The following is a 144,179-nucleotide window of genomic DNA, read 5'->3' as shown; positions in this document are numbered from 1 at the left end:
ATTATGTGACTTAAGCAAGGGAAAGAGATCACTTGGCCTGTCCATGCATATATCATATTTGATCTATCAGGTGTGTTTTCTTTCACTTCCTGCTCTCGCCCAGCTCTGTCATATCACCCAGCACTGTAACTCTCTGCCCATCGGCCACTCCTCATCTCCAGTCCTCCCAGTGGTGGTGCTGAGGAACTAGCTGGTCTTATCTCAAAACAAGGAAGAAAAGTAAAAGTTTCAGCCCACTGATTATTTGAATGTCACCGTGTCCATCGGTCTGTGAGTGACATTCAGTGTGACTGTGGCTTGGTTTGTAAATCTAGGAGAAAACTTCCCCAAAGGTCTCAATTGGTCTAATGTTCAGTGCCTCTTGGAGTCATAGTTGTTGTCAAAGCAGGATGCAAAGTCACAATAGTTTTTCTGCCATTCCGTGACAGAGACTGCAGGTGCTAATACAAATACCGAGGGGATGGAATCCAAATGTGTTGGTGCAGCTCAGGATCCACACAATGGGGACTGCAGAGGTTAGAAATGTTAGCCCAAATATGGCTCAGAGACTCAATGAAGAGAAAGCTACACTAGTTTGTGACCCACTAGCTTGGTACTGATTCATCTCTCTGGGGTCTAAATCTCCCCTGCCTCGGATCCCCCATACCTTGGCAAGATCTCTCTGAAGGCTGCAATGCTTACAGAGAAATGAACAGATAGCAGTATCTCTCTAAGCCAGTCAGCAAAGCCCAACTTCAGAGATTTCTACACTGCCTCACATCGTGAGGATGGTGATGGTGGTCTGGCTCCTAGACACCCAAAAATGTTTCTTGAGGTAGCAACATAATAATTGCAGATTCTCCTCCGGTCACACCATCTGCACGCTTTTCACTTTGACTATCCCTCTGTCTCCAAGTCCAAAGTCATGATATCGTCCAGCTCATCTTTAACAATGAAGGCCTGTTCAGTGGCAGCGTGGGCGCTGGCCAAGAAGCTTCTCTGGGACTGAATCTATAGGCTGCGCACCCTGGCTGCTGTAATTTATCTATTAATTTTACAACCCTGAAGAACTAGAAGTTAAGTTTTAAGATTTAATGGCAAAGTAAATGACTTTTCATTTGTAAAGTGAATATTTTGTCTGGCACAGATTTGACTTCATCTTGTGAAACTACAAAAGCAATTTCAACCATTCTACTTTATTCCACTATAGGGTATTTATGTGTATGTGTGTGTTCTTCGTACTTCTCCTTTGAACTCATGTGATATCCTGCTCATTCCCCGATTATTTAATGGGTTCTGTAAAATCTCTGTTGAGTAGCCACGTTACATTTGTATGTGAGTCATGATTTTACCGTGTTAAAAAGCATGTTTTAGCACAAATTTTCCACTTAATATTGGCAGCTGTTAAATTACATCATTATTCACTGTAGCAACTTCAGTTCCATTTTCTTTTTTTTTTTAAAAAAAAAAAAAGTGCCAGAAAAAGATAAAAGGTCATTTCGCAGATGAGGCAGGAAATCAAGCCACTTTCCCAACACCAAGCAAGTCAGGGCCATGTGAACTGCTGTTGCCAAGGCTGTAAATTTAATGGAAAGCTTTCTCTGCCGTGTTAAAAAGAGAGCAGCTGTATTGATTTGGATAAACGCTGAGGTGTACAGATAGCCTCTGCCCTCCTGAAAACCGCCTCAGATTTGCAGAAACCAGACGAAATGTTTCCACACCTTGTTCCCCTAAAACAGAATAGCAGCTGCAGGGGAAGAGGCGATAGGTGTGCAAACCTCCAGAAAAACAAACCCACAGCTTTACATCCCCCCCCCCCCCCCCCCAAGGCTCTCAGGCTCTGTGTTCTGCTGAGGCTTTATTATCCCGGCCTTGTCCTATTTCTTGTCATTATGCTCTAAGCCCTAGAGGGCAGCAGCGCGCCCTGAAGGACCTAGCCCAATTCCTCCAGCAGAATGTACTCCAAGAGTCCTCTGCACTCTCCTTCACACAGTACACCCCTCCCATCGTCAACAAGCAAACCGCGACAAGGCAGTCCACCCCCATTCCCATGCCTGAGCCATTGTAGGCTTAGGGCTCTGGGATCATCACTCTCTTGGTGGGACCCCGCCGCGGGCTCCCCAAGCCTCGGCACTGCAGCACTGCAGCGCCTGCAGCTCCTAGTGCTGGGCGCTCCGCGCTGTGCCGCCTCCGCAGCTCTGCACAGCCGCAGTTTACATAAGCTTGGCACACACAGCGGAGAGAGAGCTCATCTTCTTGGGAACCGGGATGGAACTCCCTCTGAGACAGTGAAAGCTGAACCTCTATCAGATTGCTACCCACACCCCGCAGGAGCTATCAAATGGTCATGTCCTGAAATGGCGAAGCCAAAGCAGGAAGTACCCGGTGGCAAGATGGAAATCATCTTACCATGGACAGCGAACTCTTCTTCCTAAGAAAACAGCCACACTGGCTTGGCATGGCAGTAAGTGCCTTGACCTCTGCTAATGCAGGGCTTTTCTAGCCCATTGCGACGGGCAGGGTTCAAACTAGCCAAGGGCATCAAACCCAGTTTGCCAAGAAAAATGAAGGACCAACTGGTTGGTGCTGGTTCTTCTTAATTACCTCACTTCATTTACTGACTGACCTTGTAGGTAATTTCTCCACCCTTCTCTCCTAGCTTTTCTAGAATGTTCAGTGGAAATGTGGAGAGGTTTCCCTGAGGCAATAGGCCAGTCCCAATTTCATGCTAACAAAAATAAGTAGCATCACCATCTCCTCTCACCTCCAGCCAGCCTCAGCTACTTTCTTCCACTCCTAGGGGAACTGGAATCTCAGCCACAAGGAGCCCAGATCCTAAAATCCTTTGCCTTTCATCTCCATTTTTACCCCACAGAGCAAAGGATGTAGATCAAACCACAGATTATGATTCATCCCCTCCAAGGAGAAGGAAGGAATTCCTCATCAATACTGTCGTGCTCAAGCAGAGGGAACCACAAAAAATGCCTTTCCAGGCTGGGGATATTGCTCAGCAGTAAAGACACTTGCCACAAAGTCTGACAACCTGCGTTCTATTCCTGGGACCCACAGAGAGAGAACTGACTGCCACAAATTGTCCTCAGACTTCCGCATCTGTACTGTGGCATACACACACACAAACACACACACACACACCAGAACACACACATTAACACATGCACATGCAAATGTAAATAAACCATCAATTAATTTAAATTTTAAATGGCATCTCCCTCTGTTAAGAACAAGGACTGCTATTTGTTATTATCAAGCTTTCTATTCCAGCAGGGTCAGATGGGGATAACTTGGCCCTGGTACAGAAAATCAGGACTGCCCAATTTACCCTGGATTAAGGAGAGGACATGGGACCTTCAGCCTGGAATGTCATGGGCAGACTGGGACAAGCTCAGGGCAGGGACAGAATGCTAAATGGGTCTCTTTTTCTCCTCTTAGAAACTTGAGCTCTACATTAAAAAGACATTCTTTTCTTTCCCAAAATAAATGAGAGTATTTTTTCCCTGAGGAATTACAGTAAGACAGAAGACAATGCTCCGTGAGCATTTTGGAAACTTGATCGGCAGAACTTGAAGAGGACTGTAAACAACAGCGTTCTAGACGTAGGTGTCAAGACGTCTAATGGGCTAATAATGTTCGGGACATTTAATCTTCAGCTATGCCTTGTTTGTGCCAATTGAAGTGGCACAGGCATAGAAAAGAACTCCAAATCCAGGATGGCATCCCCACACATGCCCCTGGCTGCTGCTACCCCCACCTGGGACTTAGAATAGAAACAGCCCTCTCCTGTGTGGTATTTCCTGGGCATCAACAGATGCTGTCTCTCGGAAGCAGCCAGATGCACCATCATGGAACGAGCCCTGGCCTACAGTCAGATACCTGAATTCTATTTTCAGGCTGGTCCCGATGACAGTGTGACCCTAGTTAAGTACTTGACCTTCTCAGATGAACTATAAAATGTGGGATGATTCATCCCCTCTTCTCCATTATTGTGAGGATTAAATAATATAAAATTGACTTCCAATTATTTGTAATGCCATAGACCTCATCCAACAAGTCCCAAGGTGTCTTAAGTCCTTGTTTTCCTGGGTATCTCGCTTTCTGTCCCAGTTTTGGGAGTCATAGATCCACTGTAGGTAAATCCTTGATTGTTGTATTTTCTTTTTGTACCTCTTCATCTTCTTAAATAAGAATTCCTTTACTCTGGCATTAAATTTATTCCTAAGCTTCTGTGGATTGAATTCACACCCCTTAAGCAATGTTCAAACAGATCTTCAGATACCCAAATGAGCAGTGGGGTGGTGGCCATTCAGAACCAGACCACAGTAGGGGCACTTGTAGAGATCAGTCAACCTTGGTAGATTTTCCTGGGCCTCAAATCCCTAAAAGAATCAGCAAAGGACAGTTGAGCCAAGAATATAAGGGCTTTGTAGGCTGTCTTTTCACCTTAGGGTGTGGATACTCTATCAGCATCAAAGCAGGATTGGGTGGGCTGTATGGAAGAATGGCTAGTATTCTGTCCAGTTCAAGGGGCCGCCAGTATTAAATGAGATAGTAGAACAATTCATCATAAATTACTCAGTGGAACCCATTCACATGTGAATAGTCAATGGAAGCTAGAGAGATGGTTCAGTGAGGAAGGATACTTGTGCGGCAAGGACCAGAGCTTGAATCCCAGTGCCAAAACAAGCCAGGCATCTCATACAAATTGGCAACCGGCTTTGAAGGGAGTGGGAGCAGAGACAGGTGGATTCCTGGCTCCTGATGGCTTCCACTCTAGCTGAGAAAAGCAGAGTCCCTAGTTCTTAAGAGACCTTACTTCAAAGATAGGAAAAGGACCATAGAGGAGGCCACCCCATGCCTTCTCTGGTATCCATGGGTGTGCTTGCAGCATGCACACCTGTATATACAAATGCACATAATTCAAGGCATATAAACATAAACAAGTATTTTAAAAGATCAAGATAAATAATTTTGTGGTAATATATATATAACAAAGTTATAACTGCTGTTAATGTATAAATCACTGTTATTAATTATGTTCAGATATTATGCAAACAACACCATGATCTTTTCCCTTAACCTTTTCACTGTTATCCAAAACAAAAACTACCAGTTCATTGCATTGAAACTGCCGAGTTTCTCCTCCCTTTAACCCCAGGCACTGCTAATCTACTTTCTGTCTCTGTGAACTTGCTTATTCTAGCTACTAGAAACAGACTAATAAGATCTGTTACATTCTGTCTGGATTATCATGCTTGGCATAATGTTTTCATTGTCTCTCCATTCATTGGTTGCTGGGTATTTGAATTATTTTTATTTGGGGATTTTTTATAAATATGCTATGGTGACCATCAGCATGTGAGCATCAGTTCAAATTTTGCTTTCAATCCTTTTCCCAGGTGCACTACCTAGATCATATGGTAATTCTATGCTTAGCTCTTTGTGAAACGGCCAAACTATTTCCCATGGGAGTTAAATAATTTCACATTCCCACCAGCAATGGGAGCTTTCCATTTTCTCCACACCTTAACCAACACCTATTATTTTCTGCTTTTACTTTGTATAGTGATAAATGGTATACAGATTTTTAAAGGCACACTAACACACATAAATCAGGCAAGTAGGTAAAAGTCATCAACCAGTAGGTGCATGCAAACTGAGAATCAACTATATTCATAAAAATGCCTCTATGGAAGACACAGTGTCTATGTAGCTTGGGTAAGAGGTGAGAAAGCTGGAGATGAAAATGGATGTGGAATTTGACCAGAAAGTTTGACCCAGCTAATCGTGTAGCAGAAACACCATTACCAATAACTATGGCTGTTGAGAAAGAACTCAAGACTCCTGGGGTCTAAACCTGTTTTTTTTTGCATATGGTGCTAACCTATAAAACTTGTCTTTATTCATTTGGAAAGTAACTAGGGAAATTATATCAAAGTAATTGCTTACTAGTTGTGCACTGTTTGAGGTTGAATTCCTGAGTTTATAGATCTACTGGTGTGTGTTTTCCATTAAAGCCCACATGAGCTGCCAACATTAGCTTCTATGATTTGGGAGATGAAAGTTAAATTATTATAACTGAGATGTTTTTCATGGATACCATCTCTCTTCATTCTTTGTCTCTTGCGTGGAGACTGCCTGTCTTCTACTCCTCATCTCTTGATTTCTTTCGTTGCTTCCTGAGATTTTGATGTATTTTCATTTTTCTCTTGTCACAGAAAGCAGACTCGTGACTCTTTAGCTGCTTGGAGTGCTTCTTCTCAGATCAATTGATCGCCGTGCGGAGGCGTGTAACTAGAGCAGAAAGCAGGGTGTGAGAACTTACAGCCATTTGAAGTCCAAGATGAATTTTAAGCATCTTGAAGCTATAATCTATGTCAATGGGAAAGCAGACTATAATTAAAGAAAAGGGAAAATAGTCCGTTGTCCACACCACTGTGTTTACTACATAAAAGGGGAACATAGGCGCTCTAGGAAAAAAGGAAACCATGAGTAATTTAAGAACAGATATCACATCTTGTACTTCCATGATTCTAGAATAGACACTTCTATTTTTTCCTTTCTACCTGTTCTTTATTTAGCTTTCCTCATTTTTTTTTTAGTTGAAAAATGATCTCTTGGAATAAAGATTGCCTTCTTCAACCTTCTGTGAGGGCTGAGCCTACCAAGACTACTACACTTTGAGATTGCATGTGCAACTTCTGGAAAATGTCCCTGGGACTAAATAATAAATAAATAAATAAATAAAGATAATAAAAATCCTGAGTTCCAAGGATTTTACACCTGCCTTAGCCTTAGTGACCCCTGACATATATTTCCAAGGAGAAAAAAGCAAAACAAACTACTACTCTGGACTTGTGGTAATTTACAGATAAACCTATTCCTTGGTGCTGGATCCCTTCAGTGTCTGGAAGAAAGCTTTTCATTCATCCAACAGTTGCAATGATAACAATTCTAGTCAACTGAGAAAATATGTCAGGCATGTTGTCTTCCTCACATATATATGGAAGGTACAGTGTTTTAGATTCTCAGGGATACACTTATGTAAGAATTGAGGCATGACTCATGCTAGTGTGGTTAGAAAAGCAGACTGAGGAATACACACACACACACACACACACACACACACACACACATACACTATGATGTCTAGATAGATAGGTAAGGTATTATGCAGCATGGACTATAGCAATCCAAGGAATAAATTCAAGAATTGTCACTGACTGCTAAAATATAAACCAATGTGACTTTGGGGATCAACTTGCTAATAATACACATTGCAATTTTAAAATCATGATTCTTTGTTCTACAGTAATTTAGGTTTTAGAGACACACTCTAAAGAACTCATGTGGGAAAAGAGTGGTGTTCAAAACGGTCACTGAAGCCCGAGGTAGGGAGACAATTTCTGCACTGAAGGATTCAGTCAACAAACACATCTGTCAGAGGTGTGAGGTTGGCGGCTAGCTGGCATCCTCCTTTCCCATGAGTTGGCTTTCATGAAGAAAGGATTCTAAACAGATGGAAAGGAGTTGAGATAAGGGAATGGCAGGCAGGAAAGCACCTGCCTCCCACCCACACCATAGTGCAGCCTTCTTACAATGGGGAGAGAAGTACCCAGAGGCCAAAGAAGCTATTCCCAAATAAGGCAGTGTTGTTCAGTGCTCAGGGCTGAAATAGAAGACAGTGTAGAGAAGTCGCCATCTGGGAGAAGAAGCTTGGTTGGAGGTATCCATTGGCAACCCGAGGATCTGCAGCTATGAGAAGATGACGAGGCCTACTGGGAGACAGCATCACAGTGGTGGGCCCCAGCTGCAATGGCCGTGAGCTGGTGCTGCCCCCAAGTGGCTCTGCAGAGAGCACACATGCTTAAGGGGCCAGAAGCCACAAACCAGATCATTACTGCTATAAATCAAATGGGATGAGTTGCTGTAGAGCATGTAGATGGGAGAGGGTGATGAGCCAATTAAATGTGTAGCCACAGGGGCTATAACCTAGATAGATATACTGTGGTGGGATGTTGTAGGAAGCCACGTGTTTGTTCCCGGCTGCTCGGCCCTGAAATAATCACACAGAAACCACATTATTTGCAATATCGTTAGGTCAATAGTTTAAGCGTATTTCTGGCTAACTCATATCTTAAATTAACCCATCTCCATTTATCTGTGTATCACCATGAGGCTGTGGCTTACCGGGTAAAGTTCCAGCGTCTGTCTCAGGCGGGACTACATGACATCACCTTCTTCCTCCCAGTATTAAGTTTAGTTTTCCCTGTCTAGCTCTATTCTGCTAAGCCATGTGCCAGAGGGGGAATACTCAGCGAATCACAATTTGCCTCATAACCTGTGAGCCCATTATCTACAGGGACTCAGTTTCCTTCCCTATTCTTCTCAGCTTTCTCTTGTTCTGCCATCTCTCACATTTCCAGGGCTCACGTGTCCATTTGAGGATACTCAGAAAGTGGCACTTTGTGGGCAGAAGGCAGAAGGACAACAGGCCACTGTTTCTATTGGAAGATCTACTCATATGTATGAGTGATGTCAGTGCAGGACAGACGTGGGGTTTAGCCAGCTTTCAGGGCCAGCAGTCAGCTGTGTTCGACTGTAGAAGTAGCACTTGGCAATATTCGTGTATTTCCATCTAAGCCCTTCCTGATCATTGCTTCCTTTGGTTATTGTTTGAGAATTTTACAATGCTTTCTGATTAAATTCACACCCCTTTCTCTTCCTTCCAATTCCTCTTCTGTCCTTCCCCACCCCACGTGTTCTTTTCCTAAGCCCACCAAGTCCTCACAGTGCTGCTCATACACAGGGGCATTTGGAGACGTACTGGTACGTGTGTTACCTCTCAGAGGCTGCATCTCTGAAGAAAACTGACTTCCTCCTCCACCCCACAGCCAACATCTGCCAATAGTTCCTCACTAGGTCTAGGGCAGGGCATCAAGGGCTCCTTCCCATCCATGCTGGGAGTTCAGTTGTCTTAGTCTTGGCAGGCCTTCTGCACGCAGTCAGAGCTGGCATGAGTTCTCATGTGCAGCGGCACTATCATGCCCTGCAAATGCTGTTTTGCTACACACGTCCATTACCATTGGTTCTTATATCTTTCCACCACCATCACCACCCCCTTGTGATGTAGCTGTCAATTTTAGATAGGAACACTATGCAGTCCTTGTATTTTTTTTCTTTGTATGTTGACCAGTTGTGGGTCTCTGTATAATCAACATGTATTGAATACACATAAACTTCTCTAATGAGGGTTGAGAGATCCATGGAACTATGGCTAGACTGTTAAGAGTTTAAGGAGTTTCTTGTTGTGTCCATTTAAGAGAATAATAGTACGGGAAGCCAACACAATCATTGTGTAAGCCCTCCGTTCTTTGTGTGAATTCATGGCTTAAAAAACAACAAGAAATGGAGTCTGATTTTGTAACTGAAGTCAGACAATACTGCCTAAAGCTTAAGCCCCCTGAGCCACAGTATTACTCAGACTTGGTTCAAATACCATATCTGCATTTACTTGTAATGAAATCTTAAGCAAGGTTCCACGTGATCTTACTTAACCCAGTTCCTTTATATGTAAAATGACAAATGTGCCTATTTCACAAACCTGTCACATAGATCAGATCAAATATATGTGTGTGTGACCATTCATAGACAATCCTGAGGTGTCATAATTGAACATTACAAAAATTAAAATATAATGACTTCAGATACAAGGAGGCAAAATACATATACAGCCTAATCTTAACTATCTAAAATACACATATGGAAATATACCAATATCTTGGGCTTACTAATATATATCCAACATCTTCAGCAACTAATCTCCTCACTACTGAGTTTCCAGATATTTTCTTTAGTACATCCCTTTGTGTTTTTCTCATTATTTATGACTATATAAGTGCTACTCTACAGAAAGCATACAAGTAATGTTAGGAAATGACTTACAGAAAGTGACTTAAGTATAAATTCAATCCCCAGAATCTCCCACAAACCCAAAGCCTCCTGAAATGAAACATACCCAACCACTTCTGTATCCTCATTGTGGAAATTTTACCATCTTTATAAAACACTTTTCCCTCCAGGTGAAGGAAGAACAAGTAAATGTTACTACAGATCTGGGAACAGCAAAGCCCAGGTCGGGGAATTTACAGAAGGTGAAGTCTAGAGGGGCCGATGAGCTTGTAGGGTAACTCTGGAAGCAGTCTGACTCCCTGCCGACGGAAAAGGAATCCACCGGCGAAGCCAATGTTTAATGTCTCAGGTCAGGAACAGTTCTGAGACTTTGCATTTTAGTCTTTTAATTCTTTCTAATTCCTCTGGTGGTTCTGAAAGACTAACGTGGCCTATGTTCAGACCTCTTCCTCCTTCTGTTGCACCACAGTTATGAATAGAGCTTTTGTTCTCAGCACTGCTCTGTTAGATATTATATACCTAATACATATATATGTATATATATATATATATATATTTACTGAAAACAGATTCTTCTCTCATACAATACTTCCTGAGCACAGTTTCCATTCCCTCCACTTCTCCCTGCTGACCCCTACCTCCCCTCTCCCCCAGATCCTAGATTTTAAAAGATGTCTGGATCCAGCAGTCTGCACGTTGTTGCTCCCTAACTACCCATGAACAGCCGTTGGTTTGTTTTTGACTCTGTTGGTGAATGTCTTTACTTGAGTGACTGAAGCTTTCTTCCAGTCCAGCTGATGCTACTGTGGTGTTATTTTCTTCCTCCAACTGGAGTAGCTTCTCAAGAGCCTCCTTTATACAGGAGCATTTGAGAAAATGGTTTCTCTGCTCCTGTCTACGTCTAACAAGCACGTGCACCTGATACATCCTAAGACCTTCAAATGAACATCATGGCAGGTCTTGCCGTTCTCTTCATCTTCAAGGCTGTGCAGTAAGAGTTTGTAAAAATGTAAAGAACTTACGGTGGAGCAAGTTGAACTCTCATCAGGGATTACTAATGAAGAAAAGATGAGGGCATCCACTCTCTGTATGGACCCATCAATCACTTTCATGACATTGTGTCCCAATCGCATCTTCAGGAGAGATGTTTGATAGGAATTTATGTTTAGTTTTTTTTTCACATTTTCTTTTTATATCTTCATTGTATTTTGTAATTAGGTCAGCATCCAGCAGGGCTACTACCCATTAGATGAGCCAGTGGACTTTATGCTGGTAGAAATAAAGGGAAGATGCCTGCAAAAATATTACCTTTGAATTTACAATGCTATAATATGAGGGAAATTGTGTGTGTTTGCGCGTGTGTGTGTTCAAGAAAGAGATATGTTTTCACATACCCTCCCTTCAGTCTGCAGTTGTGTGTGTGTGTGCATGCATGTGTGTATGTGTGCATGTGTGTTTGAGAGAGGCATGTTTTCACATACCCTCCCTACAGCCTGCAGTTGTGTGTGTGTGTGCGTGTGTGTTTGAGAGAGGCATGTTTTCACATACCCTCCCTACAGCCTGCAGTTGTGTGTGTGTGTGCGTGTGTGTACATGTGTGTGCATGTGTGTGTGCATGTGTGTGCGTGTGTGTTCGAGAGAGGCATGTTTTCACATACCCTCCCTACAGCCTGCAGTTGCTTTTCTTCAACTCTCTGAGCAAGCATGAATATATTTGATGTTAAAATGCAGTGCCAGATTATTCGTAGACAAGTCAATGCTAATCTGAATGTAAAGAGAACAAAATTCATTTCTGTAATGTTCTGCATAGATTCATAGAAAGAGAAAGAAAGTCTGTGCATAATCACTGCTAGAGATGAGTATTATACTTGTAAATGAAAAAGGACAAACTGCCTTTAGGGTCGCAAGAGAGGACTCCTGAAGGACCTGAGATATGAACTGGACATTGGAAACTGAGAAGAGCTTGCTGATTGTTCTGTTGAGAAGGGTTACAATATGTAGTAGATGGATCCCCGGCTCCAAGGAGGAATTCTGGGATGCCTAAAGAGGCACAGAAACAGCGGAACAACTTGAGATCTCAGAAGGAAAGAGTCCCAGGAGTTCAAATCCTGGACGTTACCCAGTGACTTGGGTAGAACAGGGGATGCCTCGTGAACAAAGGTCTGGATGGTGCCTTTCCCTGGTGAGGCAGAGGTACTCACAGCTCTCAGAAGTGGAGCCTTCGCTCCTGGTGGGAACAACAGCAGGAGAGAGATGAGAGCCCAAACTGATAGCAGAAATGTCGGATCCTGGTGAGGTGCTCTTGGAATTACCATTAAGTAGGGAACTGTAAAGCAGAGACTTCTGTTAATTACATACTTTTCAGGGGGCACTAAGATGCACCGTGTGTGTGTGTGTGTGTGTGTGTGTGTGTGTGTGTGTGTGTGTGTGTGATGTCAGTTAAATGATGGCAAACTTATTAACTGTGTGTGCTGTAAGCTTGAGGATAGAACAGGGTGTGTGTGCATGCGTACATGTGTGTGCGTGCGTGTGTGAGTCTGTCTGTGTGTTTGTGTGTATGTGGTGTCCATCAAATGACTGCAAATGCACCAACAGTGTGTCCTGCGGGCTTGAGGAGAGAATGGGGTAGCTCTGTCTCCTTATGTGCACATGCCTTATCTGAGTTTGGCTTGTGAGAGGCCTGGAGGTGGCAAGGAAGGGAAAATGCATGGAATACGTCAACTCACAAGAAGAGCACCTCCAGTCTCGACACTTTTCCTGTTATTACCAAAGTGAACTTGGTACAAATTTGACCCAATCCAATTTGAGCTGAAGAACTGGGCAGTAAATCTCAAAAGGGCAACGAGATTTCCCTGTCAGATTGTCAACGCACCGTTGGCCTCAGCTCCTGCTGAACCAAATGAATAATTGTACCTGTGGTGCCTAATTTGACATTTCTGTTCCCAATCTAAGTACAAAGAAGTTGTTAAAATAGCAAAATGTCAAGGGTCAGTGGGACCACATTCATTCAAGGATTCAATGTGCTGGATGCCTTATCTAACAAACCTATTGGCATTAGTGTATAATTTCCAAAAGCAAATATATGCTTCTGAAAGACATTCCCATTAATGTTTTCTTATTACACCAGATCTTTGTACCTGAATCTCTAGCCAAAATAAAGCTGGTTAGCTAATTTCTTACATGAAGGGATCCTGACACACAGAAGTCAAAGGCCTTTCAGGGAAATGAACAGCAGCCGAACTTGCTGCTCTCAAATAAAAAATTAATTAATTAATTAATTAATTAATTAAATGCTATCACCATCAACCTGGAAAATAGGTAGACAGTGTCACCATAAATCCCCTTTCCTAATTCTCTTGAAATAGGATTCGGACAAGCCAGTTCAAGCTAGCCATGAATCACTTTGTAGACATTTCTGGGTAGAGCTAGAAATCTCACTAACATCAGAATCAATGAGTGACAGACAGATATGATTTGTATTCCGGGGACACACAGCCCCTACCAATCATAGCAACTGCCCACTTACTCACAAGGAGCGAAGGTAAAGGGCTCCCATTACATTGAGGAAGGATGGAAATTGAAAAACATCAGCCCACAAGTTTTGCTTTATTGTTTTGATTTTTCTCCTGGCTGTAGGTCAGGCTCCACAGCAGGCAGGAGTCAGTCTCAGAAGGGTATTCCAGGGTTCCTTCCAAGCGAAGAGTGGCAAAAGCTGCTGTGAATTTCCTACAGTATAATCTTACTTTTTTATCTTTGCAATTCTTCAATCAAAATAATAATAATCTCTTAAGAAATATGTAATTGTAATTTAATATTTTTAGAATAAGTAAAAGAAAAACTGCGGTGGTCTCCTTTTTCTCTCTGCAGTCAACTCAGTTACCGCCAGTAAACTGCGGTTTAAAAATACGAAATGAAAAATTCTAAAAATAAACAATTCACAAGTTTTAAATGGCATATGCTTCTGAGTATCTTGATGAAGCTCATGCCCTCCTGCTCCATTCTGCCTGGGACATGAATTATGCCTTGGTCCTGTGAATTCACCCTGTGAACCATCATGAGTATCAGGTTGGCTGTTGCCAGATGGCCATGATTGGGTACAGGATGCAGAACTATCTGAGGTTTGGGCATTTACTAGTTAGCTATCTTAGAACATATCTCCATGGATAAGGGGGCACTACTGTAGTATGATCCTAATTCTATTTTTAAGGATCCCAAAGGTGTAGAATGATAACAATATAGAAATGGTAGCAACTCTGTGATATCTATAGATAGTAAAATTAGAAGGATTTTTAACTGTTGTGTGTTCTCTAGGTTTGCTAGTAAAATGATACTGTTAACTTCTGTGTCTTAGGAAAAGGAAGAAATCTGTAAGTATGTGAGGGAGAAAATGTGCTTTAAAAACATAAAATCTCGGCCAAGAAAGATGGTTCCATGAATAACAAGCATGAGAGCCCGATTTGAAATTTTCAGAACCCACATAGGAGTCTAAAGCAGTCGATTATGCCAGGAGGCAGTGACAGGGAGATCCCAAGGGCTCTGGTGGATGGCCAGTTTAGCCAGCTCAAGTTCAGTGAGAGAAGCTGGCTCAAAAATAATGTAGAGAATGACAAGGAAGGAAGCCATTATCTACCTCTGGCTTCGACACATGCACACACACTGGTAAGGGAACCCTTCATGTGTACACTCATCATATACACACAAGCACAGCACACACACACACACACACACACACACACACACACACCATAAGCTTTAAGGATATACAGAGTTACTGAGGCATGTGATCAGTAAGAACTAATAGTATAAGGAATCTGATTTGTGTGAGGACTGACTATCTTACCGTAGTTCAGTCAAATGAAATATCCCTAGGCTCTACCCCATTCTCTATAAAAGGTTTTATGCTAGTATTTTAAGTGTTTTTATTGGTTTGTAGGTTTGTGCTGGAGTCAAATGTAAGGTCTGGTCTTATGTAGCAGAGGTAGAATGGTATATCTGGCAACTGCACTTTGTGGAGGTGGTATTCTCAAATATATATGTGTGTGTGTATATATATATATATGTATGTATGTATGTATGTATGTATATTTGTGGCAATGCCAATCTGAAGAAAACTACAGTAGGAAAACTGAGAAATGGAAGGGGGATCTTATATGTCCCCCAGTGGCACTGCATTGAGATGCATGCCAAGCTGGCTAACAGGCTGTCTTTACATTTGCTTTGGAGGGTGTAATACAGGCACTAAAGTCGGCTTGCTGCAAGAAATAGCAGGCACAGAACAGAGTCTGAAATTGGAGCATTGGACTCAATGAGAGTAGAGAGAAGGGAGTCACGGCTTCCACACCTTTTGTGACGGCTGACACTTGGAACTTGTTTTGACTCCACAGCCCTGTTACATATATAGCAGCAGAAAAGGGCCTCCAAGGTCATTTGTTTTGATTGTCAGCTTGATTGAATTAGGAAATCCCTAGGGTATTATGGAAGTCAGTGGATTTGGTGATGACATTACTCAATTAGATCATGAGGTCCTTGGCTTGATCAGTAGATTAATCCCTTGAAGGATTCTCAACATTTGACATTGCTAGGAGGTGGTAGAGGGAGGAAATGGACCACAAGCAGAATTTCCTTGGAACCATACTCAAACTGTCCTCTATTTAGATGACCTTTATTCTGCTACCATTGTTTAAAAAAAGTAAAGACCACCTCCACCACACGCTGCTGCCATTTTGATGCTCTGTTCAAATGTGTCAAGCCAAAACCCTATAGACAGAGCCCTCTGAAACCATGAACCAAAACAAGCTTTTCTCCTTCTCATTGGTTCTCTTGGACATTTGGTCACAGCAATGAGAAAAGTTATTAGTATAAGCTATACATGAATCTACTACCCAGTAGGCTTCCCTTGACCATTTCAGGACATAAGTATATCTAAGAGGAGTGTGTATTCTTATTCCCATGATCAAAGACATCACAGGTCCAGGTATATCACTTTTATACCTTGAGATGACAGGGCTAACAGAAGAAAGTCACTGTCAGGTCAGATCACACTTCATAGAGCAAATGGAATCATTATTTTAACTGGCCACAGAACAACTGAGTTTGCACAGAGCAAAGACCACAGCAAGACGCACGCTGAGCTTTTGAAGTGCTGCGAAGGATCCCTGGAGAGCTGCAGAGATCACTGTAGAAAGGGCTTTGCAGCAGTTCCAGGTGCTATATTCATGAGTGAGATCAAGAGCCAGCCTCGATCAACTTGAGCAGTATTAAAACTGAACACTTGACTCTGCCTGAGATGTCAGAGAAAGCAACATCAGAAAAGAGAAGATCAGTTATCTGTGGTTCTCCATCCCTCTCTGGGTTGTGATATTGCAGACAAAAGGAAATTCAAAGTCACAGGAAGAGAATTCTGAGAGGAAATGTTAATTTTTAAGTTGCTTTGTGTAAGTGTGCGGTGTTTGTATGTAATAGTGTGTGTGTGTGTGTGTGCATGTTTCACATGTTCTAAGAGAGACTGAGTATTATTCAAAACATACAAAAGCAACAATAAATCTTACCATGGATTTAGAGTAAAGAAAATGCCAAGCCACTGCAAGAATTTTAAAAGTAAGACATTCAAGTTTTAAGAACTCTCCTGAGAGCCTGAAAAGGTCATGCTGGACATGGAGTAAGAGAATCCAAATGCTGATCAATTGGTGAACAACTAAAAAAATTTAGCATATCCACACAATTGGATACTATTCAGACTACATAGAGGTGAAAGTAGATGACCACATGCTACAACTTGGCTGAACCTCCAAGATGCAATGCTAAGTGAAAAAGCAAGACTCAACAGAGTTCACGATATGCAATACCCAGGGAAAGACAAATCTAGAGATTCATGTTTGTCTGGATAGGAAACAGGGGCAGAAATTAAGTGCATATGGGAATAAACTTAATTTTTGGCATGATGAAAATGTTCTACAACTGAATTGCTATGCTTACTGCAGACCTTATGAACTTACTGAACAAATTATTCTTCATTTAAGGTGGATGAGTCTTGTGATCTATAGATTATATTTCAACAAAGTATCTTCTCAATTATGGACAAAAATAAGTCCAGAATATGATCATTCCCAACTCTGTCTCCTGCTAACCACTCCATCCATGACCACTTCTTACCTAGGCTATTTTAATAGTCTAACTAGAATCGCTGCTTCCATCATTTATCCTGTAGACTCTATGCTTCATAAAATTAGCAGAAGGATTTTTTAAGATATAAAACCTTTGTAATGGTTTCTCTTTCCATTATAAATGAACCTCAGTCTTTCTGTGGCTAGTGAGACCCTGCATGCTTTGCCTACCAGGCACCTGACTTGGCCCTTTGCAGATTCTTCCCCTGCCTAGAAAGTTTACTACAAATAGCCCTTTTCCTTTGGGGAATTACTTTTTGAGACAAGGTTTTACTCTGTAGCCCAGGTTAGCCTAAAATTCACTATATATCTGACTTTTAACTTGAGGTAATCATCCTGCCTCGCCTTCCCGAATAGTAGGATTGCAATTGTCTGCCACAACACTTGGCTTCTAGAAATATCTTTGTAATCACTCTCACTTCATTCTAGTAACCTGATCATTCCCAGAGAATCAATTCTGACTCTGTGCTACTTCTAATAGACTGCCGCACTTTGCTAGATCCCCATGTGACATCTCTGCCCTACCCCACTTCTCTCTCACTTTCAATATAACATCCATTACCTTCTGAAATATTTTTAGCGAGAGGCATGTATGTGTGTGTGCATGTGCGGGTTTCCCACTATTCCTCTAGAATGGAAGTCCCATGAGAACAAGGGTCTTACTTGTCATTGACTTTTGTCTTGACCCATGTCTCATTGGATGCCTATACGCACCATGGACGTGAGGTCATCTTATTTACAGAAGACACTAGGTCCAGGCAGATAAAGTGGCCTACTAATAATAGGGACACAGCTAGTGATGATCCAGGCTAGCTGACTCCACAAGTCACACTCACTACATCAAGGGCTAGGAACAGCACACCAAGACAGCATGCAAAGAAAATCAGCTAAGCCACTAAACAAAGTTCTGCTGTTCTGTCCCCGTTAAATCACAGTTAACGGCGTTCCTGATTCTGGATTCATTGCACGTTTTTCAAGATCTGTGTAGAACACAAAGAAACTGTAATGGCTTGCCTTCCCCACATCCATTCCTTTAAAGAATCCAGCCCCTATCATCCTCTAGCTTGAAGTAAACACACTTCAGAAGCACTGACCATTCCACGCGCTCACAAGTCCAATTGAACGTCAAGATCATGTGGGCGGAGAAAGATAGACGACCCCAGTTCCTCACAATTCTTTTCTCCATTCACAGGCTAATCTATCACATATCTTCATAGCAATCTGTGTGATTTATTTGTGTAATCAGAAGAGAAGCACACTGTCAAAGCTGCATCCTTGCTCAAATCTGTAAATACAAAACATAATCAAGAAAGTTATAATGTTGTTTAGACCCACTCTCATTATGTGTGAAGAGACTCTGTTCTGGCTTTCCTTTCTTCGGTGTCTTCTTATATGTTATTTGTGTGTGTGTGTGTGTGTGTGTGTGTGTGTGTGTGTGTGAAGGTTTACATGGGTACATGGGTACATTCCAGTGTGTGTGTGTGTGTGTGTGTGTGTGTGTGTGTGTGTGTGGTGTGTATAGGCCAGAGGGTATTTCTCAGGAACCACACGTCCTCTTTACTGAGACAGGTTCTCCCATTAGCCTGGTGCTTCCTGAGTAGGCTGGGCTGTCTAGCCAGCAAGCCTCAAAGATCCTCCTGTCTGTTTCTCCTCTGTGCCAGGATCACAAGATCACTCCCGTGAATGGCTTTTTCAAGTCCTCCTGAATGCATGGTAAGCTGCATCCCCAATGTCTTTGTATTTTCCATAGCTACAATATATAGATATACCAGGAACACAGTGATCCTCAGATAGCCTGATCATTTTAGTGATGGAGGAAAAGAAAAGGACAGCACCCATGGCAATCACAGCATGGTCTACCTCCTGAAACTCACTTAAGAAGCCGTTACTATGCTTCCGTGTAATGGCTGTGCTTGTACTAAGTCTTGAATCTACAAAGATAGGCTTATACAGACAGAAAATGGTCTGCCCTCAGGACCTTACCAGTTCTGTAGAAACATAAGCAATATCTTCCCCCATCTTCTCTAGAAAGTGAGGGATAAGATAATGGAGCTAAAACTGAGAGTCATCCCTATGGTTACCTCTGGAGTAAGAGTGAGCATCCTTCAACAAGCCAATCCCAGCCCTTCAGTAAGAACTTGGCACAAACCGAACACAATGCTTAATTATATATGTGCATCATGCCATAATCATAGCTGATGAGAAAAAGACTGATTATGTAGTTCAGAGTTACCGGATTCTTTGCCAAAAGAGATCATTCTTCCTGTTCTTAATCTACAACTGTCTTTATAAAATAGTTTAAGCTTTTTACAGAATATTCACATGGAGTCTCTAGGGTTCTCAGGATACCTTAGAGTCTGCCTGCTATGAAGGTGAATGCTGACATCATGTAATCTTTCCCAACAAGAGAAGAAAGGAAACTACATTCATACAGAAAGCCAGGAATCAACCTTGTTAGTAGCTTTTGTCAGAACCCATTGCCTCTTCACAGTAACTGGGTTATCCTTAATTTACTCATTTGATCTGGCTGTGCTATTTAAGGAAGAATTACTTCCTCATCATTGTACATGAACTTCTGTGTCTTGGGTCATCCAAGCTTCACACATAGAATGTTTTCCAGTATTTTAAAGAGCTATTTCAGTTTTCTTATGGTTAGCAAAACCCATCCCACTCTAATTTCTGAGAAAATTATCACGGAAGATCACAAATCAGCAGCAAAGGTTTATTGACTATCTCCGATGTTAAGGCATCTAGAATTCTCCTTTATAATAGTGGAAGCTCTATATAGGGTGTGTGGGTGTGTTTTGCTAGGCAATTCTTATTTATATACCTTTTCTATTCGTAAAAATAATAAATATAGAGATAGAGAGTTTGGTTGTAACTCCATTCCTTCTGGACTGCATATGTACCAGGTACACTGGTAGCGGCACTTACATACATGCAGGCAAGACACATACACACGTAAAAATAAATCTTTAAAACACAATAAATACTTAATGCAGTATATGCATGTACTGGCTTTGTAGGAGCCTAGACAGTTTGGATGCTCATCTTACTAGAACTGGATGGAGGTGGGGGTTCCTTGGACTTTCCACAGGGCAGGGAAACCTGATTGTTCTTCGGGCTGAGGAGGGAGGGGGACTTGATTGGGGGAGGGGGAGGGAAATGGGAGGCGGTGGCGGGGAAGAGACAGAAATCTTTAATAAATAAATAAATAAAATAAATAAAATACTTAATGCAGTATAATTGAAAAACTGGGGACCAGCAAGATGGCGGTGGGTAAAGGCACTTGCCACTTGCGAGCCCAATGACTTGAGTCCTATCCCCCCAAACCAGTGTAAAGGTGGCAAGAGATACTGACTCCCAGAAGTCACCCCCTAGCCTGGCCTGACCTGCACGTGCATGCTACAGCACACAAACCCTCATACACATCATGACTGCGTTTTTATGCTGATTCCTTAGCCTGGGACAAGCTGCTCACCTCCCTTTCTCTCTATGTAAACACTACCATTGCTGCTCTTCCTACCTCATCCTGCCTGCCTTTTGCTGTGAAACTTTGGTGAATTAATCCAAGTCCAACAAACACTTGTAGACAAGGGCACTGGGGAGTCCTGACTTTCAGGGCATCAAGATAATGTACATGCAAGGTGTGGTGCTGGAACCTTTGCAGTTGTGTGCAGTTTTCTTTTGTTTACTGACCTTGCTCCATATTGACAAGATGGATGGAGAAACACATCAGCGGGTAAAATGAAAAGGACTCTTAATCTTTCATCTTTGCCCACAATTCTGTTTTATCTAAAGTGCACAGGTGATTATGATTAATAGCACACTGATGCCGTGAAATTATTTTTTTCAGAGTAAGTATGACTCAAAATTAGCTTCTCTACGTTTCTACCTCCCCTCCATCTTATGTCACCTTCAACTCTCCTGTGTCCTTAATGAATTCCAGTCTTGAGCATGAGGAACAACGCGGTAAATCAAACAATGAATTCCTTTAGAGTTTTTGTTAAAATATAATATGCAAGTTAGAAAGCATACATATATCAGGCATAGGTGAGCCTTATGATATAAACAGGCCTGTGGAATTAGCTTCAGAGTGAAAACAAAACTTAAACCACATTATGCAATCCACTTGTGTGTACCAGGCATTTTCTTTTAGGCCACAGAACAGCTTAAAAATCATGATATGGAGACTTGTTATTAAATATGAAAGGCTGGCACGGTTATAGTTCTTATTTTAGTCTGTCTATCTTCATCTCTGTTTTGTCTTAGGGCTTTTACCTCTCTTTCTGTATATCTTACATTCCTGCTTCTCATGTCTGGCTGGCAGCTGCCTGGCTTCTGACTCTGGGTGTGCCCCTCTCTTTCTTCCTCATTCTCTCCTTCTTCTCTCATTCTTTTTGAGCCTAGACTATTTCTCCTCCTATTTATTCTGTCTTCCTGCCATCCCTACTGATCCCTCTACTGCCTAGCTATTGGCTGTTCAGGTTTTTTTTTTTTATTAGACCAATCAAGTACGTGAAGCAAGCAAGGTGAAACAAATGCAACACACCTTTACATAATTAAACACATGCAGCACAAACATCTTTAGATCATTAACAAAGGCAGCAGAAACACATGTAACACGCTTCACACAGTTAAAGTCACAGTCCACAGCATAAACAACCATAGCGCATCTTTGCATCGTTGAAATAATATTCCACAACACCTGTGAATTTCACATTCATCACCTTCTGTATCAACCAATGCAAATCTGTCACACAAAATGCAAGCGTTTATAATTGTACTGGCCAGTTTTCTGCCACTGTGGCAAAATGTCTGAAGGAATCAACTGAAAGCAGGAAAGTGTGTTTGGCTCATGTTTCAGGGGTTTCACACCACGGCAACTGGATCTCATTTTCCGGACACATGTTATGGAAAACCTTCAAGGTGGAGAGTGATTGGTGGGACAAAGCTGTCTATCTCACAGCAACCAGAAGCCAAGAATGACCAAGACAAGATAGACCTTTCAAAGGCATGCCTCGAATTACCTCCTTCCCCCTTCCAGCTCCTACCTCCCAACGTTTCTAGCACCCCCCCCCCCCCGCCCATTTGATTATCAGTAGTCTACTGATGAGATCAGAACCCTCAGGACCCATTTCCCTCTGAAAGTTTTCATCTCTGAACACAGCTGCATTCGGGATTAGGATTTTATCATTCATTTAGCACCAATGTGAGCTTTGGGGAACATTTCAGATTCAAAACAGAACCATATCTTCATTTTTGACTATGTAACTATAAGTTATGGACCAAATATGCAAAGCACAGCTTCACGGACAAATATCAAAGGATTGCTGGTCTGAACAGTTGCAGGCATGAGACACTTCCGCTGTTAACAACCAAATGTTTGAATCATTCTGATTCCTTGAGATTCAAGACTACTTCCTCCAAATAAACATGGCATAAAATGTGAGTGTTATAATATGTTAACAGCATAGGGAAATCTCAGTCAAGGAATAAGAGAAGAAGAACCACAAAAATAAGTCAGATAATGTGTCATTATACTGATCATCAACTTTCCTATCCTATAAATTTTGTAACAATGCTAGGGCTTTTATCTAGTGCAGGCGTCAAGCACCTGTGTTTAAACAAGCACTTTCTCCTCTCCATCCATTCAGTGATTGTGCTGGGTAGTTTTATGTCAACTTGACACACGCTAAAGTCATCTGAGAAGATCTCAGTCAAGAAAGTGCCTCCATCGGATCCAGCGGTAGGCAAACCTGTATGGCATTTTCTTAATTGGTTATTGAGTGGCGCCAACTCTGTGCTGGTGGTCCTGGGTTCTACAGGAAAGCAGACTGAGGAAACCATGGGGAGCAACTCAGTGAGAAGCACCCCTCCACGGCCTCTGCATCAGCTCCTGCCTCCAAGTACCAGCCCCGCTTGAGTTCTTGTCATGACTGCCTTTAGCGATGAGGTCCGTTGTGGAAGTGTGAGCCTAATAAACACTTTCCTCACTAACTTGCTTCTGGTTGTGGTGTTTCATCACAGCAATAACAATCTAACTAAGACAGTGACGTACACCTCCAAGCCCAGCGGTATAGACAGCTCCTACATCAAGTAGCTCTGAGGAGCAGCATCTCTGTCAGTGAGGGTAGGAAACAGGATTTAAGTCCTATGTTTCTCTGTTAGCCAATGTATGTCTGAGGTCTGTAGATCACCAGGGAATGGCCTGCTTATCTGCGGCATCATTGTCCTGGGGTATCTGGAACATCAGCCTCACTGAATATCTGCAAAGGTTCATCAGGACAGCCATAGTTCCTTCCAGCTGTGGATCTTACTGTTGAAGACAAAGGCTTGTGACTCTATGATTTGGGGCAGAATAAAATAAATGCTACAAGATAGGCCTTGAAGTTCAGAAAAGCACTTTTGTTTCATGGTCTCGGTTTGTGGTTCACTGGCTCCCTGACCTGGGGTCTGAAGTGAGGCAGAATATTATGGTAATGAGAGGGAGAGAACTGACGACCTCAAGGCAATCAGGAAGCAAACAGAAACAAGGGTCAGGGCACAGGATGTATCTTTCTAGTCTTACACACCTCCCAATGCCATCATATCGCAAACACATCAAGGGGTTAACCATTCTTCTTGTTAACAGTCTTCTGAACACAAACATGTCCCAAAACCCAACAACCTGATGAGCCTGTGGGAGCAGGTTGGAGTCAAAGAGAAAGATGATTGTGCAGTCTCAATAGCGATGCCAAGCAGCACAGTCGGACAGGAAGTCAAGACACATGGCCTGCCTTTCACCTTCTGATCTAATGTATACTACCTCCCACCAAGTGGGGGAGGGGATCCCATGTCCCCTCCTCCCACCAAACCCTCCATCCAGTCCTGTCCTGGCATTCCTGGTGCCCATTCCAAACCTTTGCTTTTACCTCATTTCTCTTTTCTCTCATTACAAATTCACCCTCTGGCTCCCATCTGCCTCCCACTGCTGTATGACAAATCCCTCCTAAAATAACACCAGTGACTCAGCGGTGGGGATTTTATTCCATTTATATGTCCCTTTCCCCAGGCCCCAAAGGGCACAGAGAGTTTCACAGATACTCAGGCTTTTCCTAGCCCCATTCTTCTGAAAAGGTTTGCCTGGAGAAAGGGAATGAAGATGTAGCTTGGGCTTTGTCTCAACTGCTTACATATCAAGGAGATCTGTGGTGCTTGCTTCTCGCTTCATGACTGTCCCTCTTCTGGTGGCCATGGATTCATCAGAACAGAATCTACAGCAGCAATTAGACCAAAATCTTATCAATCCTCTGTTGATTCTTAACCACTCACCCCAGCTGAAAACTTTAGAGGAGTCTCAGTTTATCAAGTTCATGACATATCCAGTAGGTAGCCAGACCCTTGCAGCCTTGTGCATAAACCTACGCCTCTAAGTCAGAGATTCTCAGCCTTCCTAACGCTGTTACCCTTCAATACAGTTCCTCATGTTGTGGTGGCCTCCAACCATAAAATTATTTTCATTGCTATTTCACGACTGTAATTTTGCTACTGTTCCGAATTGTAATGTGAATATCTGTGTTTTCTGATGGTCTGAGGTTACCCTTGTGGAAAGGTCATTCAACCCCTGAAGGGTCGCAACTGCAGGTGGAGAACCACTGCTCTAAGTGACTACCCTAAACTTGGATGCATCATGTTGTCCTCCCAGCGCCCCCACCCTATTAAATCTTGCCCTTGCCCTTCTGCTTGGGACCTCTTGGACCTGGCCTCAAACCACCTTTCCTCCCTGAGCTCTCTAATCCCCACCTACCTATAAGCAGTCTCCCTCGGGCGCCTCCATAATTTCTTTTATGCGATTCTTCTGGCAAGAGTACCCACACTGATCATTTGTTCCTGGCAAGAATCTTTTAGGACTTAAAGGCACAATTCTTTTGTCACCTCTTCTGCAGAGTTTTATTTTTTTAACTTTCCAAGAGTTTATTTAAGTTCACACACCAAACAACTCTCCTTTATGTTAGTATATAGATTCTACCAATGTCATTTTCTCAGTACTAAAACCTGAGTCATATCCCAACCTCCTAACTTGGGTCCAGCTCATTCTTTTTTGTTTTTTCAACCACTCTATCATTTTACATTGAGTATTGAGTATTTATTAGACAGATAGATGTGTGTATGAGTTGTGTGTGTGTGTGATGTTCATAAAAATTAACTGGAAACATCATGTACAGATATTTTACCAAGTTTTAGCTAGACATCAAGTCCACGGCCTCAAATTTCAACTACTAAGACAAATCAAATAAAATGCTGCTCAGGGCAATATAAGCTATAACAGAGGAAAATCCAGGAGCTGATCCAGCACGTGGGAGGGACCTCACCTAGCCAGATGACATCAGATAAGAGAAGCCATGAGTTTGGCTGTCTGAAACACCCAACTGGGAATGACTTTGATGACAGTCACCTGCATCATGACAGCTAAGTAGATCCTAGTCCCACATACTCTGTAGGAGTTTCACGAACACTCAGGAATTCAATAAATCAAAACAGACTCAGGTGAGGATTCTCTGTAAGTACACTGATATTGGGTGTGTTCCTTCTTGATCTTAACTGCTACTTCCCCCAGGTAGTTAGCTCCAATTTTTGCCTGCAGATCTGATCATAACTAGTAAGTAACCTAAGAAACCATACGAGCAATTTTCTTGTATCCTGATCCTGGCCATATGCGCAGAAGAAAGTGAAGAGGAGTTTGTTGACCTGGGCACTTGCCATGGAGAGCTGAGCCTGCCGGGCCAAGTCCAAAGGTCACTAAGTCCAGAGTGGCCTGCTAATTGGCTTCTTGGCCCTTGTCTTGTTCTCTATACTCTAAACTGATCAGTCAGTAGAATTCCCCAGTGACTTTAAATGAAATATATATTCACGGGTCTGAAGACAGGACCTTCCCGGGTTTCCAGTGTCTCTCCAACCTCCCTTTGCCCCCTTGCATTGCTGTGCTGCCTCCATTTTGTCTCTCAGGTGTAGTAAATGCTTCCACTTTCTTAGCACATCAAGGTCTTTCTCCTCCGCAATCTTTCATACATGCTGCTTGTTTTCCTTGCCTGGAAGGTGATGGAACTGCACAGACAACTCTGACTTGTCCTTCTGGTATCAGATTATCTTCAAGGTGAAAGCTGTCCAGACATCCCCTACACGGCAACACCTAAACAGATTTGTTGCTGTGCGCCCAAGGCTCTGCTTACCTACAAGTTCACATGTTACCCTGCATACTTTAATGTTATCCCCACTGCAAGCCTATGGCAGTTTGGAGCACAGGGACAAGACGTCTTGTTTAAGTTCTGCATTGCTGCGCTCAGGAAAGCCCTGGGATACACAAGCTGGATGAGTAGCTGGAAGAGGAAGCCTCCTATTTTCCAGAGTGAAGGGAAAGTGGGGAGAACTCATGAGAATAAAAGAGGATTTTTTTTTTCAGCTCTGGCACATAGAAGAGCCTCAGAGATTATTGAATGAATTAATTTATAAAATAAACAGCAGGATACATAAGAGTATTGTGTTTACTTGAGTCACCTGGTCGTTACGCCTTCCTGTATAGGAGAGTCATGGGACAAGTGACTTCTGAGGAGAAGGCAGCTTCAACAGCTCAAGAGGCCAAACCTGGAGCCCTGCTCCCAACTGTTGAATCTGAATTCTGTCTATTAATGAGCAATGGCCCTTAAGAAAGCTAATAAATATTTTATGTCTATTGTTTTGTCTTTAATTGGGATTTGTCTCAGTGGGTGGGTGCACCCCTCGTGGTCTTGACTTCCTTGCTCATCTTCTCCCTCCTTCTGCTCCTCATTGGGACCTTGGGAGCTCAGTCCAGTGCTCCAGTGTGGGTCAAATCCAGTGTGGGATTTGTCATGTGCCCAGGTGATCCATCACTAGCTAAGCAAGAAAGTACCCTCCATTGCTTAATAAAAAACAAAGTGTTTGTTAAAATTCTTTAAAACTGAGAAATCAAATGTTACCCATCTTCTTCATTCATCTCATTACCACTGTGATCCTCTGGGGTCTGGGAGTCATTTGGGAAGCACACATATATAATTAAATCAGAAAAATCCAGGGTTGAGAGATGGCACAGTGGTATAGTGCTTGGTGAAGACCTTGCTGCTCTTCCGGAGGACCTGGGTTCATTGACAAGCACCCTCATCAGGTGTCTCAGCCCCGCCTACAACTTCACTTCCAGGGAATCTGATGCCCTCTGTTCTCCTTAGGCCTCTGCACACATGTGCTTTACATAAACTCACAAAACCCACACACTTGCATATATAAATTAAAAATGATTGATAAACTATTTTTAAAGATCAAAATACTACTCTGTTTATCGTCTGAGACGCTTGGTTTTCAGTCTTGTCTAACATGCGTTTGAAAATCACTGTGAACTACTGGCAATGGGAAAGAGTAGGTGGCTGGATCTCTGCTGGGAGGTGACAGTTTAGTGGTTTCTACTCTGGGTCTCTGTATAGACAGAAATAATGTGGCCCAGCAAGATGTCCTCAGGGAATGTCCAAAGGTCTCAATACCACACAGCATCTCTCAGCAATTCTTCTTCAACTCAACTACCAGGATAAAGTCGGTTCTCGCTTTCAGACAGCTTAACAAACACAGTGTGAATCACTGGCTTCTGGGATACCAGAACCACAAGCTGGAATCCAGTCAGCCATTTAATGAGAAAACAGAAGAGCATAGTTTGGGGTGCTGAGTGATCTGTAAATTGTGATCTCGTTGAGAGAGAGATCCCACGTGACAAGGACTGGGAACATTGAGAGCCCATAGGTAGGAATGCAGAGCTTAGACAATGGCAAGCAGAGTGCCAACAAGAGAAACCATCATAAAGCAGTGAGATAATTATCTAATTTACAATACATCGACTTTTACTTGACCAACCTACCAAGAGGTAAAGGATTTTCCTCAAGTTAAAGTGGAACGGAGCCACTTTCTGAGATGTTATCCTTTGGAATGGCAATGTGAGGACAGCTGGATGGTTTCTCACAACTTTGATAAACAACCCTCTACTATGAGACTGAACCGGATGGTGACTGTCACCGTATGCTACAAAATTTGTAGCTCACTAGCAGAGAACTATTGCACGCTGAACCCAAGAGTGATAAAGCGGCTTTCATCTCCATAGACACTAGCCCAAATGTCTCCCATCATGGATATCAGAGACAGAGAGCAGGAGGGACAGAGGTCAAAGAGACAGAAATAAACAATATATTACCTTTCCCTCTGTATAATAAATGAAATATAGACCCATCCTCAATAATAAATATTTATTACTTATAACATTTAAAATGAATGCCATAAAATAATAATAAACAACTTTATTCATGTAACATTTCGTAAAAAGTAAATATAGCACAATTAGTCCATGAGCCTGCGAACTGAGATGAGCTACTCGGCTGTTGAGGGAACACTGTCCCAGACAGCACTACCCAGACAGGGTCATGGCTGAGCTGGTGGACCGCTGGGCTCTCGTGGGACTAGTTTCGGTTATGTTCTTCCTCCTATCCACAGTTCTGATCGCTGCTTTCACCCACTGGGCATGTGGATCAGCACAGATTTTCACTCCTCGTCTGGTGACAAAGCTAGGACGCAAAAAAGAGATAGTGTTAGCTGTACTGTCCAATGAAAGAAGATCTGGACAGAAGTCAGCCGAAGAAACCACCTTTCAAACCCTGAAACAACCCATGAGCATCTTTCTTCTGTCATCTGTTTTAGGAAAGGGAGGGAAATCTCCAGGTGACAGCCAGCTGTTGGCGGCTGTCATTCACCAGTATAACCAAACACTGGAGCTAAAGTGGACTCCTAGGACCATTTAGTTCAGCTGATCCGTACCTCCTTCCTTTTCCAGCCTGGAACTATCTACCTCCTTGGGGGAATTAGAGATAATGTCCATGAGTTTCTAAGAGAGAAACTCTAAGCATGCATCAGAGAGAGCGCTGCTCCTTCTGAACACAGGGTTCTGGAAGGCAGTGTAGGAAAGTTCTGGATGTGTTCCATTGAGGTATAACCACACACAAGGTGTGCTGCTCTACACAGTAAGTATCTTACATTAGTCTGGTTATTTGAGCAAATCCTAGCCTGGGCTGGCCATCAGAACTGGACACAGTGCCCATCTATTTTCTAGTCAGACTCATCTGGTGAGCAAAAGAGGAAAAAGGGGGTGTGTGTTCTTTTATTTTTTTCAATAATCATCATTGGACAGGACAGTGAAAGACAAGATTGTTATAAACAGACTGGGCTAGTGACTATGCTGAGCGTTCCTCCATGGTGCCCTATTTTTCCTGAGGGGGCAATACTTCTTCCTATTGCATTTCTAGATAGGAACATCTTTGAGTAGACACTCACATAACTGCTTTCAATATGCCCTCCCTGATGGTATAGGTCTTGATTCTCTGAACCGGCAGCGGCTGGGTCCTTAAGCTCACACAGAAACTCTCTTCTAGGGCTTCAGTCCCCACGCCTAGAAGAAGAAAATGAAAACATAAATAAAACTGCAACTCAACAAGTATCAAGTTCAGAGTCACTTATTAGATTACTCTAAAATGTACCAGGAGTAGAAAACCGCTTGTTCTTTTGGGGAAGAAATAATTCCCATTGGTATCCTGGGTCTCTTGTTCATTATATATTGAGGTAAGTGTCTGGCTGATTTTTAAGAGATCAGTAGTATTGTTTCGGCAATTTCTTTGTAAAAGTAACAAGGTGGCCTTGTGTGGTGGTGCACTCCTTTAGTCCCAGCAATGGGGGTCAGAGGAGGGTGACTCTCTGTGTGGTCTACAGAGTGAGTTTAGGGCCCTCTAGAACTGTGACCGGGAGGCATTGTCTCACAAATAAATACATAGTAACCGGGTGGTATCCATCTTTGTATATGACAGCAGAGTCCTCGGGACACTCTAAACAGCTACATACTTAGTGGTGTCCTTTTGTGTCCTAAAAGTCAAAGGCACTAATTCAGATGGGCACGGACCCTGTTTAATGGAGTCCATGTTATAGTAAGGTAGCCAGGAAAACAGAGACAACGGAGATCATGTCAAATGCTAATTTTGCTGTAAATTAGGTAAAAGAGAAGGTTGCAATAAAGGGTGATCTGAGCAAGCTATAGTCAAGAGAAGAACCCAGTACATTTTTGCCTGAACAAATATACGTGTTCTCATTTGTAATAGTCACACGTGGGACATGGGATGGGAGAGTTTCCTCAGGATTTGCCATTAAAGGACCCGACTGAAGGGGGACTAAACTCTTCAAGTTCTTAACACAACCCTCCATTGCACAAGGAAAACTATCCCAGAAGAGTCAAGGAGACTAAGGAGTTGGTAACATCTAAATAGGCAAAGTTTCTAAGTGCTAATTTCACAGCTGCCAAGACCTCCAGTCATCCTGATAACGATCAAGTCTGAATTGGAGCTGCCGCCACAGGAAGGCCTTTGTCTACCATATAGAACTAGAGGCTGGGCACCTCTTTCCTTCATGGCTCCTTTGCTTTGTTCTCGGTACCAACCTGCCCATTCTTTGCCCTCTGCCAGTATCGTTTTATGCTAAACTTCTCTGAACTCAGAGAAAATCTGGCTTCTTTTAGCTTTCTTTCACCATTTAAGAACAACATGTCTCTGAGTCGAGTGTTCATGGATGCCAAGGGCCAGCAGAACCCTATTGTCCACACCAGGACTTCTACAGCTTCTCAGCAACGTGGGGGGGGGGGGGGTTGACAAAGTGTCGCAAAGACACATTTTTGCCCGTTTTGACATCACTAAGATACCAGCAAGGTTTTTTAAACTCCTGCAAGGAGAAAGCTTGGGAATCTGAGAGCAAGTCTCCAGTTCCCTAGCTCCTGCAGACTGTCACCAAGCCAGCCCTGGCCTGAGCCCCAGCAGGTCTCAGGAAACAAGCAAAAAAAGCAGCGGAGAGCTGCACCTCCATCTCAGCAAAAAATGCCAGCCTTTTAGCAGCGTGAGACCTAACTGAATATTCTTGAAGTTTTTTTTTTCCCTTCATCAATATTTCTTCTTTTGCCCAATGTCAAGGATTTCCAGAATGTGTTCTCTTTATTCCCTTTATGCTTGTAGAATCTATGATGAAGTTATGGTATTATAGTCTAAGTGTGCAGAACAGAATACAAATAGGTCTATAACTCCAGCCAGAAGAAAAAGGTGACCCTTTAGGAAACATCAGCTGAAATGTTCAGCTATAGCTCAGCGCATCTGCATCCCATTTGGGCATGTCTTCCAGGTTCGTTAGTCAACAGAGTGTGGACTATCTGTCCCACTCAGTATCAGAGGCTGTCTTACATCATAAGCGGTAATGTTCACAGCAATATTGGCAGACTCCTCTATTTAGTTGAGGGTAATATTGATTTTCTTAATATGAAAATATGAGCTCCTGATCATTTTATGCTTGATGTTTTCAAGTAGAAAACATAGATTTGCTTTCAAACACACCGTCTGGACCTCATTCCCCACTCTGATGAAACTTAAAGAGTCTGAGAATTTATCAGATCAAAATGAAGTAAGCAAAAGCAAGCAACCCATTGTAATCATTGCCAGCATTAATAAAATATCATTATAAGGAGATTGGATGTGCTTAAATAGTCATCAGTAAATAAAATCAGATTTATTCCATTTTAATTCCAGCTCACAGTGCTCAGTGTATAGACAGAATATAACACTCAATTTTAAGTAAATAAGCATAAGCCTAGAACGGCTGAGAGTTGAAACCAGCATTTCTTTTGTGCATATGGGAAGTCTGAGGCTTCCCTGGACAAAGGAGTTTATTCTAATCAAGACCCAAGTCAATCAAGCCTGGTCCTTGTCCCATCAATAGCTGCTCAACTTACCTTCCACAGAGAACGTGGTGAGGCAGCAGGCTCCCAGGAAAGTCAGGAGGAGAAGTCTCATGGCTGAGGTCTTGCTGGGCTGTGCAAGAGTATGGAGCAGACTCCCCAGGAGCCCCTTTTATTTGCCCCCTCCATTGGTCAGCACACTTCCTGTGGTGAGAGGGGGCTCTCAGGGCGAGTGTGAAATCATGGAAAGTCTTTGCAACACTAATGATATTTTTTTTTTCTTTAAACACAAGTACCTTGACTGTGTTCATACTAACATGATACTTTGTGGCCTTTTCTTCCCCCCATGTGGTTAAAGTGACAAATGTGTGCATGAGATGAAATGTCCTGGTCTCCTTCACAGCGGTGTCTAAAGTCAGATCTTCCGTCCCAAAGGCTAGCCAGTGACATGGCTCAGTGTGATAGCGGGGCAAAGGAAATGAGGTGGTGTGGTCACTGTGGTCCAGCCCACCTGTCTGCTGTGACAGAAGGCTTCTCCAACCACAGATCAGCAGCTCCTGGTGCCCTGCCTGACTCCCCAGGACAGCAAAAGAACACTACAGCTACCCTGGATTCGCCTGCCTTTTCTCTCCATTCTTCTCCTCTGCCCTGACTCAGTGTACCCCCATTTCTTCAACTTCAAACTACTGGAGGAGAAACATTTAAATAAGTGTTTATGGAAAGTCTCTATGTATGTTTGCTGTTTGGGGGAAACACATACAAATATATTGAAGCTTACTGAAAACTCATTCTACAGTTTTATTTTAAAGAACGTGAGAGAATACTAGCACTTTCAAGGGGGCTGGAGGGATGGATCCGTGGGTAAGTGTACTTGCTGCTCTTTCAGAAGATGAGAATTTCACTCCCAGCACCCAAGTCTTGGGGTTTGCAACCACCTGTAATTCCAGCTCCAGGGAATGGGATGCCCTCTTCTGACCTCCATGAGTACCTGAGCACAGGTGTGTGGGTAGATGCACATACAGACAAACAGATAAAAGTAAAATTCCAATAGCTTTCCTTTTAGTTGCATTCATATGTTTACACAATTGTAGCAGCCTTTTTTCTTCTGGGCCACCAACCAGCTCCCAACTCATGACAAGGAGACTTCGTATTAGCTATGTATTCTCAGCTGTATCTTATGCTTTTCTCAGTAGCTCTTATAACTTAAACTGTTCCTCTTCATCTGTGTTTCCTCTGGGGCTTTTTACCCTGTCTTTCCTTCTGCATATCTAACATTCGCTGCTTCTCATGTCTGACTGGCTTCTGGCCCTGGGCACGTCCCTCTCTTCCTCCCTGGTTCTCTCCTTTTCTCCTTCTTTCTCGCCAGCCTAGATTTCTCCTCCTACTTCCCTTTCCGCCCATCAGCCCTGCCCATTTTTCCTCTGCCTACTATTAGTCCTTCAGCTCTTTATAAGAACAATCAGGTGCCTTAGGCAGACAAGGTAAAATAAAGACTGCACATTGTTACATAATTAAAACAATTGCAGCGCAAACAAATGTAACACATCTTTACATCATTAACAAAGGCAGCAGAACCCAGGAAGACTAGCCAGCAGGAAATAATCAAATTGAGAGCTGAAATCAACAAAATAAAAACAAAGAAAATAATACAAAGAATCAATGAGACCAAGAGTTGGTTCTTCGAGAAAATCAACAAAATAGACAAACCTTTATCCAAACTAAGCAAAAGGCAGAGAGAATATTCAAGTTACAAAATCAGAAATGAAAAGAGGGACATAACAATAGACATGGAGAAAATCCAGAGAACAATTAGGTCATATTTCAAAAACCTATACACCACAAAATTGGAAAATTTAAAGGAAATGGACAATTTTCTCGATAAATATCACTTACTAAAATTAAATCAAGACCAAATAAGCAAATTAAATAGACCTATAACTGTTAAAGAAATAGAAACAGTCATCAAAAGTCTCCCAACACACACACACACACACAAAACAGGGCTAGATGGTTTCAGCACAGAATTCTACAAGATTCTCAAAGAAGAACTAATACCTATACTCCTCAAATTATTTCATACATTAGAAACAGAAGAAACATTGTCAAACTCTTTTAATGAGGCTACAATTACCCTGATATCCAAACCACACAAAGACATTACTAAGAAAGAAAATTGCAGACCAATCTCACTCGTGAACATTGATGCAAAAATACTCAGTATAATACTGGCAAACCAAATCCAAGAACACTTCAGAAAAATTATCCACCATGATCAGGTCAGCTTCATTCTAGAGACACAGGGGTGGTTCAACATACGAAAGTCTGTCAATGTAATTCACCATATAAACAAACTGAAAAAAAAAACCCACAAGATCTTCTCACTAAATGCTGAAAAAGCCTTTGACAAAATACATCATTCCTTCATGATAAAGGTCTTGGAGACAGCAGGGAAACAAGGAATATACCTAAACATGATAAAGACAATATACAGCAAGCCAATAACCAACATCAGACTAAACGGAGAGAAACTCAAAGCTATCCCACTGAAATCAGGAACAAGACAAGGTTGTCCACTCTCTCCATATCTATTCAATATAGTACTTGAGGTTCTAGCTAGAGCAATAAGACAAAAAAAAGGATATCAAGGGGATACAAATAGAAAAAGAAGAAGTCAAACTCTCATTATTTGCTGATGATATGATAGTTTACATAAGGGACCCCAAAAACTCTACCAAGGAATGTCTGTAACTCATAAACACCTTCAGTAATGTACAGGATACAAGATTAACACAAAAAAATTCATAGCCCTTGCTCACACAGATAATAATTAGGCTGAGAAAGAAGTCAGAGAACCATCATCCTTAGCCATAGCTACAAATAACATAAAATATCTTGGAGTAGCTCTAACCAAACAAGTGGAAGACCTGTATGACAAGAACTTTATATCTTTGAAGAAAGAAATTGAAGAAGATACCAGAAAATGGAATGATCTCCCATGTTCTTGAGTAGGTAGACTTAACATAGTAAAAATGGCAATCTTACCAAAAGCAATCTACAGATTCAATGCAATGCCCATCAAAATCCCAGCAAAATTCTTCACAGACCTTGAAAGAACAGTACTCAACTTCATATAGAAAAGAAAAAAAAAAAGAATAGCCGAAACAATTCTATATAATAAAAGAACTTCTGGGTGTATCCCAATCCCTGACTTCACACTCTACTACAGAGCTATAGTACTGAAAACAGCCTGGTATTGGCATAAGAACAGACAGGAGGACCAATGTAACTGAATCGAAGACCCGGATATCAATCCACACACCTATGAACACCTGATTTTTGACAAAGAAACAAAAATATAAAATGGAAAAAAGAAAGGATATTCAACAAATGGTGCTGGCATAACTGGATATCAACATGTTGAAAAATGAAAATAGATGCATATCTATCACCATGCATAAAAATCAAATCCAAATGGATCAAAGACCTCAACATAAAGACAGCCACACTGAACCTTATAGAAGAGAAAATGGGAAATACACTTGAACGCATTGGCACAGGAGACCATTTCCTAAATAGAATCCCAGTAGCACAGATACTGAGAGAAACAATTAATAAATGGAACCTCCTGAAACTGAGAAGCTTCTGTAAAGCAAAGGACATGGTCAACAAGACAAAATGGCAGCCTACAGAATGGAAAAAGATCTTTACCAACCCCACATCAGACAGAGATCTGATCTCCAAAATATACAAAGAACTCAAGAAATTGGTCATCAAAAGAATACATAATCCAATAAAAAATGGAGTACAGACCTAAACAGAGAACTCTCAAAGGAGAAATCTATAATGGCTGAAAGACACTTAAAGAAATCCTCAACATTCTTAGCCATCAGAGAAATGCAAATCAAAACAGCTCTGAGATTCCATCTTATACCTGTAAGAATAGCCAAAATCAAAAACACTGAAGACAACTTATGCTGAAGAGGTTGTGGGGTAAAGAGAACACTACTTTATTGATGGTGGGAGTGCAAACTGGTACAGCCACTTTAGATTTAAGTATGTCAATTTCTCAGAAAATTAGGAAACAAACTTCCTCAAGACCCAGTAATATCACTTTTGGGTATATACCCAAAGGCTTCTCAATTGTACCACAAGGACATGTGCTCAAGTATGTTCAAAGCAGCATTGCTTATCATAGCCAGAACCTGAAAACAACCTAAATGCCCCTCAACCAAAGAATGGATACAGAAAATGTGGTACATTTATACAATGGAGTACTACACAGCAAATAATAATAATAATAATGACATCTTGAAAATTGCGGGCAAATGGATGGATGGATCTAGAAAACATCATATTAAATGAGGTAACCCAGACCCATAAAGGCAAATGTCATATGTCCTCACTCACAATTGACTTTTAGACATAAAGAAAATAGAAAAAGCAGCCTATAAATTCACAATCCCAGAGAAGCTGGACAACAATGAGGCCCCTAAGAGAGAATACATAGATCTAATCTACATGGGAAGTAGAAAAAGACAAGATCTCCTGAGTAAATTGGGAGCATGTAGGAGACTCACGTACCGTTAATGTGGGGGGGGGGGGGGGACTCAGAAAACTTAACGAAGCTACTGTGTAGTCCCACAATCCCACAACTTTCGAACGAAAGAAAACAGTGTGTGACAGAGGCATCTGTATGTCGACACTCATTTGGCCTTCTTAGCAATAGCCAAGACATGGAATCAACTTCAGTGTCTATCAGTGCATGGATGGATCCAGAAAATGTGGTAAGTGAACCTCTTAGAGTATAGTATGTTAAGTCACATAAGACAAGCACAGTAAGACAAAACTGCTCTATGACTTCACTTACACGCCAGATATAAAAACACTGATCTTATAGAAACAGAGTAGAGTGACGGTTAGCAAGGACTGAGAAGGACTTGAGTGACACTAGTCATAGGACACCCAATAGCAGTTGACAGGAGAAATGATTTCATGGAATCTATTCTACAGTGTGCTGAGGACAGTAACAATTTATTATATTCTTGAATAATCCTGAGAGTGAATGTAAAGAACTCCCACTTAAAAATAACCGTGAGATAATACGTTTCTTCACTACTTCTAAAAAGTATATATACTTCAAAACCACATTGCATATGACAAGTACATGCAACTGTGTCTTTCAATTTAAAAAAAAAGTAATAAGAATGGAAATAAAGTGTGAAGATTGTGCTGTGGTTTTACACATTTTTATTAAAAACATAGACAATGTGACTGTACTCTTCCTTAACATATTAAAATGGAATTTCTTAAGCTCTCAGTATGATTCTTCACTGTGCATTTACCGATTCAAACAGTAGAGTCGCTGGCACAGAACAACTAAGTGACAAGTAAGACAGTAGACATCAAGGGCAAGGGGAGCATCAAACTGACCAAGAGTCTTGTCAGTAGCAGTCACACAAATGGAAATCAACGTAACAGTGTGACCCTCATATTTTCCAATGCAAGTGGCAAAAATTAATAACCATTATAATAGCACTATGATGCCAAAAAATACAGAGAAGCATATCACTTAGGATATTAGAAATTGATGTATGTTTTCATAACCCACTGGGAAAAAAAGAAACTGATAATCTAGTTGAAGAGAAGTCCATCATTGTCATATAAAGCCAAATATTCATGTGTTGCAAGATTAAAAATTTCTGCCTCTAGTTCTAAACTTGAAACACACTAAGTAAAATGTTTTGAGTGTTCAAGTGCTCTGATTGAAGAAATATTAATCAGTGGCACTCTGTGCAATGTAATTAATTAAATAATAAATAAAGAAGGTCACATATATGCCAATGGTGATGATGTATATAGAATTGTATAATTCAGATTAGACTGATGCAAAAATTGATGCAAGTACTTCTAATCAGTTGTCCGCTTTGGAGGCTCTCCTACAAAAAGTGGCCCAGGAAACTGGGCTGCTTCTACTCTTAGTTAATGGTATCTCTTGGTGACTGAAAGGACAAGGCTGCAGAGAAAAGACACCCATATTAATCACCAGGAAGATGCATTATTTGATGGCATTGTATTAGTGAGAAGCACTTACCTGGTGCCATTTAGAAATAAGGATAGAAGGGAAGAATGGGCAATATGGGTATGCCTGGGAAACACAATCACAATTTGTGCCCAGAACAAGAGTAAATAAAGTCTGCCATTTCCTGCTGTAACTACATGTTATGACTAATCCAATTGTGTACTTAAAGTTTAGTTTTTTAAAGAACAAAAATTGAAGAAAGGTGACTGGGGTCATTATTTTCTTTGAAACATACCTCTCTATAATATGTCTTAAATCATAGCTACTTTTACTCCTGAAGAATTTGCTTCTATGTTTTCTGATAAATATAGTATGATTGCTATGAAGGAAGGTTAGACATTGTAGAAATTAGTGTGTGTGTGTGTGTGTGTGTGTGTGTGTGTGTGTGTGTGTAAGAGAGAGAGAGAAAGAGAGAGAGAGACAGACAGACAGACAGACAGACAGACAGACAGAGAAACAGAGACAAACAGGCAGAAGGCAGACAGAGGGGGGAGGAGAAGGAAGAGGGGAGATGGGGAGGAATAGAGTGCCGTGTGTGTAGGTGCCTGCAGAGGCCAGAAATGGGCATCAGACTCCATGGACCTGGAAAACAAACAGTGTGAACTCCCTAATCTGAGTGCTTGGAATTAAACTCAGGTCCTCTGGAATGTAACAAGTGTTCTTAACCACTGAGCTATCTGTCCAAACCCTACAAAATATTTCTGGTTTTTGTTTAGTTTAGTTTTGTTTTGTTTTTAAGAAATATTGATCCAAGCCCCACTACCCAGAAGTAACCACTTAAGCATTGTAGATGGACCTTCCTCTAAAGTTATTTTAGATAAATATGTCCTGTTGGGAGCTGCAGACCCCTGGCCCTTGACTTTCTTTGCCTGCCTCAGACCCTTTGCCTGCTTGAGTGAACTGAGCAAAACACTTGTGCCTGCTGTTGCTCTGAGCATGAGACCTTGATGATAGGGGAGTGGATCTGAGGAGACCTGCAGCTGAAATATCCTGAGAGCTGGGGTGTGGCTATCCATTAAGGATCCCTATATAAGCTTCCCTGGAGCACAATAAACTAGGCATTCTTGTATCAAGGATGACCCGTGTCCGTGTCTCTGTCTGTCTGTGTATGACTGTGTTTTTAAGTCTCTAGCTTAGTTCCTGGCTTGCATACTGTCCCGTAGTGTAGGGGCTACAATGCCCATGTATATATCATCATACACCCTCTCTACAGCATTACATGGCTCTAGGTTTATCATACAGTGTGTGGACTTTTGGACTAACACTAAAGTGTATTAACCTGCTTAATTTTTCAAGCATTATGATGGATTAAGTTGAATCCTTATCTACATTTTATAGTCGAGAAGCTATAGCTTGTAGATGTTAAGAGGCTGAGTCACCCACATGTTCTCCCGAAGCTCAAGAAGGTAAAGAGACAATTCAAACCCAGGTCTGCCGACTCTAGTGTCAAGATACTAAGTCACACTGGCCTGTCAGATAATCTCTGTCATAGTGCATCACCTCTTAATGGGTCTTCCCATTGTTCCTTTATTTAACCCACAATCACATAGCAAAAAGAATATACTTTTTAAAAACTTTCTGCTCTTATCTAAACGATCTCTTTAATTTTCCCCCAGGAAGCATGCTTAAGGCTCCCTTTAATCTGAGATAGGCTGCTTTCTTTCTCTCTCTCTCTCTCTCTCTCTCTCTCTCTCTTTCTCTCTCTGTCTGTCTCTCTCTCTCTCTGTCTCTCTCCCCTTCCTTCCTTTCTTATTTTTTTAAAAAGAAAACAAACTATCTTTTTTTTCCTTTTACATACCAATCCCAGTTCCCACTCCCTCCCCTTATGCCATCCCCTCCATCTTCACCCCACCTCCACCCCACCCCCATCCACTCCTCAGAGAGAGTAAGGCACATTGCTCTGGGGAAGGTCCAAGGCACTCCCTACTATATCTAGCCTGAGCAATGTATCCATCCAAAAAGCCAGTATAAGCAGTAGGGATAAATCCTGGTGCCACAGCCAGTGGCCCCTCAGTCTGCCCAAGCCATACAATTGTTACCCACATTCTGAGGGACTAGTTTGGTCCTATGCTGGTTCCTTTCCTGTCTGACTGGAGTTGGTGATCTCCCATTAGCTCAGGTAAACTATTTCAGTGTGTGTCCCCATCCCTCTTTGCTAATATTCTCATTCCTTCCACTCTTCAACTGGACTTTGGGAGCTCAGCCCAGTGCTACAGGCTGCTTTCTTTAAATGTTGTGTAAAGGTTAAATGTGTAAAAATAACATTGTTTGAAAGATACCTGTCAAGGATCAGACTTGTCTACTGATCCTACAGAGACAAACTGGTGATATAAAAGCCCTCCACGCAGGGCTCAGAGAACCCCATAGAAGCAGAAGCAGAAAGAGTGTCAGAGAGGATGGATGACACCAAGAACACAAGGCCCTCTAAATCAATGTGATCAAAGCTCATATGAACTCACAGAGAATGAAGCAGCAAGCTCGGAGCCTCCACAGGTCTGGACCACGTCTTCTGCACATATATTAGGGCTTCCAGTTCAGTGTTTTTATGGGACTCCTGAGTGTGAACTGGTGGCTCTCTACTTCTTCTGATTTCTCTTGACCCTTTTCCTTCTGTTTGTTTGTCTTGTTCAACCCTGGTGTTTTTGTTTTACCTTATTGTATTTTATCATTATCTCTTTTAAAAGAAAGTCAGTGTATAAATATTGACATTAACATATGAAACTATGACTTTAGAGTTAGGTATAATAATATTTAATTTACACTCCTACTATTAAGATATGAAAGGATGTTTCTCCAATCCTTACAAATACTGGATTTCAATAAATCAATTTAGCCACTGCAAACAAATATGGATAATTCCTCATTGATGATCAGTCTTCACTGTTCCAACAGTAAGGTTAATATTCTTTTATGAATTCCTGATTAACTCTGTTTCCATTACTATTCACTAGTTTCTCTTTTTTTCTTGATTAAAATGTTTTTAGTACAACTATGCTTCTGTTAAATTTCAAGCAACAGCATGTTAGAAATACAAGAAAAGCAAAGGCCCTAGGTATATACCTTGTTTGCAACAGGAACTTAATACACAATCAACAAACTTCTACAATGTCTGTTCTAACTGAAATCCTCAGGCTTAAGAACATAGATACATTTTTTTTCACGTTTTCCTGACTGAGATCTAGACCAGGAATTTCTATAAAAGAGAAAAATTCCCATAGCTCCAATGTTTGGAAGAAAGAGTGTTCTCAAATCCTTGAAGCACAGGACACTCTTTGTTTACCCAAAGCTTTTCTACACAGGGTCCCTTGTTAAGCATCTGACTCATCACAAAGAAAACCCACTGAACCTGGAAACAAGGAAGGCTAGGCCATGGCAACCAGGAGAAGTTTTGCCACAAATGGTCTTTAAGGAATCATTCTGTCTTTGAGGCTTCTAGTGATGCAGGATGCAGTACTCCCATCTTTGTATCAGAAACTGAATTTGTCCACCTCATGGTATACAATGGAAGCTTTTTGTATCAGAAAATTGGAAATCAATCTACCTCAAGACCCAGCAATGCCTCACTTTGGCATATACCTAAAGGATGCTCACTCATACCACAAGAGCATTTGCTCATCTGTGTTCATAGCAGCATTATTTGTAATAGCCAGAACCTGGAAACAACCTAGGTGCCCCTCAACCAAAGCATGGATAAAGAAAAGGTGGTACATGTATACAATAGAGTACTACTCAGCTGTGAAAAAAGTCATATTGAAATTTGCATATAAATGGATGGAACTAGAAAAAAACATCCTAAGTGAGGTAACCCAGACCATGAAAGACAAACATAGCATGTGCTCGCTCATAAGTGGATATCAGATGTATAGCAATGGATAACCAGCCTATAGCAACGGATAACCAGCCTATAGTCCACAACCCCAGAGAAACTATGTAACAGGGAGAACCCTAAGAGAAACATACATGAATTACCCCGGGAAGAGAAATTAGACAGGATCTCCTGAAAAAATTGGGAGTGTGAAAGGGGTGGAGAGAAGGGGAGTGGAAAGGGAGGGAAGAGGAGAACATGAGGGAACAAGATGGTTAAGATGGGTGAAGAACAGAGAGGGAGAGCAAGGAAAGAGATATCTTGACTGAGGGAGCCATTATGGAGCTAGCAAGAAACCTGGCACTAAGGAAATTCTCAGGAATCTACAAGAATGACCCCAGCTAAGACACTAAGCAGTAGTGGAGAGGGTGCCTGAACTGGCCTTGTTCTGTAATCAGATTATCTTAATTGTCATCATAGAACCTTCATCCCACAGCTGATGGAAGCAGATGCAGAGATCCACAGCTAAACACCGGACCGAGCTTCTGGAGACCAGTCTAAGAGAGGGAGGAGCGATAATGTGAGCAGGGGGTTGTGACCATATGGAGATATTCACAGAAACAGCTGACCTGAGCTAGTGAGAGCTTGCTGACTCTGGACTGATAGCAGGGGCACCTGCATAGGACCAAACTAGGCCCTCGGAATGTGGGGGACAGTTGTATGGCTGGGGCAGTCTGTGGGGCCACTGACAGTGGGACCAGGATTTATCCCTAGTGCTTGAACTTTTTGGAGGAATACCTTGCTCAGCCTAGATATAGGGGGGAGGGCCTTGGTCCTGCTTCAAAGAGATATGTCAGACTTTGTTGACTCCCCTTGGAAAGGCTTACCCTCTCTGAGGAGTGAATGGGGGGCTAGGATGGAGGGAAGATGGGGAGACTGGGAGGAGGGGAAGAAGTGGGAACTGGGAGAGGTGTGTAAAATGAGAAAATATAGTTCAAAAATACATTTCACAATAAAAAAGAATCCAACAGTGCACATTTGCCTACATACCTGCTCTGGTAGCATACACACTACAATGGCAGTATTGCTTAATTGCATGGTTTTTGAAGCCTAAACTATTTTTGACCTCTAGGCCTTTAACAAAAAAAATCTAACTTCCATTTACTTGTATTTATTTTTATATCCAGTTATGTTTAACAAGATTTCAACTCTGTGAAATACGTAGAGAGAAGGAAAGACTAAGAAAATACACAGGCATTTTAAAACAGCGTTCTCTGAAAGTGTGTGGTTAGGCTGGGAGGGTGAACGGGAAATTCAGTGCGAGCCAAGTACTCGCATACACCGTCACCAAAAACAAACTCGAGTTTCCGGAGTGCCACATGGTTCTGAAGTTATTAAAACGCTGTTCTGCCCTGTATAGGCATGAATTACTCAGCACCAGGAACTAGCAAGCTCAGGAGAACAGGAAATGCTGCATGTCCACCACCACCTTACAACTGCTTACAGCAAGGTTGGCTACACTCTCCATTGTTCACAGGTCAATAGAGAGTCTAGACTGTAACGCAGTCTCCAGGGAAGAAAGGCAGCTGGTCTCTACCACGTCAAGCCAACCATGTGCCAAGAAATTAATGCTATTAAACAGACAAGTAGGGTTTCTTTTTTATTTCTGTCTTAGTTATTTTTAATGGTATGTCTGATATGTATACCTGAGTAAGGAGCCCATGGAGGCCCAAAGTATAAGTTCTCCCTGGAGCTGGTGTTACAGTTTGTAGCCACCAGACGTGGTTGCTAGGAATTTCTGGAAGAGATTCTGAACCTCTGAAAAAGCAGCAGGCATTCTTAACAACTGAACCACCAATCCAGCCTCTAGAATTTTTCTTTCTTTTTTTTCTTTCCTTTTTTTCATATAAAATTCCATAGCCATGAAATCTACTGTGGTCCATAATTACAGGCATTTCTAGATAGCCTAATCTGGGTATCAAACAAACTCAGCTTTTCTGTGAAAGGAAAATATACCTGTCAAGACCCAAAGCCAGCATTATAGGTTAATACTACAGTGTGCTCAGTATCGTTCTTTGCTTGAGAAACCATACTGTTTCAGGACTCATGAGCTGTGAAACCAGACGTCTGCATCCTTCTTCAGGCTCAGCGACCAAAAGTGGTACCTGGAAGAGAATAAAATCATCCTACCTCATAGTCATCACAGTTAGGAACAGAAAATTCAATATATCTCATTTCTAGGGAGGGGTCAATAAATAGCAGTGATTAGAACCAAAAGACAGACACGGAGGCCATTAGACTCTGAAACCAGGTCATCAGTGACAAGGGAGCAACACGAGATTTTCATGGCAGAGTATAATTTTCTTTTGTTGAAAGTAATGATTCATGATTTGATATCAGCTACTCCATGGTTTTCTTACTCCTCACACATGACTTCCTTCCCGTATCTGAAACACCAGGAGGACTAACTTATGCATGTCACTCCCTGGACACTTCTGACATCAACCTGAGGGACAGTTCCATCTTCCCAGTGGGAGGTTCAGTCACAAAGACAAGACTTTTCTACAATAGAACAACGAGGTCATGAAAAATCACGAATTTCTCAATTTTCAGATTAATTGAATGACTTCCATCTGTGTCTTCATAGGAATTTCATATTTTTCCAGTAGAACATAATAACAATATTAAATGCTGATGGCAAATATTTTCTTAGTTGCCCCAGGCCAATAACCTGTTCCATAGAGCCCGAGATTTTGAGAGTGCGTGCATTAACTTAAAGGGTCTATGGCTTTGGAATGAATCTGAATGGGACCTCAAGAAAATCCAGCCAGCAGTCCACCCTCCCCGTGCCTCCTGTAACGGCACAGTAGACCCTGTATCGTTGCTAAGGTTACTTATGCACTTTGCGGTCATTCACAAACATTACCACCAACACTGACAGTTTTTATCCTATACTGGGCATATATCTGTTCTCTCTCTACACAAATTTGAAGTCTATGAGAAGCGAGACATTGTTCATTCTCACACCTTTATGTATAGAAGTGTAGTAAATATTTATTGACCGAATAAATGCAAGCATACTGATCTTCTTGTCTTTTCCTTTTCTCCTACAAACGGAGGCAGAAGCACTGTTCAAAATATTATGCAGCCCTACCTTGCTGATAATTTACACATACATTTTCCAGACACAGAAGGCTATAAAGGGAGAAGGGGAAAGAATATACAAGCTACAACAGACCTTGAAGTTATCCAGATAGTCTACTATTCTTAGTAAATGGGCAAACAGAACAGAGTTACGGGCAATGTCCTGAAACAAAGGTCTATCCTGTTACATCCATCAGCAAACAAACCGCCACCACCGAATGTATGATCTCTGTAGGAGACAAGAAGATTGATGCCTTTATTCTCTGTTCTCTCCACCACAGAAGACAGAACCTGTTCTTGAAAGGGCGAAGTAAAAGATCAATGGGCATAGAGGAACTGTTTACCCAGCCTCTCCAGACTCCTTGGTACGGTGAGGCTCTCTAGGGGAGTGCTCATTCAGCATGCACCAAGACTTAGATTTGATCTTAAGTACTACAAAACACATTAAGCTGAATTAAATTTAAAACGAAAGAAAAGCTCGTCGGTTTCCTTTTACCTAGGCATCCCCATACTCCAATGCACTTGGCCAGGACAGACCTCAGAGTAAGACAAAGGCCAATACACAGTGCAGCCTGGGATATCCAGCACATCTACTGTCTAGCATCTGTAAACAATATTATGTGAGTAATGTTTTAAATATTCAAATATTGGTCATCATCTTCCTTCTAGGAACTGTGCTTAATTCATAATTTATCATATGGTATTTAACATCTCTCAGAATGAGCCATAATTGTAAAGATATACCTACTTCCCAACAAGACCTGTTAGAGTTTTATAATTTTCTTTACTGCTTAGCATCTCTCTGTCTCTCTCTCTCTGTCTTTGTCTCTGTCTCTCTCTCTGTGTCCCATATATATTTATATATAAATATTATATATAATACTACTATCTGCAATAACTTATTTCACATAGTGTAGTGTCCTCAGTTCTTATCCATGCTGTTCTTCCATATGTTACATATCATATAGACTTATATATGATATACTTTATATCAGATATATACATATTTTTTATGTACCATGCAGTATATATTATATACTTCAGATATATTATATATAATGTGTCTTGTTTAAGTGTGGAGAGATAACTTCTTTTGAGCTCTACCCTCTCAATATAGTACACAAACAGTATTATTAAATATAGGCCTTATATTTTTCAGAAAGTATCTATAATTTATTCATCTTGTATACTCTCTACCCCACCCCCAGTAGCCCTTGGTAACCATTCTACTTTCTGTTTCTATGAGACTGTTTTATTTTTCAGACTGCTGAGGTGGGGGTGGGGGAGTAAGCTGTGGAGCACATAGAGGTCAGAGGACAGCATCGTGAAGTCAATTCTCTCACTGCATCTTTACATGGACATCGGGGATCCACTCAGGTCGTCAGAGCTGCATCACCAGGTAGCAAGCCTCTTTACCCACTGAGCAATCCCAGTGGTCCATCTAGAAGTCTACCTTAGATACTGCATACAGGTGGAATCATGTAATGTTTATCCTTTGTGACCGGCATCATTTCCTAGAGTTCCCAGCAGACTGTCCCATGTTACAGGGTTTTCTTCTTTCTAAGGCTGAATCATTATTGCTGCATACAGCATTCTCAACAATTGTCCACATGCTGGTAAACTTTTAAGTAGCTCCCATATCTTCAAGCCTATGAGAAGTGTTATATAACATGGGAGTATAAAACCGCCTCAAATCCCTGACTGATTGATTCTTTGGAATATGTGTTCCAAATTAATTTACCTGATCATATGGTGTTCTTTTGGGGGTGTTGTTGTTGTTGTTTTGGTTTTAAGGATACTCCACTCTGTTTTCCATAGTGCTTGTACACTGTACATTTTCAAACTTGCTGCCTTTTGATTTGATAATACACATCCAACGTGGTGAGAAGTTTGTAGTTTTCCCTTAACATCTTGGATGCATAATAACACTGAACATCTTTTTATGTATCTGTTGGCCATCTTTATGTCTTCTTTGAAGAAGTATCTGTTCAAGTCCTTTACTCATTTTTACTCTAGATCATTTGGATTGGGGGGGGGGGTCTCTTGATTTTGCTACTGAATCTCCTTTTGTTTGTAATGTTTTCCTTGGGTTTGAATCAATATTTTTATAGAAATGCACCACAATAGTACCAACTTTACTTTCCCAATGTCTTTCCTATTCTTATTTCATGGGTGGTACATTTGGTATCAACAGAAAAGGTCATCTTCAAATTCTAATCACCTAGATTGCTTTCTGTTTCCTCCTAGGGGCTCAACAGCTTTCACTTTATATTAGCTCTATGATCTATTTTCTATAAAAGCTGCCATGCTTGTGTATGTTTTTGCCCTTTTCATGTGGATATATACATTTTCAGAAAAATTTATTGAAGATATTATTCCCACTTCCCCAGTGAATCTCTTCATCTCTTAGTCAAAGATCAGTTTACTTTACTTGGGTAAGGCTACTCCTGGAATCCCTCGTTTGCTCCCCCATTGCATTTGTCTATTATTTCACTGTCCTAATTACATGGATTGCTTTAAAATAGCTGTGGTAAGGGTCACAGAAAATAGGGCTCCAATGTTACACAGAATTCAAACTTGTACCTCTGTAGAGTGTGGTGAGGACCCACCTGCAGACCCCCACAGTGTGACTTGACAATTATTCCTTATTAAAGCATGTTGTTTGCAACCAATAATTCAAACTGAAATACAAAAGACTAAATGATCCCCATAGTCGTGCCGCTGCATGGTTTCCATGAAACATTGCAAATGTGGTCAGTTCTTTATTGTAGAGGCCAAATAGTAACGAAGATGAAAATGGGATCTAAACTCAATCAACCTGAGTCTACTCTTGGCTTTCCTACTGACTAAAACTGTTTAATGCAAGAAATCAAACAACTGTCTCATCTATATTTTTATTCTGAAAATGATAATAAATTTTGACTCAACGGAGTTATCTTGGAGAACAAAGTGATGATAATGAAGAGAATTTAATGGATAACAGGTTGCCTTCAACTAATGTTTTTATATTTACTATCTACCAAACATGGAATAACATTCTAAGGGTCTACATTTGATGTGTTATTCAACATCCAAACAATGGCAATAATAGAGAAAATAGTTGACTATCAGAATTTTTAGCAGAAGCACGCTGGTTTTTTTTGAGTAGTAACAGCTTCATGGTTCAATAATGATAAGACACTGACATCACATCCAATCAAAAGAAGGCATCCGTGTATACTTAGACTTGAGTGGGTGCCTATAATTTGCAAGCTTACTCTAGCTATTAATGGAAGAGCTCTTATATCTGTTCTAACTAACTGATGGTGGTTTATGGTAGAAATGATGTTTCAAGAAACAAATGTTTGTTGCATGGCCTACTTATTTATTCAGTTAAAATAATTTTAATTTTTCTTTTTATGTGAGTAGTTATGCCTATTAGTTATAGGAAATGATTTTAAACATCCAGGTAAAATGGAGCTAAAGCCATCTAGAATGCTATCTCTCAAAGAGAATTATTCCCAGAATATCTCTGGGCTTGAGCTATAACTCAGTGGTAGAGCACTTGCCTAGAATGCATGAAGCATTCTCAGCACTGCAAAAATGCAAGCGTGGTGCATGCGGGTACTCAAACATGCAAGTTTGACAGCAAGCTTGACGCCAGCCCTAATGCTGTATTTTATAAAGCAACATAAAAAGGCAGTTGAGGTGACCATACTGTGAGCATTGTTGAAGCCTCATTCAGCCTAAGAGAGTGGCAGTAACCCCACTGACAACACAGAGGCAGTTCTTACCACTTCCGTGTATCAGTTTCAGTTCTCTGACTTGCTGGTTCTCTTTGTCCTTCTGTCTATTTCTCTCTGTTCCTCTCTGTCTTTCTGTTTCTCTATCTTTGTCTCTCTGTCTCTCTACACACACACACACACACACACACACACACACACACACACACGGCCTCTTTACAGAGTCCTGCTGGTACATATACTGCCTTGAGAGTTAACTAAATCACATTAGTGGAATCCACAGTGTGTCTCTGTGGTTTGTTGAAAGTAACCAAGACTTCAGTGAAGTGTCATCACTGGTCATGATGAATAATTTCAAAACCATTAGCTCTTAAGCTCAAACCTCCATCAGACCTTCCACAGAGGCTAAACTTAGTCACATGGGCCAAAATTTCTCCAGCCACCTCTTGCTGTCTCTTCCATCGGTGGTCAATAAAACCAGATTTCTCATCTTAATAGATTTGTTGCTGCCACTAATTTCCATGACTTCTAATACCAGTCTACGTAAGTAAACATTAAAGCAAGCTATTCATATACAAAAGTTCACTCTTGAAATGGGGGAATTTATAAAGATGAATGGGTAAAGTATTCAAGAATATACTTTCATTTAGCTTGTAATCAGTAAAGGTAAGGAAATACCTTCTTTTCATAATAAAATCCCTATCTTTAAATCTTCAAGAAGAAAATGGATCAGGTATTTTTTTAAATCTTTTACTGCCAAGATCTAGAATGCAAAGAGCAGTGCACACAGAAAAGAAAAGAATTCTCCATTCCAAAGACCCACGTGAGAAAGCCTTCCTGCTGCTATCCTGTAACAGGCCCCCCCTTTTTTGTTGTTGTTGCTTTTTTTGTTTTGTTTTGTTTTTTCTGCTGAACGTACACTGAAGTTCTACAAGGGGGAGTTCAGTTTCCACAGGGAGGCGTCTGTCCAAGGAGATGGTTTCCATGCACAGTCACAGGACACGACATGATGAGAATATTCCTGGTAGCTAGAGGGTTGGGTGGGAAGGAGGAAAAGGTTTGGACCAAGGCAGGGAGCCCATGGGAACAGAGTCTAACCTTCCAGGGCTGCAAAGGGCTTACCCACTGTTTACACACTTCACTAGATCAGCTGAGAGTAAAAGTGATAGCAAACGGTCTGGCAACCTGGTCTGTCCACTTCCTAAGTGTACGAAATAGAAAGTAACAGGGTTCATATGCAGTGCTGTGCTGTGAAGGCATTTAATCAGTTAAAACCAAGCAGTCTGTTCAAGTTGTAAATCCAAATGTGGTTTCAGACTCCAGAACACCCATTTTACACTATATTTTATTTTTTTTTTATTTTTTTTTTTTTTTTTGGTTTTTCGAGACAGGGTTTCTCTGTGGTTTTGGAGCCTGTCCTGGAACTAGCTCTTGTAGTCCAGGCTGGTCTCGAACTCACAGAGATCCGCCTGCCTCTGCCTCCCGAGTGCTGGGATTAAAGGCGTGCGCCACCATCGCCCGGCCTACACTATATTTTATTTAATCATTTAGTACTATCTTGTTTATTTGTGGAATACCTATGCCTAAGAGGTGACCTGCCATAGTGGTTAAGAGCCCAGGTTCTGGAACCAGACCTTGATGTTCATACATGATTTGGTCATTTCATAACTGCATGGCCTTCTATGAGTCACCTTATGGTTTTAACCTCTGTGTCTCAGTTTCTCTGTCTGGGCAAAATACAAGTAATGTTGATAAATATCATTTGAAACTACTGGAAGAATTAAATGAGGTAGCACATGCGAAATACTAAAAATTGTTGTGGCGTGTATTCAGCCCTCAATCTACATTAGTTCACATTATTTTATGGTTTTTATTACATTTTATTTATGGAGGGCACATGTACAGTGGTTCTCAACTCTCCTAATGCTGTGACCTTTTTATACAGTTCTTCATGTTGTGGTAACTCCCCTCCAGGTGCGAGAGTTAGCCTAGAAGAGGCTAGATATAATGGGCCAAGCAGTGTTTAAAAGAATACAATTTGTGTGTTGTTATTTCGGGGCATAAGCTAGCAGGCGGCCGGGGTGCTGGGGACGCAGCCCCGCTGCTCCTATTACTACAAAATGGCGCCCAACGTGGGGCAACTAAATCCACTAAAAGCCTAAAAAAGCTCAAAAAAGAGTAAAACATATTTTCTTGGTACAGCGATTTCTCGGGTCTGCTCTGCTTGCTAGAAGCAAGCAAACACTCTCATCTAAGAGAGGCTTCCTGACTCAGCTTCAGCTACAAAACCCTACAGCTCTTAAGAGGTCCTGCCACAAAACATTTAAATGGTGTTGATAAAAGCCAACTAAAAGCTTGTTTGTTTTCAACAGTAACAAAAAAAAAACTGTGTTGTTTTAAAATGCTGGCTTTCTGGGCCGTCCTGCCAGGACAAACTCTGACTGTTTGAGGCAGGAGGGCCAGCTACAAAGAGAGGACTTAAGTGTTGTCTGTTACAGCTTGTTTGATGACAAGGACCTTAAAACACTATAAACTTGTGACACTAAATGCGGCTCTGGCCGGTACCTCAGCCACAAGGTGAGATGATCTTTCGGGGTTCCTGATTCATGAAAGAGTCTACAAGACATTCTGCAGAACACAACAGATAGTGACTAAACTGACTTTAAATTTTCCTGCTTCATGAAAATGTCTGCTGGATACTATGGGCCTGAAGGCTAAAGATTGATGCCCCAATGGTACAGAGGAACTTTGGGTGACTGTACAGGCAGCGAGATGTCTCTGTCATTTCTAGAGTTTTAAAAATTGCTTACTTTTTGTTTGCTTAGGTAATATTGTATTCTTCTGGAGTCTTTGATGGAGTTACAAAATAGATAGATATAGTTATAGTTTTCCATTGTTATGATAAAAGATAAAATAGATATAAATATTGTAACTGTAATTCTTACTTGATAACTGTTTTGTTATATGTAATTTTGCTATATTAAAGTTAAAGCCTTCCTTTTTTTTGTTTAAACAGAAAAAGGGGAAGTGATGTGGGACTGTCATATATCAATCTGTTGATTTCATTGGTTAAGCAATAAAGAAACTGCTTGGCCCTGATAGGTTAAAACATAGGTGGGAGGAGTAAACAGAACAAAATACTGGGAGGAAGAAAAAGTGAGCTCAGCAGAGACGCCATGCTCCCCGCTCCCGGGCAGACACACGCGATGAAGCTCCGACCCAGGATGGACGTAGGCAAAAATCTTCCCGGTAAGCGCACCTCGGTGCTACACATTATTAAAAATGGGCTAGTCCAGGTGTGAGAGTTAGCCAAGAAGAGGCTAGATATAATGGGCCAAGCAGTGTTTAAAAGAATACAGTGTCCGTGTAATTATTTTGGGGCATAAGCTAGCAGGCGGCCGGGGTGCTGGGGACGCAGCCCCGCCGCTCATAATACTACACTCCCCTTTATAAAATTATTTCACTGCTACTTGATAATGTAATTTTACTACTGTTATGAACAGTATTGTAAATATCTGTTAAGCAATCCCCTATGGCTTCCTTTAGCTCTTGGCAAATCTCCCCCATGTAAGTAGTTCTAAATAGAGTCTAATTTTTCCTTGATATGCAGGCCACGGAGATGCGGAGCATCTTTGGTTTTCAAAATACATCTGAGACCCCATGACAATGTTCTAAGACATTCTGTTTGGGTCTAGTAACTGCATCATAATTGAATTTGTGTCATATTGTAAACATGGACCCACCTGGAGGACTGAAACTTGAGCATCTTATTTCTTCTTTCTCATATGGTATGCTCTTGAGATGTCTCAAGAACACTAGCCCCCTCCTTGAGCTAACAACATGATCTTTTTGTCATTTAGGATATTTTATTTAGCCTAAAATCCTAATATATTTTCTTTTTAATTCATAATTTCACCATGCATATACTGTATCTTGATCAAATTATGTGAATCTAAATATGATCTAAACAGTCAGAGAAAGGCAATAGAAAGCATTGAATACTGTTTATATTTTCAAATATAAAGGCATGGTAGTTTCCAGAACAACATGATATTCAGTTATCCAGCTCTTATATTAGTAAATAAATTATTTGTGAGTATTTAGAAAAATAAGCTCTGATTAGCATAAATAGATTAGATTCACTAAAAAAATGTCAAATCAACCTAATTATGTGCTTCAAAGATTTTCACTATAATACATGAACATGGTTTTCAAAATGTCAAATAGCCCTCAAAAGCAAGAATTTATAACAAAAATAGGAATGTTGATTCATCTATTCTTCTTATACTTTTATGTTTCTATGATTGAAAAACCTTATAAAAGTAATTCAAGGGGGGAATTTTCATTTTGGATCATAGTTTCAGGGTACAGTCATCACAGGAGGGGCATTACAGTGGGAGGAGACTGAAGAGTATCTGGTCAGCACATCTATAGTCAAGAAGCAGAGGGAGCAATGAATGCTTGTGTACAGCCCACTTTTTCCTTTTTATATAGCCTAGGGAATGTTGCCACCCAGAAAGGACCTGTCTTCCCATCTCAGTTAACCTAAGTCAGGTAGTCTCTCACAGGTAAGTCCAGAAGCCCGTCTAGGTAAGCCTAGAGCTCATTGAGTTGAAAACAGATTAATCATCACACTGGTCCTCAGCTCCAAAGAAAGTCCTACTTTCAAATTTTCCAGCTATTTTTTCTTTAATTATAGCTACCTCTCCTTTTCTTTCATACAGTTAAATTTATACAGCTGTTTACCAATTTTGACGAATTTCAGACATCTATTGACTTGGTTTATAATTTTCTTTCCTTTTATTTTTTGTGATCTTTTTCATCATGTGTATCATGCTCACAGAGGAATACAGATTGATTCAATAATTGCTTATACTATTATCAGTTATTATAAGTATTGTTAATGGAAAGTGTCAAGTAATGTACAACTATTGCATTCCTTTGTCTGGGTTGTATTTTCCTCATATTTGTTCTGTTATGTTTTACTTTTTGCTTTGTGTTTTTTATTTTTCTCTTGAGACAGCATCTCACTATGTAACCCAAGGCTGTCCTTGAACATGCAACCTTCATTTTTGGCCTCCAAGATGCTAGGACAACAGACATTTAGCCCCATGCTCAGTAACTTGGAGAGAGCTCTTTGATATTTAAGATATTTTATTTAGCCTAAAACCCTCACACATGTTTAGTTAATAATTTCACCATGTGTATATAAGGTATCGATTAAATTCATCCCCACTCTCTCCCTTCTGATTCCTCTCCTAACTACCTACCACTTTCCCCTCCCAATTTCCAGTGCTCTCTCTTTAAAAAGAAAATCCACAAGTCCACTTAGTACTCCTGGACAGGTGTAGAACCATCTATTGGAGTTTCCAATTGACCTTTCTCTTAGCCATTTGCATCAAACACCACACATGACAGGTATCTACTGTATGCAGGGTCCCTGCAGGCTTTACACTCTCAGGGAGTATGAGCCTGGTCAGGCAAGAATGAAACTCAGCTCCCCCTGATTTTGTTACTGGGGCTGGGGCATAACTTCTAGAGTCAGAAACCAGATTATTACTTCAGCCATATTTAAGCACAGTACATTGCGGGGGGGGGGGGGGGTGTTTCCGATAACAACTATCTCAGTGAGTACAGTGGAGCTTAAGACAGGCTTAGATTGAAATTCTTTACAAAGTACATCTTTAGGTACTGATGACTCAGAGAGTGCCCAAGATTTAGGGTCTAGGGAGATTGAGACAAACATAGTGCCTGTGGGGATCAGGATTGCCCTGGCCATAAGATAATGTAAAGTACAAGTGATATCACTCATGTGCATAAATTTTATGGCCTAGAAGCCATGCTCAAGATTTAGGGGGGAAGGGTCTGGGTTGAGTTAAACATAAATTCTGGAAGACATAGGCAGAGCCTGGCTCATCAGACAGCAAAGGATCACCAGGTTGTAAACTACATCCATTCCCAGCATTCCAAGAGGAACAGATTAGACTTCTCTTTCCTTTGAAGGATGCCTGAGAGTTTAACTTCCCTGATTTTTCCAATGCTTCTCACTTGGCACAAGGACTTTTCACCTCTACATCCTGAATCACTCTCATGCTGAAAAGCCCTCTTCTCGGGCTATTTTAAGGCTTCCGCTGCTGCTGTCTAGAGATAAGCCCCATTATTTCTTAGGGCCCACTTCTTCCTCTTTCTTAATTTATCTCCTTTGTTTTGTTGGAGCTTATCATCAAGAAGATTTGTAAGAAAAGATTCATGAAGAGGAGGAGAAAAAAAGATGTGCGGTAGTTAACTCTGAGTTCTTTTCAGAGAGCATCTCTGGATTAGTGACGTGATCATTATATGCTGGGTAACAGTGTTCTGTGCGAAAAAAGCAAAGAAGTGTGGAGTGCTGTTTGTCCTTAAACGATCTATAGCCGCGTATCACCACGTGACTACCAGGCTAAGACACCTACTTTTCACAGTTGAAGCATTTCTAAAATTGGAGTCAGTTTTATATTTACCTGGAATGGAGGAGCATCTTTTTCTCCTGAAATAGCCTATTAAATAGACGTCATACCGTTGGTTTTAATTCAGAACAGAACAAAGGTGGTGTTTTCATCAAGCATTTGGACTCTTACACATGCAGAAGGCTCTGAGGTTCTTCAGATGCCCCCATTTATGTCAGCCTCACAAAGTCACCCACAGTAATGCAAACAGAAATCTGAGCTAAGAGAACAGGGAGAAAGGAAGAGAGGGAGGGAGGGAGGGAGGGAGGGAGGGAGGGAGGAAAGGAAGGAAGGAAGGAAGGAAGGAAGGAAGGAAGGAAGGAAGAACACTGCTGGATGGGCTAAGAAGAGGCCAGGGTATAATATAACAATCAATGCTGATGAGGTTGCAACAACAGAAAACCTTGTAGAACTAGCTCTTAAAGGGACAGGACTGTTATAGTGAATCCAGTTCTCTCACAGACACCCTGGGCATCTACATCAGGCAGGCAGCCAGCTGACAGCAGGCCTGAAGCAATTTAGTGGGTCGGGCATTTTCTCTCTTCATCTTCCTTTCTCTTGCAGAACAGAAGTGGCATCCTTTGCCTCATGAAGGAAGAATCACATAGATTATCATCTTCCATTTTAAGTGATTGAAGCCCCAGCCAGATTGCACTTGAACTTCTGGGGGCCACTCAGAAGTTCCTGGAAGCCAGAGAGAGCTCTGGATCAAATGCCCATTTCCCCACCAATCTGTAGCTGCCCGCAGACTAAGACTCCAGTTCTAACTGCTTCTCTCCTGTGTCGCCAGCGGAATGAGACTCGACTCTAACTGCTTCACGCCAGGCCTTTGCTATTTATCAAATCTGTACACTGGTGTTGTGACCTGGTACATCCTGATAACCTTACCTGCTCCTTTGTGGTTGTTGTCCTGGCTGTGGGCAACAAATGAGACTATTACTCAATTACCGAGTTCATGACCCCTGAGAGAAGTTGTCCGGTACCCGTTCAGCTCTTAACTGTGACTTATCTCCTTCCTAATGTATATGTTATGAACAGAAAAGTATTTCAAAGTTTGTGGCTAACTTCAGGAGGCAGCTGAGCATCCCTGCCATTGCTCTCACTCTTTATCAATAAAATAATAATTATTAATAATAGTTGTTCTTCGCACCTTGGTTCTTTCTGGGGAATATTCTCATCTGCTCCCTTTCTCTCATTTGGTGTTATATTCAGAATTTCTGAGTAACCATTAGAGGTAGGTTCAGAAGTAGAGAGCACAAATTGTCTTCTATACTCAAAGATCCCCAAGACAAAACTCCAAGATCATTGATACCTCTGTCCCTCCATGACATCCAGAAGCGTGAGGAACAGTGTGTCGTTTTCAGAGCCCACCATTCGCCATTTCCTCTTCATACTCAACAGTCAAAGAGTCAAGCAAAGAAATGTGTTAAGAGCACTGGCTGCTCTTCCAGAGGACCCAGGTTCCATTCCCAGCACCCAAGTGCTGGCTCACAGTTGTCTGTAACTCCAGTCCCAGGGGATCCAAGGACAATAAGAACGCAATGCAGACAAAACACCCACATGCATAAAATAAATAGATAAATGACTTTCAAAAGGCCAAAGCTGTACTTTTGATGGCCCTTCCTATGCTGAAGTTTCCTCAGCTTAGTGTGCAGCCTGGCAGGAGGGTGGGGTGACACCCCCACTGTCAGCCAGAGTGTTTGTGGTAGACCACCAAAAGCTGAGGTTGGGGACGAGACATAGCGTGGAAATGGTTTCCCTTTTGGGTGGAGGAGAGCTAAAAGTAGAAGGGGGAAAACTCTGACCTGCTCCTTGGCCCCCGAGTTTCTCAGCCTCGGCTGCTGCCTGACTTAAGTCTTACTCACTCCACTTTCCATAAGGGACTGGAGGGCTCTCAAGACCCTCTGTGGAACTAGATGCTTCCCCTGGGTGTGGGACAAACTACACAGTCACATAAATTCAATGCTGGGCATGGGACGGGGGCAGGGGGTGGGCTGTGCGGGAGAAACCAGGGGTCCGGTGGAAAATCTGATTCTGTTCCGTTCACCCCCATTCAAGGGTAACATTATGAATCTCTCTTCACGGAGCTTCGTTGTATGGTGGAGGGTAACAGCACTTTAATTCAATTTTTTTTCTAGGTAGTGTTTTCTGTGGAGTGCTTATGGCTAGTGAAGAGAAACTCTTTCCTCTGACATTCATATGACTTCCAGATAGATACTTTTCAAAAAAATATAATTTGTTCTTTTTTTGAAATTAAAATACAATTACATCATTTCCCCCAGAGCTCGCTCTCTCTCTCTCTCTCTCTCTCTCTCTCTTTCTCTCCCCCCCCCATTCATTGCCTCTTTTTTTTAAATTTGTATGTGTGTGTATAACTTACTTAGTCTGTATAATCTTATTTATATACATAAGATTTCTGAACTGACCTCTTGGTTTTGGATAACCAATTAGGATGCTTCTCCCTGGGAAAGACTGCTTCTCCTACTCTCAGAATCCTAAGTTATCTATAGTTATTTGTTTAGGGTTGGGACTCCACGAGAGTCTCCCCTTCCATGTTAGCATGCCTATTGGTGTCTTGTTCTGTCTTGTTTAGGCAACCATGGTTTTGAGACTTCCCTGTCATTTCTAGGAAACACATCTCACAGGAACTTCTTGTTCCTCTGGCTCTTTAAATAGTCCCCCATTCTGTGATGTTCACTGAGCCTTGGGTGCAGCAGTTGTGTTAAAGATGGAACAGGTGGGACCAGGTACCACACCGCCTCTTGTTCTCTGCATTTTGATGCACTCTGGTTTCCTGTGGTGGTCTCCATCTGTTATAGCTACTAAGAGAAGTTACTCTGATGAAGGGTGAGGGCTATGTTCTTCTGTAGGTAGAAGGACAAATACTCAGAATGCAGTTAGGAATGTGATGTGGGAGTGTCATATATCAATCTGTTGATTTCATTGGTTAAGCAATAAAGAAACTGCTTGGTCCTGATAGGTTAAAACATAGGTGGGAGGAGTAAACAGAACAGAATGCTGGGAGGAAGAGGAAGTGAGCTCAGAGACGCCATGCTCTCCTCTCCTGGGCAGACGCCATCAAGCTCCGGCCCAGGATGGACGTAGGCTAGAACCTTTCCCGGTAGGCTAGAACCTTTCCCGGTAGGACTGATGCTATTCAGATTATTAGAGATGGGTTGATTGGGATATGAGAATTAGCCTGTAAGGGCTAGAGTAAATGGGCCAAACAGTGTTTAAAAGAATACAATTTGTGTGTTGTTATTTTGGGGCATAAGCTAGCAGGCGGCCGGGGTGCTGGGGATGCAGCCCCACCACTCCTATTACTACAGGCTTAGCAAAGTGACAGCAATAGATTCTCCTCCGAGATTCATGGTTTCCAGAACCAGACATAATTTCCCTCTTGTTGAGGGGGCCTGGAGTCTGACTACAGAACTGTTGACTACCAAGATAACTGATTTTGTGCGGCCCTGACAATGTGGTTAAAGCACCTCAGTGCTCCACTCTGTGAATATCCTTGACAAACTCTTGATAGCAGGTGAGCTGTGATGTTCTTTAAATCATTCAAACCACCCTGTCCATCCCAAAGTGGACAAGGGGCTCAGGGGCCAATGTGGGAACTGAGGTTGTGTTTGTGAGCCTTCTGGATATTCAGTATATGCTAGGTTCCATCCTTCATGCCACAGGCTGTACAGGCCATGAAAAGTGCTCTGCCAGGCATTGTCCCACAGTTTACAAATCACTTACTCCCAGAATCAATGTTTCATTGAGCATTTAACAATTTTAAGCCCTGTGGCATCCCTTGGCCGACTAGATGAATCAAAACAGCACAATTCAGTAACTGCAGAAAGCAAAGAGTCTAGCGGGGTAGCAGAGAAGAGGCATCTCCCCTAGTGATAGGATAGGATGGGGAAGAAAGGAACTTAAAGGAGTGATCACTTAAAGAACTCTTCTCAAAGAATGAGGAAGGATTATCCAGATAAAGAATAGAAGGGAACACCAGGGCTCCAGATGAAGGAAGGGAGGACAGGGAGGTGACAGGTGTGGATATTGCTGGACAAACCGAGAGAACAGAGGTGGAAAGGGCTTAGGGAACCTTCACCTTTTAAAGGAAGGCACAGGCAGCCAGCAGTGGTAGGATCTTAACTGTAATCCCGGGAATCAGTAAACTGAGGCAGGGGGATCTTGAGTTCAAAGCCAATCAGAGCTACATAGTAAAATCCTGACTCGAAGAGACAAAATAGAGAGAGAGGGAGGAAGAATGAGGGACCAACACACGTGTATTTTAACTTCAAAGTGTTTAGAAGCCACCGCCAATGTCTGTAAACATTGGTAATAAAAGCAGAGTCCTGGTTAAGTGATATTGTCAGCCATCCCTCCAAAACTGGGGCTCACTCCAGCTTTCTAATATTCCCCTAAGCATCAGACACACACCAGAACCCTTGTGTTGACTTGTTGATTTAAATGATTCCTATTAGAAGGTTCCGTTTCTTTGGGTACTCCCAAAGCGTGAGCGTCTTGTCATCTCACTGTGCATAAGAGACTTTCAAAAGAGCTTTGGTCTTCTCTGTGATCCCACTCATCTCCACCGGTCTCAGTTAACACCTTCATGATGGGTAGGAGGTGTGTTCGAAAGCAGGGCAGCTTGAACTCAGCCGGGAACACCAGTGTTGAATAGAGCAGAGTCCTGCTACAGATGGCATTCTCTGAAAGTGAGCTAGTGAAGGGATCAGAAATAAAGTATTTAATGCACTCCTACCTCATTGTATCATCTTAAACAGATCACAGCTAAGAAGTCTCAGCTTCCCTCTAAACGCCAGAAAGAATAATGTTGATGCCCACCAAATGTGATTTCAACAAGAAATACTGCCTGAGAAAGGGCTTTGTATGCGACAAGAGATTATATAGCAGGCAGCTTATGACTGTAGTTGTTTGTGGCTCTGCATCTCTAGTCAACTAAAACTGTTCATGCATACTATAATGATATTCTGCCATCCGTAACTTCCTTTGCTAATGCGAATCTTATCCTACCCCCCAAGCAGAGAGCAATGGACAGCAAATGCTCAGAATTGGCAAAAAGCACACAAGCCAGTGTTACTATCACATAGCCATTCTTCCTAGTGAAATTGTTTTTCCTTGTCGTGGTAGCAAGATTACGCATATATTGAATGTTCATACAGGTTCCGACAACTCAGAGGGGTGTGTGTGTGTGTGTGTGTGTGTGTGTGTCATTCTCCTTTAACAGAGTCACACAGTTGCTAAGTTAGAACTCTCCATCACCAAGTCTATAGTAACAATTTAGGGAAAGTTCAAATGGACACTTAGTAAATGGCTAAAATAGACAACTATCATGACTGTTGCTATTTATGGTCACTGAAAACTCTATAGACCAAAGATTACAATGGTTCTATGGCTATGAATGTCAAAATTTATTCAACTTAAAAGGACAATAGAATTCTTATAAAATATATAACTTTGGAAATAACAGGGCTGAAGTGTTAATCTAATTATTCTTTATTAGTAAAAATTCAGGAGTCAGATATTTAGGTCAGAGCCTAAAAGGTCAGAGAAGCCGAAAAGTCACCAGTCCTTCCTATCTGCTCCCTTCCTTTCTCCAAACAAAGAGCCAGGTCCCTCTCCACCGTGCCTTACTTCCTATTCCATCTGTCCCCAGTGTTCCAAAACCTCTGTGGTTAATTTTGGTTGGCTAGTGGCTAACTCTGCCCTCTGAATCCAAGTAAGCTTTATTTGTCAGAACACGATCAAAATATCACACAACTCAGGCCGAGCTAGAGTCCTGAGAAATGGTTTATCTTTACCACAACCCAGGCTGAGCTAGAGTCCTGAGAAATGGTTTATCTTCACCTGTAACTTGGTTCCATCCATTTTCACCACGAAAATTAATTGAGGCCTATGGCATGTCATCTGCTGGTTTTTAAGAACAAAATGGCTACATATCTAAATAAAACAAATAAATCATTTGCTGAGCAAGCATTCTGGTGGGAAGGAAAGGGAACAGACAGGCCTGTATATAAAATGTACTGGGTACCACAAAGTAATAAAGTATTAAGGAGAAAAACTGGAGAAGCAACGAGGGAAACACATTGAGAAAAGAGTGAGACTTTAGATAGGCTCTCTGGGAAAATAAGACCAACTGGAGAAATGGCTGGGTAGGGACGAGCAGTTGGCTGTTCTTTCAAAGAACCCGAGTTTAGTTCAGAGCCCCCACATGGTAGCTCACAACTGTCTGAACTCCAGTTCTGAGAGGTCTGATGCCCTCTTCTGGCTTCTGCAAGCACTTGAAAAAATGTGATACACTCAGGCACACACAGACATACAGATACACAAAGAAGCCTCATGGAAATGGCAGCGGTATGCACACAGCCACACACAGACAGGTTGGGAAGAACAATCCAGGCCGAAGAAGCACAAGGGCCCTCTAGCGGGAGTGCATCCAGCACAGAGAGACTGGTTTGAGAAATCAGAGAAGAAGATAATTTCAGAGAGGTGACATGGGACAAAATCTTCCTGAGTCTTATAGACTGAGGTCACAACATTGGCCTTTATACTGAGGAAGATGTGAGATCATGGGACGAATGTGACTTGATCTGACCTAGGCTCCAATGGGTCACTCTGGCTGCTGTGCAGCACATGGAGGGCAAGGTGACCAAAATCAACACAAAAGACCGGGTAGGAGACGACTGCACCACTCCCCGCGGGAGATGACGTGAACTGGACCAGAGAGGTACCAAGTGGGTGGTGAGAAAGGGCCGGTTAGTTCTCTCTTAAACATAAAACTCAGACAATGGGTGGGGAAACTGGGTGCACAATGATAGGTAGAGGAAGAGCAAAGGTTTGTATCAAATTCATGTGGAGCCCCCATAACAGTATTGCTGCTAAATGAGGTAGATAGGGAGACAATGGAGTTTCTGGCTTGGGAAGTGTTGGGAACTCAGTTTATGACATATTAAGTTTAAGATGATTAGTAGACACCCAGATGGAAATGTCAAACAGGTGTCTATAGATCCGGAGTCCAGGGGAAATGTTTGGGTTAGAAACAGAGTCTTCCGGATACGCATGGCAGCTAGAGCCATGATATTGGGCAAAACAAGTAGGTACTGAGAGGTGACAGAAAAGAGAATCCACCAAAGACAAATCTCAGGATTCTCTGAAATCCTCAGGTTAGAAGCTGGGGAAGAAGTGACAGGGGAAGAGAGAGGGAGTCGGGAATGAGGTGGAACACCAGGCTGGTGTTGGGTCCTGGAGACTAAGAGAGCGCAGGACTAGAGTGAGCAGCTCTGTCCAATGATGTGAGGGCTCAGAAAACAGGGGCTCAGAAACAACAGCTGGCTTCAGCAAGGTGAAAATCACAAATGACACAAGATGAGGGGTTGCACCAGATTATGGGGAGCAGAATGCTTCATGAAGAGGGTTCAGAAAGGCTAGGGAGACTTAGTGACAGCAAGATAACTGTTTGAAGAGAATGTTCTAGACCATGCTCACCTTGCAAGTGTCACTGTGCAGACTTGAAAAGACAAAGGACCACAGCTGGAGGTGAAAGTGGAGTCAACCAGAGAGAACTTTATTTTGATTTTTAGGTAGTGGAAAGAGTGTCAAGTTTGGACGGTTTGAGAGTGGTCCAATGGGAAGCTTGGCAGTCGATATCACACTCAGAACATTGACCATACTCGTTGGCCATCTTTCCAATTATCTGAATTTACAGATTCATGTCCCTCAGAAAATTGCTGTGTTCCAAATCTCAAGGTCCAAATCAGGAGCAGAAGGAGACGGAGCACGAGCAAGGAACTCAGGACTGCGAGGGGTGCACCCACACACTGAGACAATGGGGATGTTCTATCGAGAACTCACCAAGGCCAGCTGGCCTGGGTCTGAAAAAGCATGGGATAAATCCGGACTAGCTGAACATAGCGGACAATGAGGACTACTGAGAACTCAAGAACAATGGCAGTGGGTTTTTCATCCTACTGCACGTAATGGCTTTGGGGGAGCCTAGGCAGTTGGGATGCTCACCTTACTAGACCTGGATAGAGGTGGGCGGTCCTTGGGCTTCCCACAGGTCAGGGAACCCTGATTGCTCTTCGAGCTGATAAGGGAGGGGGATTTGATCGGGAGAGGGGGAGGGAAATGGGAGGCGGTGGCGGGGAGGAGGCAGAAATCCTTAAATAAATAAATAAATTTAAAAAAAATTGCTCTGTGTTCCCAGCTCTTAACACTTCCAATCATATTACTTCCACCTAACTATTCATACAAGCAATTTGGTTTATGGTTAATTTTTTTCTTGTATGAACAAGAGAAAGAAATAATAAATAATATCTTGGTAGCATCCATAATAGTTACTGCTTCTTCAGTTAAAGTATGACCTCATTTAAAGTGTCTCACAGACAGACAGTAACAGGAAGTATTTACTCCTATACTTTAACAATTGGAGGAATCACTGATGTTTCCAAACCCAGAAGGGAATCCTCCTCTGGGCTACACTGAATCGTCTCTCCCCCATTTTCAGCTGCTACTGTTTGGTCTCTGATGTAAGCCTGGATGTTCATGCAAAGTTCCCGTGGCTGTGGAACTAACCTCTCCGCCAACACAAGTGTTTCTCCTATGAGAAGGAGGGACTTTAACGTCCGAGGCGATTTAAAGCAGTAGCTCCCCTCCCAGCAGCCAGCAGTCACTTTCACCAGCATTAGCCTTGCTTCTTGCTCACAGTATTACCTTAGCCACTTCCTTCCAGAAAATGTTCTCTTCAGGGTTGCGGTTCCCCAGGCCCTTTGCAACACAGACGTAATAAACCGCCCTTCAACTCTCCCTTGCGATTTCTTCTGCCTTTGTCCCAAGGCAAAAGCGGTCAAAACTCTGCAGAGTATTTGATGCTGAGTTTCCCTCTCAGGGCAGGAGCCCTGCTTTCCCTCCAGGTGTCATTAATTAGGTCACAAAGGTTTCGCCAGTCTCAGCCAAAGCTCTTTACTTCCTGTCTATCAAGTACTCAATGCGATGCCAGTTTCTTCCTCATTTGGGTCCTCATTGCATCCTTTTGGAGCCGTCTCAGTTCCTTTTCTTAGCAAGTCTATCTCCCCTCCTGCCTGGGATTTTTTTTTGTAAATAATTATGCCTTTTGAACAGAAAAACAAGGATAATTTGGAACTAAGTTGCCTCACATAGGTGAGGTGCTGTCTGGTAAAATTTTCCTCTCTCTGCCTTTCACTTACAGGCACCGACCTGTACATGCGCACACATTGTCATGTGCTAGACTTCAGTAAACACAGCTTAAAATTGCTCATAGCTGTAGCTCCTTTCTCAGTGCTCACACTTTGTCTGGCAGTGTGCTTGCATTGGCCGTGTGTTACCTTGCTTAATTCCTTATCGTATTACAGACAATCGGGAATGTGAAGAGGTGAAGGGACCTGTCCAAGGTTACGCAGGTAAGAAACAATGGACTGGGGATGCAAACACAACTGATTTGAGTTCAGTGCTCCCAGAACTGGCTACTCAGACAAGAGAGAGTCATCCCGGGGGAAAATATGTAACAGCAATACTCCCCCCAAACTTGTCTATCCCAGCTTCAAGGGCAAACAATGTTCTTTCAAAGGTGAGATCTTGGTGGGAGAGAGTTAAAATATGTCGGTGTGCAATTCTTTGAAGTCTTACAAATTACCTTACACAATGATTTTGCATCTGTTCTATACCATGGCAATATTGCTTTCTATAAAAAGAATAGTTGATTCTCCCAAAGGATAAAAAGGGCATTTAAGAAATAGATGGCAGCCGGGCGGTGGTAGCACACACCTTTAATCCCAGCACTCAGGAGGCAGAGGCAGGCGGATCTCTGTGAGTTCGAGACCAGCCTGGTCTACAGCGCTAGTTCCAGGACAGGCTCCAAAGCCACAGAGAAACCCTGTCTCGAAAAATCCAAAAAAAAAAAAAAAAAAAAAAAAAGAAAAGAAATAGATGGCAAACATTATAAGGAATCTACTTTCCTCCAAATGAATATCATTTCTATGGAAAAATCTTCAAAGACTTTTAAGAGGGAATTTTCTGCCTCTTTCCTCCCACCAGGAATACTTACTAAAGTGTATGACGAAGAGCAGTGAAGAACACTGGACTGTTTTAACTCTGGATATTAAAGAAAGCTTCTTCAGTAAAGGAAACATTGTCAGGTCCCTTGCTTGTCCCGGCTGCCCCACTAGCTTACACCCAAAATAATCACAACAGAAACTGTATTCATTGTATTGGCCCATTAGCTCTAGTTTCTTATTGGCTAATTCTTAAATCTTAATTTAACCCATTTTTATTCATCTGTATATTGCCACATGACTGTGGCTTACTGGCAAGATTCTAACTAGCACCCATATCAGGCAGAAGATCCATGGCATCTCCCACTCTGTCTTCTTCCCAGCATTCAGTTCTGTCTTCTCCGCCTACGTAAGTTCTGCCCTATCAAGCCCAAAGCAGTTTCTTTATTCATTACCTAATGAAAGCAACACATGAACAGAAGAACCTCCTACACCAACACTTTAAGAGTTTTAATCTAAAATCAGGAATAAGACAAAGTTGTCCACTCTCCCCGTAACTATTCAATATAGTTCTTGAGGTCCTAGCTAGAGCAATAAGACAACAAAAGGAGATCAAGAAAATACTAATTAGAAAAGAAGAAGTCAAACTCTGTTTGTTGATGATATGATAGTTTACATAAGGGACCCCTAAAACTCTATCAAGGAATGTCTACAACTAATAAACACCTTCAGTAATGTAGCAGGATACAAGATTAATACACACAAAAAAATCAGTAGCCCTCCTGTACACAAATGAAAAATGGGCTGAGAAAGAAATCAGAGAAACATCACCCTTTGCCATAGCTACAAATAACATAAAATATCTTGGAGTAACTCTAACCAGACAAATATGACAAGAACTTTATATCTTTCAAGAAAGAAATTGAAGAAGAAAGTGTCCCATGCTCTTTGGTAAGTAAATTTAACATAGTAAAAATGGCAATCATACTAAAAGCAATCTACAGATTCAGTACAATGCCCATCAACATCCCAACATAATTCTTCACAGACAAAGAGCAGTATTCAACTTCATATAGAAAAGCAAAAAAAAAAAAAAAAAAAAAAAAAAAAAAAACAGGATAGCCAAAACAATCCTGTACAATAAAAGAACTTCTGGAGGCATCACAATCCTTGACTTCAAACTCTACTACAGAGCTACAGTATGGAAAACAGCCTGATATTGGCATAAAAACAGATAGAAGGACCAATGGAACTGAATCAAAGACCCAGATATTAATCCACAAACCTTCAAACACCTGATTTTTGACAAAGAAACAAATCAAATGGAAAAAAGAAAGGAAATTCAACAAATGGTGATGGCATAATTGGATATCAACATGGAGAAGAATGAAATAGATCCATATCTATCATCATGCACAAAACTCAAATCCAAATGGATGAAAGACCTCAATATAAAGTCAGTCACACTGAACCTCATAGAAGAAAAAGTGGAAAGTACACTTGAATGCATTGGCACAGGAGACAACTTCCTAAATAACCCCACTATCACAGACACTGAGAGAAACAATTAATAAATGGGACCTCCTGAAACTGGAAAGCTTCTGTAAAGCAAAGGACATGGTCGACAAGATAAAATGGAAGCCTACAGAACTGGAAAAGATCTTTACCAACCCCACATTGGACAGAGGTCTGATCTCCAAAATATACAAAGAACTCAAGAAATTGGTCATCAAAAGAACAAATAACCCAATAAAAAAAAAATGGAGTACAGACCTAAACAGAGAACTCTCAACAGAGGAATCTAAAATGGCTGAAAGACATTTAAGGAAATGTTCAACATCTTTAGTCATCAGAGAAATGCAAACCAAAACAATTCAGTGATTCCATCTTACTCCTGTAAGAATGGCCAAGATCAAAAACACTGATGACAAGTTATGCTGGAGAGGATGTGTGGTAAAGGGAACACTTCTGCATTGCTGGTGGGAGTGCAAGCTGGTACAGCCCCTTTAGATATATTTATGGCGACTTCTCAGAAAATTAGGAAACAACCTTCCTTAAGACCCAGTAACACCACTTTGGGCATATATCCAAAGGATGCTCAATCGTACCACAAGGGCATGTGCTCAACTATGTTCATAGAAGCATTGTTTGTCATAACCAGAACCTGGAAACAACCTAAATGTCCCTCGACTGAAGAATGGATAAGGAAAATGTAGTACATTTACACAATGGAGTGCCACACAGCAGAGAAAAATGACATCATGAAATTTGCAGGCAAATGGATGGAGCTAGAAAACATCATTTTGAATGAGGTAACCCAGACACAGAAAGATAATTATCACATGTACTTACTCATAAGTGGTTTTTAAACATAAAGCAAAGAACCAGCCCACAAATCACAATCCCAGAGAACCTAGACAACAATGAGAACCCTAAGACATACATGGATCTAATCTACATGGGAAGTAGTAAAAGACTAAATCTCCTGAGTAAATTGGGAGCATGGGGATCATGGGGGAAGGTTGGAGGGGAGGGGAAAGGCAGGAAGGAGAGCAGAGAAAAATGTAGAGCTCAATAAAAATCAATTTTAAAAAGTTTTAATCTAGTACTCCCACCCTCTGAGAGGAATCCAGCCCCTGTTGCTTTTCTGTTCCCTATTTATTTGTTTAAATGTGATCCTATGAGAAAAACCCTAGAATTAAGGAGAAAGTCTGAGTACAGGTAAATGGTGCTTGGGAGTTAGGTTCTTAAAGTACGGAGAACTCGGCCAGCTGTCTGGTGATGTGTTTACTACAGAGATCTTTGGTACCACAACCGTTCCACTCATGCGAAGCTCCCCGGATCCTTGGAATGGAGGATAAAGTGGGTATGTGTCCGTTTTGTTTATGAAGAGACTGGGATGGAGCCAGGATGAAACAACTTGCTGGAATTAGTCACTGTGGCAAAAAGCTGGGCCATCATCACCATCTCATTGACTTAGCCCCTCCACCACTACTCAACCACACACGAACTACGGATCCTATCCAGTTGCCAGGCGGTGCTTTTATCCGTGTCAGACTGAGCAACACTAAGAGGGGTGGTCACGGCTCATCAGCTGCCGAAGAACAGCCGTGCTGCAGAGGTCTTTGAAACACTGAAAGAATGAGAACATCAAGCCTGATGCAGCTGATGTAATCCCTGACACATTTTATAGCACTTAAATTCTATCAATGGTCTAAATCTGGACTCTCTCCACCGCTGGCCATCTGCGAGGCAAACACTACGGCAAAATACAAAGGACAGGGATTGGAGGTCTAAAGGACTGCAAAGCTGTGTCTTCTGGAAAGCCGAAGTCACCTCTCCAGTGTTCCATGGAGTTCTACATGCAAAGTCCTTTTTACACATGGCAAAGTAGATGGCTAAACATTGTGCTTTCTAAAATCCTTCCCTGTCCTAACATTTCAGAGTTTCATAAACATATTTTCTGAGTCATGTCTCTCTTAAGCTAAACATATGGTCCCTCGTTTTCTAAAAGGTCCTGTGCAGTAAACAGAAGCCTTGTGGGTTGTGCTGAATTGGGAGAGTGTTGTGGTCAACAACGCCATCTGCCAGTTTCTGTCACCTTCATGACAATTATAAAGTGGCATCTCTGGACAAACTGAAGCTGATGCCCTCTCTATGTCCTGTAGACACAGGGTCCAAATAATAAGTCTCTGAATACCAGCTTCTGTTTCTCTCCTCCGCTGGATGCAGATATCCAGTGTACAGGCTAACCTGTAAAACATAACAGCCCTGGGAAGCCCAAAAAATTTTTGTAAAGAATTTTTTTAAGCCAAATCCAAACTTCTAAAGAAATACTGAAGATTTACTCTGGTAATACACAATCTCTAGGCTATCTAAACTGGACAAAGACCATACTAGGAATTGAATAACCTTATGCTTCTAATATATATCTGCTAGTGATGGATACTATAACACCATCAGCTACTGGCCTGCTGTGCACAATAGTAAATTACAGTCTCTATGGTCTATGTGCAAACAGTAATCTGGTTCACTGACCCACAGAAGCAATGTTGTCTCGAACAGTAAGCTCACCTTTAAAAGACCATGGACTCCTCCAGGGAGCTGATGGGTTTCTCTTTCATTTTTATAGTCTTGGAACTGACTACTCTTTGGTTAAAAAAAAATTGGTTGAAGTTGATTTGATTCAAGTACCCCAAGGCCAAAAATTATGGGCATCGGTGGCATGGTGAGGTTAGAACAACCTTGGGAAAGTCACCCTACAGTCCTGGTTTTCAACCTGCGCTTTCACTTTCTAGGCATTGAGGATTTGTCCAATCTCTCCCAGCCCTGTCCCCCATCCCCACCACATGAGGTACTTCAAAAGGTTGAAATTTTCTAAACATTAATTCTGAAGGTCTTTCTGTAGCTTACACAAACCCACATGGTCCTCAACCTGGCAGAGGTACCTGTCAGAATTGTCCCACCACAAACACCACCACTCTGGTGACAGTTTTTAAGAATAAGACCCTGGACGATTTGCATTCTGACCAATGGCTGTGTAGTCCTGTGCCTTCAGCTGAAAAAAAAAATAGATAAATGGGACAATTGTGTATTTATTTACATACCTTTTCTTTAAAATATAGGAAACATTTTAACTTAAATAAAAGCATAGAAATAAAAGAATCTAAGTGTGCAAACTATGCAGAAATGAAAAATAATGCTGCAATATTTGATTCATTCAATACACAAAAGGAATATAGTCATCAATTTTCCATCGCTGTGACAAAATGCACAGTATAAGCCACTTGAGAAGCAGAGAAGTTTACTTACAAATCAGAGGAGCTTCCAGTCTAAGAGCATGGGACCTCATTACTTTGTAGCCCTAGTGCAGTGCCCACTGGCCCTGGCAAGGAGATATTGGCACAAACTGTTCATTATCTTAGGACAAAAAGCAGAGAAGGAGACAGAGAATAGGGTCCCACAATCCCCTTAAAGAACATACCTTCAGGGAACTAAGGACTTCTCAATAGACCCCCACCTCTTAAAGGTCCACATCACATCAAAATAGCACTGCTCTTGGCACCATGTCTCTAATAAATAGACCTTCGTGGGGCATGATCTACATCAAACCATATTAAGAAGGTGGTGAATGCAGGTTTAATCCAGGATTATGACGTACAATTCTATGTTATCACAGAGAAAAATGTCAAACATCTCTCAGTAAGTAAACCACTCTCCTGCTCTGGCCTCCGAGTCATTAGAGTACCTTCTTGGCTTTCTGACTCCTCAGATTCCACAGCCTTTATAATTTCAGCTTTTTCCTATGGCTTTTATATAGCCTAAAGGCTTTTCCTTACAGTGTCTCCTGCCTCTAGTTCCTTCCTGCCTGTACTTCCCTGGCTTTCATGTCAACTTCACACCAGTGCTCACAAGACACTCAAGGTTTCAGAGAAAAAAAAAACATTCTCCTATCAAGATTTCAGGAGATGAGCAGCTGCCCTGGTGGCACAGCCCTGCGATATCAGCTATTACCCCTCACAAGACTAAAACAAGATGACAAGTCCAAGGCCTGTCTGCTACAGAATGAGTTCAAGGCTAGCCTGTGCCATTTAGGGAGACCTTGTCACTAAATTTAAGAGTAAAAAAGAGGCCTGAGAATATAGATTAGTGATACTCACCTAACAAGATAAAGGTCCAAGGTTCAATTCTCTCTACATCCCTCAAAATTGTGAGATCAGTAACTTTACACCCTCATCCCATGAGTCTCCCATGAGTAACACTTGCTCTCCTCTTCTCTCCCTCATCCTGCTCTTTATCATGGGGCCCAGAAGTTAGGAGAACATTTCATTGCATGAGCATGCTCTGAAGCCACACCTTTCAAATCCAGACTGTTTCACAGCGTTTCTTCCGAACAAACACAGCACTCTCTCTAAAAGAAAATTTGGCAAATACATTCTTTTTCTTTAGTCCATTGTACCCACATGTATGACTGATGTGAGGGCAGAGTCCGAATGGACAGTGGGTGAATCTTTGTCCGCCATTAATGTTCAGCTGGGCGACATTTGCTTTCCCCCTTCATAGCTACGTGACAACGGAGAGAGTTCCCACATCGTTAGATATGGAAAATCAAGAAACAGGCTACTTTATGAAGACGTGCTTCTTTGAAGCAGTAAGCACCGTGGTTTCCAGCCCCACTGCCCCTCAGTGTGGAAGGGGTTTACATCCTGCAACATCCATCCTACCCCACTACATAAAAGCCCCGCCCATAAGATGCCCTTAAAAGGTCAACGGAAGAGAAGGAGGGGGAAGCAGGAGAAAGTGTAGTGACATTTGCAAATGGCCCAAAGACTGGGACAGAATAAAATTAGAAGAGGTTAAGCGGTGTGAGAAGGAAATCCACCACCTATGTCACAGCCCCCGCCCCACTCCACTGAGATGACAAACCCTGACACATGAGGTACCCATTCGCTTGGTCACACCCACAGCTGCCTGCTAGCAAGCCACAGAGCCTTTCATCGTCGCTGCACCCCCTGACTTCTGACACAGGCTTTCTCGGTGGGTCTACTGCTAGGCCAGCGCAGTAGTATCAGAAGGGGAGCACTCAGGAGGCAGCATGAGATACAAGGGAAGGGTCACCGGGCAAGACCATGTCTGTCCCCTGCCTGTCCCATGAGATTTTCATTTCTGCCATCCCCCAGGCTTCCTGTATGGTCACCTGATCTGCTTTACCCGAGAAGTTGCTGATAAAACTGTGCAGCCACAGGAAATTACACCTTTAAGTTCTGTTCCTGTGAACCATTTGTAGCCTGGAGGCCGGGAGCTCATTAAAATAGATAAGCTCGGATATTACATATGTTGCGATAACACATGGCGAGAAAATTAAGCATAACAAGGAGAGGAGGAAGATAAAGAAGGGACAGTCTCTTGTCTCAGAAATGACTATCTTCTTTCCTCCACCACTCCTCACATTGTGTCTCATGTGATTTTCCAAGCTCTCTAAGACCAGGAGTCACTGGGAAGGGGGAGAGGGGTCACATTTATTTTTGGCTGAATGGCCAGAAACAGCTTTAAAAACCTTTCTAATTAGTTATGAAGCTAAGGAGTTTAAAAACCTGAAGAAGAGAAGGGTGGACATAAACTAAAACATTAGGGTAGCTCTTGGCTACGATAAGGCGACCCTGGAGGAAGAACGGGGCCGCAGAAGGGTCCGGAAGCCCCGCGTGAAGCTCTGACCAACAAGGCGTTGCTGGACAGTGGAGACGGACAACACACAGCGCCGTGAAGGCTTCTGGCGTTGCTTGGGCTTCCCTATCAAACTCTTTGGACTCTGAAACAGGAACTGATAATAGATAACGTTTAAAAAGTTAGATCTCATTCCAAAACCGCTGAAAGTGAGGAAGAGGTGAATATATGCATGTTCACAATATCTTCAAGGTTCTCACGAGTTTCGTCTCAATGTTTACATCGTGAACTAGAAAGCAAAGGAGACTAGAACCAGTTTTGACTTAATGGATCTAAGAGTTACTTTGGTTTTGACTTGCAGATTGTTGAATAAAGTTGATATATATGATATTGGTCAACATGGCCTCTATGATGAACTAAAATTTCAAAATTACTTCCAAGACTCTCCCAAATAATGCTCATACTTAGACTATTACGTCTAGTGATTGCAAGAAGGAAAAGAAGGCGGGAATCTAAGTGAGCATCATTGTTTCAGGAGCCAGAGAAGAAATTTATGGAAATTAATAAACCTCACAAAGTAGTATTAAGAATAGTTTGATACATAGCTCACTCTACCCAAAACTCCACTGTATTATGTACTATGTTAATTGTTCCCTAGTTATCATATAGACAAACAAGATGCCATGACACCCTCAACACACTTGATTAGAAGTCAAAATAATCTTACTGCAGGAACTTTACAAGAGTATTCTTTTGCCATGAATCATCAGCCTCAGCCAGATGGCCTGAAACTCTGCAGTTGGTTATTTTTGTTTTGTTTTGTTTTTTTGTAAATAGGGTTTCTCCTTGTAACAGCCCTGGCTGTCTTGGAACTAGCTCTTGTAGACCAGGCTGGCCTCAAACTCACAGGGACCCACCTGCCTCTGCCTCCCAAGTGCTGGGATTAAAGGCGTGAACCACCACGGCCTGGTTATTTCTTTTCATTTATTATGGTAGTTTTCCATAGTAAGAATTTTTATATACTATTGAATATCCTTTAAAAGTCCCATTTATGACTACATAATGGTCTTCATAGTGAGGTAGGATAGAAAGGCAGAAAAAAATGAGAGGATATTCAAAAGGAAAGGAGCCCATTGCTTCCCTGGATCTGATATAGGACTCTCACTGACTGAAAATTTAACAAATAAAACTCTCATAAATCATAGTTAGAGTCAAATCTTGTCCTGACCTTGTGGAACTTGTGCATAGAAAGAATTCCTTTGACCTGTTTTTGCCTGTGTTGTTATCAACACTCCTTTCCTATTTTTGCAATGACTATAATATTTTAAACGCAGGTACAGATTATATCCTTTGAACAATGTAACTTCAAATGCTACATAAACATACAATGTGTGTGTGTATGCGTGTGTGTGTATGGTTCTATATATATATGTGTGTGTATATATATGATACTTTAACAGTTTCTCATCTATCTATCTATCTATTATCATTTATCTATTGTCTATCTTCCTCCTTCCCTCCCTCTCTCTCTTGAAAAATCTGAGTGTACGCTGACTGTTCTTTACATAATAAACCAAATTTTGCTTCACTCTGGCTTACCTTGAAGTTCTTTTCTGCACATAAGTCATGGTCCAGGCTACACCTGCAGGCCCCTGGGAGCAACTCCTCAAGCTGTAAGCTAGCAGCTTGCTTCTCCTTGGTGACCTGAATAGTGTAACAGAACAAATGTTCCTCCGTGTGGGAACATTTGATGATTTTCTGTCACCTTTCTATACCAAAGAAAGCCTTTATCATTTTTCTTTCTCTTATGTCTTGTGGTTGATTAAAGACATCAGAACATTTTTTGAAAAATATGTCACCGATATAATTGACAAGGCTATCCATAATTCATATATTCTTTTAACAAATAACTAATATCTGCTATAATATGTCATTAACTGTTTAGGTGTTGAAGATAAAGACTTAAAGTAGAGGAGATAGAAGACAAATAAATATATGGTTTTGAAGAATGAAGAACAGAATCTGGAGAACAGAGGGTGCTTATAAGGGATAATAGTAATGGTGGTTGTGGTGGTTTGAAAGAAATGGCACCCAAAGGGAGCATGTGGGAGGTGTGGCCTTGTTGAAGTAGGTGTGGCCTTGTTGAGGGAAGTGAGTCACTGTGGGGGCGGACTTTGAGGTCTCTTTTACTCAAGTTTCACTCAGTGGACTTTCCTGTTGCCTTCTGATCAAGATGTAGTCAGCACCTTGTCTGCCTGCATGGCGCCATATCCCACCACAATGTTAGTGGGCTGAACCTCTGAACTGAAAGTTACCACCTCAACTAAATGTTTCCCTTTGTAAGAGTTGCTGTGGTCATGGTGTCTCTTGACAGCAGTAGAACCCCTAACTAAGATTACAGTGATCTTGTTGGACTTAGGGAAGACTATCGGGGAATATCCTAAAATGAAGCTTGAACAAAGAAGCTATAACACCATGGGGAAACACAAGAGAAGAAAACCCCAGGAGAGAATACCACAGTGTAAAGACACTGAGGTAGAACATATTCTGGGTACTTGGCAAGCAGGCCCCTGTGGCTGTGGCTAAGTAGGCCCAGAATGGGTTGCTAGGTGATGACATTAGAGAAAACCCAGCCTCGTAGGCCATCACAAGAATGGCTGTGACTGCTGCATGATCAAAGTGAGGAGCAAGGTAGAAGGCAAAAGAAAGGTCAGTAGGTGGCCAAAATGGAGTGCATGCAGTCTTAGGGTGTCGTCTTCTATAGAAATGCTAGGGAAGACAGAACAGAAGATAGAACAGATGAGGTCGGTGATGGTGCACAGCTGGAATTCTAAAGACAGAGAGACAGTTGCCAAAAATTTGAGGCCTGCCTGGGCTGTGCAGAAAGACCCTGTCTAAAAGAAACAAAAAGTAAGGACAAGAAAGTTGATGAGATCCTTAAACCGGACAATGAACACCAATGGACACTGAAGACCAGCCTTCAAAGATGAGAGAGAAGGAAAGGAAAGAGGACAGAGCAGAGCTACCTCCCAGTCATTATAGGAAGGAAAATGGTGCCCCAGAGGCCAAAGAAGGCAGCAATACTAGATCAAAAGGCAGAATTCACTGTATTGAGTGTGATGGGTTAAGGGAAATAAAACTGAAAGTTGACTATAGGATTTGAAACAAGGTAAGTGGTTAATAGTGTTTTGATATCATTGCCCAAATCAACATTTTTGTGTGCAAACTAAAGCTTTTGATGACTAAAATACAGCAGAGAATATGGTACAAGCTTTGACTAATCTGAGCAGGGAGAAAAACATCCTTGCTCTGGTAACTACTGACCTTGACAAAAGCGGGTAGGCTTTTCATTTTGTTTTGTTTTCTGAGTGAGTTATGAAGGGAAAAGAAACTTGATAGTGGTGCATTCAAGAGACAGGGTGATAAAAGGAAGTGAAGATAGTTAGAGATAACCCCTTTGAAGAACTTTGCCACAAAAGAGAGCAGAGAAAAGAACCAGTTGTTCAAGGGGCATGGGAGTTCTAAAGAGCCTTCTTCTAGATAGGAGACAGCAGTTTATACTTAGATGCTGACTGGAAAAATCCAGAAGAGGAAAGGATACTGAGGAGGCAGAAATCAAGCTGGAATGACATTGTTGGTGGTGTTAAGGATGAGGAGACACTCTTTCTCCACGTTCCCACCAATCACAGCCATGGTAATCTTAGTTTCTGTGCTCCCAAAGGAGAAAAGTTCACATCAGACCTGGTATGATGAACAGTGACCAAGATTGTTCAGCAGCTGAGAAAGCAGAAGCAGAAAGTACATTCGGTCTCAAGAGTGGAAGGCACACACAAGCTCTGAGCAGCTACAGTCAAGGCTCACCTCTACTGTCTGTCTGGCAAGGCTTGGACTACCATTCCTCTGGCTTTTCCATACTCTTGGGTGATCCGTGGGGTTCTCTTTCCTGAAATTGGCAAAAGCTTTCCTAAAAGCTGTTCCTACCCATAATTAAATCTGTTACAACTAGATGCATTGGATACAAAAATCTGTGCAAAGGTATAATCACCCATAACATTACCAGGTGAAAAGACAGTAGTGCTTTGGGGATGCTGGGGTGAGCTAGATCTTCATGAGAGCCAACCAGAACTACAGGAACTCATTCTGCTCTTTGCCCAGAGCTCTGTCCTTATCTAGTAGCTTGGCTATCTCACAGTCGATTGCAAGCCTCCAGTGTTGTAGGACTTTAGATGAGTCACTGTATGGGGTGGATATTAGAATCAACAGTCGTTTTTTTAGAAGTGCTTTGACTTTGAAGAATCCTTGTGGGAAACAGTGATTGTCTTGCTGAACGGGCTTTGCAGCCATCCCATGACTTTGGTCACAAGACTCTTTAGGCACACCTGAGGCACTTGTATTATTGTGTATTGCAAACGATACATAATAAAGGACTAAAGTCATGAGGGCATGTGATGCCCTCCTTCAGTAAGACATGTAAATTAGATTAGGGACCTTGGCATGCAGAAATATTTTGTGTAACTTTCAGTAAGAATGCCTTTGTATGGCTGTTTGGGGTTCAACCCATCAGAGAGGCTGGACCTTCCTCCTGCCAGATAGACATTAAAATTTCATCTTGGAATGCCTTCTTTCTTCAGCTGACCTACGCTACACAATGTACCCTATCAGCCCAAAGTTCTTGGTGTCACCATTTTAACTCTAACGCTCACTTTAACTCTCGTTTTGTAGCAGCACAGTGGAGAGCATGGATCCTGCAGGAGTTTGCTTTGGTAAAAGTAGGCTTTAGTGCCCAAAGGGGGAGGCTGATGGAGAGAAGAAGCAGGGAGACATGTGGACATTCTCCGTTGATTGTTTTTATTTTCTTGATGGCTCCAGTAAGCCTAGTCAAGAATTCAGCAGAGTAGAAAGCCTTCTCACTGCTACAGTACAGACAGACTCAGGCAATCCAGGCTAAATTGCTTTTTCCACTCCATCTGGTTCAACTCCTTAAGAAAATATTCACGCTCTCTCTTCACCCCAACAGAGGTCATGCAACGGAAGGGTGGAGAGACAGCTTTGAGAGCCTGATTTCTGTCACTGGATGTGGTTAAGAAACTCCCAGGGGATTGATGAAGATCTTCTCCCCTCTCATTGTTAGGAGGTGGTAAAGGGCAAGCAATGGGGTGGGGTCTTTAAAGGAAGCATGCCACTAAGAACATGCCTTTGGAGACTCCCTATCTCAACCTGTTCCTATATTCCCTTCTCTCTCTTCTTCCTGCTCCATCATATTCTAAACTGTTCTGCTTTTCCATGCCCTTCGTGGACTGACAGCTTTTAAACTATAAGCCAAATAAATAATTCCTCCCTTAAAGTTGCTTATGTGGCAGACTATGTCCCAGGCATTAAAAAAGTTACAAATACATGTTCCTCTAGTCTGGCCATTATGAGAACAGTAGAAGATGTTTGAGTGTCCCATGCAGTGACCCCTGGAAGGATAAACTGTGGACTCTGTAGGCACATGTAGACACATGTAGGCACATGTAGATTGAGTTCAAAAGAGAAGAAACACAAGGGAGTGACACCCTTGATCTGACCAGAGGCTAGATGCAGACTATAAGGAAGACTTCTCTACTCAAAAGGCTTTCAGGCATCCTGTGTTGCATTACATCTGGAAATGTCAAAGGAGAGACACAGCTGCCCTGCTCTCCCCTGGCCTCCTGGAGGCCTCACACAAGCAGAGAAACAGAAAGAATGTGGGGAGTCAATTGTTTGATGGAGATGAGGGTGCAGGTAGGTAAGATTTAGCTAAATGAGAGTTGAGAAGACATCATAGCAAAGGAAGAAGCAGGCTGAGGTTGGAGTCTCATGGCACTCGGGTCTACACACGGTGTTCCCTTGCATTAAGGGGTGAGCCCCACAACACCCTCTCCTCTCCCTGCTCACAGCACACCTTGTCTCAGCCTCCATGCTGCACACTCTCTGTCAGGCTTGGGCCTGTCCTAAACTCTCTTAGCCACTACAGGAAGCAACTGCCCCCAAATACAGTCCACTCTCACGTGACTCTGGAGTCCCTTAGTGTTTGACAGTACCTTGTATATTCCCTTTAAAATAAGAATGACGCCATCTTACTTGCATTAGCTATCACAGAAATCTGCTCGCTCTTGCCGAAGTCCAGGCACACTTGGATGCAAGGGGCATTACGTGAGGTAGCCAGTTGCTGACCATTGTGGTATGAGTTTGGTGTGCAGTCCATGTTGAAATATATTTCTTATTATGATATATTAAGAGATGGGACCAGTGAACCCCTTTAGAAGGTAATTAGAGCTCTGCCCTCGTGACTATGCCAACCCATTCACATGATATGATGTGTCAATGGGTTCTCTCAGGAGAGGTTGTGCTATAAAAGCCAGTTTGGCTATAGTGTCATGTTCCATTCCAGTCTCTTACCACAGGCTGACCTATTATAAACCTGAGGATCCTGACAGCAAGAAGACCCATCACGGGATGAACCACAAGAGCCTTGTTTTTATTTATAAATTAGCCAGCCTGTGGCATTGTATTATTAAAAACAGAGGACATAAGAAAATGCCGGTTATTCAAATGTCACAGGTACTATATGGCGCTGAAAATCCTGCAGGACCTGAAGAGCACTTGAAGGTGCTGGGAGCCCTTGTCCCGGGGCTCTAACATTGTTGTCACTATTGCTGTTGATGTCTTCCTTGACATTTATGCTTTCGTGACAGTTTACCTGCCTCTCCTTTTTACTTTTTGGTACTCAGTTCTTCCACACCTCAGACACAGGTGGTGAGACATGGCATGGGTGTGCTTGTGTATGCCCAAGTAAAATACACATCCATCAAATGCATCAGAGAACTGTATAGGAGCCCTCAGGTAGCCCACCGGAAATAGAAGCCCAGAAGCTGACGACTCTAATCATGTAAATCTGGCAAAAGGTGACTTTGGTTGGTTAGTTTAGTTTGGGTTTTGGTTTTGGCTTTGGTTTTTTTAAGATAGGGTTTCTCTATGGAGCAGCTCTGGCTGTACTGAAACTTACCCTATAGACCAGGCCAGCCTTAAACTCACCAGAGAGTCCCCTGCCTCTGCCTCCTGAGTGCTGGAATTAAAGGACTAACCACCACCGCGCAGCGCAGGAGGTGGTTTTTAACTGCAGGAGGCAACTGGAAGGGCTGGCTTCACCTAAGGGACAGAGGGCTTGCAGGTGGCTAAGACAGACACAGCTTTCCCCGCATTTTTTTAAACTTCCAAACTTGAACGAGAAAAACTCTCCGAAATGAAAATGATGCCACAGTTTACCACATCAAGGGCAGAAGCAGAGCAGTAACTAAAACGTGCTAACCCAGGTCCTTTCCATTCAGTGGAGGCTCTGAAGATCCACCATGTGAATGCTTTCCACGGCCCACCCTGAGCTCTCGCCCTACAGCTGGTCCCGACGCAAGTTCCCCACTTTTAAGATGGAAATAAGAGCAGAACATGCACGACCCAAGAGTGGCAAGGACACACACAGTCACATGCGCACAGGCTGGGCCTGACTGGACATAGCACTGGGTGTGAAGTATCTAACATGATTGCTCATGTGACCAGAAAAATCAAAGTCACCGTGATCAAAACTCAACTTGAGTTTACAATTAAAGCTGACCCCCCCAAAAAAGATCACAATTAAATGAATTGTCTTCGCTCAGAGTGATATTAAAGATTTCTCTGTAATTTTTTAATAGTTTAATTAAAATATACAAACAAATAGAAGTTTTTTTTTTCCAGGTCAACAGAATTCCTGATGCTAACTTTGCAGTGTGACAGAAAAGCATCACCCTGCCTTGCGAGTCTAAATCACAGGAACACCAGCTCCTCACCTGGCTTCTATACTATGATCCTCACCCTGTGTTTCCTAGCAACGGTTTTCAAAATCTCCAAGAAAGACCTGGGAAGATCGTAGCAGAATACAGCTAAGAGTCAGTGCTTTGGATCATCAGAATCCCAGGATTAATCCCAGCTCAGCTCATCAGACACATTGTGAATTTAGATAAACTCCCCACCCTCCAAAGGCTCAATTTCCCTGACTGCTGATGATCGTAGGCCTGTCAGGTCTGGCCCGACAGACCCTACAGGGGAGTGTGGATTGAGGAAAGAAATAGACAAGAGACAGAAGACAGAGTCAGGGGGCTTCCAGTGAATCCTATAAAAGACCCCCGAGTTTATTACTCACAGTCTTTATATACCCCAATCAAAAGAGGAGGGCACAAGACTTCCATGGTACAAAGAACAAGCAAGTGTAATTATCTCCTTACAACTCAAAACCCCTGGTCACCATGCCCTAAGGAAAAGCATCCAGTTGCCTGGGCTTTGGAGAGAAAGCCATCCAGTAGCCACACCTTTGGGCAAACATCTCATTGTTCATCCTTGAGGAGCAAGAAGAGGTCTGAACTCTCTGACCTTTAGTCAAGATGGAACAGATTCAAAACTGTGAACCTTCACATAGGACCTGCTTCTCAGGGTGCTCTGCCGTGATGCTATGGAGTATACTCAGCGTTCTCAAAGACAGTTAGCCTTGTCTAAGTAATTCATCCAACATTTACCAGCTCTGTGGCTGCCAGCAGGGTAGCTGCATCTCCCCGAGTCCTTCTCTATGAAGAAGATGACCCTCATCCTCTCTGGCCCTGATATACTCCAAACCATGATCCCAGTCTCTAGAGTGTGCAGCAGCTATGGTTTTACTAACATCATTCTCTCCTCCCTAAATGTTCATTTCCTTCACCAATATCTGGTTCTTCACATCCTCTCAGCCTGTGAGAGAAAAAAAAAACAAGTTCTTATTCTTCAAGATCGTTCTAAAAGGGCTAAGAAACCTGTATACTGGAGAAATGTTTGACAACACCCCTTTAAGAAGATATCAGACCATCTCTGATTTGGGCTTTTACTTCATAATAAAAAGAAACCATAGTCTTCACCTGGGTGCTCCACGCAGCCTCCTGCTAGACGGATGGATTGCTTTGTTTGTAAGTCTTGTGATTGACAGCTGCAGGCCAGCTCTACCATCACCATCTCTCTGTGAGCATCCTGGTTGCTCCACAGGCTCATTTGTGTCTTACTTTTGTACACTCTTCTACTACGGCTGTAAGTCATTGAGTAGAGGCTCAGTTATCTCAGCCCCTTCTCCTAGTCAGTGCCAGGAAATGTTTACTTTTTTTTTTTTTTAAGACCAGGTCTTACTGTGTATATCTGGCTGTCCTGGAACTAACACAGACTACGCTAGCCTCAAACTCAGAGATCTACTTGCTTCTGCCTCCTGAATACTGGAATTAAAAGCTTACACCACCAGCTATGCTTGGGGAATGTTTATTTAATATGTATAGTCATTCAACAAACACCTATTAAACGACATCAGGTCATGAGCTATGACAGAGAGGAACAGATGCCACCCCTGTCTTTGTGGAACACATTAGTCTAGATGAGAGAGAGCGCCATTAGACAAACGTAGAATGAGCTAACTATAGTAATGAGCACTAAGAAGAAGAATCACAACTTGCAATCAATTCTTCATTTAACATGAAGGAAACTAAAATATGGAGGAAAATCTGAATCCATTCAGTTTGTCGCTTGGGTCTGTGGCCCAAGTCAGATTCCACATGTATGGCTGCTCCATCACATTGTCCCCTCTCACAGAGCTTGACTGTGACATGCTCATCTCCAGCCACACATCAAATCACACAGCCCCGCCCCATCCTCTGCCCAACATTCCTCAATTCACTGCGCAGAAGTGAAGTCACCTCACTCCCAAAGATCATCTCACCGCCTACACCTCCTGCGTCCTCTGCTCAGGTTCCCTTCCTTCCCTTCAACTACCCTCTCCAATACTTCACACATTACTCTCCTTGATAGTGAGTTTGGATCCTTGCCCCGCCGTTCCTATTCAGCACTGCCGCCATTCTCCTTACTTTTATTCCCAACCCCCATAGCCATCTGATAGGAGGACCGGCTTTGCCGTGGCCTCCCTCTTCCGGGATGTGCTACTCAATTCGTAATCCCAAGACTCCCCCAGCCCACTCCTATCTCATCATTTATTTTAGAAATTCCCTTCCCTGCTTGCAGAATCCAAAGCAGGCTTGAGGTCAAGGACACAGCCGGCTGTCAAGGTCAAATACGCCTGGCACTGCTGTGGAGCCCTATCCTTTCATAGCTCTGCTGAGAACACACAGACCGCTGAGGTTCTAGCGCTTTCTGAAAGGATTTGTGGCATTTACCCTCTCTGTAGCATTCTGGCTGCCTAAGTGAGAAGTGGACTTTCCCTTGCAGTGACTCAGTACTGTACACTATTGTTGAAGGAGGATGTGGGATAGGGCTAGCTTAAGACAACCTTGCTCTGACCTGTTCTGCAGAATATAAAAACTACTGCTGTAACTAATGCAATAACTAACTTTATCACAGCAAGGATAAGAAGCTAATATACATCAGGAGCAGAAGGAGAGAGACCACGAGCAAGGAACTCAGGACTGCGAGGGGTGCACCCACACACTGAGACAACGGGGATGTTCTATCGGGAACTCACCAAGGCCAGCTGGCCTGGGTCTGAAAAAGCATGGGATAAAACTGGACTCACTGAACATAGCGGACAATGAGGATTACTGAGAACTCAAGAACAATGCCAATGGGTTTTTGATCCTACTGCACGTACTGGCTTTGTGGGAGCCTAGGCAGTTTGGATGCCCACCTTACAAGACCTGGATGGAGGTGGGTGGTCCATGGACTTCCCACAGGGCAGGGAACCCTGATTGCTCTTTGGGCTGACAAGGGAGGGGGATTTGATGGGGGAGGGGGAGGGAAATGGAAGGCAGTGGCGGGGAGGAGGCAGAAATCATAAATAAATAAATAAATAAATAAATAAATAAATAAATAAATGGAGCTAATATACTATAGAAACAAACAGGAATGAACCCTAATACACTTTGCAGTTATCTCTGTGGTTTCTGGGCTGACAATTTTAGCCTACACCAAAACCGACTATTTGCCACAGCTCTTAGAGGAAACGTGGAATAAATCACTTGGGATTGCTCATGGAGAGAGTTTAGGAAGACACAAATTAGTGCTGCATGCCTTGTCTTCTTCTTGAGTAACCATTGACACCATAAAACAAGATCAAATGCCACTGATTTCCTCACAAGTCAAAGTATGGTCATGACGTCTTTGGGGACTAGTTGACCAGAGTAGAGGAATCTCTAATCACAAATGACTCCTGAGCCTCATGGGTTGCATCTGCTTTGCTTTCTGCTCACTCATTCAGTACATTATTCCTGGTTTATGGAAAATGTTATGCATAGATTAATTTTCACATAGACCAGTTTATCTTCATAGACGAAATGCCAGGGCCTTCGGAGTGGAGATTAAGTATCACTAACGTCACGCTCCAAATGGTGCAGCTTTGGAAGCAGATTAAAAGTCTGGAATTGACTTTCTAGCACTTAAAACTCCCCAGGAACTAGGAAACAAGCTGGCAGAGAGGACAGAATAAGTCTCAACGCTAGTCTGACTGCCTCGGAAGCTTCCTGTCATTCCACACACCCAGGCTGAGAGGTAGAAGCTCAAGCCAATAGAACCTCTAACTTCACTTCCTCAGTCTACTGAAACAAATGTCTTCAGTTGAGAGGAGCTTCAACCAGGGCTTCCAGCTCTGCCCAACACACTGAGCCTTCCTCTGAACTCAGGTTGGCCTCTTTCTTGAGCCAAAAACATTGAGTGGAAACAAAAATCCCTGTAGCTTTGCCACTGGAAAGAATCTAAATTAACCTTACCGATCCCTTTGTTTTACAGATTAGAGAACCCAGGTAAAGACCTCTTGATAGATGAAGTGCCCAGAGTTTGGGTCTGGTAAAGACAGAATCAGAACTACTTGCCAGGTCTCCAGATTCAAGCCTAAGAGGTGAATTAGATCCACAAGTTTACACCCCAGCAATGCTGCAAAGCAGAGGACTCCCCACAATTCCGAACAAAATATCCAAGGAGAAATTCACATGAGCCTTCCTCGGGTCACAGGAGAATCCTCTTGCCTGTCTGTCACTATCAGTTCTGAAGCAATAGTAAGCTAACAACTATGACCGTTTCTTCAATGAGATAGGCTTTTTACCTACACCATGTCTTCCAACCCTACAAATAATCTCTTAGGTGGGGATCATTGCTACTTTACTGAAAAGGAATCTGAGAGATCAAAATATAACTTGCCCTTGTCCTTATAGCAAGAGGTCTAAGGTAATAATTTTCAGATCTAGGCCATCTGCCCTCCTGGCCCAGCACTTAGTCACTGTTAGGCTAACAATAGACTAACAAAAATATAGTCCAAATTTAACCAAGATGAGCAAGGAGAATGAACCTCTCATTTCTTTATTCACGATTTGCTTTGTCCCCTGAGCTACTCAACATCTAAAATTTCAACCCCCTAAACTACATCTGTCACCATGGAAAAGGTTCAACTGTCTTCTCCACCACTAGCAATCCTCTCGCATCTCCAGGCCAAGATTCTGGTGAAGTTGGGAAATCCTAGAGTCTTGAAACCTCGGTCACTGTGTGCTTCTGTGTGCATGCTGTGTGGGATTCAGGGTGCATCAAGCCTTTAGGATGAAATTAGCATCTGCTCCCCTCCCACATGCTGCTCTCTTATGTTCTGCAAATGAGAGCTTTGGGACACGTGAGCAATCCTAAATGCTCTTTTAAGAAGTTGGGGAGGGAACACACACAGCAAACCAGGCCTCCGGATGGAGGATACAAAGAATATTGTGTGTACATTGCTTGGATTAAAGCATGTTGGTTTATTTTAGTCTGTTATGGGTAGGATTGTCAAACTGCTGTGTATGTACAATGGTACTAGGAGGATCTGTTTCAGCTGGTAATATGACAGCCTTTCTGGGGAAATCTCTGGTTCTGCCTTGTGTCTCAGAAAGAGTCAAACCTCTGTGGCCAGGAAATGGGCCTACATTTCCCAGCCATCTCCCACGTGTAGTAAGGTGTGAGTGCTAATACACATCAACTCTCTATCAGCAGAGATCTTTTGTCTACCATTAAATGACAAAGCTTCTCCTGCTGAGATCCATTTCTTTCCGGAACAAGCTTATTTGGGGGAAGGAGGAGAAGAAAGGTTCCTGAAGTGGACACAGAAGGGGACACAGGAAGACTCAGGAAGTTGTTTTTGTTAATTTTATTTTTTATAAACAGTCTTTTTATTTTACATACTAATCCCAGTTCCCTCTCCCTCACCTCCTCCTACTTCCCCATCTTCCCCAACCCCAGCCCCCATCCACTCCTCAGGGAGGGTGAGGTCTCTCTTGGGGAGTCAGCAAAGTCTGTTACATCACTCGAGGCAGGACCAAGGCTCTCCCCACTATATCAAGGCTGAGCAAGGTCTCCCTCCATAGGGAATGGGCTCCCAGTTCATGCACTAGGGATAAATATTAGTTCCACTGTGGCCCCACAAACTACCCAGGCTTCATAACTGTCACCCGCATTCAGAGGACCTATTTCGGCTCTATGACAGGTTCCCCAGCTGTCATTCCAGAGTCAGTAAGCTCCCACTAGCTCGGGTCAGCTGTTTCTGTGGTGTCCCCATTATGGTCTTGACCCCTTTGCTCATATTATCACTTCTCCCTCTCTATGAGTGGACTCCAGAAACTTGGTCCAGTGATTAGCTATGGATCTCTACATCTGCTTCCATCAGTTACTGAAGTTTCTATGATGACAAGGTAGTCATCAATCTGATCACAGGGGAAGGGCAGTTCAGGCACCCTTTCACTATTGCTTAGGGTCTTAGCTGGAGTCTTCCTTGTAGATTCCTGGGAATTTCCCTAGTGCCAAGTTTCTTGCTAACCCCATAATGGTTCTCTCAATGAAGATATCTCTTTCCTTGCTCTCCCACTCTGTCCTTCCCCCACTTGACCTTCCCAATCCCTCATGTTCTCCCCCCCCCCCCCGTTGTCCCATCCTGACTCCCCTCCCACACCCACCCTCTTGTTCCAAATTTACTCATGAGATTTTGTCTATTTCCACTTCCCCAAGGTATCTGTGTATGTCTCTCTTAGGGTCTTCCTTGTTTCCTGGCTTCTCTGGTGTTGTAGACTGTTATCCTTTGTTTTATGTTTCTTATGAGTGAGTACATACTGTGTTTGTCTTTCTGGGTCTTGGTTACCTCACTCAGGATTGTTTTTTCTAGTTTCATCCATTTGCCTGCAAACTTAAAGATGTCATTATTTTTTTTTCACTGTGTAAATTACCACATTTTCTTTATCCATTCTTTGGTTGAGGGACATCTAGGTCATTTCCAGATTCTGGCTATGACAAATAATGCTGTTGGGGGCAAATGTCCTTATGGTGTGAATGTGCAACTTTTGGGAGACCACTTTCTGATATAACACCAGTAGAGTAGCACAGCCACTGAGAGTAACAATTAATAAATGGACCTCTTGAAACTGAGAAGCTTCTATAAGGCAAAGGATACAGTCAATAAAACAAAAAGGCAGCCTACAGACTGGGGAAAGATCTTCACCAACCCCACATCTGACAGAGATAAATATACAAAAATATACAAAGAGCTCAAGAAACCAGGCATTAAAATACCAAATAATCTAATTTTAAAAATGGGATACAGATCTGAACAGAGAATTCTCAACAGAAGAATCTCAAGTGGCTGAAAGGCGCTTAAAGAATTGCCCAACATCCTTAGCTATCAGAGAAATGCAAATCAAAACAACTCTGAGATTCCATCTTACACCTGTCAGCATGGCTAAGATCAAAAACACTGTTGACAGCTCACACGGGAGAGGATGTAAAGTAAGGGGAACACTCCTCCAATGCTAGTGGGAGTGCAAACTTGTACAGCTGCTTTGGAAATCAGTACGGCAGAAAATTGGGAATCAATCTACCTCAAGACCCAGCAATACCACTTGTGGGCATCTGCCCAAAGGAAGTGTTTTGTTAATGATTCTCTCTTGTCTCCGATGCTCTACAGGGAGCGCTAGAGAACTCGGGATGGGTGGAGCAGGCACTGGTGATAGAGCTAGAGGAAAAGCAGATGCAGTGTAAGTAGTATAGTGTTATCTTCCTGTGAGACACAAAAACAAGTCAGGTTCCCAGTCAGGCCCATAGAGGCCCATGCCAGGCCTGGGAGGGAGGTCCTAAAAGAGCTGCCTGGAATGATCTTATCAGATATGCCAGCCGAGCATGCCAGGGGAGGCTCAAATCAAGCTCACATTCAGCTTGCCAAGCTTCAGCTCCACAGGCCGGAGGTATTGCGTCCCTAACTCACACAGAAGTGCTATCCGAGCTAGCTACAGTTCTGGATATCATTGTCACACTCACTGGCGGAAAACTGAGACCATAGATGGTGGGTGAGTCATTTGCCAAGGGTCACCACAGTACATTTTATGGTGACAACCAAAGTCTGCCAGCTCCCTCATTTTGTTCCTTCTGCCAGGTTGTCTCCATGTTTGGTGAATTGGGAGAAAAAGAGGAAGTCAAGGGAACTCAAGACCAGTGGGGTGACGCCACTGCAAGCGCCTAGTGAAGTATCTCTGAAATAAACAGAAAGTTCTAGAACACTAATGATAAGAAGACAAGATGGCAGTTGGACATGCACATCCCCCGGCAAAAGTAATCTATCAAACATTCACCTGCCAAGTGCCAACCAAAGATCTTGTTATTCAATGAAGAAAGGAAGAAGCCAAAAGTGCTACCCTTACAGAGCTTGTGACAGCCCTAATGGTTGAAAGACCCTCAGAGAGGACCTTTTTCTCCGATGAAGACCCCAGAACCAGGACACTCTGAGACCAGGCCACAGGATGCAATTAGCAAGAGGTTTATTGAGTAAACACGGGTACCTGTGGGCAGCAAAGTCTTTCGGAGGACTTTGCGCGCCTGCAGACTGGGGGGAGGTCTTTTTATAGGGAAGAGCAAAAAGCAAGTTTACAGAAGCAAAAGCGTGGTTATCGGTTGACCGGAATGAGGCAGGGGCATGAATGGTTTCCTCTCTCAGCATGGATGCCTGGCAACAGTCATCCTGTTCCTATCTTTATAGATATCCTGTTTAGCAGTCAACCTGCTTTGTTGATGTCCTGTCTTATTGACATCCTGCCTTGCAGTCTTCCTATCTCATAGACACCCTGCTCTCTCAAGCACATGGGATGTTCTTATGAGAGCAGGCTGGCTGCTGATCTGGAGAATTTTTTTTAAAGCAAACAGGACGTTCCCCCGGGAGCATGCTAGCTGCAGGTTTTGAGGAGGGGGTCTGTAGGGTCTTTCATTGTCAAATGAAAAACTGAAAACCAAGCAGCTCAAAGTGAAGTCAATCAGACAGTCTGAAGATCGTTTGTATTAGAAAGGAACAGGGAAACTCCACGGAGATACCCTAGAACTTGAACTTGGCCTTTAGAGTGAAGAAAAACCTCTCTCTGTGTCATTTCCTTAAGAAGTCGTGAAACCCAGAGGAGCAAGCCTCCAGCCCAGGTCCTGTGAGCGCCGCTCACTGCACCCAGCAGCGACACAGGCTGGGTGGAGATGACTGTGCCCCGCCTTGGTCTCTGCTGGGCTTTCCAGCTGAAAAGACCCAGATCGCTGCCCCTGCCTACAGTCTCTCTGCTGCTGAAGATGTCACAGGCCAAACAGGAAGGAAAATGGCTGAAAGGAGTAAGAAGGTGCTGAGACTTTAACACGTTGGATTTTCCAGGCACTGGGGCATGCTGTCTTTGTTGTGATCCAGCTGCCCTCACTCCCCCTGACCGACAGGGGAACTTCCTTGTGGTCTATAATTGACAAGGATGTTTGTGTTCTTTCTGGCCGGTGGGTCTCCACAGAAGGAGTAGAGGTATAAAAGGTTGCTGGGCAAAATAAAGGTTGCTGTTCTTCCACCTGAAAAGAAGCCAGCGGGTCTCAATCCCAGCACCCCCTCCCCGCCCCCTCCCCGCCAGTCTCGGCTATCCAGGCTGCGCAGGCCACAGCAGTCTTATTTTGTTTTCCTTGAGACAGGGTTTCTCTGTGTAGCTCTGGCTGTCCTGGAACTCACTCTGTAGACCAGGCTGGCCTCGAACTCAAAGATTCACCTGCCTCTGCCTCCTGAGTGCTGGGATTAAAGCTGTGCTCACCAAGCCAGGCTTCAGGAGCACACTGGCAATTAGTTTGCCGATGGCAGCTATGGGGGTTTGGGGGTGGAAAGGGTGGGGGTGTGGGTGTGGGAGGGGAATGGAAAACGCCAGTTCTTCCTCTGAAGTGACTTGGGCACAACTGTGGTGCTGTAGTAAGACACCAGGGCCAGTTTTTTTGCTGGGTATGTTTGAGAAGGCCGTTTCTGCTGGGGTCAATGTCTGGAAGATAATAACCAGACCACACCTCCCAGAGCTAGAAAGGGCCTCTCAGGCCTTCTAAGGTCCTCTCTTACCCTGCCCTGTGGGGAAGGGAGAATGAGCAGCAAGCACACGACGATACACACATCTCTCACTCCATCAATCTGGAATGTTCAGGAAGGATTTGGAAGACAATAAATGGAGGTGCAGGCAGTTTATACTTCACTAAGATCATACCAGCCCTAAGGAACAAAGCTAGAAGCTTAACCTAAGTTCCAAAGCTGACATGCATTTTGTTTAGTAAAACAGCTTAGTGAGCCGGTAAAGAAGCCATGGGCAGATTATCTAGCTGCCAGGATTTGAGGCCTGGTCTTGCTGGCTGGGCAACTCTGAGAAGCTCTTTAAACAAATATCACCCGAGTTTCTCCAAACCGGATGTGCAGTATATATAATAGTAAGGATTATGTGTGTTACTGGAGATAAGACCCAACAGAATTGTGCCTGACATATAGAAACTGTTCCAAGGGATAAAAAAAAAAAAAAAAAAAAAAAAAAAAAAAAGCACAAACAAACAAAAACAACATCTCTATTTTGATGTCCTGGATAATTTTTATTGTCAACACAACCTAGAGTCACCTGGGAAGAAGGGAATCTCCGTTGAAGAATTGCTTCAATCGGACTGACCTGTGGGCATGTGTGAGGTATTTTCTCAATTGCTAGTTGTTATAGAAGACCCCACCCCACTATGGGCGGTACCACCCCTAGGCAAGTTTTAGGGAGCAGAAGCAGACAGACATGTTTTGTCAAGTAGTGGTAAGTTCTACATAAAAAAATATAAAATAAATAAATACATAAAAGAGAGGATGAAAAATGCATGCTGGTATTGCCTGACTTAGATCCATGGCAGCTTCTCCTAAGGAATGAATTGAAGTATAACTTGGCCCTGCAAATCTGTTCTCTTATTCCAGGACAGAAGTCTAATTTTTCTGTGGGACAGACAACCTTACTATAATCTCAAGTTTGGGAAGTGAAGCAATTTTTCTTAATTGAAAGCAAAGCATATGCTCCATGAGATTGGATTCTTCTTCAATAGGGTTTGTAGCAGGAAGATAAAGAGTTATGGCCAATACAGAACCAATGAAATTATAAAAAGAACAAGATATAACGAAAATTCCGGGCAAATGATCTTTCTGGTTCATGGTCATTCTGGTGCTTCTGAAATCACCTTTCTCAGAAATAGGAAAAACTAAAAGTTGCGCTTGAGCAATTATACCTAAACCAAGACACAATACTGTTTTTGAGGAAGGCATAGCAAGAGTATTAAATGTAGAGTTCTAACAGCAAATCCTGTGTTGCTACCCTTCCCTTTTCAAGTAAATTATAAAAACGTGGAGCTTGCTGATAAATGAAGAAACTAGTCCCTGGGGGATAAATTCCCTTCTTACCACACTGTAACAAAATGTCTGACGTAGTCAACTTGTGGGAGGAAACATAGATGAACTCACAGCCTCAGCAAGTCCAGTCCACAGTCCTTAACTACTGATTTTGGCTGGGCCCATAATCCCATAATGAGGCACACTGTCATGGAGGGAGAGACATGGAAAGGAGGAGGCTGTTCACCCAGTGATGAGCAGGAAGTAGAGGACGACACAGGGGTAGGACTGAACAAGACCCAACGCTAAGGACACTTCCCAAGTTCTTCCTCTAGCTAAGCCTCTCCACTGCTACCTCCCAACCCCCTCCCAGCTGGGGCCTGAGCATCAACACATCAACCTGTGGGAACATTGCAGATTTAGCCCTAACACCACACATGGTGCTTGACACAAAACAGAGCAGAAACAATAGGAGATGAATTGTTTTCTCTCCCTTGAGCCATGGGAAACGGAGAGACGATTGGCGACAGTCAGGATGTTCACTATTTTTCTATGAATGTTTAATTTCTCCTGGAAAGCCTGGAACCTGAAGGGATTTAGTGTGTGACTTTCATGGACAGAGCTGTTTTCCAGAACCTAATCTCTAAAAGGCACTAAATCAAGAGATGCCCCACAGGGTTATAAAACGTCCGAGCGGCAAATGCTCTCCGAAGGACACACTTTGGTTATTTGCTCTCACATATAAGAGAGTATGAGGCTGGATAAGTGTAGGGTACTAAGAATCCTTAGGGAAACTTCTTTAATGAGTAGAGATAATTTGTAAGTATAATTATTAATATACTACAAATTTGAAAATGAGTTTTTCTTAATGTTCTCATTACTCCATCCTGTCTTCCCCACTAATAAATTACGTAACGGTTTAAAAACTATAATTTCTGATCCAAAGAGCTCAATGTATTATCACTAACATTTTAAAATATCTTTTTCCTGGTCATCAAAGATACACAAAGAAAACAAAAATCATGGTAGGGACAGGAATTTGGAAATTTGAGAGGGAAGGGAGAAATGAAATAAGTGTTTTAATTTCTTTAAATGAAAAAAAATGTCAAAATTATACAATCTAATTGATCTCACTTGACAAATGACCAAATGAAAATCAAAGAAAGAGTCTTATTAACATATAAATACCCTAAATTTCCCTTTACTATGACAGAACAGTTATAATATCATTTTTCCTCCAGTTTTTTTTTCCAGAAAGTTCTTGACCTGATTTGGGCAATTTAACACTAAGGGAATTTCAACATTTATGACCCCTAACCTAAATTTTCCACAATCATTGGCCAAGGGATTTCTGTGATTTTTTTCAGCACTAAATATAGAAATTAGATTTATGTTACCATTTGGATTATTTTTCAAGTTTTATTTGTACTGAGCTTTAAAACCACTTTAAATGCCTCTTAATATTTTATGAGCACCATTTAGTGCCTGAGAGTGCTGTCTTAGGTGTTCATGCAACTGTTCTGACCTATATTGTAGAGCTGTCCGAGCATGACTTTCCAAGGGTATTTTTGCAAATGGCCACCTTGAGAGTTGTTTTTGACTTCTCCCCTTCCACTGGCTTCATAATGATAGATCGGTTCCAGAATATTTCGTTACCAAGGAAAATGGATACACATCAAAGGGAAGGAGCATTATCTCTGCTAAATCCCTTGTCCTTCAAATTTACAGAAACTCTTATATGGTTGAGAAACTGAGATTTGGAAAAATGATTTAGGGTAATAGTAAAATGTGTGGTTTGAAGACAAGACTGGCGCTCTGTATGAGGTGCATCCACGGTATTATGTTTCATTTGCTTTAAGCCTGAAAATAGAGTTTTGCTTTGGGTTTTTGTTTTGTTTTCTTTCATGCTTTTTTAAAGGAAAACAATGACACAGATAAAGAAATGAGCCTTTCTGAAAGAGAAAAGCAATGGTTAAAATGGAAGAAAGCAAGCTGCATGCATTAGTGTTCTGGGGTGAAAGCAATGACATCATCTGCCTGCAAGTACTGGAAATATGGATGGAGGGGCACTGTGTGTACTGGTAATCAACAACCCCCAAGACAGGAAGCACATTATTTAGGCTGGTTACTATCTTGAAAACCCAAAGATCAGATGCTTCTGTAAGATAACAACCACTTTATATTAGAAATGGGACCACAGTCTAGAACCTGTAAAATGTCTTCAAATTATTCAAGTCAACCAAAGACAAATAAAAATATGTTGGAGCACTGGTACACTCAAAAAGACATCAAGGTGACTGAGGAGATACTCCAGTAGACAAATGGCTTCTCTTTCCAGTACAAGAACCAAAGTTTGATTGCCACATTTATAAAAATCTAGGTGTGGTGGTGGAGACTTGAATTCCCAGTACTGGGAATGCAGAAACAGGTGTCTCTCTCTGGGCATTACTGGCCAACCCGCCCATTGGTGGTCTCCAGGCCAATGAAATGTTGTTTCAGTCAAAAAATTGGACAAGACCTGAGAAATGTACCAACCCAAACACACACACACACACACACACACACACACATACACACACACACACACGCACGATGCAAAGGTATTATATCAACGATAAAAAAATTATAAAGAGGTAAAGTAAGATTAATGTAAACTCCTGGCAGATAGATAATAAGAAAAGTAAGGAACTAGAGATTGCTAAACCCAGACCCATTCACTGTGAGTTTTCTGTCAGGGACAGTATGTTAGCCACAAACAATGGCTTGGTACAGTAGAGTTGGCCTGTTGAAAGCTAAGTGTATCTGTCTTCTGGAGGCATATTGAGAAGACTCCAGGTATGAGGACAAGGTTCACTTGAGACATTCCAGAAAGGCAGCTTGGTGGAATGGTATGTAGTCCTAGGTGGAAAAAAAGTTTATGTGCATGGCTTATGGAAAGAAAGGGCATGTCAGTCAGCTCTAAATCCATAAACCTTGTGTTTGATTCCATGAGCAAGCTATTTAAGTCTCAAGTGCCAGATCAAGAAGGCAGCCATAGCCCAGCAAACTATCTATGTGAAGAGGTGTAGCAATCTCATTGATTCTAGGTATCTGTCCAACACAATGGTGTATGACACTTATTCACTGTCTACCCTGATAGCTGTTTGGTAATTTTATAATGAACAGTCATACCTCCTGTTGCATAACTGTTTCCTCCGAGATCAAAACATTCTATCCTCCAGGAAGATAAACAACTCAAAATAGCTTCAGGAAGTCCCTGAAAATGACCAGATTCACTAGGCTCCTCCCTGACAGAGCAAACAATAAAAACTGAGAGTCCTCCACAGACAGGAAGAAACCAAAGAAAACTTTCAGACAAGTCAACCTGCAAAGAAGGCTCTGAGAGCAGACCAGCTGCCTGGAAGAGGTTTAGACCAACTGAGGCTCCTGGAAAGGACACCTTCCAACCAGTTGAGCTGCCTGCAAGCTGTGCAGTGTGCTCCGGATCTCCAGCTTTAGGAGTTGTCACCATGCTGGGATGGGCCTTGGTGATGCAGCTGTCTTTGAGTCATTTCTGCTCCTGTAAGTAACCCCAATAAAACTCACTGGTTCACCATGTTGGACTTTGGGGTTATCTGTATTCTGGTCTGTCATGGGTTCCCTTCCTAGGGTGAATAGATGTGTGGGTTGTGTCTCTCTAGAAAAGGTTTTATCACATAGCACTCCGAACTTTTCACTGTCTATAGAGGGCTATAGACAAACAGATAACTTCAGTATATCATAGATCATAGTAAGTACTGTTATAAATATGAAAAATCAGGACCAGTAAGATTTACACAGAAAATTTTACTGTAAGAGATGAATGAAAGACAGATTCTATAATAAAATAAAATGTGGAACAGTAAAAAAATCATAGAAGACCAGGCAATGGTGGCGCAATGGTGGCACATACCTTTAATCCCAGCACTCAGGAGCCAGAGGCAGGCAGATCTCTGTGAGTTCTAGGCCAGCCTAGTCAACAGAGTGAGTTCCAGGACAGTCAAGACTACACAAAGAAACCTGTCTTGAAAAACCAAAAAAGAAAAAAGAAAAGAAAGAAAGAAGAAAGGAAAATAGAGAAAAAGCATAGAAGAAGAAGGTTATTGGAGCATTTATTTAAGAGCGAAACCAGGTCTAATAATACATGGTTGTAATCCCAGCAATTGGGATGTGGAGGCAGGAGGATTAAAAGTTCAAGGTCATCCTTGGTATGTAGCAAATTTGAGGCCAGTCTGAGCTATGTGAGACACTAAAGAAATAAGCTATATGTAGATAGATAGATAGATAGATAGATAGATAGATAGATAGATGATTGATAGATAGATAGATAGATGATAGATAGATAGATAGATGATAGATAGATAGATAGATAGATAGATAGATAGATAGATAGACAGATAAAGTTTGAACGTGAAATAGGGCTTATTGTAAGAGCACTTTGTTAAGCTATCCACTATCAGTTACTAGATTTTATTAGCTACCTAGAATTGTCTACAACCATTAAAAAAAAACCACTAGAAAACAAACACAGTAGAGCAATGCAAAAATAATCCGACCAATAAGATTATCTAGTCTTCTGATTGATGCTTATCTGACAACACACATTTCATTCAACTTGTCCCCATATGTGATTACCAGATTAAACTTAGATCATTTCTGCACTGCAAAAATGTTAGAAAGATTTATGCGGAAAGAGAGAGAGAGAGCGCGCTCTACTAAGCAAATGGCAGGAAATAAAATAAATTCAGTAAAATCATATGCAAAAGTTTGTTGCATTGCAATCATTCTGAGTGAAATGAAATTTAAATAAAAATACCTGTCACCTGACTTGTCCAGATGTTTTGTAACCCTGATGCTGGCAGAACTGTGTGGAGAAGGAAGTGCTACATCATCCTCCATTCCACTTTCTATCAGAATAAAGTGTCCTTATATTCAGAGGCTCATCCTGTGTTTATTGGCATCTTGAAGATCTTCTCTAAATATGTTTGCTATATAACCCTACGGCTTCTGGATTGCTTCTTATGCCAGGCATCAGATTCATTGAGGCAAAGCAGGAAGCAACTATCTGTTACATTACATCTCAAATTACTTCATTTCTGGTTAATAATCAAATTTCCCCCAATTACATTCATTATTGCTTCAACTTTCTCCATATGTGATTGTTAAGCATTTATTACTACTGGGACGTTTATTCCAATTATTCTTTGGAATTACGGTAAGCCTCTATTAGATGGATCTTTTGAGAAAATGATACCTTAACTAATAGAGCCTTCTGATTTCCTAAATAGTATCCTACAGACACAGGACCATTCTTTGGGAGGTAAACAAATGTTCTACCACAAGAGAAGAATGGGGAGAAAAATAAGACATAGTGGAGAAAGGTTGAGTTGAAGGATATTTTTCTCAGTCGAATAAATTTAAAAAGCATTTGACCTCGGGACTCCACTAATGGGCTTCTTCAAATCAAGAATAGGCATTGTGAGTCATGAAGAAAATAAATAGCCATTTAAAAACTTACATAGCCAAAAGACCTTTTCCCTGAAGTCACCTAGCATTGTAGATGATTTTACTTGGTGAGTAGTTTTAAGCAATCATCTTCTAGGCTGTCTTATGCCAGGAGTGGTGGACTCCTCTGTCCCCTGTGTGAGATTGGCCCTGCTAAGCACTAGAGCCCTCCTCCATCAGACAAGCCTTTCAGAATACCTAGGAAAAGGAGCTACTCAGTACACACAGCGGATTGCGATAAGCATTTGTTGAGCTAATAAACTCCTGGCATGGTAAATTGATTAAATTTTAGTGAGGATTTTGTGGCCCTAAAGTTCCTTGTCTGTAGAACAAGAGGGTTGTCTAGTGTCTCTTGGGTTCTCACACCCTTAATCTTTTGATTCTGACTTCACAGTGGCTCAGGAACACCATGCCAGTTACTCCTTGTTCTACAGAATTCTAAGAGGACCATGGAAGCTCCTAGTAATTCAGACTAGTCTTCTAGAGTGAAAAGATGCCCTATAATGTCTCCGCAAATGGTGGTTTATTCCTTCTCCTCTCCTGCCCCCAAACAAAATGCAGACATGTTCTGAGCAACCAATGGTTATGTTTTCTTCCCTGCTAAGTAGTTGGTTTTTGATATAAAATGTTGTCTCTTTTGGTAATGGAAGTCATGTGTCTATCCTAACAAGGGAACTTGGGAAACATGCTAATAGTCAGTTGTTTACAGTAATTTTCTGCTAGGAACTGCCAACTCAAGAGTTTTACTGATTTTTTTATAATAAAATATTACCCTTCAAGCCATTGCAAATTTTATGTGTTAGTGTTTTTGTAATCCTGATTTTATGCCACATTATATAACTGTTGAAGTTTTTCTGTTGCTGATTTTAAAACAAAGCAAGATCATGGTTCCTGCAGATGGACAGCTAGGAAAAGCACACTATGCTCTACCAGCACAAGCAGAGCTGGAAGCGGCCACGGGGCTGTATCAGTCACTGGTGTCCTCTACTCCAATCCAGGTCTGATGTTTGCCTGGAGACAGCGTCAGACCCCATAGACCGAGTCCTCTACTCCAATCCAGGTCTGATGTTTGCCTGGAGACAGCATCAGACCCCATAGACCGAGTCCTCTACTCCAATCCAGATCTGATGTTTGCCTAGAGACGGCATCAGACCCCATAGACCGAGTCCTCTACTCCAATCCAGGTCTGATGTTTGCCTGGAGACAGCATCAGACCCCATAGACCGAGGGCTTTGTTCCAAGACTGCCTCTACCCTCGAGCGACTTTTACAAGTCCTCACTAATTTTTGCCTGTGCTTCTCATGACTTCTTCTTCTGAACTAATTTTCTCAAGCTACTCAAAAAGCTTGAGAAAACGCTAATATTTACGAGCTGCTTATTGCGAGTTGTGTTTCAGGGGACACAGATGAAGCAATACACAGGGTGATGTGCATGGGAAGGGGTACTGAGCTCCAGTGCCCTGAGAACACCATCCTCCAGGAACTGCAGCCTCTTCAACTGTCTAGAAGCTCTGCCACCTTGTCCTTTAGGTTTCATAGACTTCATGACATAAATTGCAAGCAGAAGAGGTCTAAGGGGTATCTATTCACATTCTTCTTGTTGTCTTTGTGGAATACTGCTTGTTCCATCAGAGTTGGGGGCGGGGGGAACAGGACCCACAAAGAATTCAGAGGGTCTTATGTCCGACTATGAGGCCAGGTTAGTTTGAAGAATGTCTTTATGGCCAGGTTCAAGACAGGCAAGCAAGGGGAAATTAAGGATTTTGTGACCAGCTTTAGGGAGGGTGGATGAGCCAGTAACTGTGAACAAAACCCAAAACAATATATATGATAATTTCTCAGGATGACAAAGTACCTGTCCCACTTAGCCCCAATGGTGCTAGAGATCTCATTTGTAAAATATAAATAACTGTATGAATATTTTGTATCCAGACAACACATCGCCAGAGCTCTCATGATTGATGAGGTTTCCTATTACTGTTTTCTCCTCTAAGCGGCCAGGGTACTTCCCAAGCATCCGCCCTATTAATCACATCTCCCTAGGAAAGAAATGGGTTGAATACGCCATTGCCCTGATTTCACAAAGGTAGAGAAAAATGTTACAGGATCAAAGAGGTTTTTTTTTTTCCAAGGTTACCTAAGATCCTATTGTGTCTGTGGTTTGGAAAAAAAGAGATCCCTGGTTTCCAGTCAGTCAGAAGAGTCTGTTCTTTCCAATTCAAAATTTCATCCAGAATATGAGACAACAGGCAATTTAATATCTATGGTTGCCAATGCATGAATTGTGTGATAGAAAGTGCAGACTCATTAATATGCAAATATACAGATATAAAGTGATTTTCTTTACTAACCACAGTGCTTCCCACTTCTCAGGAAAAAAAATGATGTCTTTATGAAAAGAGAATAGAACTGAGAAGGATAGCAAGCTTGTCAATTTATTTTCATGAACATATGAGGAAGTGTGTGCAGCTATTACTCACTCTTGGGAATAACTCTCAGAGTCTGGGGAGGAAGAAGAGATTCACTGACCCTGTTGGTGCACTGTGCCAGGATGCTCTCTCCAAATATTAGCTTGCTAAAGGGATTTAAAGCTCTAAGAGAAAATTCAAATAAATGCCCAAAAGACTGATGCTACAATACCTAAGTGATTAGCCCTGCATTGTTTCCCTTGCACTGAAAGCGTTGGAAGAATGGAACAGATGGGTCTCTTTGGAAGTCAGAAGGGAGAAACAGGTCCTATATTGCACTGTGCTTTGTTGGAACGATTCACAGCCTTAAACCACTCTGCCTGTGTCCAGAGAGAAATGGAATCCAGCCTGTTCTCCCCAGTGCTCAGTGTAGACTTTATTGTTCCCATTGTGCACAGCAAATGAAAGCAGAATCAGAAAAGAGCTTCTGGAACTCTTAGGAAATGACAAGGAGAGTAACCAAAGGTCTGACTTTATTTGGTTGTTTGACTCAGTTAGTTTTAAATTATGAATAATGGCAAGCATACAGAATAGAGAGAACAGTGTTATTTACCTCCTGAATTTCACAATAGAGGTGGATGGATATACGTAGACTTTTTGTTTTGTTGTAGTTTGTTTGTTATGTTTTTTTCAGCCTGTTGGCCAATTAATTTCTCAACAAGAAAAAGTTAGTTCAATGTGTCTGCAAGCCTATACTCCATGGTGATGCTTCCAGGGAGGGGGTGAAACCCCAAACATCCTAACAAACAGCAAGTAGCACATCAATAGCCCCTTACTCTATAAAATAGCCAATCTTGATTATCAACTTGATGGTATTTACGATCACCATGGAAACACACATGTGAGCATATCTAGGAAGATGTTTCCATAAAAGTTTAAGAGGGAAAACCCAAACTGAATGTAGGTGGCTTCATTCCATGAGCAGGGGTCATAGACTGAGTTCAAAAGAGAAGCAAACTCTTGGCTACCTGTTTGTGACTGTGCCTCCTGCTCCTGCCATCGTGCCTTCCCTGCCATGATGGGTTAGAATCCCTCGAACTATAAGACAAAATAAACCTTTTCTTCCCCAATTTGTTTCTTGTAAGTTACTTGATCACAGAAATAAGAAACATAAAAATATATTACACCTACTAAATTTCACTTTTCTCCAACATTATCCCATAATTTACATTCCAACGTCCCCTGACAACGAGTATAACTTTCTCATTTTTACATATGTGATTTTTTTTTTTACAAAAAGTGAACCAATAGATTGAAAGACATACAGATAATATAAAGAATGAATCCAAAAACATCTTATTTCTGGCCCAATCCTCATTTTGAAAGAGAGTTCATTAAAAATATTTAATCAGAAAAAAAATTCAGAATTCTGTAACCTCTGAGCAGGGCATGGAGGCTACTCTTCACTGCCGGCGTGACTGGACTTACCATCATTGAGGAGACGTTCCTAGGTTGGTCCATAAAGGGTTTACAGAGAGGCTTAACCGAAAAGGAAGACAGCATCCCATATGACAGGATCCTGCAGTGGATAAGGAGAGGGTGAGTCAGGTGCTACCGTTCATTTTTTTTTATGTTTCTTGGCCGAAACGTAATTTGGGTATTCTCACACTCTGACCCCTGTCCCTTTCCCAACTTGACAGATTCCACGCTCTCGAGCCACAAGCCAAAGCCAAACCACCCACCCTCCAATCATTTCTTGGGTACTTGGTCACAGCAATGAGTAAAGTAACCAGTATATCAAGAGCGTCCTCATAAAACATCAAATAAATACCTAATATAATTGGGATTACGTGACCAATAAGCTTTCCTGTTACATAGGAGACCTGCTGGTATTTTGTTTTACTCTCTCTCAACCTGCCTTTCTTATTCCTAGCAAACTCTGGTCCATGCCACTCTTGTATACAAGGGAGGCTTGACTGAGTGTCTCAGTTACACTAAGCAGCCCATGTCTCCTCATTCCCATCCATAAAACTAGATAGCAAGCACTGAGGAGACCCAAGGGGCTCACCTGAGAGTGGTTATCGCTACTGATACCGTATTTCCCATCTATATAACCATGCGGGTAATGTAAAAATGATACGTAACATTTGTTAAATGAAATAAAGCATTTTGCCTCATTGAATCTTGTGTACATTATAGATGCCATGATTTTTGAAGCACTGTGAGCACTCACGGTACAGTTTTACACAACTCGGAAGTAATCATGCAAGGCCTCTCCACCCACATGGACATCTTCTCTCAGATCCAGTCCTTCCTCCCCTTCCTCTCAGCTAGGAAACATAATCGGGCAGTGCTCAGCTGCTCCTCAGACATCACCTCAGCCCAGAAACCTTCATAGTTTCTTCTTCTAAATTCTTGGCGTTTTTTGACAATACCTGCCAGTAACTGCTGAAAATGTTCCAGATGGACCTGGCCAAGCTTCTGATCTTGAAAGCAAAAACGTCATGAAGATCTGCTCATTTAGCCTAAATGAGTCGGGTAAATACACACACACACACACACACACACACACACACACACACACACAATCTATAATCCTGTGTGTTGCCCAAAGGAAAGAAAGGGGAAAAGGAAAAAACAAGACGTAGTCATTCTCAGGCGTTTCTGGAAATATGAGACAGCAAAATAATATCTAGTTCTCCCATCCAGCAAGAGACGGCTGCTAGAGCAGATCTGATACCAGACCCTAGCAGGTTAGGCAGAATCCAAGTGTGTGTGCATGCATGCATCGGTGTGTGTGTGTGTGTGTGTGTGTGTGTGTGTGTGTGTGTGTGTGTGGTGTGTTTTCCTGTGCAAAAAAACTAAAGGCATTTTCCCCCACAGAATTTGTTCCATGTCACAAACCTGATATGTAAGACTTTGAGTCCAGGTCCCTCTGATAAGAGAGACCCATGTAAAACTCTGTCTCTATACTGATATCGTTTATACACATGCTGAGTTAGTTAGAGGCTTTCCTTGTTCTGTTGATTTGTCTTGGTATTGACAAACTGGTGCTGAAATGTTTCATTATATTATGGCTAAGTGCCCCATTCCCTCCATTGCTCTTTTAAAAAAAAATCTTGCATAAGAGATTATTCTAGAAATATTACTTACAGAATGTTACTCTGCTGTAAAAGGAAAAGAACGAATGTAATGCTGCCATTTGCAATAATAGGCATGAGCCTACAAGACTCCATACTAAGTGAACCAACAACACAGAAAGACTGATGCTATATGATCCCACTTATGTGTGACCTCACACTGATGCACTCATGGATGCAGAGGAACATGGAGAAAAGTTGGCTCTTGGGCAAGGCTCTTTGTTAGTCTTCTCTTGTTTCCATGACAAAGCACATAAGGTAACCAATTCAAACAGAGAGAGGTTTATTTTGGCTCAGTTTCAGAGCTTTCTGTCCATAGTTCACAATGCCATTGCTTTTGAGCCTGTGGTGAGGCATCACCACATGGCATCTAGGAGAGAGAGACAGAGAGAGAGAGAGAGAGAGAGAGAGAGAGAGAGAGAGAGAGGCATCACCACATGGCATCTAGGAGAGAGAGACAGAGAGAGAGACAGAGAGAGAGAGAGACAGAGAGAGACAGAGAGAGAGAGAGAACACGGGTGCTGGACTCACGGGTGCTGGACTCCCAATGTCCTCTTTAAAGACACACCTCCACTGTTCCAACTTCCTTTCACTAGGCCCCAACACTTAAAAGATTCCACCACACCATAATAGTCCCATAAGCTGGCAACCAAGCCTTTGACACTTAAGTCTTCGTAGAACACATCTATAGACTTGTGTTGCCAAGATGAATAACTTCTGATAATATGGGGTACAGCATGGGTGGTCATGGCTGTGGTAATTAAATTGACTATAGCAACCACCACACAATGAATACATATCAACTCATTACACAATACAACTTGAATGTAAAGCATCTTTATGTGTCAAACATTTGTCTAAAAAATAAAAGAACTTGGGTAGCAAATTGGAGGAAGACAAGATTATGTTTAATCCAGATACAAAATGAGGATAGGAATGCAGTACAAAGGACAAGAGAGAATCCTCTTCCCACAGTAACTTCTGCCACAGTGTCCCTCCTCCCAGGCTTGGCACATTGACAGTCATTGGGAAGGAGACGAGAGCAGAACTCAGGAGATAGAGATCAGCATGATCTGGTCACTTATAATACAATGACCGTGAGAGGACGAGACCATTCTCAGATTACCAGCCCCAGCAAGTGCGTGGATGTGGGTGTCCCTGGCATCACATGGGAAATGATGCAAGTTGAGGCTAAGGGAATGAGTTAGAGGGTGTGTACGTTATCCCAGAACAGAACTCCAGGAGCATCCGCAGTCTGGAGAAGATGCAGGGCTTGAGGGCTGGACCATTACGCTTTCTCTAGAGAGTGAAGCACGACGGAAGCTGTCACAAAGAGGTCATTGGAGGGAAGCCTTGAGAACTAGGCTCATCTAGTTCAGGTTCTATTTGGTCAGTGGTCATCAGCCTGGAATCCAAGGGACCATAGCATAAAGAACTGGGCTATTTACTTTAAGGCAACACATGAAACCCGAACTCAATGCTGCAGTTAAACCAGGTGGGCAGCCTTGAGCTGGCCATGCAAAGCACACGATCATACTGAACACTTAACAAATATGCCAGGCAGAGTTCTATGTGCTTTAACATGTTAACTTATTCCATCCTTACTACAACCCAATGAGGTAAATGCTATTACTTCTCCCCACAGAGGAGATGGAAGATCAGGGAGCTTGTACAGTCAGGCTGGTTCTGAAGTCTAGGCCTAGAACCTTACACAGCACTGCCCTCCACAACGAGGCGCTGAAATCAGGTTTAGAGAGCCTGGAGTGACTCCTGCTGGCCCCAGCTGTCACTGCAAGTCAGCTTGCGGTTGGTGGAAGCTTTCTCCTTAGCCCAAGAAGAACACCCGCAGACCATCTCTTGCTGGACCTGGAGGCAGAACCATCTAGTATTCAGCAGGGCCCTGAGTCTTCTTCGGAATGAATATGTATTGTCGGAGCTATTCACAGCTTGACAGGGAAGTGCCACAGACGAATAACAGGCCAGGGGAGAAAACTTGTTAGAAGACTGAGTCTCTACCATGTACTTTCCCAGAGACTGCATTCCAAATACTGTCTTTTGCAACGGTTTCCCTTTCTTCTCAACATAATGAAAATCTCTGGCGGTAGCATATCGTGTAAGACACCATGTTGCCCATAGCTTGAAAGAGGAAGGATACAAACTGGACCGATTGGTTTTATCAAAAAGAAATTAAGATCATCTCCTCCCTTGTTTATGTGACTCATCTCACAGAAAGCAGGAATCAAAGGTCATGAATCTTATTTCTTCTGGGCATGTGTCACCACTAAGATACCTTTGTTTTGATAAAGGACTTTCCATCTTCCCAAAGTGTTGTCAGAGGCTGCTTGTTCGTTTCCCAGCTGCCTGAAATAATCACACGGAAACTGTATTCTTACAACCCTGCTTGGCCTAGTAGCTTATGCATATTTTTATCTAGCTCTTATATCTCAAATTAACCCATTTCTATTAATCTGTGCATCACCACGAGGCCGTGGCTTACTGGCAAGGTTCTAGTGTCTGTATCCCTGACTCCATTCACTCTCTCCTCCTCTATCTGCTTGGAATTCCTGCCTTGCCCTATTCTGCCAAGCCACTGACCAAAACAGCTTTATTCATTAACCAATAAAAACAACACATAGACAGAAGGACTTCCCACACCACTAAAGAGAAGGCAAACATATACAGAATTTAGTTCACTTACTATACCTGGAATTCTGTGAGTCAAAACTTAGAGCTCATGGTTTTTTGTTTGTTTGCTTGCTTTTGTTTTTGTTTTTATGATCCAAAAGGATTTATTACTGGGATCCAAGGATGGTTCAGCATATATAAATGAGTAAATACAACTCACCACATAAACAGAATAAAAAATAAAAATCACATGATCATTTCAGCAAAGATAAAACACATTTGATAGAATTTATCTTTTTTTTTAACAAGAATTTATATTTATTCAATTGGTCTACAAGAACTAGTTCCAGGTCAGCCCATGGTCTTTCCGTTGCAACAGATTAGACATAGTTGAGGCCAACCAGATCATCTGTTACTCTACGATTACCAGCAATGCCCACTGGCTTCCACCCAAAGCGCAAAGCATTGCTGGCAGACAGGATAGTCTAAGTGCCACTATTCTCTATACCTTTTTATTCATTTACACTCCATCCCTTCCTACCCATCCCTCTTCCTTAGAGGACAAAAGCAAAACTAAAAGGTGGGAAATAAAACCCTAATGTACAAAGCTGAAAATATAAACAGGGCCCAGGACCAAACCCAGGAATGAAGTGGCTCCATAATGAATTTTAATAAAGCAGGAAACGTAACAGTGGGTGATCCATAGCTGTACTTTACCCTCTGGGCCTTGAACCAAGCGTGAGCTACTATACCACAGGTGCTATGCTAGGTGCTAAGAGTTTGGTGATGAAGACTTATGGACACTGAGTTTATGATACCGTCTCCTTCCCCAGCAGCTTCCCTTCCCATCTTCCCTAAAACATACCCTTACTTATCTGAACGTCTATCCCAGATAAAATATTGCTAATGCACTACTAACCTGATGAGAATCTTCAAACTGGAAAAATCAAAAACAAAAAACAGAAAATGATTTGGTTGGGTACAATAGACCCAACTCTAGAACTGGCCTTTGGTCAATGACTTGATGCAGAGTGTGTACAGTCTGTAGACTCCTCCTATTTGGAAAGATTGTCTCTTGGCTCCTGTACATAGATAATATCAGGTCCCTCGCCCTCATGTTTCCTTTCAGTAAATGTTGTTCTTCCAAGCTTAGTCAAAAAAAGGATTGTTTTCTGGACATTCTTCTCCTGACAGCTATCCAGGTGGGGTCTCTTAGGCTTTCCTCGGCTGTCACTTAATAAAGGAGAGCTAAGTTACAGGTAGATTAGGAGGTCTCTATATCTCCAGGCAGCTTTGAGAGCTTGAACCTGAATATTTGACCTCTAAGACAGCATAGCTGAGATATATGGCCTTACTGGAGATGTCTGGGATGAAGGCAGACCCCCCACAGCCTGGAAAAGGAATCAGATGTATGTGTTTACTCCAAACAGAGCCAACCCTAAGCCATGCCAAAATCCATGAAAGCTACTACCAAATGCCCAGCACCCAATTTCCCTTTTGTAAAATCTCTTCTGCTTTCAAGAACGCCTTTATTTCCCAGATCTCATATAATAAGTTTTGTCAAGCAGAGCTTTATATAGCCATCAGAAATCATGCTGAGGGGAATATTTTGCAGAGTGAAAAGATATTTGGGGATTCCCCCTTGAGCCCCTAATTCGCAAGGTGTGAAAATTATCAGTTTTGTTCTGGTCACTGTTTCCTGAGCTCTCAAAGCCACCTTATTTCCTGCACCAAGTCAAGGTTTATGGTCTTAGTTCTAAGAACTGGTTTGTAAGTAATGAGGCAGACTATTTCCTGTTAGACTAAATTAACAAGAAAGAAATGGGCTTTTTCTGGCCCATTACTCTGATAAAAAGTGACAAGATGTTTACCTAGTCTCAAAAACACAAACTTCTCGCTGGGGTTTTAAAGGCATCTATCGGGAAGCGAATATTGGCTAAGACTATTGTTGTGCAACAAGATGTGAACTCGGGAGCATCACATTATGACTGGAGGATGCTGAACATGTAACTTAATTTCCAGAGTTCCGTTTCTACATTCAGAGCTATGAGACTTCAATAGCACTTACATTTTGACTTTAAATGAAAGACTTGATAAAATAGCATGATGGTAGTTTCCTAATAGGGGTCTGTTATTCCAACTACCCCGTCACTGTTGTCCTTCTGCGTGTAACTTAAGGGATACTGGAGAAAAGTGTTTGGAGGGTCCCATCCTCATGCTAAGAGCCCAGCTCGGGCACCACTAGGGTCTGCAGGTCTCCTAAAAGGATGCTAGCAATTGAAGAGCAGCTCTTATGATCCTTATTTATTTTTTGTCCCAGTCTCTCTCCCCAAGGACAGTCAGTAGAGATGTCATGACTTTCCTCTGAAAGGGTAGGGAAGTGAGGCTATGAGAACTGGTACTTGATCTGAGCTCCATTTTTTTAAGTACAAGGAGAACCAAGCAATATGTGGGGACACGGCCTAAAAGAGACAAGAAAACCAGCTGAACCCATAGGACTGTGGCAACAGCATAAAGGCAGGGCAATCGGGGTGGGGACAGGATGGGCAAAGGGGAGCCTGAGACATTGACCAGAGGGTAAGTGGTAAAAGACCAAAATCTGATTCCTGTTGTACTCTGACTCTTCCCCATTGGGAAGCCAAAACTATCCTTGAACTTTACTTCTTTATCTTTGCCCCCCTCAAAAAAAAAGAAAATTTAATTCAAAGAAACGGAACTATTTAGCGAGCTCTCAAAATGAGGTTGCCTGCAATTGTTAAGTGAGCAAGAAGCCCCAGCATGAGATGCACGCACAGTTACTCTAAGACTTACCTCAAGAAGAGTAAAGTACACTAGCGCACAGGGGAGGCAGGCTGGCCGGGCAGGAGACTTGTGCAGTGGAAAACAAGGTGGTAGCGAGGAGGAGGGGTGAGCCTCGTCACAGGATTTCCAGCAAGAACATGATTCTGAGGCAGCTGACACCTCCTGGGCTTCCTGCCAGCTGACCATCACCTGCTCAGAAACCACAGTGGAAAGCGATTTCCCTCCCTTGGATTCAAGTCAACCTGTTCTTCTGCCCACTAATTTTGCCTCTCTTTGTACTTTCCCAAAAATGATGGCCCTGAACTCAATGGAAATGGGGATCATCTCTTTTCAACTGATTAACGGGCACTTCAGAGATGCCTGGATGACGTCAGCCCACTAGGGCCTGGGGATGTGGTGTTTACCGTCTGCCGAACCCTGTCCTGTAGGCTGAAATGTGGCCCTCTCTATGAATAGAGGGAGAAATCATTCACCTCCTTATTGTTTTCAAACTACACTTTCCCTCAAAAGCCTGCATTCCCAAACTCCTGAGGTCAGACTTGAGGTGTGTGTGTTGGGGGGGGGGAGGTATTTTGCTTGCTTTTCTTTTTAATTTTATTGAGATCAGGCTTTGGGGGCCACAAAGATAAGACGCAGGTTCATCAGGATCAGATTTTGTATTTGTTCTGAGAATGGGCACAATTTCTCTTTGTCAATCTAGAGAAGGCAGCTGAAGCCTTGTGTCAGCCCTCCCGTGTGGTATCCTAGGGAAATGGATATCAGGCAGACAAGCTTCGCTGGAGCGGAGGGTGGGTGAGTACTGGATTGTGTATATCAGTATTCACTCATTCAACTAAATTAGTGTCAATGGAATGTCTAATAACATGACAAAGGGTGTAAGGAAAACAGCTTAAGTCTCTCTACCCAAGACAAACAATCTACAGCCAAAAGGACATTATAGTACGGTGTGGTCAGTGACGTCATGGGAAAGCCAAGGGGGAATAAAGTCAAAGACGGGACAAAGGAATAGTCATGGGGTTGAGGGAACTCTCTGCAAAGGAGGAAGATCCATGCTTAAGTGATCCAGCAGTCCTTGCTACACAAAACCTTGCTTGCTTCAAACAGATGAGAGAGGATGGAAAAGAAAAGAGAAATCATAGTGCAGAACTGTGGCCCCCTGAGCCATTTCATGATGTGGGAGTGTCATATATCAATCTGTTGATTTCATTGGTTAAGCAATAAAGAAACTGCTTGGCCCTGATAGGTTAAAACATAGGTGGGAGGAGTAAACAGAACAGAATGCTGGGAGGAAGAGGAAGTAAGCTCAGAGAGACGCCATGCTCCCCTCTCCCGGACAGACACGATAGCTCTGCTCTCTGAGGCAGACACGATCGATGAAGCTCCAACCCAGGATGGACATAGGCTAGAATCTTTCCCGGTAAGACTGATGCTACACAGATTATTAGAGATGGGTTGATCGGGATATGAGAATTAGCCTGTAAGGGCTAGAGTTAATGGGCCAAGCAGTGTTTAAAAGAATACAATTTGTGTGTTGTTATTTCGGGGCATAAGCTAGCCAGGCGGCCGGGGTGCTGGGGACGCAGCCCCGCCGCTCCTATTACAACAATTTCAGATGTGATGTCCTTGACATCCTGCAAGAACAGGAAGTCACTGGCAAATACCCTACGTCTTATAGACTTCCCATAAGCAGAAAGTCAACTTGGGCTGGTGGACCAGAGATAATAAACAAATATATAAAATATATTTAAAATAATAAATAAATAAAAATAAGTAAATAAATAAAAGATTTGCTTCCCATATTTCAAAGTCTCTCCAGTAAAGGGAGGGGAAAAATGTCAAAAATATCTATCAAATTAGTGGAACACATAAAAGCAGGCATAATTCCCTAGATCTAATACCAAGAAGTATCCTCTTACAATGTCACTTTGTATGAAGGTGTCTGATGTGGGATTTCTCTCTATATGATATGATTGCCCCTGGTTAATAAAGGAATTGCTTTGGGCCTATAGCAGAGCTATAGGGGAACAGAGCTAAGTGGGGAAACTAAACTGAATGCTAGGAAAAAGAAGGGTGGAGTCAGAGAGAAGCTATGTAGACCCACTGACGCTGGACTGAACTTTACCTGCTAAGCCACAGCCATGTGGTGATACACAGATTACCAGAAATGGGTTAAATTAATATGTAAGAGTTAGCCAATAAGAAGCTAGAGCTAATGGGCCAAGCAGTGATTTAATTAATACAGTTTCTGTGTGATTATTTCGGGGCTAAGCAACTGGGAAACAAACAAGCAGTATCCTTACTCCAGGTGTTAATGGGAGTTCACAGACATCTGTAAACCGATCTTGATAGTTTGAGTCCAGTCATCTTTCCTACACCCTTCTCTGGAGCCACCATCCTTTGACCTGACCATCCCTTAGCTACCATATCAGCACCTTACACAGGAGTTTCCCACTCTAATTCTTCCCTGAGGAGTGCCTCAAACTGCAAAACAGGGAGTCATGCACTATGGGAGAGACCATGCTGCCCACAAAACAAGAAGAAAGGGAGGGGGAAATGGAGGGAGAAGAGAGCAACCAAGAGCCAGAGTACCACAAACCCAAGTCTTCCGGTTACTGGGTGAAGATCAGCAAAAGTTGGTAAGAGAAAGGGCCGAGACAAAGGGTGCTCACAGACTTTGCCGACTGCTGTCATGCCATCTCTGACACAATACAGAGAGGACACTGAAGTTGCAGTAATTAAATGTTCCCTGCAGAAGACACCTCTGCCATCTACACATGACCCTGAAGCATCCCCCTCATGGACCACTTTGCCAACCTCTGCCGTCCACTCATGATCCCGAAGCCTCTCCTCACGAACTACTTCATTACACCATCTGAGAAATTCTTCCATCGTTCTACACATTTAAATCACGACTCCATGCAATTTTATTTACCCCTTTCATGACATTTTACTGTGTCAGTCTTGACACCTCACCTTGACATGAGCTTCAAGGTAATATTTCTGGGATAAGAAACCCTCAATTGTGACTTTAAATTTTTGTTCCTATAATAGTTACTTAATGAGCACACCTTTCTTATTTTGAAGACTATGTAATTCAGACACTTTCAATAACCAAGAAGAGTTTGCTGCTACTGATAATTTATATCACTATCTCTAAACTTTTTTGATCATCCACCCATGAGTAAAAGGTCTCATCATGTGCCCCAAGATGTATTCACTTATAAATTTCATATGCAAATAATTATCTATACATACAGCAAATATTTTTAGCATCAACTTATTATTCATAGAACCAGAAACTGCAATATTTACTCCTATACTACTGCAGATTTTCTTACCTAAAGGGTGCTTGTACCCCTTTTGGAGATTATAATTAAAAAAATAAGGGTGCCGTGTTGGCCCCTTTTCTTATTGGTGTGAATGAATATCTAGCAAGAAGCAACAAAAGGAAAGATTTTCTTTGGCTCTTGGTTTGAGTCCATCATGATGGAAAACACATGGAGCAGGTGACTCCATGACAATGGGAGCCTGTATTAGTTTGACCACCTCTTAGTAGCTGAGAAGAGAGGGACTAGGGCTGAAAGCAGCTCCTCACCTCCAAGGCTCACCCCTCAGCAACTTACTTCCTCCAGTCAAGCCCCACTTCCTAAAGGTCTCCACCCTTCCAAAGAGCATCACCTGCTCAGAGCCAAGTGATGAAGCCCATGAGCCTGAGTGCTATTTAGTATCGAAACCGGATGAGATGCCTCGACCATTCCTGCAGTGACAGCAGCAGCAATACCTCTTCCTTTCTCTGGAATCTGATCCTAACAGATGCTTGGACGAGGTCCACACAGCCAATACAGCAGAACTTACTGAGTACTGTACATAATAAGCTCAAGAGATTATCCTAGCCTGTTACTGCAGCCTCTTCCTCCTCCAGCACATGCTTTTGCACTACCCAGCTGCAGCAATGTTGACAAGCTTGCCATCTGCCTCCCTTCTTTGACCAGTCCCTTTGTGGGAATGCCAAGGAGCAGTGAGATGATCAAGCCCATAGGGAGAAAAATACAAGTGTTTCCACACTAGGAAGCTGTTTTTAAACTGTCAGAAGGACAGGGGAGTCGTTCTGTTACACAACCTAAGAACCAAGTCTGGGGAGACATAACAACAGACACAGAGGAAATTCAGAGAATCATCAGGTAATATTTCGAAAATCTGTACTCCACAAAATTGGAAAACTTAAAGGAAATGGACAATTTTCTGGATAAATATCACTTACCAAAATTAAATCAAGACCAGATAAGCAAATTAAATACACCTATAACTGCTAAAGAAATAGAAACAGTCATCAAAAGTCTCCCAAACAAAAAAAGCCCATGATCAGATGAATTTAGCTCAAAATTCTACAAGATTTTCAAAGAACTAATACCAATATTCCCCAAATTGTTCCACAAAATAGAAACAGAAGAAACATTGCCAAACTGTTTTTATGAGGCTACAATTACCCTGATACCCAAACCACACAAAGGCATTACTAAGAAAGAATTGCAGACTCACTCATGAACATTGATGCAAAAATACATAATAAAATACTGGCAACTGAATCCAAGAATACTTCAGAAAAATCATCCACCATGATGAAGGTCGGCTTCATCCCAGAGATGCAGGGGTGGATCAACATATGAAAATCTGTCAATATAACCCACCATATAAACAAACTGGAAAAAAAAACCTACATGATCTTCTCACTGGATACTGAAAAACCCTTTGACAAAATCCAAAATTCCTTCATGATAAAGGTCTTGGAGACAGCAGGGACACAAGGAATGTACCTAAACATGATAAAGGCAATATACAGCAAGCCAACAACCAATGTCAAACTAAATGGAGAGAAACTCAAAGCGATCCCACAGAAATCAGGAACAAGACAAGGCTGTCCACTCTCTCCATATCTATTCAATATAGTACTTGAGGTTCTAGCTAGAGCAATAAGACAAAAAAAAAATTTAAAAAAATAAAAAATAAGAAGATCAAAGGGATATAAATCAGAAAAGAAATCAAGCTCTCACTATTTGCTGATGATGTGACAGTTTACATAAAGGACCCCAAAAACTCTATCAAGAAACATCTACAACTAATAAGTACCTTCAGTAATGTAGCAGGATACAAGATTAACTCAAAAATATCTATAACCTCCTTCATACAGATGATAAATAGACTGAGAAAGAAATCAGAGAATCATCACCCTTTGCCATAGCTACAAATAACATAAAATATCTTGGAGTAGCTCTAACCAAACAAGTGGAAGAACTTTATATCTTTGAAGAAAGAAATTGAAGAAGACACCAGAAAGTGGAAAGATCTCCCATGCTCCTGGGTAGGTAGAGTTAACATAGTAAAAATGGCAATCTTACCAAAAGCAATCTACAGATTCAATGCAATGCCCATCAAAATCCCAGCAAAATTCTTCACAGACCTTGAAAGAACAATACTCAATTTCATATGGAAAAACAAAAAATCCAAGATAGCCAAAACAATCATATACAATAAAAGAACTTCTAGAGGCATCACAATCCCTGACTTCAAACTCTACTACAGAGCCACAGTAGTAAAAACAGCCTGGTATTGGCATAAAAACAGACAGGAAGACCAATGAAACTGAATCAAAGACCCAGATATTAATCCACAGACCTATGAACACCTGATTTTTGACAAAGAAACAAAAATATCAAATGGAAAAAAGAAAGGAAATTCAACAAATGGTGATGGCATAATTGGATATCAACATGGAGAAGAACGAAATAGATCTGTATCTATCATCATGCACAAAACTCAAATCCAAATGGATAAAAGACCTCAATATAAAGTCAGCCACATTGAAACTCATAGAAGAAAAAGTAGGAAGTACACTTGAATGCATTGGCACAGGAGACCACTTCCTAAATAACCCCACTAGCACAGACACTGAGAGAAACAATTAATAAATAAGATCTCTTGAAACTGGAAAGCTTCTATAAAGCAAAGGGCATGATCAATAAGACAAAATGGCAGCCTACAGAATGGGAAAAGATCTTCACCAAACACATTGGACAGAGGTCTGATCTCCAAAATATATAATGAACTCAAGAAATTGGTCACCAAAAGAACAAATAACCCAATTTTAAAAAATGGAGTACAGACCTAAACAGAGAACTCTCAACAGAGGAATCTAAAAAGGCTGAAAGACACTTAAAGAAACATTCAACACCCTTAGTCATCAGAAAAATGCAAATCAAAACAACTCTGAGATTCCATCTTAACACGAGTAAGAAAGACCAAGAGCAAAAACACTGATGACAGCTTATGCTGAAGAGGTTGTGGGGTAAAGAGAACACTCCTCCATAGCTGGTGGGAGTACAAGCTGGTACAGTTCCTTTGGATGTCAGTGTGGTGATTTATCAGAAAATTAGGAAACAACCTTCCTCAAAACCCAGAAATACCACTTTTGGGTATATATCCAAAGGATGCTCAATCGTGCCACAAGGACATATGCTCAACTATGTTCATAGCAGCTTTGTTGGTCATAGCCAGAACCTGAAAACAACCTAAATGCCCCTCAACCAAAAAATGTATAAGGAAAATGTGGTATATTTACACAATTGAGTACCACACAGCAGAAAAAAATAATGACATCTTGAAATTTGCAGGCAAATGCATGGAGCTAGAAAACATCATTTTGAGTGAGGTAACCCAGACCCAGAAAGACAATTATCATATGTATTCACTCATAAGTGGTTTTTAAACATAAAGCAAAGAAAACTAGCCTACAAATCACAATCCCAGAAAACCTAGACAACAATGAGGACCCTACATACATAGATGAGACATACATAGATCTAATCTATATGGGAAGTAGTAAAAGACAAGATCTCCTGAGTAAATTGGGAGCATGGGGACCATGGAAGAGGGTTGAAGGGGAGGGGAGAGGCAGGTAGGGGAGCAAAGAAAAATATATAGCTCAACAAAATTAATAATAAAAAAAGAACCAAGTCTGTGACCCCTGGGCATCATGTCACACTCAGGTTGGTCCGTTTTTGAGAAGAAAAGGCAGATGAAATGGTCTGTTTGGCTCCGAGAAGAAAAAGACTCCATTTCCTTGTAACTCTGGTGGAGATTTTTTTCTTTAAGTTGTAAATGAAGGAAAAGTGGGTGGAGGGGAGACACGGCCTTTAAAGCACTCTCTGGCAGGTTCTCAATAAACTTTGAATAAAATGATATTCTGTAGAGATCCACCCAATTCTTCTGACTTCACCCTTCTCAAGTCCAGTGCATCAGACAAAACTCAAAAATGACTGGAACAAAACAAGAAGCAGGAGGAGGCTGCTGACAGGCAAGGGCCCTATGCAGCACTAATGCTGTCTGGTCTTACACTCCTGGCTGAACCCACCTCCATGGCCAGCATCAACCATGTTTTCCTCTCAGTGTGGCTGAAGGTGGGAGAAAGAAAGGGACCTGCTTTAAAAGGCTACAGAAATGGTTAGGGCTCAACCCCACCCCTAAGGTGCTCACAGTCTATGAAGTTTGTGAGAGAAGAGACTCCCCCTTCTTTCTCTTCTCTCTTTTCTGTTTTGGTTTTTTGAAACAGGGTTTCTCTGTGTAGCCTTGGCTGTCCTGGAACTCGCTCTGTATGTAGACTTGGCTGGCGTCGAACTCAGAGATCTGCCTGCCTCTGTCTTCTAAGTGCTGGGATTAGAGGATGGACCTACCACCACCTAATGAGAATAGACTTCTTAAATGGTTCATTTGCAGTCTGGATTCAAAAGTAGTCTCTGAGGTTGGGTGGGATCTTATACAAGCCATAGGTTAGGTGTGGATCTTATACAAGCCATAGGTTGGGTTGTGGATCTTATACAAGCCATAGGTTGGGTGAGATCTTATACAAATCATAGGTTGGATGAGATCTTATACAAGTCATAGGTTGGGTGAGATCTTATACAAAGCCATAGGTTGGGTAAGATCTTATACAAGCCATAGGTTGGGTGAGATCTTATACAAGCCATAGGTTGGGTAAAATCTTATACAAGCCATAGGTTGGGTTGTGGATCTTTTTTTTTCTTCTTCTTTTTTTTTTAATTTATTTATTTATTAAGGATTTCTGCCTCCTCCCCGCAACCGCTTCCCATTTCCCTCCCCCTCCCCCGATCAAGTCTCCCTCCCTCATCTGCTCGAAGAGCAATCAGGGTTCCCTGACCTGTGGGAAGCCCAAGGACCGCCCACCTCTATCCAGGTCTCATAAGGTGAGCATCCAAACTGTCTAGGAATATACCCAAGAGAGGCCCTATCATACAATAAAAGTATATGCTCAACTATGTTCATGGCAGCATTGTTTGTAATAGCCAGAACCTGGAAACAACCTAGATGCCCTTCAACGGAAGAATGGATGAAGAAAGTATGGAATATATGCATATTAGAGTATTACTCAGCAGTAAAAAACAAGGACTTCTTGAATTTTGCATACAAATGGATGGAAATAGAAAACACTATCCTGAATGAGGTAAGCCAGACCCAAAAAGAGGAACATGAGGAACTCATATTTGGTTTCTAGCCATAAATAAAGGACATTGGGTTGTGGATCTTATACAAGCCATAGGACCTGAATCACTTTTCATGTTATTTGACCTCCTTGTGCTAATTATTAGTGGACTGGGGAAAAGACAATGCAAAAATCTATACCATAGAGTCCTCATCTGAGTGAGGAAAGGAGCAATATTCCAAGGCACTTAGAAATTGGGGTGTATAATTACCATGGTAACCTTCTTACAGTCTGGCATGTGTTTGTCAATGGGAATTTTTTTTAACTTTTTATTGATTCTTTGTAGATTTTATATCATTCATCCTGATCCCATTCATCTCCCTATTCCCTTGTTTCCACCCTTTGCTGTTGTGACATCCCCCAACACAAAGCAAAATTTAAAGTATAGCCTAAAAACAAAACACAACACAACAACAATAAAGAACATTGATGAAAATCCTAAGGGCAAATGCCAAATATTACCAAGCACCACTATGAGCCCTGCCATTTATCATGTCGACCTTGTCTTTTAACAGTTGTTGAAATAAAACTTCATAGGATGTGACATCACAAGAAGCTCAAGGGGATATCCTTCACCTTCTTGTCCATAGAAACTGTTAGAATCTACATTCTGGTTCCCATATAGAGAGCCACTCCAAGCAAATGTTGTCTTCCCAGTGAACAATGTTCAAGCTTTGAACAAATATTTATCAAACAGTGTCTGTCACTATCCTCTGTCTTGAGGATACAGATGTGAGCAAAATAGGAAAGTCCCAGTCTGCATGAAGCAAGTGCTCCGGGAAAGGTGATGTAGGGGTAGATAAAAAGGGAGAAAATTGGCTTGAGGGTGTCTCACTGGTCCATACAGAGACCCTTATGGAGATTGGGTCCAAGACTGAAGGATGGCAGAAGGATCCTGGAAGTCTGTGATGACTCACATCAACTGGATCCAAGTCAGATGTGGTGGTTTCAGTATTATAGCAAATAACAGTCGTGTATGTTAGGGAAGAGAACAAGGGTCTCTGCAGAGGAACACACTTGTAGGTCCCTTTCTCCTTATTCCAAGGATAACCGCCTCAGAACTCAGAAGTTTCACCAAGATGCCTTAGCTCTCATCGCATTCCTATAAAAAGATAATAGAAGGCAGGAGGAATCATTGGTGTAACTTAAATGGAAACCATCTTTTTCCACAGTTTCCAATATTTGGGGATCATTATTCTTTACTATTTCATCAAGTAACAAATTTCCATCCTGAAACACATCTAGATTTTCTTAGTTTAAGGAAATGTTTATTCTTTCTTTGTTCCTTTCTGACCTTAGGTTTGCTCTGGACAGTAAGAGCTGTCATGAGATATACCAATATCTAGCAGTCAGAGCTAAAGATTATCTAAACACGAGGGTTAATCTTCATTGCTAACCTAACTAAATTTAGCACCACCCTGGAGACAAATCTCTCAGTATGACTGTGAGGACATTTCCAAAGAGGTTTTACTGGGAAGGGAAGACACACCCTTAATATTGGTATCACCCATGCTCTATGATACCAAAATGAACAGAGAGGACACTGCCTTCCTCTCTCTTTGCCACTTGACTGTAGGTACAATGTAAAGATCTAAGAGGGCAGATAGTCCATTATGATCATGACCCAAGGTAAATCTTTCTTCTCTTAAGTTCCTTTTGCCAGGTATTCTGTCTCTCATAAAATTCACAGATAATTAGTACCAAGACCCCCAGTTTTCCCTTTTGAATACTGTCTCCATGTGCCCTATGTAAAACCAACTGGTATTTGCATATGAACTATTCTCATCCTCTGTGTGTCTTAAATAATATCTAAATTAATACCTAATGCAAGGCAAGAGTCACATAAACATTGTTACATTGCATTGCTTAGGAAATAATGACAAGGAAAGGGGTAGATGGACATGGAAGAACAGCTGTGGTTACACCTCTACTTCTTGAACATCTGCATAGTTATTCATGGTTATAACAAAAATGCTTCCCCAAGGAGCACTATTCACTGTGGGTGGGACTGTAAACTGGTACAGACATTGGAGAAATCACTGGCAGAGTTTCTCAAAACACTAAAAACAGAATTATCATTTGATCCAGCAAAGCAATCCCTGGACATACACTCTGAAGGACTGTATAACCAACCAGAGAAATATGTGTCTACTCATGTTTATTACTGCTTTACTTATGATAGTAAGGAAATGGAAGCAGCCTAGTTGTCTGTCACGTGATGAAGGGATGGTGAAACTGAGAGCCATTTACACATTGGCACTTTACTCAGCCATAAAGAAAATTAAAGTTGTGGAATTTGAAGGCAAATGGATGGAACTGGAAAAAGTATTGCATGCTACAGATCATACTGATCCCATCAACTGGGACAGGCTCTAGAGTGACTTTTAAGGCAAATCTCTGGATCATATTCCTGACACAAACAGTCTAAGAGAAAAGGAAAGATTTCTTACTATCATTATTCCTGGAGTTACTATTGGGGTGTGTGTGGAGTATGGGTATCAGAAGACAACGTCCGGAGTCAGCTCTCTCCTTTCACCTTGCTGCTGTTCCAAAGATTGAACTGAGGTTGCCAGGTTTGTAAGGCAGGCATGTTTACCCAGTGAGCCATCCTGCTGAGCCCCAGGAATGTTGGTTTCAGCTCACAGTTTCAGAATGTTGAAGTCCACGATGATGGGGATGAGATGGGAGCATAACTGAGCCACTCCATCCACAGTGACAGAATCATGAGGCAGCTGCTGTTCCCACTGTGGTAGAGCAGGAAGGTGAGCCCAAGCCATAACCAGCAAAAGCTCCCCCTTTCCAGCCCTATTCTACCAGCAGGTCCACATCCTAAAGTCCTCACAGTCATCCACAAAATAAATAAATAAATAAATAAATAAATAAATAAATAAAAAGCCAATCCCAGCACTCAGAGGCAGAGATAGGCACATCTCTGTGAGTTCGAGACCAATCTGGTCTACAAGAAAAACCTTGTCTTGAAAACAAAGCAAACAAAAACAAGCCACCATCTTGAAAGAAGTTCTCAAAATGGGATCCAGTAAGAGATACTTAAGATTTAAACCACACCACTTCCACCATCTTTTCCCATTCTCTGCTTCTCCTGAGCCCAATTCTGCTTCAGGGCCCTGCAGGGAGGCTGGGGGAGGCAAAATTTCACATGCAAGGCAATCTTCCTAAAAATAAAAGCCGGAGTCCTTTGCAATGCCACCCTGCCTCACTGACTCAGGCTGTACTTCCCCCCTCACCCCCACGCTGCTCCCTCGCCTGCTGCTGCCCCTTAAAATTTCCCAGTGCTTCCCAGGGTCCTTCCTCCTGTGTCCATACTGCTCTCTGCCTGCTTTCCTTAAGGACCTTAAGGGCTGGCAACTCCTTTTAAGTAGACAGCTACTTTGACTATTGCATTTAAATGCTAATTTAAGGCTTCTGATTTTTTTTTTCAAAGCACTGGTTACCACTTGGTATTTATTGATTTTGTTGTTTGACCACCTCCAGATGAAGGAAATGTTCTCAAAGACAGGAATTCTCTTTTGACCCTGCAGCATCCAAACCCACAGGGTCCAAGGCTGGCATACAGCAGGAATTTCCTCAATCATTTTTTCCCTTCCAAAAACAATGTAAGATCTGTTTTCATAGCCTGTCAAAGAACAATAACAAAAAAAAAGGAGATTTATAGACTTTTGAGTAAAAATTAGGTTTGTAAAGAACCAGTAAATTCCTGAGGACTGCTGGAAAATCCTCCCCAGAGCTTTCTTATGCCTCTTATCCCTTTTTAATTAAAAGTGTGATTCCTCAAAGGTTTCCACTCAAAATAAATATGGTATAATTTAATTTCTTTCTGTCTTCTTTTGTTTAATCTCTAGCCTCCTACCCTTGTGACCATAAACTAGTTTAAATGCCCTTTGTTTTAGTTGTATTTGAGTTACACTTCATCTAATTATTAGCAAGTACACCATTTTTATGAGAAAACATTCCTGGTAAGTTCCAAACACTTTTTTTTTGAAAAATTACATTTTTAATATTAATCCTTCTGCAAATTGGGAACCCAGCTTAAACGCCTTCTAAAAAAAATCTTTAGACTCCCAAGTTAATTTTGCTATTTCCTCTATTTGGAGGAGCAAACAATAGAACACCCATAGCAAACGCAGCCAGGAGAGAGAGACCGTGACAAAAGAACAATGACTAACTAAAATGTTCTGCTTTGTGCCTCACCCATCACAACAGCCCTATGAGGTAGACATGAGTGTCCTCTTAAAGAAAGAGCCTGGGGAGGAGAGAGGCCTGGGAGCCCTTTTGACATCCATCTACTATGAGAGGACTCCAGGGTCCAGGCTTTTGCAATAATCCTGGGAAGGATAACGATGACTTCAACTTCAGTAGTGCACCAAGGATCATGGGAGGCAGAAGAGTATTGCCGTCCCCAAACGTGCACCTCTCAACCGCTGGAAAATGTGGCTGTGTTGGGCTTTGTCACAAAGGGAGGCTAAATTTGTAAAGAAAACCCTTCAACTCACTTCCAAACAGCGAGATGACCCTGACCTATCAGGGTAGGCCTATGACATCACTGGGGAAGCTGAGTGGATAAATCAGAGATAACATGGCAGCAAAGCAGAGGCAGGGAGCAGCTCCATAGCTGGCGTTGAAGATGGGGGCGGGCACCAGCTGAGGGCTATAAAGGCAGCCTGTGGAAGTTGGAAAAGGCAAATAAAGGAATTCTCTCTTAGAAGCTCCAGAAAGAAAGACTTGGTGATTGGCCCCAAGTGCTTTGACCTGGTGAGCTGACCCCAGTGAGAATCACGTAAGACTTCACCCTGTAGCACTGTGAACTAACATGCCTGCCATATCTTACACCACTGGGTTGGTGGCTATAGCAGCAGTTGCAAACTGCTCAGGAGTGGAGAAGAAGCCACAAATCAAAACGCTCCGGGAAGGGAAAGTTTCTAGAATTCAGAAGTTCAGAAGGCAGCTGGTGTCCCCTTGCTGGAACTGGTTTCGGGGTAATGTGGATGCAACCGAAAGGGAAGCTAAAGAAAGACTGGAGGTCTCACCTTGTTCTCCTGACCTAAGAGCACGTACTTGATTCTCCTGGTGCGTAGCCTGGCCTTTGACCCATACTTTCCTATACTGTCATCTGACTTCTCGCCTCCAGCATCAACCACTTCACCAGAAATTCTGAGCTCTTTCTTAATGCATAAAAACGGATTCAAAATATCACAGTCTCTACTTCAACCCTGCTAGGGACGACCGCTGCTCTTTGCTCCCTTCGTTTCTTTTTATTAGCATAGAAAATAACGCTTCCTATGGCATTTTGGTTGAATCTCCATATTTACTTAATTCTGGTTAAATCTCCAACCCCTCTCCCCTATGTCCCTGTCTCCAACCCCATTACACCCTCCCTCACCCTTCATTTTCTACACTTGTGTTCAATGGTCTGCCCCACTCCCTCCCTTAAAGCCCCTAAGACTTTTCCCGCCTTTCCCTCTCCTTTCTCTCATTCTGTGATTACCATATAAAGCCTCAGTAGCCAGGAAAAGAATCACATGATCTTTGCCTCCTTCTACCAATTCCTGGTACATTTTCAGTCCTCTCTGCACATGCTGGAGTATGGACATTCCTCACGGGATTTGTATTCCTGGAGATCACAGAGCAGCAAACTACCAGTGAAGTGCAACAGAGTGGGGTCCCCTTATCTGCCTAGGGGGGAAGAAGAAAAGGCCCCAGGAAAACACATCTCTACGGTTATGATCTTAGAAAGCAATTCCCTACCACACCTCCCTGGACTTTCCCACCTTTTGACTTTAGGAGCTGTGAACTGACCTCAGGTGGCCTGAATGGGGAAAGTGCAATCACCACGGCGTGGGATGACCCTGATAGGACCTTCCCCTTATCCCGTCACAGGAAAAGACATATGCAGAAGCTACTGAGTTTCTCATATTTAAATATGATTTACAATAGAAACAAAATTTCTCATTTAATGAGAAGAGACAATGGATTTAAAGTCATAAACATCTTATGAGGGGCTTTTTGTCTGATCCTTTTATTTGGCTATGTGTTTTCTTACTGAGCTGAGCTCTGTGGCAGTGGCATAGGACTGACCACTTGGGACTTATACTCTGAGAAACAAAACACTCAGCCTCGGGCACCATGCGAGCAGCCACACGTGTTTGTCTGTTTACCAGCTACCATCCTTAATTTCACCTGGAGCTAAATTCCTTATTTGCCTTAAAACAAATAAACCAGGAGAACTGCGAGGTTGGGGGTGGAATAAGAACAGAGTTAGCTTAACAGAAGAGGAGGGTCAGCTTAGCTGAGGGGAGGGTTAGTTCAGCCAGGCTGTGAGGATGGATGGGAAGCGGAAGGGCATCTTAAACCTAAGCAAACAGAGACACCGAATACCCCTGCTGGCTGACTTGGACGGGGCTGTCAAGAGACCCATTTGACATTAACAGAGGAAAAAGCAGCCTTGCTGGGAACATCAGAAATCACACAGAACCGCTGCTCACTGCTCCCCAGTCAAGCACCAATTTTTCTCTGAGGCTTTGGAAAGTTAAAATCTCTTACCTGGTTTTGCTCAGTATTTTCACAGAAATGCATATGTTAATGCACTGTCGTGCAAAAGATAAACACTTGCATGCGTTTTTAAGACACCACTTGAAAGAATGCTGTCCCTTGCAGCAAGAAGACCTCAAGCCCTGGACGCCTCTCCCTAGACTCCTCTTCACCCCCAACCCCAGGCAATTTATGAACTCAGCCAAGTATACAAACCATTATCTCTGGGCAGACTCCCATCTGCTCCCTGACTCTGGCTCTGCGGGGCTATACACATCTCATCAGGTTATTGCTCAGCTCGTCCCTGGCTGGTCCTGTTGCCTCTGCTCAATTTCCTCACTCCTATTCTTCTACATGTCTCAGTTTATCCTCTAAGAGAAAGTGGAGTGCCTCACCACTTACCTGTTCCAGCCGTTTGTGCACCTGTGGTTCCCTACACCAAGCCCCGCACTCACACCACGAGAGTCCGTGCTGAGCCTCATCCCATCTCCACACTCTGTCTTTTCCCATCCAACCAATACTTTACCTTTTGAGAAAACACTGCGCACTCCTTAGGGAAGGAAAAACATAACACAATAAATTCTCCTGAAGGAACTTTGATTTTTTTTTTCCTACTTGGGGACTCATTTATCTGCTATATTTTTTCAGCCAAGGTTCCTTGAGAATCAACAGGAATACATCAACATTTTATGATCTGAAAAAATTGTTTTGCTAAGGTTGAAAGAGTAACTTAATGGCTAACAGCATTGTTGCTCTCCCAGAGGACCAGAGTTCAGTTCGCAGAGCCCAAGTCAGCTGGCTCATGACTGCCTCCAACTCCAGCTCCAGGGGATCAGATGCCGTCTTCTGGCCTCTTGCACAACGGCACACATAGGTCACACACTGACCCGGAAACACACACATACACATTAACTAAAAGTAAATCTTTTGAAATATTTTGGTGATATCCACACTTACAATCCCAGTAGGAAGATGCAGGAGTACTATCCTGAATCAGAGGCCAGCCTAGGATAATGAGTTTCTTTCTAGCCAGGGCTGCAGAATGAGACCCTCTCTCAAAAGACAAAAAAATAATTAAAGAAATAATTGATTTTTAAAATTTTTAATAAGAACTAATTCAGAGGCAACAAAGTCACAGGGCTACTTTTGTAAGCTCTTGTACCTCCAACATGTCCAATCACAAACTACAAGTCTCCTGAAATAGCTCAGCTCGTCATTGACTGGCTGGTTTGGTGGACATTCATTTAGGTGCCAAGGATGAAGAGGTGAATGAGACAGAACTGCTCTGGAGAAAGCACAGTTTCATAAAGTACTTGTCTCCTTCTATTCCCAAGGCCAGTTCTTGGCTATGAGGGAGAATATGGTTATCACTCTGTTGGCAATTATTCCAGGAAATTGACTAATGGAACCCCAACAAGATGGCTGCTCAGTACACCTTCCTGCACAGAGACAAGTCTCCACCATGAGAACAAGGCCCGAATGTGGCTTCTCTCTGAAACAGCAGGACCCTGGGCCCTCAGCCTTCTCCCTAGTCACAGCAACGTGGCTTTCAAACTCTGCAGAACAGATATATGGAATTCAAAGCCAAACATTTCCTTTTCTGAGCAGAGACTTTGGAATATAATATAGATCATATAGGAAATAATATGTAACATATATATGGTATATAGGTGTAAAACTTGATCACTGTAATTCAACCTTCAGTATTCCCCTTAGCCTCAGCCCAGCTGATACGGCTCTGACACCTCTAGTAAGTCCTGCCTCTGCTCAGCTTTACCTGACCCATTCTTCCTCTCACCGGTACCCTCCTCATTCGCCCCTTTAATTATTCTATTCCCAAGGACCTGTACCAGAGCTGCTTCTGGAAGGTATGAGGTAGTTAGTTTCTTTCTGCTTGGCTCTAGTTACCTTCTCCATAGATACCTGAACCCTTATTGGGTTGCATCTCAGGTTCTGTCTTGGCATCTTTCTGTAACTGTTAATTACTTTCCTGGCTTTCTGCCAAAGGAATTTTGCCTAAGAATATATCCTCACCAAATCGTATTCATCTCTTTAGTCTGCCTTGTGGGTTTTAGGCCTCTAACACACATCCCGCCCTCCGCCTTATATCTTTGCCACCTGGATAAAGTAGATGAGGTCCCTGGGACAGATCCAAACACTAACTGTGCACACATCAAAAATAGAAGCAGAGGGCATCAGTCTGCACAGAGAAACAGGGAGGAAAGGAAACACTGTAAACTCTAAATCCACGGGTCTTCACGGCCACCAGAAGAGGAAATGAAACCTTGGGAGTTGGCTCAGAGATTCCGAACACATGTGTCTCTGGAGGCATCAGATCTACCAATATAGATGCAAAGAAGATTCACCTGCTTTGTGGGAGTTGTTCTCACAACTGCCCAAGATCATCTACCACCCCTGACCAGGTCCAGCACACACATGAGTGTCCAGGCAGTAAAAAGATCCATGGATTCCTTGACTCAAAGTCAACTCACTAAGAAGGCTCAACCTTCATTATACCACATAATTCATCCCTTTTATTCCCACTTACTTTTCTAATAGCTCCCAGACCAAGTAATTACCCAAGTAAATACAAGTAGACCAACTCCAAAGAGGCAAAACCATGATCTCTATTTTCCCCAGGGGCCAGAGCCACACAGACAGGGCACCTGAAACTGCTTCTGTCCCTGCAGGGACTCAAATAGAACCTCAGCCTTCTCAGCAAGCCCCTTCGTGGTCTCCACAGCTACTTGAACAAGCATTTCAGCACATTTTAGCTAATGGGGACTGTAGATGGATGGAGATTGGTTCTGAGCTCTTTACGCTATCATAGCAACATGATTGTGCCCCTAGCTATGCATCCCCCTTGGTTACTTTGAGGTTGTTGTGGACACCTCTGTCGATTCTGCCTTCCAAACACCAGAACAGTATGTGGTCAGGAGCTCCGACACTGAACAGACACGGGTCCAATCCCCAGCTTCTCTGCTTACAGCAGAATGAACCTGAGATAACAGGCCCACTTTATAGTGCTACTGTAAGGTTACATACATGAACACGTGTGGAATGCGTGAGAGTGAGGCCCCGGAACACCCCATGTGGACGATAGCCACCTTGTATGCCCCCATTTTCCCTTATCACCTATGCACATACACCAGGGATAAATGCACACATGCCGACCGACTTCTCCAAAGTGGATGAATTCTCCTACATCTGTGTTCCGTTTTTAATGCCAGCGCCAAAACAATGATGCCCAGGCTATTTACAGCTGCTGTATAAGATCGTGTCTGAGAGCACCACCCCTTTGCCCTCCTTATGTCGCCTATTCTTTTTGGATAACAAAGAATTCCCTCCTCGCCGTTCCAGTTGCTGAAGGCAACATGGCTGCCAAGATGAGTCAGCAGCTCATGTGCAGCCTGCAGCTCTGTGCTGTGTGTCTTGAAGAATCCATGTTTGTGCCAGGGACCCCCGGCAGCATCCGCCCGAGGTGCTCCAGCTGTGTCAGGCACTTGCTTCATTGCAGCTTGGAGCATCTGCAGCTTGGTTTCTGCTCGGTGGGTTTTACTTAGCTGCTTGCTCTTGGTCATGTCTGATTCCCAAAGCCTTCAGTTCAGAGTACATTCCTGCCACATCCTCAACAGGATGTCCTGGACACTGAGTACCAGGGCAAAGCGAAGTTAATGTTCTGTTCCTCAGTCTGAAAATCATGCTTTCATGACTGTGTCCAGCAAAACCTTCAGCAGTGTGGTGGGGCCGGCAAGATGGCTCAGCAGTTGAAGGTGCTTCCCTGGGATCCACATGGTAAAATGAGAGAACTGACTCCCATCTCTGCTTCTCTCTCTCTCCTCTCTCTTTCTCTCTCTCTCTCTCTCTCTCTCTCTCTCTCTCTCTCTCTCTCTCGCAGTGGAAGAAGTGGGCACCCTATGAGCTGCATTTGCTTATTTGCACTGAAAGGAAAGCAGACTGTGACACCTTTTTTTTTTTTTTTAGTAGACAGTGAAGTTGATAATGAACTCTGGGGAAGTCCACACCCTCCCCAACATCTGGCCTGTATTCAGCAGGTGCTCTTGATAGTTGATGATTATTGATAACAGTAATGGCCTTATCTTTTAGGTAGGGATGTAAAGTTACACACACACAGAGAGAGAGAGACACACACACACACACACACACGCATGCACGCACCACCACCAATCCCTTCATCACTACCACCTAAGAACCATGTCTTCTCTCCCTTCACTCTACCAAATATTTCCAGTGCTCCTAGGAACAAAAGACAAGCTCACTCTGTCTCTCAACTAGAACTTGGCATACTGAAGTTGCCCCCAATGCTAGAAGACACGGCTCTTCAGTTGGAGACAGACACCCGATTCATCAGCTAAATGAAGAACACAACAGATACAAGCATATTACTGCACCACGCGCATCAGTCTCACTACCCACAGCTTTCTCAATGGGCTAGGTCACCATGAGCATCGATGCTGCACACAGGGATCTAAGTGAAGACCTCTCACAGTTGTTCCTGCCCTGCCTTCCACAATTTCCTCCTCAAAGCAACTCAGTCTTGACAGTCTCTTGCATGCACTCTCTCACACACTAGTAGTTAATCAAGATCAACTGAGGACCACTGATAAGGGAGCCGCTTAAAACCAAGGGACCCTGCCAGCTCTGGAATTTCCATTTCCATGAATTCTTCCCATCATGGTGGAATTGTTTGATGTCATTCATAAGGCAGAGGGCTTCTCTTAATTTGTCCTCAAAGTAGACCTAATGTAAGGTTATTTCCCATCTGAAATGTTCAACACCTCTCAAGTAAAGCCCCGTTCCTCTGGTCAAGAGGGTCTAGGTGGACTTTCCCCAGGGCAGGGAACCCTGATTGCTCTTTGGGCTGATGAGGGAGGAGGACTTGATCGGGGGAGGGATTGAGGGAAGCGGTGGCAGGGAGGAGGCAGAAATCTTTAATAAATAAATAAGTTAATTAAAATTTTATAAAAAAAAAAAAGAGGGTCTAGGACCTTACCTTTCTTGTGTTCCCTAGAGGACATCATCTCAATCAACATGGCAACTTGAAGCTCAAGCCTCTAGTTTTTCTATATGACCCATCGTAAGTATATTTGTTGTTTTGTTTTGTGTGTGATATGTGCAAGCATGTATACATGTGTGTTTTCATGTGTGTACAGGTATGGGGGGAGCAGGAAGTTGATGCTGAATATATTCCCTGATTACGCTCTACCTTATACATTGAGGCAAGGTTTCTCACTTGAAACCCAGAACTCAGCAATTCAACTAGTCTAGTCAGTAGTCTTTGTGCTCCAGGGAGTCCCTGCCTCTGCCTCATAGGCAGCACTGAGATTACAGGCAGGCCTCCAAGCCCACCCATCGTTTGCATGGATGCCAGGGTTCCAAACTCCCTGGGTTCTCATGTTTATTCAGCAAGCACCTCACCCACTGAGCCATCTCCCAGCTCCCTGTGGCAGTAGACTTACCCTATTGAGAGGCTGTGTGACTCTTCTCTACCACAGCCTAAAGCCCAGAAAGATACAGAAGGTGTCTTTAGCTGAAGATGAATCACCCTTTATAAACACAGTCACTACGCTAAGATCATGGCAAGGGGACCGTGTCTATCCACCCTAATCAGTCCTGTAGCCCAGCGCAGCTAAAGCCGCCGGGTGTGTTCACATCATACATCTGGCCAACAGTTACGCGCAGCTAATTTTTGCCTTGTTCCCCTTGAGTACCTAAATGCTGCCAAGCTCTTAAGAGTGCTTGCACCCACCCCTGCTCAGTCTGCAAGCCAGGCTGCAGGCGGCCTTCTGTTCCAGGAGAAGGATCGAGCGCCACCTGCTGTTTCCGAACCCTCTTTGCCTGAAGCATCCTGCTTCTTAAAACCCACGGTGATGTCATTTAGGCTGCTCAGGGCTTGAAGATGCTAGAGCTCTTCTGTGAGGGAAAGGACAGTACCTATAGAATTGGCACCTGCCGTGCCCCGTGGCAGGCAGTATGCCCATGACTCACCAGGAGAGTCCTTGGCTGAGCCCTTCCAGTACGTGTCTTTCTCCTTTCTTCCTGTGAGTTTAGGGAAGAATGCCAATGCAAAACAGAAGTTACCCACTTAACTCCAACACAGGCTTTTCCTTCATTCAATGAGATGAGCGCATTTTGGGTTTTCTTTTTTTCCTGGTCTGCAGTAGCAGTTCAGGGGGGACATTCTTCATGGCTTCTCACTGTGCTGGCCCTGCTTGGGTCCTGCCTCTTCAGCTTTAAGCATTGCTTATAACTGTGTTCATCTGTCAGTGAAGCCAATCTTTCCTCCCCTTGTGGGCTAAGTCCCTTGAGAGGCAGCAAATGCTGAGTCATCCTCTGCAGTATTTCTAAGAACCTCCTGCCTGTTGGCATCTGGGAACTTCATATCCCAAGCCTGAGTTTCTTCCCAGGGCCCTCAGAAATCAAACACCCATTCCTGGCCTTTCTGAATCTATTGAGGATCCTGGTCCCATGAAACTAGCAGAAAAGAATATGCCCTTCCCTTCTTCTTTCTTGCTACCCTCTTCTCTTGCCTTTCTCCTCCCCTAAGATATATATACTTCTCAACTCTTACTATTTGAAGAGTTTTATTTATTGCTTATTTGCTTGTTTTTGAGGGGAAAAAAAAAACGCCCAATGAGCTGCTCCCGCTGACCCCACACTCACTCACGGTCCCCTGCCTCAGCTTTCTGTTGGCTGGGATAACAGGCAAGCACTATGACACCCAGCTAAGGGCTTTGTTTCCAATCACTCCTAATAAACATAGAGACAGAGAACAACTAGTTTTGCAGCTGCCCCTCTCCCTTGGTGTTCCTGATTGGTCATATTTGTTGCAAAAGAAAGAAGATGCAATCATGGTCATCCGCCAACTGGTTATACGTCTCTCACATTCGGGGACTAAAATGGGAATAGTCAAAGGGCTTACTTGAGAAAATCCTCCTGTCATTGAGGATTAAAAGAAGTAATTAGTGCTTCAATTCCACATGTCATAAGCACCCAAAGGAGGCTGTCTATCACCATAGCAATCATCCATTCTACAGACCCCACCTCTACATCCGGTCCGTATTTCTCACTTGGTCCTCAGAGTTCTAACAAAACTTAAGTCTACTGTGAATGCCCATTTAATTAATTAGGAAAAAGTATGTCATAAAGCAAGCTCTTGATGGCAACAGATGAGAACAGAAAGGACAAAAACAAACCCCTCCAGGAAATTGACAGGTGCTAAAATATAAGAGTAATTGGAGGAGGAGGGCCCACTTTTTTTGTCCCGGCCACCTGGCTAACTTAGCTCCAAAATAGCTGTATTAATGAAATCATTGCTTGGCCCATTAGCTCTAACTTCTTATTGGCTAACCCTTGCATATTAATTTAACCCATTTCTATTAATCTGTATATCACCACAAGGTTGTGGCCTACAAGCAAACTTTCAGCATGTCTATCTCTGGCAGTGGATCAATGGCATCCTCTCTCTGACTGTGCTTTCTTCCTCCAAGAATTTGGTTCCATCTTCCCCGCCTACCTAAGCTCTGCATTACCAACAGGCCAAGGCAGTTTCTTTATTCATTAATGAAAGCAACACATAGACAGAAGGATCTCCTACACCAAGTAATGATTTGGAGAAAGTGCCAGGGACAGAGTCCCAAGAGGAAGGTTACCTTTCTAAGCCTGGGAAGATAGGGAGTGTCTACAGCCTCACCCTTCCATTTCAGTAGAAAGTGGTCCTAAGGCAGAACATGAGTTGTGTGCTCTGTTCAGGGGACTTAGCCATGGAGATTTGTCCACTGACATCTGGACCAATGTCCTCCATGAAGAATGAAGACACAGCTGTGGACATCTGGACCAATGTCCTCCATGAAGAATGAAGGCACAGATGTGGGCATCTGGACCAATGTCCTCCATGAAGAATGAAGGCACAGATGTGGGCATCTGGACCAATGTCCTCCATGAAGAATGAAGGCAGAGCTACTGTCCTGAATCCCAACTCCCAACCCACCCTCCTGCCTTCCACGCCCCTTGCAAGCTCCACATGCTGAAGGACGCTTGCCATCTGTACTTTTCCAACTTGCATAAAGCCAGTAAGTGGCCGAGACTCTCCGGGCAGGTCCTGGGTCAGCTGTACTCCCCAAGCCCTGGTACAGAAAGAGACCCCATGAGAAGGCACACCTGCTGTGGAATGCATGCCTCCCTTCACGCTTCATCTTCTTCATCCTCTGAGGATGAGCAAGCAGAAGCAACTAGACTCGCCGCAGGTGGGAATTGTCATGTACACTTAGCAGGGAGAGGAATCCACAAGGATATTAGTTACTCTCATGCCCAGCCATCCCTGCACACTACGGCACTGGAACTTTCTTTGCCAGGTATCAAGGACATCTATTCGCCAGGCAGCTGGCGTTGAGCAGGGGGTTGAGCAGGGAGCCTTTCTGAGAAGCAGTCTAGCGGGTGAGCCATCTGGAGACACTTGGAAGAGGTGAGTCCATTTGCCCATATGCTGCATCACTGAAGTACCCACTCACACCCTCAATCAGCAAAGAAAGCCATAAGCAGATGCTGGTGCCAGCTAGGGTAGCGTCTCACGCAAGCCCTGCCGTGAAGCTTGCGGGTATTTTTAAGGACTCTCGGCTCCCACAGCCTCAATCTACCATATCACCCCTCAGTTTTGTCAGAATCACACAATTACAAAATGACTGCATGTCAAGTCACAAGCAGACGCTGACACCCATCAACATGAAATGGAGACGAAGATATGAAATCTTAGGGAAGATATGAAATTTTAGGAAAGCTAAAAACTACTTTGGAAATACACTTTATAAGGAACCACATCTTTATTTCTGCCTTTTGATTGTTTCGATTCAGCTACAACCCTCTTGGACTAATATTTTAAAGTGTTAATGCTGCTTTCCATGGTCGGGTTATATATAACAACCTCAGATAAAGGCTTGGCGCATCTGTAGCAGCCAGCGTCTGCAGTAACGCTCAGAGCACAGCTGAATGTCTTCACGCAGCAGTCATGCGCTGCCTGTTCAGCTTAATCCTGAGCCTGAATGTTCATAGTTCTCAAAATATAGGTAGATACCTCAATTGCATAAGACTCTGTTAAAATTAGAGAAACTCTAGCTATACTAAATCTATTTTAGAATAGAGGAGTTTCTGTCAGTTCCCAGCCATTCTCAATGCACCGAGTTTGAGAGTTGTTCTAAATGTGGACGGTGGGACAGGAGCACCTAGAAATATATTAGAAATTGTTACAAAACAGTTCCCTCAGAGACTGAAACATTCCACCCTGCTGGGACGCTCCTTAAGACAGGAAGTAAACAACACTCTATGATTACTTTCTGTCAACTAGTTGCTAACTTGGCCTTCTGACCATAGGATAATTTTATTTAATTAATGCTGTTGTACCCAGTCTGTAGGGACCCAAAAAGACCACCAGGGAGACCGACTCACAAAAATGCAAAAGCAAGGTTTATTGTGTGCACAATACAAGACAGCAGGAACCTCATCAAAGCAAATGAACAACAGCAGCAAAAGGAGGTATCCGACCCTTCTATAGGGCATTATTTAGAAACAACAACCAGAAAAGTTATATTAGAAGGGTGTTGGGTGAAGGATTTCTACAGTTAAGGACCCCTGGTTGGCTGACATTTGTCTAGGGGTGTCTTGGTGAAAAGCGATGGGTGTGTGCTGGCAGGAGATCCTATCTATAAGGGTTGGAACATTAGGAATGTCCTTTGCATGGTCTACTCCTGGGTGGTGCCTGGGTAGTCTCAGTTTGTGGTCTTTATCTGAACCAGGTATTGCCTCAGGGTAAACTATTGAGACTTGGGCCTCTATTGAGCTTGTCATGGCTGCCTCCTACAATGCAAGCACAAACTCACGGTTCACAGTGTGAACCAATATCCCACAACACAAAATAACTTCAAGAAATTCCTGAAACTGAGCAGATTCACTAGATCCCTCCATCCCCAAGATACATAAACAGAAAAGACTGCTGATAGTCACTAACTGGCAATCCCAGTCATCTGGAAGGACCAACCAACAAGCCTGAAAAGAAAGATAAATTAAACCTACCTAGAGGAAACAGTGACCAGCTGAGCCACCTGGAGAAGACACTCTCAAAATTGGTGAGCTGCCTGCAGGCTGTGCAGTGTGCTCCAGGCTCCCAGGCTTTCTGAGCTGTCATCATGTTGGGGTGAACTATTTTTGAGTCATCCCTGCTCTTGGGAGTTACCCCAATAAAACTCATTGTTTCACCAACCTTGACTTTGGTCTGTTATGGGCTCCCTATCTGGAGTATGTAGACATGTATGCGCCGCATCTCCCCAGGAGGTCTGTCACACAAGGGAAATGGAGACTCTCTGTCCCCCTCCCCACAGGTCCACTTGAACATGTGTTTTCCCAGAAGCTTAAGCAGTTCACCTGAACCCAGAAGCCTGGAAAACGGGAGGTGAGTGGATCAGAATTTCCCTGATTATCGAGGCCAGCAGCCCCTGCCAATAAAGTGACTGTCTGCCTCACCTGCTGGCTTCTAGAACCCAGAGCTAAACACAAGAGCTACGGCTGATAGAACCTTCTAGCCAAGTCTCCAGCTCTCTTTTCCTGTGTCTTGTCCATAGTCACTGACATCAGAGACCCAGGGGTGACGAAGAGACAACACCAGACATTGAATTGCTGGATCCAGCTCCTGGTCCCCAATCTCTCTTTTTTAAATAATATTTTTAATTTAGTTTTTAAATTTTTCAAGGATATATGCAATGTATTTTGATCTTACCCATCCCCATACGCCCCTTCCACCCCTACTCAGAACCCACTAACTTGTCCTCCTCCTGACTTCTTGCCTTCTTTTATTATTGCTGGTATTAACAGACCCCTGCTAATTAGTGGTGACCATATACACTTGGGTGTCAGGCAACCCCAAAGAGTGGTCACATCCCCAGAGAAAAGAGCTCTAACTCTTCCAGCAGCCATTAACTGCCAAAAGCTCCATAGCTAGGGAGGGGGGCCCTCAGGAGGCTCCCCAATCCATGATGGAAATTTTGACTGGCTTGACTTCATGGAGGCCTTATTCAAGCAACCACAGCAGCCTTGAGTTCATGGGTGTGTCGGCCATATCACATTCAGAAGACAGCACTTCACGATTCATCTGCCCCCCCTCCAGCTCTAACACCCACTCACTTTTCAAAACACCACATTCCCTGACCCTCAAGTGGGGAAGGATTTGATACAGATGTCCCATATATGGCTGATCAATCACTGTTATTGATTCTCAGCACTTTAACCAGCTCTGAGCCTCTGTGTTAAGCACTACCCACTGCAAAAAGGAGCTTCTCTGACCACAGTTTGGAGTAACCCAAGTCCAGTGCCTGCACCTACTCCAGGTTAAACCATCAAAACAAGAGTCAAGCACAGAAAGCCCATGAGCCAGTTCTGATTCTCTCTAATGGGACAGCCAGCAGAAAAACCACTCACCCATCCAAGTGTGTGTGTGTGTGTGTGTGTGTGTGTGTGTGTGTGTGTGTGATCACAGAAGACCTGCAGGATTTCAGGTTCCTATATATGCTTCATGAAACTTTGCCCTAACCAGTGAAAAGCCACAGCTAGAAGTGGCTGTAGATCACCTGATCCAAACTCCTTTCCCCACTATCTCCATTTTACACAGGATTAACCTGGTCTAGCCTACTCACCTATGAAGTGCTAAGGTATAGGCTAGAATTCAGAGCTTCCATAATCAAGTCAATACTGCCTTATATCATGCTGCCAATATAGCTTTCAGGTGGGGTAGTCCAGGAATGCATTCTAAACCAGATGAGCGTGGTGGAGTGCTCTCAAGACTAAGGGAGTGAGAGAAGCAAGACTGGGGAAAGGAGCAGTTTCCAGGAAGCTCAAGAGCTGGAATGTCCTGCAATGCTGTCCTGAATCCAGACAAATGATGTTCCTTATCAGTCAGTCATTGCGTGTGAGTTTCCCTTGGAGGAAAGCTAGAATCTGGGCTCCTTTGGATGAGGGTAAAGCAAAGAGGTTCTCAGATATAAGTCCTTAGTAGCTAATGCTCCCAGTATCTAGGGAACTAGTGCTTTAGTTCTGCATGAGAAATCTGTGCAATATTCAAAATCCAGCATAGTGTATCATCCAGGTCACTAGCCCTATAGTATAATGTGTTCTTTCTCTGTTATTTCTCTGACCGCTTTATTCAGCTGGGGAAATTTGGGGGGTCGTGGGAGTACAACATGCCACCATGACTGTATCTGACATTGAGGCATCAGCTAATTCTTTCCTAGGTAGTAGAGTTCTCTAGGACCTGTGTTAGGTTCTTTTCACCCTTACAAAACATTTTCAATGGCCTAAGTTCCAAACGAGACTATAAAACCTTCATCCCTGAAGAAACTGAGCCTCTAATCACACATGTCTCCAATCACGGCTGCTATTCTTGCCTGCTTTCTCTCAACTGGGTACTATCAAGAGGGATCCCAGTGCCAATCATGTTCCTTCCTGCTCCTTTATATGGCAGCGACACTATCTCCTCCTCTTATGGTACCTTTCACCTGCCAGCATGATGGGTCCTTTCCCCTTCTACTGATGTCTTAGTACAGAGAGCTGGAGCAGAGGGGCGGCAGCAGCTTAGAGTATAATGAGCCCTCATCATTCACTGTTGAAAGCTCTCATCTGGGAGCCTGTTCTTCTGGTCTCGGGGTTTACATTGCCCCGTAGAGTGGTCACAGATTCCACAGGGAGGAGTAGAGAGCAAGCCCATCCCTGTGCATACTTCTCTCTCTAGGATCCATGAATTCTACCTCTCGAGATCACAAACCCCTACAGTGGTTCTTTACAACACAAGACGTGGATCATCCCAATCCCTACCCCCCTAGCCATGGATACTATAACTCATATATCCATTGCCAGATACTGGGTGACAGAAGAAAGAGGCTGGAGGGCATCATTGTGTTGGGTTCTCTGGTGCTTCTTCCTAAGAGGCTACCTTCAGGGGGTATTAATACACAGTACGAAGAGGCTGACCCTCTATATTCTCTCCCATGGGCTCATCTGCATGCTTCCTCTTGCCCCCCTTTCTCTTACCAGGCCCCTGATCAATTGCTCGAGCCATATGTTCTTCCTCAGGAACTCACGTACACCCCACTTATTTTTCTCTACAGGATGAATGACTAAGCATCGCCTATTTAGAATATTTCAAAGATTCATTCATAGCAGTTCATTTGTAAGCAAAGTCAGCTGCTATGGTTTCCTATGGGTTGACTGTCCCTGATGGGTTCAGGTTTGTCCCCATGATGGTGATGTTGAGAGGTGGAGCCTAATATAAGATAATTAACTCATTAGAGGTGCTGCCGTGGAAAGAGATTAATATAGTTCTCGTGGACTTCAAATAGTTCTAAGAAGAACAGAGAAAGACAGGCCCTCCCTACTCTCTGGCTTCCTGGCTTGCCATGAATGTTCTTGCTCACACATGCTTCTGCCATACGATGCTGTCCACCGTGAGTAATATACCCAGGGAGCCCTTGCAAAGCTGTGTCATCTTTCAGCCCCCAAAACTATAAGCCAGCTAAACCTCTCCTCTATACCAAGTCTCCAGCCTACTGTGTTTTGTTATAGCAATGGAAAAGAAGCTAACACACAGGAATGCAAACTTGACTTTTTCTTCATCTATAAGATTTCCATAAGGTGATGTCCGTCCAAACCCTTAGCACAAGTGTCTCACAGCAGAGAGAGAATGTGGGGACATGGGGGAACTGAGCCGCTTGCTCATGTAGCTTCTCTGAAATCTCTGGCCATGCTGAGTCACATCCAATGAGTCATTTGTATCTTACAGATTCATCTCAAAGAATCCAGCTCAGGATAGATTCTACCTTCGCTTACAGGCAGTTCCTGAAGAGTGACTCAGTTATACACTAAACCGTGGCAACTGGCGAAACGAGCACCTTGGCCCTAAGAGAAAAATCTGCAGACGGCCCTACAGAACGTGCTGTAGCAGTGAATGTTTGTCACAAATGTTGGGGATTCTAGGGAGGGTAGTAGCATCTCCATCTGGCAAATAAAGGATCTCAAGGATCTCGAGGCTGAACAGCTTCTCCAGTTAATGGAAAACAACCCAACCTTAGAACAGTTCCAGAATCAGAACAGAAAGAGAAACACGCTGTGAGCCACAACGTGGGATTTTGAATTCTCTAATAACATTACCAACAGTAAACAGAAATAGGCAGAATCATGTTAATGTCATCTCTTATGTAACATACCCAAAATATTGTCAATTCAATGCAATGACTGTTTTACATGAGATGTCTTACATTCTTTCCTTTCATGCTGTCTTTGGAATCTGGTATATGGGTTTCATATGTATGATACACCTCAGCTTGACAAGCCGTAATGCAAGGACTCTGTAGCCACGCAGGCAGCTAGACTGCTCAGTAGTAAATGTCTCAGAAACAACAGCTCTAATTCTGCTCAGTTCTCCGCTCTCTTCCCTGATGTATTCCTTCCGTGGCAGATCCTAGAGTCTAGGAGAAAGATGCTCAGGCAACAACCTTGACTCTGATGGAAATCTGAGTCCTTGGCATTTTCAAAGCCTCCACAGCCCTCACCCCACACCTTTTGTGGCTGCATGCTCTGCTACCCCCACTCAGCTTCACGGGTGCTGCCGCCACTTTCTGAGCAGGTTCAGTTTGAAAAGCAAAGGAAGCCAGGCAAATGTAGACAAATGTTTAACTCCATCTCTGTGTGTACCCTGTAATTTAATGCTAAATCCAGCTCAATTCGGTTTCTGTGGCAACCAAAAGCACCAGCTTCTCCAGGGCTCAGCTCATCACTGCTGTCAGAGTCCTAAACACAGGGTGACTACAAAACATTCAACTTCCCCAATATCGCGGCTCTGATGTTCTAGAAGCTCAAGCTGCAGGTACAAAGACACAGTATGGGAGCGCCTAATCACAGAGCATGCAGCAAAAGCAAGAGCCGGATTAAGGAGGCTGTCTTCATAGATACCTTTAGAAACGGGGCTGAGTTTCTCAGGCTTCGGAAGACTCTTCAGACCACGATTTAGTCAAGCATACTAACTCACTCTTGCCGTCCCAGCAATCAGGAGGATAAGACAGGAGGCCTGTGAGTTCCTTGCAAGCCTGGGCTGCAAAATAAAGAGATGGACTTGGGTGGGGAGGCTTTGACTTGACACAGTCCTTGACAACCCACAAATTGTGGGTTCTGTGGCAGCCATATGCCCTCACTAGCAACTGGTCTACTTTCTTTTTTTCTTCTCAATTTCTGGTTTTTCAAGACAGGGTTTCTTTGTAGCTTTGGAGCTTGTTCTGGAACTAGCTCTTGTAGACCAGGCTGGCCTCCAACTCACAGAGCTCCGCCTGCCCCTGCCTCCCTAGTGCTGGGATTAAAGGTGTGTGCCACCACCATCTGACAACAGCTGATCAACTTTCACTTACTTTCCTTCAGCATGTAGTGTGCACAGCGCTAGAGAGGTGGACTTAATTTTAGCTTTAGCCTTTAACTAGATGCCTCTGGAGCTTGACTTTGGGTCTAGCACGTGGAACCATCCTGGAAAATCCTTGGCTAGGGCTGGTGAGAATGATTGATTAAGTGTCCTTCTGACAGGTGTCAACCCTTCCCCAACTGGATTTGTGTTGCTTTCAGTGGTTGAATAAAGAAACTACCTTGGTCTTTTGATAGGGCCAAGCACTTAGGTGGGCAGAGTAGAGAGAACAGAATTCTGGGAAGAAGAGCAGAGTCAAGCAGATGCCATGAATCTCTGGCTTGAGACAGACGTAGGTTAGAATCTTGCTGGTAAGCCACAGTCACGTGGTGATACACAGATTTAAGAGAAATGGGTTAATCAAGATGTGAGAGTTAACCAATAAGAGGCTAGAGCTAATGGGCCAGGCAGTAATTTAATTAATACAATTTCTGTGTGATTATTTTGGGTGTAAGCTAGTGGGGCCGGGGAAAACAAGGGGCTCCGCTCCTCTTACTGCACCCAACTCTGCTAAGATCATGCTCCCTGAGAAGTCTCTGGAGCAGTGACATCCAGGCATTTTTCTTTCTAACCCTAATCCACAAGACAAAATACAAGTAACATCATGACCCAACACCCGATCTAGCCGTCTTCGAGAAAGATCCCCCAATACATTCTACACATTGCCACTCTTCAGACCACAATTTAGCCAAGCATAGTAGGTCACTCCGTGGTCCTGGCATTCCATAGGCTAAGAGAGGGGGATTGTGAGCTTCTGGCTAGGCTAGCCTGGGACATGTAATAAGACCCTGTCTTAAAATAAAAATCTAATTAAAAAAAGTAAGCAAGAAGAGCAAAACTCCACCATAAAACTCCCCTGGTTCCTCTGATGATCTCCTCAGAGATATCCTCAGAATAAAAGCAAGCCCATTGACCTGGCAGAGACTGCAGAGAGAGAATGGGGCCTTTGGTGCTGTGGCTTCAGGCTCACAGTCCTCTGTTATCGCGGGCTGACTCAGTCTTCCCCGTCTGAGGTGCTCTCCACCCTGGTATGCTCAGTCTCCTTTCTTCTGTCTGATCTCACTCAGCCATTGCTCTCCGCTGCTTTCTTTCAGCCAGGAAACCTGTCTGTTTTCTTCCCTGCCCTACCCTTGTCACCATTGCAATTTTACACCTTCCGGCTTAATGACATGGGGACAACCTCTAGTTCTCCCACTGAACACGAGCTTTGAAATGCAGAAACACTTTCTGATTTTGCTCAGTCTTTTGTTCGATGTCTACCACAGTATTTGGTACTGTGAGAGGATGCCTAAGATTCTTTGTTGCATGAGTGAAGGAATTTCAAGTGATAACTCCTAATTAAAATATTTGTAAACAACTTCCTTGAAAAGACATCTAACGAGAATCCTAGCTACTGGGAGGCTGAGGCAGAAGGACTACAAGTTCAAGCCTGGGCCACAGAAAGAGTTCAAGGCCAGCTCAAGCACTTTAGCAAGACATTGTCTCAAAAACAAATAAATACATTTTTAAGAGCTACAACTGGGGCTCAGTGGTAAAATACCTGCCTAGCTACTGTAAAGCACTGGATTCAAAATCCAATGCTTCTTGTATTCTAAACCGTGGTTCCCAGGCTCTATCATTGTCAGAGTATAGTATTATGGAGGTGTGGTACCTGGCACAAAATGATAAAAAAAAAAAAAGGCCCTTATCAAGTTTCCTAATTCCATTCAATTCAGTATGGAATATGTCTGTCATGGAGATATGGCATCTTCTGCATGTTTGATATGGATATAGAATTCCAGTGTCGCCAGGCAGTGGTCCAGCACTCGGGAGGCAGAGACAGGTGAATCTCTGTGAGTTCAAGGCCAGTCTGATTTAAAAGAGCTAGAAGCTACAGAGAAACCCTGTCTCAAAAAAAAAAAAACCAATATATATAATTCCAGTGTCAGGACACTGTGGTCCCACGTGGCCTATTCACTCATCCATCCATTCATTCATTTATTTCTGAGCTTCAAAATGTATACTCTTAATCTCTCAAGCGCTAAGGTCCCCTCTGCATCCAGATGAGAAGGCCTGCAGAGGTCTTGCTAAACAGTTCTGCCTACTCAGTGCATAGTCCCTGGCAGGGTGCCAGGCAACAGGTTGGATGTTCCATGAAAGGCAAGTGTTTTGGGGTATGGGTTTTCATGTAAGGAACAACCTAACAGGCTCTGTCTATTTTCAACAAAGGCTTCAAAGCATCCCCGACTAGTCAGTCTTCGGCTATCTAGGAGCCTGGCAGCGGCAATCGGGCAAGCTGCTAGCAGCACCTTTAGGTGAGACAGCCATTAATTACAAAGTCATACAAATTCTGCAGGAGCAAAAAAAGGCCTGAGTCATGGCCCTAGGCAAAAAGGACAACACTGAGAATCTCTGTAGCTGTTTTAGGAGCTGTTCCAATTTTCTAGACAAGGAAATTAAGGCCTACATGAGCTCGTCCAAGGTCGTACATCTAAGAGGCCAATTATACTAGAAAGAAAGAGGAAGGAAGGAAGGAAGGAAGGAAGGAAGGAAGGAAGGAAATAAGGAGCTCAAAGGTTAAGAGACTGCTCTTCCAGAGGACCCAGGTTTAGTCCCCAGCACCCACAAGGCAGCCACGACTGTCTATAATTCAAGTTCCAGGGGACCCGATACCCATGGCAAAAACATCAATGCACATAAAATAAAATAATTTAAAATGAAAAAGGAAGGAAAACTCCAAAGAAGGTAGAGGATATGGAAAGGAAAAGGGGTGGGTAAGTCAGAAGGAGTGGGGAGGGAGGAAGGGAAGGGGAAGAAGGAGAGGAAGAGAGAGTGTGTGTTCTCCAGCAAGCTCTCTGCAGAGCAATGCACTTAGGGAAGACACTAAGGCCCCTCCCCCCCAGGGGTGGCAGTGTGGCCAGGCCTCTCTAGGCAGGAATCTCAGTGAGTACCCATCCTGCCTCCCATCCTTTGTCCTTTCTTACCCTCTGCACAGCACCTCATTCCTGGCTGGCCTTGCTGCAGGGCCCTTGCTCCCTGCCTGCAGAATAGCATTTGGCAAATCTTGGCTGTCAGTTCCTTTCCTGCAGGCAGACTGCAGTGGTTTTTTTAGAAGGTGGACTGCCTGCCTAGGGACCTGTCACAGTGAAAGATTCCAGCGAGCTGGCTCTCTCCGTTTATACACTGACCTGTTCCCAGCTCTCCTTCTTGTGCTCTTGCCATCTTTTCCCTGTGTCCCTCTCTCTCCACTTTTCATTTTCTCGATACAGTACACCAGTGTACCCCTCCTGCATTCCCAAACAACCCTGGACTGGATTAGCCTTTTTTTTTTTATTCTGGCCCAGGCCTTCCTAGACTCTCAGTGTTCTAACAGCAGGACTTAATCATTGGTTTACTGGATAAAATGTGGTTGGAGGTGGGGTGATTGTCCTTTAAAATTAAACTGCGGGGAAGACATCAGAGTAAATATTTGTTGGTGTGATTATTTCTTTAAAAAAAAAAAAAGAAAGAAACTTTCAACACAAATGATGACAGCAGAAACAGCGGCAGAGATGTGATAAATTGAGGTAAGAGCCCTAGAGCTCTCTGAGCCGACCTCTGACCTCTTCTGAATACGATATTTGTGTGTTTGTGATATTCTATTGTCTTTGTGGCTGTTGTTTGTGTCTTGTCTTGTTTAGTTTTGATACACAGGGTCTCAGTTTATAGTGCAAGTTGGCCTGGAACTCATTGTCTAGCCTAGACTGACGTTGAGCTCACAGGGATCTGCTGGCCTCAGACCCCCAAGCGATGCTGTTACAGCAGGTGCCACCACTCTGGACTTCAGTTTGGCTCCTCCCTTCCTGTTCAACATCTTTCCCTGCAGCTGCTCAATCGCCATCTCCTGTCTAACCACCCCATTGCTCCTACCCTCCAGCTACCTCATGGACTCTCACCTCGAGTCCCAACACCTTCAGTGGCTCTCATTACCCACAAAATAAAGCCCAGCTCCACAGACAGACGTTTGAAACCCAGCCCGAAGTGCAATGTGGTACCCAAAGGTTTTCAGGTTTTGCCGTTGCCTCGCACATCCCCATCCTTGAGTGGCAAACTCTTTCCCATGCTTCCAGGTCCATTCTTCTGTGTGAGCATCGGCCGGTTCCAGCCTTTGCCTGACTTTGACACATATTCACACACACACATATCACCGCCCCCGCCTCTCTTCCCTACTATTTCCCCCTGTGTCATGAAAAGAAAATCACATTGTTTCCACACCTGCACCCATCCCTTCCTCAGCACTCTAGGAATATAGATCACACCTTGTTTCTTTGTGGCTTAGTCATTGACTCTTCCACAAGGATTTGAACATAAACGTTCAGCTGATACTTATTAAACTGTTGTCAGCACATACACGAAAAGGGACAAATGGATACATAGCAAACTGCAAGCAGCCTTTCCGACCATCCTTACTGGATTACAGAATTCCTCACCCTCTCACAGGGTCCAAACCCGTGAACGTGGAACTGACTTTTCTTTGCCTTCTGCCTACAGAGTGACTGCTTCCTGTCCGATGGCTTTCTGAGGGCCAGACTGCTTACGCAGCTGGAATCAAGCTGTCTGGCAAGGCAGCTGTCACTTCGTATTCCACAGAACGTTTCCAACACAAAAAAGTCCCAAATGCTAAATCTTTCATCATTGGCAAAACTGATTCGTGCGATTTAAATTAGGAATTCTTCGTAGCAGAATTTTGAGGCAAACAGAGAGAAAAAGAAGAAGAAGAAGAGTTGCCCTTGTTGGGTCTTTTCATTGAAACCAAGTCTGGGCTCAGAGCATCGTGGACCCTGGGTGACTAGTTGTTGGGGATGTTGGATATGACCTCCCCAGGTTCACCCCCTCATGGTGTTGAAAGGCTCTGCACAAATCCAAAACTCGTTCAAGCCCACTGAACTATCTGCACACTAGGACAAGGTGAAAGTCCAAAACAAATCACACTGGCCTCCTAAACACTAAAACCTCTGTACCCACTGCTAACACCTGTCTTCTACCACCAACACAGCAAAATATTTTAGAGACAATGTCAGTCACAGAGCTACTTTGGGTCAGGATGCTGGAGCCCATCCCTGGCTGCCTATCCGGTGCATTTCTCTCTCATCTCTTACACAGGCCACCCCTCTACAACAATGGGTATCCTCCAGATGACTTTTAATAACTAAACTCCTTTCACGAAAGGAGTAAGTGCCTTCAGCTTTCTCCTTGGTGTCCCCCTCTCCCGGTGCCCCTTCTCTTCCTGTACTTTACATGGTAAGATTCCTCAGGACTCATTCTTGTCCTCTGGCTACCATGAATCTACCTCTCTTACATTCCTGGAAAAATTCATTTTCACTGTTTCCACTATGAGCAACTCCTACAGGTCACAGACTTCCATACCAACCCAGAGTCTCCCCTCCATTCTGTGCTGGTTGGCAGGATGCCTTCTAAATAACTCTGTTAGCTGTCTCAGAGCAACTCAGATTAACTAGGGCCAGAGGCAAGTTGCCTTTACCATACCCCAATCCACAAAGAAACAAAACAATAATGTGAGACTTCATTCCTTCAGTGTCCCTTGCCTTCTTGAAAGATGCCACCTGGGCTGGAGAGACAGCTCAGAGGTTAAGAGCATTGCCTGCTCTACCAAAGGTCCTGAGTTCAATTCCCAGCAACCACATGGTGGCTCACAACCATCTGTAATGGGGTCTGGTGCTCTCTTTTGGCCTGTAGGCATAGACACAGACAGAATATTGTATACATAATAAATAAATAAATATTTTTTAAAAAAAGACGCCACCCACCCAGGTATAAGATCAACTGTACGGGTTAGCATGAACTGTTAAAACCACATTCAGGTGACAACATCTCCACCCCGCTCTTTCCCATTGCTACAGTAACAACTAATCTCACCAATCTGCCACCTAAATTTTCTACAGATCCCTCAGCTCTCCGTAGATCTTCCTTCCCATCACGGACCTTTCATATGCTGCTATTCTGCTTTCTAGAAAGTTCTTCCTTCTACCTAGCTACTTAAATCAATGATCATTTACTCAAGAAAGATGGGTTAGACCTTCTACTGGGGTCAAAATCCCCCATCATGGCTGAGCTGCCATAGGTCTGGTAACCTTTCCAGTTCTCCATT

At 42.7% G+C, this 144,179-nt stretch overlaps 1 protein-coding gene across 5 annotated transcripts; it reads right to left on the bottom strand.

The window, feature by feature from the left end:
• Nucleotides 1-28,421: 28,421 nt before the first annotated feature.
• Xcl1 (X-C motif chemokine ligand 1) lies at nt 28,422-128,664 on the bottom strand. 5 transcript variants are annotated; one of them, XM_041663067.1, is made up of 6 exons: nt 128,560-128,664; nt 100,372-100,462; nt 43,757-43,905; nt 31,911-32,060; nt 29,429-29,543; nt 28,422-28,665 (listed from the first exon to the last, which is right to left on the bottom strand). In XM_041663067.1, exons 4-6 carry the CDS (start codon nt 31,969-31,971, stop codon nt 28,509-28,511), a joined length of 333 nt encoding a protein of 110 aa, XP_041519001.1. In that variant the 5' UTR covers nt 31,972-32,060; nt 43,757-43,905; nt 100,372-100,462; nt 128,560-128,664; the 3' UTR covers nt 28,422-28,508. The 5 variants fall into 5 exon arrangements, with proteins under 5 accessions (XP_041519001.1, XP_041519000.1, XP_041519002.1 ...); XM_041663066.1 differs by lacking the exon at nt 128,560-128,664 and adding an exon at nt 128,031-128,156; XM_041663068.1 differs by lacking the exons at nt 43,757-43,905; nt 128,560-128,664 and adding an exon at nt 128,031-128,156.
• Between the last annotated feature and the right edge of the window lie 15,515 nt (nt 128,665-144,179).

This window comes from Microtus oregoni, unplaced genomic scaffold, assembly GCF_018167655.1.
Source record: "Microtus oregoni isolate MIOR12 unplaced genomic scaffold, Mior012 000013F_ref0000133, whole genome shotgun sequence".
NCBI lineage: Eukaryota > Metazoa > Chordata > Mammalia > Rodentia > Cricetidae > Microtus > Microtus oregoni.
Note: the sequence above shows the minus strand (reverse complement) of the source record. Positions and strands in the feature narration are given on the sequence as shown.

Coding starts and splice junctions, on each gene's coding strand:
- Xcl1 (XM_041663067.1), bottom strand. CDS start 31,971: ATGAGACTTCTCCTCCTGACTTTCCTGGGAGCCTGCTGCCTCACCACG. Junction 29,544..31,910: donor CACCACGTTCTCTGTGGAAG/GTAAGTTGAGCA, acceptor TTCTTCTTCTAG/GCGTGGGGACTGAAGCCCTA. Junction 28,666..29,428: donor GGCATATTGAAAGCAGTTAT/GTGAGTGTCTAC, acceptor TTTGCGTCCTAG/CTTTGTCACCAGACGAGGAG.